The sequence below is a fragment of the Emys orbicularis genome, chromosome 4 (assembly GCF_028017835.1).
Source record: "Emys orbicularis isolate rEmyOrb1 chromosome 4, rEmyOrb1.hap1, whole genome shotgun sequence".
Classification (NCBI taxonomy): domain Eukaryota; kingdom Metazoa; phylum Chordata; order Testudines; family Emydidae; genus Emys; species Emys orbicularis.
The window spans coordinates 107,356,084-107,487,980 of NC_088686.1; the positions used below are offsets into that span (position 1 = coordinate 107,356,084).

Consider the following 131,897-nt stretch of genomic DNA (forward strand, 5'->3'; position numbering starts at 1 on the left):
TACTTTCCATGAGGCTACTGAACATTGGATGGGAAAAGGGTCTCTCATTTTATTTCCAAAATCATGAGAAGGCTGCAGCTTTTCACATCATTACAATATGGACCAAAGCTGGGGCCAAAATCACATTACTCACAATAAATTAATGAGTCAGCAACTCTGTAGTTGTTAGTAAAGTGCTAGTTTTTCATTCTGAAAGAGGCAAGGTTTGGGAGAGGGGACGCCTTTTTCTTACCACTTTCCCAACAAAAGTCTTCCCTGTGACGCCCCTGACAAAAGGCCTCCCAGTTTTTCACGTTTAAAAATAAGACCAATGAGAATAGAAGCCTGTGTGCGCACCAGGGGTGGTACCTGGCTACCTGTAGACCAACCAGTTATTTTAGACACCCGCTGTCACTGCATAGTTAAACCTTAGCTTCAATTTAAGACAAAGGGGCAGGGCTAGTTCTAATAACTGATTTTAAAATGTCAGGAAATGCAGGGGCTGCCTGCAAAAGTGAACCTATGCTCTGATCACAGCAGATTGCAGAGAGCAGCTGTCCTCCATTTCTGGATTGGAAAAAAAATCTCAAATTCAGTCTAAACCAGCTCTCTCCACTGCCTCAAGGTGAGTCCACAATACATGATATTTTTATTGCGCTAAGATCATATTATAGTCCATCGAGTTCTATGGAAAAAGTCAGAATCTATAGTGCAGATAGACAAAGGAATATGTGGGTGTTGCAAGCTTTCTGCTCCCTCCTGGTAATCAAGGGTAAATGTTTGCAGGTTTAAATATTGGTATTAAAACCAGAAGGGAAAATACCATATTCTATTTTGTCTGATTCCAAAATGTCTTGAAAGAGCTCTGGATCTGTGTTAGAAGAAGTAAGGGAAAGTAACTGGGATGGGGCAGCCGGGGTAGGAGGTGTAACAGTATGAAGGATGAAATGTTCCTCTCTGCTTCCCCAAGTGAAGGGACGACTGAACCAGCCATTCAAGCCCTAGGAGTGAAGAAGAGAGGAGCACCTGCATATTCCATCTTCCTCTTCCTTCCCTCCACTCCCTGAAAGCCCTTCTGTGCAGGTCTGGCTCCAATGAACTGGAATGGGAGCAGTCATGAGTGATGAGAGAAATAGCCCATCTCTCTGATATTCTCCAAACCTATCAGGCAGCTGGTAACTCCTCCCTTTTGAAATAATGTTTGCGGGGACTGAGGGCAGCAATGGAATGTATGTATAAATTTTGTCTTAGTAAGGACTGCAGGATTGGGTCCCTAGTTTGTTCTTCTACCTTTGTGTTTTGTAGATGAAGTAGTTTATGTTTAGAGTGGCCTGATTTGCAAGATTATATCCGCAGGTTTCTCTTAACATATGTGATAGAGTAGTCGGCTCCACATTCCACTGAATTAAACACTGCATTTGAGAATTGGTAGAGTTAGTAAAATGGCCCCTATAATGTTTACAAGATGGCAGCTGTAATGTCAAAAAATAAACCCCGTCAGATTTTACTTCAGTATAGTGAGGGTGGGAAAGCAAACATTCTTCCTACAATTTAAGCTTCCTCATCAGGAAATGTTACCAAAAGGAAAAGAAGTAGAATGTGTATATTTTATTTTTACTAGAAGCAGAAAATTCAGAAAGCTCCCACAAAAGTTCTTTCCTTCATTTTCTTCGCTAGTGCAGTAGGTACTACACCAAATACTGATGAGTGTCTCTAATGTCAGATTATTCTACCCTTCCCGTCATTTTGTACAGTTAAACTGCAAATGCTCCCAGGGAATATTTTTAAGGCATTTTTTGCTGGAAGAGGGAGGAAGGTGAGCTCAGGCATCTGCTCCACAATCACAAGAAGGCAGGAGCTCTTCAGGTCATTGTGAGAGCTCCTTCAGAAGGGGGCAAAACTGTGTGATGGCAGAGGTGGCAGCCCTGCTCTCGCTCTGACACAAAAAACTTCTCTGGTCCCATGATTTTAGGGTTCGTTTGGGTCATGTACAGACCTCTGGGCAAGGGTTTGCAGGAAGTTGAACACAGACCCACCTTGCCCCAGCCCTGCCTCCCCACTATGTAAGAGCAGAGGGTCTGGGCAGTGGGATGCAGGGAGGTTAGGAAGAGCTACAGCTGGGTCTTGGGGACAGGAAAGGACCTAGGGCAGCAAGACAGAAGGATAAATAAAATGAGGCATTTTAGCTGTTTGCATAATTAGTTATTAAATTAATCTTCTATTTTAACAATGAAAATGTATTATAATTATTGGATAACTTCATATTTGATCAAAATTATATAAAGACTAGAACAATGTAAAATGTTTGAAATGTGAATGTGAGAATTATTTTGTGAAATATTTAAGGATTGTAAATGTAATTGCTGCACTCAAAATGGGTTGTGTAGTTGTGTCAAACTATGGTCTAAAGTAGCAAATCTCAGCCAGGTAAGTATTGGTCTTGTAGTGAATGCAGATTGACCGTCTATCATAGGGTTCTCTACTGCAGCTCATCAGTAGTAGCAATAAATAAGCACCTTCCACATCCAATAAATGGGTGATAGCAAAGTCCTTTCTGGATTTATTAACTGAATCTGGTTCTTCTCCCATTCTGAGTTAAGTTCCTTGTGTCTAATGTATGAAGGTGCAGGTGACTGTAGAGGAGCTCTAGGGAATGTGGGGGAGGGGAATATGGGGGAAAGGTGGGAAACCAGGAGGGGAGAGAGTCAATACAGTAATAGGTCAACAGCCTTTCATTTCCTATCTTAGAGGGAGGGAGGGTGAATGGAGACTTCACTGTGCAGCCAGAGGGAGGTCTGCATTTTTGTATGCATTAACGTTTGTCTTTTCAACCTGAAATTATCTCACACACACGGGTAGAGAAGAGCTTAAAAAGTAAAAAAGGCTAAAAAAACATGATTTGAAGAATTTTTTAAAATATCTTATGGTTTGGGGGCCAATCTCATGACTTTTTAGTGAGTGGCTCATGATTTTTGAGCTTTTGAGGTTGGCAGTACTGTGAGCATAAGCCTGAGTTGCAACAGCAATGAAGGCTGGCATTCTGAGTGTAGGGGATGGGCTATAGCCCAGAACTGTGCAATGGGGGACATTCCTCCCTCATCCACGCAAACAGTGGAGGAAGCTGCAGGAGTCATTGTCCTGCAGGGTGCTGAGTGGCCATGAAGGAGACCACTGCTTCTCTCTCCCCTCAGCAGATGGAGAGATACCCTGACCCACCCTTCAATTGCTTCCAGAGACTGTGGAGACTGGACTGTTGTTGAGGGCATCATGTGTCTGGCTGATGTTCTTCCCCACTCTCTGTCCATAGGCTATGAGTGGGGCAGAGGAAGAAGGCTGATTGAGGGGCAGGGAACTGAGGAGAACAGTGCTAATAGGGCTGGTCAAAAATGTCCACGGAAACTTTTGTGATGGAAAATTGGGTTGTTGACTAAATGAAATGTTTCTCAACAAGTGTCTGCTTTCTGCAGAAAATGTTGAGCTGTCAGAAAACTGATTTTTTTTTAAATTAAAAATCAAAATTTTCCACTGGACCTGCCCCCCCACCTCAATGCCCCCCCCCCCCAAGCTCTAATTGCTAAAACTTCTTAGAGAGGGAGCTGTTTGGGGGAAGCAGGGATGGAAAGAAACAAAAAACAAACAAACACAGAACTAATAAAAAATGTTCCTTCAGTTTGATCCCTTTCCAGATGTCTCATTCCCCTTTCCCCAATGCCTAGTCTGTACTAGTCCAGATAAAAACTTGTTTTGCTGGAAATTCAAGTTGCTTTTGGACATATCTGAAAATGAAAAAAAAAAAAAACAGAAGGAATAATAATGAGGTAACTAAGTAAAACAGATCACATTTACACTACATTATGTATATTTGAATATTATCATCAGTTATTGAACAAAATACACATAATTTTACATTATGCAGCCTTAACCATGCTTTATCCCTGTTACTGCTCACATTAACTGGAATGTATGTAAAGAGCATAAGACAAGAGGAAAAAATAGATTTCAAGCATTTTGAGGCAGACACAGTGTTTTCGTATATGTTTTTGAGGTATCAAACATGTTTGGGGAGCGACATAAATAACAGAATTCTGGATTATATTTCAGATAAATCCCATATCAAGAGAAATTACTTTATTTATTTAATTAGATTAGTTAGGAAAAGTTGTTAGGAATCCTACAAAAAGTGGAAACATGGACAAATTGCTAAGGATCAGAGAGGCTAAGGCACAAAATGAGTTACACTTGGCAAGGGACATAAAAGGCAATAGGAAGAGATTCATTTAATACATTAGTGTCAAGAGAAAGATGAAGGAAAGTGTAGGTCCTCTACTTAATTGGGAAAGAGAGCTAAAAATTGATAACATCAAAAAGGCTGAGATGTTAATGCCTGTTTTGCTTCAGTCTTCACTAAAAAGGTTTGTGGTGACCAGATACTCCACACGATTAGTATCAACAACAAGGGGGAAGGGATGAAAGCCAAAATAGGGAAAGAACAGGTTAAAGAATAATTGGTGGAGTTTGATGAAATTCATCCTTAAGGAACTCTAAAACAATCTCGGAACAGTTAGCAATTATCTATGAGAACTCCTGGCAGATGGGTGAGGCCTCAGAGGATCAGAGAAGGGCAACCATAGTACCTACCTTTGAAAAGGGGAGCAAAGAGGACCTGGGCAATTATAGACCAGGCACCCTAACTTCAATATCTGGAAAGATACTGGAACAAATGATTAAAGAATCAATTTATAGGCACCTAGAGGATAATGTGGTCATAAGGAACAGCCAGCATGGCTTTGTCAAGAACAAACCAGCCTAATTTCCTTCTTTGACAGGGTTACTGGCCTAATGGATGAGAGGAAACAGTAGACTTGATATATCCCTCATAACATTCTCATATGCAAACAAGGGATATGTGATCTAGATGAAATTACTATATAGTGGGTGCACAAGAACATAAGAATGGCCATATTGGGTCAGACCAATGGTCCATCTAGCCCAGTATCCTGTCTTTCAACAGTGGCCAATTCCAGGTGCTTCAGAGGGAATGAACAGAACAGGTAATTATCAAGTGATCCATCCCCTGTTGCCCAGTCCCAGCTTCTGGCAATTAGTTGAAAGACCATACTCAAAGAATAGTTATCAATGGTACACTTCAAACTGGAAGGGTATATCTAGTGGGGTCCAGCAGGGGTCAGTCCTGGGTCCAGTACTATTCAACAGTTTCATTAATAACTTGGATAGTAGAGTAGAGAGTATGCTTATAAAATGTGTGAATGGCACCAAGCTGAAAGGGATTGTGAGCACTTCAGAGGACAAAATTGGAATTAAAGATGACCCTGCCAAATTGGAGAATTGGTCTGAAATCAACAAGATGAAATTCAGTAAAGACAAAACTGGGCATGTTTAGTCTTGAATAAAGAAGACTGATTGGGGGACCTGAGAAGAGACTGCAAATATGTTAAGGACCATTATAAAAAGGACGGTCATCAGTTGTTCTCCATGTCCACAGACGGCAGGACACGAAGTAATGGGCTTAATCTGCAGCAAAGAAGATTTAGATTCAATATTAGGAAAGTCTTTCTTACTGTAACAATTGTTAAGCTCTGGAACAGGCTTCCAAGGGCGGCTGTGGAGTCCCGAAGAAGTGGGTTGTAGCCCACGAAAGCTTATGCTCTAATAAATTTGTTAGTCTTTAAGGTGCCACAAGTACTCCTGTTCTTTTTGCGGATACAGACTAACACGGCTGCTACTCTGAAACCAGTCATTGGAGGTTTTTAAGAACAGGTTGAACAAACACTATCAAGGATGGTCTAAGTTTACTTGGGCCTTCCTTAGCATGCGGGGATGGATGGGGAGTGGACCTGATGACCTCTTGAGGTCCCTTCCAGCCCTACATTTCTGTGATTCTATGACTAAGCCTCATGGAGCTTGTTATACAATACAAAGGCTTAAAAACAAACTAGAGATACAGCGGCCCATCCTTCTGTCTAATGTCTGGAGTGTGCATGAAAGGTAACATGAAACACCCAGTCCTCAAACAGAAATTGAATTCAGCTCTCTCTTCCTGTCATGAGCGAGGAGCTGGAGACAATACAAAGTACAGGGATTATTCATGTCTCTGATGCTCTGTAGAAAGAAGTGTGGGCCTGATTACTCTGGAGCTGCTGTATGTGCACAGTAATCAGAGTCAATAGAAACTGAGTTGTGACAGTGCGAGAGCAATAGGGTTGAGAATGTGGGTTTCCAAAATCCAGAGGCAGTGGGATGTGCAATTAATATGCAGCTTTAGATCTCTGGTGGACCATGGTGTGGGGGGCAATGTCCATGACAGAGCGGGTTCCACTCCTCTGGTATGAATATGCTCTGTTTCTTTAATGGTGTTTCTGATCTTGCATTATATTTGCCTGCACACTGCATTTCCTTTATCATGGGCATCAGTGCGAACACAGCTGAGGGCCATTTACAAACACAGCAGACTAGTGATTTAAAATGCTATTTGAGGAGTCTTTATTAGTTGTTATCTGTGAACATTCAGATAAGTGCCGGATTATTCAGGAAAATAATTCAATAATGTGAAATTCAATAATCTGAAATGAAAAATGTCTGGACAAATAATTTTCACTTGAACATCTGTTTGGAAGCTCCTTAGTCATTATGTGATCTGTCTCCTGTTTTGAAAAAAATAAAATATCCTTTCATGGAGCAGGAACAGTGCTGCACAACATAGATGACAAACAACACACTGTAAATAATGATGATGAACATTTGTGAATATCCCAGAATCTGAACATTGTTTGTTCTAACTCTTTGGTGAATAGTTACAAAAAACTGAATCTGTCAAATCAGGGAAGAGTTAAGATTGTGTGTTACAAACGGGGGCTGGAATGGTACAGAATGTTCTCTGTTCTGATTAATTTTGATCTGCTCTGAATTCATTAATCAGTACGTGAACATTAAAGATGTGGGGTCAGAAGTTGCTCGCTTTCCTCTCAAAGCTAGTACCATTGGCTTCAACAAAATTACTCTAATTAAAATAGCAAAGAGGATTTGATCCATGAGTTGTAATTCAGTGCTTGTGGAGGAAGCCACTTTGATTCTTATATAGACCCTGGCTGCTGGTTAAAAAGGGCAGTCCTCCTGTGCTGCTCATACCGTAGAAGAACTTGCTGCCATTGCTGCCTATGCAGAAACCTTTTGTATTTGCTTTGATCAAGAACATCTGCACTTTTGTCAGTGGATGTTTGTCCTTCAGACCCATCTGAACAAAGAACCTGGAGTTTAGAAGACTTGCATCTTATGCCCATCAACAATTTCTGGGCATCAAAAGACTGACTGCAGGTTTCTTCCACGTGTTCTGAGACATTCTCATTCGGGACTTCATCCATGTTCTGGACTGAATCTCTGGGGAATGGAACGCTCTCCCTTTCAGACAGGCAAGCAGTGCTTGCGCTGGTGCCAAAGAAGCAGGATCTCTGCGACCTGAGGAATTGTCACCTGGTATCACTCCTCTATATGGACTAAAGGTTCTAGTGAAGGCCATCTTGCTGCAACTGCAGTCTGAGCTGGTGCTATTGATTCACTCTGACCAGACTTGTGCATCCAGACTAGACCGTATTCAGCAATTGGTTTCTGGGGAGGGACTTGCTCTGTTTGGCCAGTAGATATGGTCTTTCATACACTTCCTTAACCCTCAACCTGGAAAAGGCATTGGACAGGGTTGATTACGAGTATATCCTGGCAACTCTGTTTGCGTTCAGCTTTGGGCCTGCTTTGTGAGGTCCTTCTGGGTGCTCAATTGGGCCCTGACTGAACTCCCTGGCTTGAAGTGGTTTCCATCATATACAGGGTTTACAGTGTGGTTCAATGCCTCAGCACCCCCACTATAAAAATTGTTCCAGCACCCCTGTCCCTGTCCCACCTGCCCACAGCTCCACCTGAAGGTCACACGTTTGGCAGAGATGTGGACAGGGGCTGCACTTGTGCATTTTGGCCTCTAGAGACCACTGTGGAACTGGCTGAGCAGGCAGGCTAGTGAAGATTTTGATAGCTACGTGCACAGCACTCTCCTGAGCAGGCAGCCAGTCACTTTCTGTCCTGCTGTTCCCCTGGCTGGGCCCTGTGTAGGAAGGAGCAGACAAAGGCGGGAGCAGCACAAGGTGGGAGGCCCAGTATTGGTGCCAGGCCCCCACCATCCCCTGCAGCCTCTGCACCAGGCTCCCCACAAGCATCCCCTGCAGCCACCCTCACACCCACCATCGCCACCAGTATCACCCACTCCCTTCAGCAGTGCCACCCTCAACCTAGCACCAGCCACCCCAGCACCGCCCCAGCAGCCAACAAACAACTCCAGGCACCCCAGTAGCCTCAGATCCCCCCAAAATGCCCACCCCCAGTAACTCCATCCCACCAATCCCTGTAACCCCAGCACTCACCCACCCCACACTTCCAGCTATCCCAAGGTGCTCCAGCACCCACCCAGAGAGCCACCAGCTTCCCTCAGGCACAGCTGCCAAGTTTTGTACAGAGCTGTCATACCCATGCCACTGCTTGGGCCAGGATGTGACCTCACAAGCTGAAGTTTGTTATATGCAAACTTATAAATGTACAAATTATCTCAGTAAGTAACTTGGATAAAATGTGACACATGGAACTGGACAAAATCTGGTAAGTGGGTACATGGAAAGGTGTTTTTGTGCAGTCACTGGGTGCACTTAATTGTTGGGATCACAACTTCATGATGTCCACAGTTTAGCATTAATCCTCTACTGTGCTTGTTTCAGATAGTTCTTAATATCCTCATGATGAGCAGAAAGACACCAACTGACGTCCTCCTGCAGGGACTGGAAGATCTTGCAGAGCAAGACTTTAAAAAATTTATACACAAATTACCTGAGTTTGTCTTTGATGACAAACCCTCAATCCCCTGGAGTAAACTGGAGAAGGCTGACAGGATAGATGCTGCGAGACTCCTGAAAGAACATTATGGTCAGGAGAGTGCTGTGGCCGTAGCTATCAAAATCTTCTCTACCCTGAATCTCAACAACTCTGCCGTGAAACTTGAACAGGAGAAAGAGACAGGTAAAAAAATCCAAAGTGACTCTGACTCCTGAGAGTCATTTCTCCATGAATATCCCCCACAGCACCAGTAGCAGGCGCAGCAGCAAACTAATGACACCAAAGAGATTCCACAACCTGGAAGGAGTCAGAGTGAATCAAGGGAAACTGCAGAGCAGATGGGGCCTGACCTCCCAGGTTGCACATGCATTTTTAGGAAAATAGGAACTGCCATGCTACCACTGGTCCATCAAGTACAGTATTCTGCCTCTGACAGTGGCCCCTGCCAGATACTACAGAGGAAGGTGCTAGAAACCCTACAGTAGGCAGTTATGGGACAACCTGCCTGTAGAGTGAGTTTCCTTGTGACCCCAATAGGAAGGGAGGAGTGGGGTTGGGGGAGGGATCAGGACTTATGCCCTGAAGCATAAATTTATTATATCATTTCCAAAACTCTTGTTAATTTTTCAAATGTTTAGTATTATAACTAGATAGGCTTGTTATCCCTATAAATAGATAATCCTTTGTTTAATTCTGCTAGACATTTGGCCTCAATACACTATGGCAATAAATTCCACGGGCTTATTAAGCATTGTGTGAAAGAGTATTTTTATCAGTTTTTAATTTGCCATCTTTCAAGTTTATTAAATGTCCCCTTGATAGTCTATCAGAAGACAGGGTGAATAGAAGTTCCCAGTCTATCTTCTCTATATACTATTCATTATTTTGTCATGACATTTGTCTTTTCTCAAAGGTAAGGAGTTCCAGTCTTTTCAGTCTATTTATTTGAGTTTTTCCTTGCTCCTAATCTTTCTTGCAGTTTTCTCCGAACTCCCTCTGATTCTGCTATATAGTTTTGGAGTTGGGATGACCAGAAATGAACAGTATTCCTGGCTAGGGTCCACCACTGATTTATGTAATGCCATTTATTTTGTGTATTTTTGTCCATACTATTTCTTATATACTCCTAATGTTTTGTTTGCTTTTGTACTGCTGCTACACATTGAGCAGACGTTGTCACTGAGCAATCCACAGTTGCCATTCAGCATACCATAGTGAAGCCCAGGTCTTTTTCCTGAGCTGAAGGAGTAACTTATTGGATTTTCCAGGGCTTAATTTGGCTTTTATGAACCAATTTGAAGATGGGGCTTTGCCTTCCCTCCAGCACTTTGATTTTATATGCTACAGGGGAGATTTTGTCTGTGGTGAGGTAACACCCTTTCCAACTAGGTTGGAACTTTTTGACCCTTCTCTTCTTTTTGATACAGTATAGTCAAAATAAAATACCCTGACCCAGTATGACGTTCCCTCAGAAGCGTTTGTATCCTAACAAGGCTTTTGTTCCTGGGCACTCTCCTCTGGCTTCTGTCAAGCAAATGAAAATATGGTTTGCAAGAGATGCTTTAATTCTACTAAGCATTGTTGGATGACAGTCGTAACTCTTGTGTCTGGAGTCTGGAATAGCAGATTCATGGTGAGGACCCAAGTTGCACCTGCCAGAAGCTTGAAAGGGGTAACATTTGTGAATTGTTTGGAATTGATCCCATGGCCAATTAATGCTAGTGGCAGTTTCAGGTCCCAGCCGGTGGTGAGCATTTTCTGAGGCCAATATCTTAGTGATAAATATCCTTGTCCAGTTCATGTACTTGACCTGTCTGGAGGATTGAGGGTGATGTAGAATATGGAGCTTCTGTTTTAGTCCTAGTGTCTTGCACAGCATATGTATCACCTCTGAGATCAAGTGAGATCCTCTGTCTGAGTTTCTGCCAAGGGGCAGACGCCATCTACTGAAAAAATGATTTAGTGATAGTGTGGCTGTTGTATGAGCTGTATCACTGGCAGGTAAACCTTCCACCCACTCTGTCAACAGGCAGGTTATTGTGAACATGTACTGATTTTATTGGGAGGAATAGGTCTCTGGGCCCACCCTGTCAGTTTGAATGCCTGACTAGGGGAAGGAGATTCCCTAGCCCTGTTGGGTGCACAGTGTGTAGGTTGTGTGGACTGGAACTTAATGCAGCCGAGGCTTCCCTGGACATAACTAGCTACTTTCTTACTCAGGTCAGAAGGAGTCTGTTTCAGATGATCATATATGGTATTGGGGCATGTTCACAAAATCTCTCATGTGCACGGAGTAGCATAATCCCATGGTAGGACGTGGGACCACACGCTGGGGAATGCTGTTTCATTCCTGGATGTAGGTCAGGAGTTTTTATGGACAGTAACCCTATCTCTTTGATTGAACATGATCTCTGGAGGTTCATCCTTTGCCAGTTCCTCAGATGTGATAGGATGGGTTACAGGGTCCTTTATGCATTGATAAAGCTTGGGCACCATTAATCCTTTAGTTGTGCCTCTGTGAGGTCTTTGAGGACAAAGACCAGGGTGCTTTGGGAGGATCCTCTCTTCCAGGAGTGACTACCATGGTTTCTGGTTCCTAGTGCTCAGCTTGCACTCAGTATCTATGACTACGGTAACTACAGGAAGGGCTTGGAAGTCCAGGGGGTATCAGTGGGTATCAGTTAGAGCTCCTACTCAGGATAGCTGATCAGCCATGTCATTCCTTGTTTGTGAGGGCCTTTCTTCTCCAAGAGTCCCTTCTCTTTCGTCCAACAGACTCTCAGGTCATTATCCTGAACTAATTGATCCACAAGAGAAACTAGTTCATAAGAACTGCCATACTGGGTCAGACCAAAGGTCCATCAAGCCCAGTATCCTGTCCTCCGACAGTGGCCAATGGCAGGTGCCCCAAAGGGAATGAACAGACAAGTTATCATCAAGTGATCCATGCCCTGTCACCCAATCCAGCTTCTGGCAAACAGAGGCTAGGGACACCATTCCTGCCCATCCTGGCTAATAGCCATTGATGAACCTATCTTCCATGAATCTATCTAGCTCCCTTTTGAACCCCGTTATAGTATTGGCCTTCACAACAGCCTCTGGCAAGGAGTTCCAGAGGTTGATAGTGCCTTGTATTTTCTGTCTTATCTATCCCTTTCTTGATGATTCCGAACATTCTGTTAGCTTTTTTGACTGCCTCTGCACATTGAGTGGATGATTTCAGATAAATATCCACAATGATTACAAGATCTATTTCTTGAGTGGTAACAGCTAATTTAGACTCATCATTGTATATGTATAGTTAGGATTATGTTTTCCAATGTGCATTTATTAACATTAAATTTCATCTGCCATTTTGTTGCCCAGTCACCCAGTTTTGTGTGATCCTTTTGTAGCTCTTCACAGTCTGCCTAGGACTTAACTATCTTGAATAGTTGTGTGTCATCTGCAAATTTTGCCATCTCACTGTTTACCCCTTTTTCCAGATCATTTATGAAAATGTTACATAGGATGGGCCCAGTACAGATCCCTGGGGGACACCACTATTTATCTCTCTCCATTTTGAAAACTGACCATTTATTCCTACCTTTGTTTACTATCTTTTAACCAGTTATCAATCCATGAGAGAACCTTCTCTCTTATCCCATGACTGCTTATTTTGCTTAAGAGCCTTTGGTGAGGTACCTTGTCAGAGGCTCTCTGAAAATCTAAATACACTATATCCACTGGATGCCCTTTGTCCACATGCTTGTTGACCCCCCTCAAAGAATTCTAGTAGATTGGTGAGGCATGATTTCCCTTTACAAAAACCATGTTGACTATTTCCCAACAAATTTATGTTCATCTATGTGTCTGACAATTTTGTTCTTTACGATCATTTCAACCAATTTGCCAGGTACTGAAGTGAGGCTTACTGGCTTGTAGTTGCCAGGGTCACCTCTGGAGCCCTTTTTAAAAATTGGCATCACATTAGCTATCCTCCAGTCATTTGGTACAGAAGCTGATTTAAATGATAGGTTACAGATGACAGTTAGTAGTGTTGCAATTTCACATTTGAGTTCCTTCAGAGCTCTTGGGTGAATACCATCAGGTCCACGAGACTTATTACTGTTTAGTTTATCAATTTGTTTCAAAACTTCCTCTAATGATACCTCAATGTGGGACAGTTCCTCAGATCTGTCACCCAAAAAGAATGGCTCAGGTTTGGGAATCTCCCTCACATTCTCAACAGTGAAGACCGATGCAAAGAATCCATTTAGTTTCTCTGCAATGACCTTATCATCTTTGAGTGCTCCTTTAGCATCTCGATCGTCCAGTGGCCCCCCTGGTTGTTTAGCAGGCTTCCTGCTTCTGATGTATTTAAAAAAAATTTGGTCCAGCGTGAGCAGAATCTTTTTCTTCCTGTTTTTTGTATTTTCTCCCTGTCCATCAGAGCAGGAAATACACAAATCGACATCAGGCAGAATCAGAGCAGCTCACAAACTCCTGAATGAGATCATCCAGGGCTGAGTGAATAGTTCTCTATACCGGCTGTTTTGCACACTGACTGGAGTCCTACTCCTGCATCCACATCCCTTTCTAGGCAGAAGCCTTGGTCATGTGAGAGCTCACAATTTCTGCAGGGTGGTAGTCTCAATGGGCACAGGATCTGAGGGCTCTGAACCAGTAACTCTACATTGCTGTAGATGAGCTAAACTTGGAGCTTTCCTGATTCTCTTGTTTGGGTTATATCAAGCCTCCAGGTCATAGAATCATAGAATATCAGGGTTGGAAGGGACCTCAGGAGGTCATCCAGTCCAACCCCCTGCTCAAAGCAGGACCAATTCCCAACTAAATCATCCCAGTCAGGGCTTTGTCAAGCTGGGCCTTAAAAACCTCCAAGGAAGGAGATTCCACCATCTCCCTAGGTAACACATTCCAGTGCTTCACCACCCTCCTAGTGAAATAGTGTTTCCTAATATCCAACCTAGACCTTCCCCACTGCAACTTGAGACCATTGCTCCTTGTTCTGTCATCTGCCACCACTGAGAACAGCCGAGCTCCATCCTCTTTGGAACCCCCCTTCAGGTAGTTGAAAGCAGCTATCAAATCCCCCCTCATTCTTCTCTTCTGGAGACTAAACAATCCCAGTTCCCTCAGCCTCTCCTCATGTCATGTGCTCCAGCCCCCTAATCATTTTTGTTGCCCTCTGCTGGACTCTTTCCAATTTTTCCACATCCTCCTTGTAGTGTTGTGCCCAAAACTGGACACAGTACTCCAGATGAGGCCTCACCAATGTCGAATAAAGGGGAACGATCACGTTCCTCGATCTGCTGGCAATGCCCCTACGTATACAGCCCAAAATGCCGTTAGCCTTCTTGGCAATAAGAGCACACTGTTGACTCATATCCAGCTTCTCGTCCACTGCGACCCCTAGGTCCTTTTCTGCAGAACTGCTACCTAGCCATTCGGTTCCTAGACTGTAGCAGTGCATAGGATTCTTCTGTCCTAAGTGCAGGACTCTGCACTTGTCCTTGTTGAACCTCATCAGGTTTTTTTTGGCCCAATCCTCTAATTTGTCTAGGTCCCTCTGTATCCAATCCCTACCCTCCAGTGTATCTCCCAGTTTAGTGTCATCTGCAAACCTGCTGAGAGTGCAGTCCACACCATCCTCCAGATCATTAGTACAGATATTAAACAAAATGGCTTCCAGTGTCATGCAGTGGTCCTGGCACTGCTGATTCTCCCTTTTCTGGCTTAGTAGGTATTTAAAGGAGAGGTGGTGAGTCTCTATGATCACTTTCCCTCCACTGATGATAGGGTGCTGCAGGGCCTCCCCATTCTTGTCAGAAGGACTCTCTCACACTCTGCTGAGTAGCTTGCTAGTGGATGCCTCTGGTTCTCTTGATCATGGACCTGTCAGAGCTGCACCCATACTGTACTCTGTGTGTCCAGTTTCAAGGATAAACTTCTTGTCTTTCAGAGGGTTGGTCCAACAAGTTGCTTCCATTTGTCTTTTTTGGACTTCCTGCCTTGTCCTTTTTAGTTCAGGTTCCCAATCCCACTTTTGTTCATGTCTCAGCAGTGTGCCGAGGGACTGAGACATCTCCACTTAATCTTCAATGGACTGCCAGGAATACTCTCACATGCCTGTTAGGAGGAGAAATTTGGAGTCAGGTATTTCTTCAGTGTAATCCTGTCTATTTACAAAGAATGCATAAAGTCCTCTTTCCCTGAACATAGCAGGAATCAAATAGCAGTTTGCTCACAGTTTCAAGCCCCTTTCCAGCCAGTCTTTGGCCCAGAAGCTCTCTCTAGGCTTTTTCTCGGGGATACATTCCCAGTGATTCTGTGACTGTCTCCTGGGCTTTCTGATGCTTCTCTCTCAGCTTCTCTCATTTTTATTGCTGCTTCTGTCACACACAACTGCACCAATCAATTACCTAGATTCTGCATTTGCTCTTTCAGTCCCAGGGAAAAACCCCTTGGGCAACATGGTTCAGCTTCTGCTCAAGGCTTGCCGTACACTTGTGTTTTGGATGGTGCTCCTATTGTTTCAGCCATCTGGTTCCATAAAGGAACTCAATTGCTTTTTACACTTATCCTGAATGAAAGGCAGCCATTAAAATCACCAGCTTTAATGGAGTTTAGCCTAACCCATAACAATGTTATCAGATATTATGTAAATCAATGTTATGCTGCCATTTTGACTACAATCTGCAGTGCTGGTCAGCCCTCCTCAAAAAGAGTATTTTGTGTAGAGGGTCCAGATGGCAAACTGTGATATGAAGAGAGGTTGAAAAGATTGGGATTGTTTATTTTAGGGCTTGTCTGCACAGTGCATTAACACACCGTGCAGACAAGCCCTTAGAAAGGAGATGAATAAGAAGAAAGGTGGTATAGCCTCTAGGATAATGTATGTTAGTCAGTGAGGTGTGTGTGTGTGAGGAGCTGGGAGCAAGAGGCACGAGGAGCTGAGAGTGAGAGGGTGTGCTGCTGGAGGACTGAGGAGTACAAGCATTATCAGACACCAGGAGGAAGGTCCTGTGGTGAGGGTAAAGGTGTTTGGAGGAGGCCATGGGGAAGTAGCCCAGGGAGTTGCAGCTGTCATGCAGCTGTTACAGGAGGCACTATAGACAGCTGCAATCCACAGGGCCCTGGGCTGGAACCCGGAGTAGAGGCTGGGCCCAGGTTCCCCCCAAACCTCCCAACTCCTGATCAGACACAGGAGGAGTTGACCCAGACTGTCGGTTCCACCAGAGGGTAAGATCACTGAGGTGAGCAAATCCGCCAATAAGCGCAGGACCCACCAAGGTAGAGGAGGAACTTTGCCACAATATATACACAGAGAACATGAAACAATGTCACAATATTACAATAAAAAAACTTCAAAAACAGACTCCAACGAGAGACTGCTGAGTTGGAATTAATTTGCAAATTGGACACATTAAATTAGGCTTGAATAAAGACTGGGAGTGGATGGGCCATTACACAAAGTACTTATGGCACCTTAGAGACTAACAAATTTATTTGCGCATAAGCTTTCATGGGCTACAGCCTACTTCATCGGATGCATGTAGTGGAAAATACAGTACGAAGATATATATTGTGATGGGGCAAGGCCAGATGGCTACAGTAAAGTAGTGAGGAACAGGTATGTTAGCCGCAGGCTAAACAAATCCTTGGTACCATGGTAACCAAATAGCAGTTGCTCCAGGTTAATCAAGACACCTGGGGCCAATTAAGATCCTTCTAGAAGGCAGTGGAGATAGCTACATTGATTGGGACACCTGAAGCCAATCAAGGGCTGGCTGGAACTAGTTATATCTTCGTACTGTATTTTCCACTACATGCATCCGATGAAGTAGGCTGTAGCCCATGAAAGCTTATGCTCAAATAAATTTGTTAGTCTCTAAGGTGCCATAAGTACTCCTGTTCATTTTCAGAAGGGTGTCTGTTTGACTCCAATAATCTCTCTCAACTGGCTGTTTAGCTATATTGGTTTATTTCTTGCCTTCCTGTTTCTTTTTATTTATGGCCATTCATGCTTTTTTGACTATCATGGTTTGTGGAAGTAGCCCCTATGTCAAATCTACAGACTTTAATTTCTTTTCTTGCTGAATTAGGATTTTTTTTTTTTACTAATGTCTTTGTATTTTTAAAATTTATCTTAAATTCCCCTGTCTAAATGTTAGTGTCCTCATGCTAGTTCTTGGTACCTTTCCTCTCAAAAGGATATTGCAATTAATTATAGTGTGGTCACCATTAGTAAAGATACTTTTTGAACAAATTCCATAGGACTACGATGAGAATAACTTCTCCCTTTGGGAACTTTAAGGCTAACTGTTCAAAGCCGCAATCATTAAAGGTTGTGGAGTTGAGCTGAACTTGTCAGCCCTGATCTCACATGTTTAGAGTCTTTTTTTTTTTTTTTGGTCATTGATCTCACTAGGTATGGGGGCAGGCCAGTAGAGTGTTGCCAGAGACGACCAGGACGTGCTGTTATAAGAACTTAGTAACAGGGTCACTTTTTAACTAGAGAAAATGATTTCCTATTATCTGCTTAAACACTTGGAGTCTCATATTTCTCTGCTCACACAATAGTTTCACATCTTTAATGAAATCAGCAACAGCCACTACTCTTGTGTGCTCTAAAACTTGCTGTTCAAAGAAGCAATTGTTTAAGGGGTTGAGAAATTGCTACTCTAAACTTAAAACATGGGTTTTCTTGTTTTGGTTTGTTAAAACTTGAACTCCTAGCAAATATGTGGGAAAAAATGTTATTTGTCTTAAAGATTAAAAATCTTTCACCCTTCATGGACTTTAAAAACTTCCATTGCCTTTTTGGTCTTCCAAGGAGATGCAACAAAAATAGGAAAGAGAGGGTTGATATTCTTAATCGTTCTAAGATAAAATATACTTTTAGTTGTTTCAGGCCTTTTCTATATCATAAAGAAACAAGAAGGTCGCACACTTTTTTTTTTCTTTTACATGTTACCTTCATGATGCTTTTCTGGGTTCTGCTATGTCAAGTTAAAACTTAAAAGTTGGCTTGTTCTTGTGCCTGCTTTGATCTAAAGAAATCATCTTTGGAAGTAAAGGATACAGCATCTAGAAACAGTACACTACTTTTGTTTATCAATGTTGGCCTTAAATGTTAAGGGGAAAATGCCCTGCTGGCCGAGGTATTTGCACAGACCAGACTGCAGAAGTAAAAACCCATGTGGAGAAATGCCAGCCAAATTATTTCTAGTCAGATACAGTGATGTAAATCCTCTGAAAGTAATGGAGTTACTCTTGATTTAAACTGCTTTTAACAGAGTACAATTTGGCCCATGGGTAGAGCCCTGCAAATCCCTGGATATCCACTTTATATCTTCAGATATCTGCATCCATGAATGCGGATATCCACAGACCATTTTTGTGGATTGCAGATCGGATGCGGATACAAATTTTGTATCCACACAGGGCTCTACTCGTGGGTGAGTTTTTGCCACATACCCCTCCTATAAAAGAGCAGGGCTCTGTTCTGATATTCCAGTTGGAAAGGGGACAGATGGCAGCAGGAGGTGCTGAACCCCTGAAGCCTGCAAAGGAGAGGGCTGTATGGTGGGAGTGGGGAAGGGGATCCAAGTCAGATGGAGGGGGCAGTGATGGTGTTGACCTGGGAGGAGGGACAGCAGCAGCAGGAAGAGAAGAGACCAGAAGCTGTTGCAGGAATTTATTGGTCAGGTGCCATGTGGGACCTGTTAGACCAGGGATGTTTGGTGGGGAAGGTAGTGTGGAGGGAAAGGGGCTGGCTCTGCCTCAGGTTCTCTAAGTGCTGGGGGCACGCAGCTGGAAGGATGTTTTCAATTACTGCAGGGAAGCAAGTGGAGGAAGTGCTGAGTTAGGGGAGGGGTGGCTTCTCCTGACAGTCGTTCATAGTGTGACTTAAGAGTTTTAGTTCAACAGCAAACAGTCATAAAGCAAATGTGGAACAGCTTCCAAACAGGTGACTGGTGTCACAAATGCTGAGTTTATCTACAGCGCTTTAATGTGTGTAATGAATTTTGTGCATTACATGTTAGATATAAAGTATATAAAAGAGAGGGCAGTGAGACAGGCATGGATGTGAGGCCAGATTTTCAAAACTGCTCAGCTCCCATTTATGCACCTAAATTAGGGCCAGAAAAGTGTCCTATGCTGAGCTCATCAGAAAATCTGGTCCCAGTTGTGTGTGCTGAACTGTTTTGACAATCTGATCCTAAGTGACTACAATAATGGTAAAAATGAGTATTCCTTGTGGTGGCCATTATTAACAGATGTCACTGAAGTAGTGTCTCCAAAGAAATTCTCTCTGCCTGCCTCAGCCATGGGTTTTCTAGGGAGCTCATTACTGCAGAGAGCTCTGAATAAATGACTTGTCCCAATGCCATGAACTGTGTGACACACTGTGATTGTTGTTACACTGACATTCATGTGAAATTTCTCTTTCAGCTTTGGGTCCTCAGCAAACAGCTGAAAGATCAGCAAATGGTATGTGACATTCTAACAAAGAATTGTGTTGCATAAATACCAGTGATTACCAGCATTAGGTTAGATCAGCCAGACGTTTGGTTTACTAGTAGAAATAATAAGTAACACCTCAGAGTGTCGTCCAATCACATCACACAGGTTAAGCAGGGTTGGATGGGAGATGAGGAAATGAATGGGGAGATCTCCAGGAAAGAATCAGGTGCTGCAGAACATGGTGCTGGTGAGGAGGTGGAGCTCTTGTCTCAGGCAGTACTGACCCAGTGCAGCAGCATGATACTGGAAGACACTCTCCTGCTAGGGATGACATCTTTTAAATGAGGTAAAATAACTAGAGGTCAACATTTGTGGTCACTGAAGGTGCTATGGCACTTTTTTAAACCTCTGGGCCCTGGAAAAATTGTAGGTTATACTTTAGTTATATTCTTTGCACCTAAATTCCCATTACTGTTTCAGTTATACATGTCATTCTCCAACACTTCATGCCCTACTTTGATGTAGAGTACCATTGTGCACTGTTAAACACTTGGCAGGTTTCACCCTAGAGGTGGCTGCATTTCAGTTACTGATAAAATGATTCTTTATATATATATGCATAGAAGGCCTGAGCCTACGCTTTTTTTCTCATATGACTAATTTCAGTGGGATCACTGATGTGAGTAAGGACTGGGACCATAGTTAATTTATGTGGGGACACTTTATGATGATAGGTGCACTATAAACTTACAGTAACAGTATTATTGTTTAAATAGCATTATTGTAACATTATAATCATATCTAATGCTCCTTGTCACTAACTTAGCTTACAGGGTGAAGTACAGAGAACATATAAAAAACAAATACAGCGCAATAAAAGACATGAACTCTCGTCTTGGTGAGAATGTGAAGCTAAACAGCAGATACACAAAGCTGATCATTGTAAATGAACATCGTCACAAAAAACAGAGAGAAAATGAAATAATGGCCTGGGGACGGAAACATGCAGAAATCATGACTGAGCACGCTAGTCCTATCACCATAGGAGATTTATTTGAAACTGATGGAAATGGACAATTACCACAAATTGTGATGCTGCAGGGAGCTGCAGGGATTGGAAAAACACTGACAGCAAAAAAGATCATGTTGGACTGGGCAAATGAAGAACTGTATCAGAGCAGGTTTGATTATGTTTTCTACATAAATTGTAGGGAAATTAACTTTGTCAGTGAGCAGGGAAGTGTTGAAGATTTGATCTTAAAGAATTGTCCTGATAAAAATACACCAACTAAAGAGATTCTGATGACTCCAGAAAAACTCCTGTTCATAATTGATGGCTTTGATGAACTGAGATTTTCCTTTAATCAACCAGAAAGTAATCTGTGCTCTGATCCCTGTGAGAAGCAGCCAGTGGAAATCATACTGAGCAGTTTATTTAGGAAAAAAGTGCTTCATAAATCTTACTTACTAATTACAACAAGACCAGTTGCTCTGGAGAATCTCTGGCAGTGTTTGGAATGTGCACGCTATGCGGAGATATTAGGATTTTCTGAAGTTGAGAGAAAAGAATATTTCTACAAGTTCTTTGGGAATGAAGAAAAAGCAAGAAAATCCTTTAACTTTGTAAAAGAGCGTGAAATGCTGTTCACCATGTGTTTTATTCCTAGTGTGTGTTGGATCATCTGCACTGTTCTGAAACAACAGATGGAAGCAGGTGAAGATCTTGCACAAACTTCCAGTACAATCACTGGAGTGTACATGCTCTATCTCTTCAGTTTGTTAAAGGGTCACAGCAGCATTTCAAAGCAACAGGTACAAGGTAACTTGAAGGGACTTTGCTCCTTGGCTGCAGATGGACTCTGGAGGCAGAAAATACTGTTTGAGGAAGATGATGTCAAGAAACACGGCTTAGATAAACCTGATTCCCTCTTTCTGAATGAGAACATGTTTCAAAAAGACATTGACTGTGAATGTGTCTACAGCTTCATTCACTTGAGTTTTCAAGAGTTTTTTGCAGCTTTGTTTTATGTATTGGAGAAAGAAGAAACAGTGGAAGATCCAGAAACTGCTATATACCATGTGAAAAATTTGTTAGAAAATTATGAAAAATCTGGAAATTATTCATTAATAGTGAGATTCCTGTTTGGTTTTTTAAATGAAGAGAGAATGAAGGACATGGAAAAAAAACTGAGCTGCAAAATTTCACCCCTATTTAAACCAATTTTACTAAAGTGGGTAAAAACAAACTTTGCTAAATGGGTGATTGAGAGATTTTTCCAACTTGAGGCATTTCACTGTTTGTTTGAAATTCAAGAAAAAAAATTTGTACAGAGTGCTATGAATCATTTCACTGAGCTAAAATTAACTTACCATAACTTTACCAAAATGGATCAAATTGTTCTTTCATTCTGTATAAAGAATTGCTGTAAACTGGAGTCACTTTGTCTAAACAAGTGTACATTTCAAATTGAAGACCTGAATGAAGATTCCCCAGCACCATCCAAGTGGTCACGTTGGTAAGTGTTGTCTGAGCTCCAAAAACACTTATGTAATTTAAGGAGCAAAACATACATGATTTCCCCCCCCAGGGTTGTCATAGCTCACAAATGTCTGAATGCCCCACCATAAAAATGACTTAATTTAGTGACAGACATCTAAGACTGGGCAGGACCATGCTCCATCCAGCCTAAACCTTAAAAGCATGGAAATAAGAAGTTAAGGAGAAGGACTTGTGCACGCCTTTCCACCTTCTTGTTCCCTAAACACTGTCAATAACGTGCTCCAGTGCTCCATTTGGTTTTCACCTTCAGCTCCAACATCTACCAAAAGAAATATGTACCCCAGCTTCATCACACTTACACTCCAGTGCAAAACCCTATGGAGTGCTAGAGTGTGGAGCTGGAGGGAATGAGAGATGAAGAGACTGTGGCTGGCTGTGATCCTTTTAGAGATGGAGTGGATGTTCCACAGACAGCAAGAGAAGGGGAGGGGGAGGGTGGGAAAGGAGAGGGGTGAACATGAGGTTAGGAAGGATGGCAGCAGAGGGGCCAAGCGGGTGGTGGGGATGAGTAGAAAGGGAGGGAGGTAGAAAGGGTGAGGATGGAGGGAGGACCCAGGTCAGGGCAGATATAGTCAGAGGTCAGGAGGAGGTTACATATATGGGACCTTGTGACCAGAGTCCCAGGGGAACCACACTGAAGTTACTCAATTAAGGCAAACTGCAAAGAATGGGGCAGATAATTACCCAAAGCTGTTGGTCATTCCAGTACTTAGATCCACCAAGCTAGCCTCAAAACAGCTTCTATAATACCTTACTGGTTACCCAGAAGCCAAAACAAAGTTCCCTTATAGCAACCCAGCCTTGGGCTTCTACCCAGACACCCAAGTCAAATATGAAAGTTCTACCAATCCCAAAGGATCGGGCACATTACCTCCCAAGTTAATGAATACTTCAGATCTTACCCCAAATACACACTTACAGCCAATCCTTATTAACTAAACAAAAATGTATTTAAAAAGACAATAGAGTGTATTGGTTAAAAGATCAGTATACATACAGATATGAGTACAGTTCTGAGATCAGATTCATAGTAGAGATGAAAAAACAACGAGGAGTCCTTGTGGCACCTTAGAGACTAACACATTTATTTGGGCATAAGCTTTCATGGGCTAAAACCCACTTGATCAGATGCAAAAAGTTCTTTCAGAATTAGTCCATAGGTTATAGTCCGATGTTCATATTCAGGGTGATCCAGGTGGGACTGGAGACCTCAGTCTTATGACTCAAGGTTCCCCCGCATAAAGCATCAAGCAGATCTGAGATAAAAAAAGATCAGGACCGGAGACACCTTTATACAGTTTCAGGCCTTCTCTTGACAGCTCGGAGTCTTTAGGCGAACAATAGGCAATCATGGAGACTTTGAAGTATACAGGTGATGCTTAGGAAATAGGTCATTAGCTACAGGGATTAACATAAGGCAGTTGCTTGTTTTCCACCATTCACAAGTGATTTGCTATACATTTCAAAGAGATGAATTCAGTGATATCACCATATTTACAGTTCATTTAAATGTTAAGATCTTCCTTTGATCTCTGAATAAACAGACTACAGCATAGATAGGAAACCTTTGGTTACATTGTTAAACTCTAACAATATATATGTAAACCACAAAAACACAAACATTATATAATAATCTATTCCTAGAGGTTGAATTTGGGTCATTTATCCTACAGGATGCTTAACCCTTTCTAGCCATGTGTGTCAGACCTATATCTATTTGTGATGGTGGGAGGAGAGGGGAGAGTGGGATGGAGTAGATAGAGCAGGTGGGAACTGTAGAGGGGTGAGGGAACACAAGGAAGGGGAAATGAGGCCAGTGGAAGGAAAGGAGGGAGAGGAGGACAGCTACGGTGGTGCAGAAATGGGGGTGTGATGAGAACCATGGGTGATTGACAAGATTACAAACAGCAACAACAACAAAACTCCAAAATAATAAAAATAGTTATCTACAAAGCTTTAACAAGTCTCTACAGAGCATGTGCAAACTGAGCTTTTTCAAAGGCTTATAACGTGGTCATATTTGTGTGGATTTTCATGGGAACAGCAAAAGGCATGTCCCTGACACAAAAACCAGCCCCCTGCCAAATTTCAAGTCCCTGCTCCAAAATATGTAGAAGCTAGAGCTTCTGAGGGAAAACTTTGCAACATTTTTTTTTACATGGTCAAAACAACCTAATTCTCAGAAATGGCTGAAGCATTTTAGCAGAAACTTTCAGAATATTTAGCCTGATAGAAACACCAAGCATGGAAAATTTCAGCCCAAATGGTTAAAACTTGGCAAAATTATAAGCAACTGAAAACTGGGACGTGTCCAGCAATTTGAATAATAGGAATTGCTACCAGCTCTGCATATAATAATCTTTGTATAAGCACTGTCTGTTATAATGTGTAGATACGATGTCTTGCTCCCTGGGTCCCTAATCCTGGCTGTGGCCTCCAGGAGCTATTGTACTACAAATAATCAATGGTAATAACTTTGGTTCTGTGCACTAGATCCCAGCTAGGGGAATCCAATGAATTGTTTTAACTTTCTCCTTTTTGTTGTTTGACTGGAGAGTGGCAAAAAAAGTTATTTTGACCTCGGGTGAAGATCTCTATTTTTAGAGTGTCCTAATCCAGGAACCTCTTGGCCAATTCACTTCAAATTTGATAGAAAAATTTAGCCTCCACCACAAACCTAACCGGACTACTCAGCTAGTGTTTGTCATCCACTTCCCCTTTGGGGAAGGAATATTTAAGCTGTTCAGGGTAAAAGTTGGATCTCCAATGTGGCTTGAGCCCTGGCAATGTGCCAGAGAAAGTAAATTGCACGTGCAGCAGAACCCCATTTATCCAATCTAACTGGGACTAGGGCCCGATCGGATGATCCGGAGAATGGACAACGAGTTTTCTATCTGTTATTTTAAGATGCAGAGTTGCTTTTAAACTCCCTGACCCCTCCTGGGAAAGCATATACAAACCATTACTTCTAGTAAAGAATATACAAAAGGGGTAGCAGATACTTCTGTGTAAGCACCAGGGTGTGAGCAATCAGGCCTAGTGGTCAGAGTTAGGAGCCAGGGGTCAGAGTTGCAGTCAGGGAATGAGCCAAGAGTCAAAGCCAGAGCTAGAGTCAGGGATAGGGTGGAGGAGCAGGGACTTGGAATGAGGCAGGAAATGGAAGCGGAGGAGGATCTGGGCTAAAGAGGGCAGGAACCAGGACAAGGCTGGGAGGCAGGAAGACAGGGCTAAGGAGTCAGGCGCGTAGGCATGCTATGATGTGGCAGCCCGACAGGGATCCACCTATTTGCCCGGACAATTTCCTGTGCCTCCTTCTGTCTTATGTAGTGCGTCCAATCCACTCAGTGGGGCCAGATGTCTCCAATCAGGGGCTTGGTTGGCAGACCTCTTAGTGAACTAGAGCTCCTCTAGCCCCCTTGTCCTCAGGTTTTGGTAATCTGCTGGGTGGTTGCCATGATCTGAACAGTTTCTGGGATCTGAGGACTTGGGTTTGAGAGTCACAAACCCTCACATCGCCCAGTCCCCTAGGGTGCCCCACTCCAGGCAGTAGTGGACTGGGTTTTCCAGGGTGGTTTTTGTGAAGGTGTTTACCAGGTCAGGGGTGTGAACAGAGGACAACTCTTCAGGACCATATCCTTCCCAATTGACGAGATATCAGAGTCTACCCCATCTGATCTGACATCAGAGTTCTCACGGATTATATACTTTGTGATCTCAAACATGTACCAATGGGGTGGTTGGTGGTGGTTGGGAGCAGTGAGGGAATGGCTCCTTAATGTGGATTTCAGGAGAGATATTTGGAAAACTAGGTATATGTGGCGGGAACAGGTTAAGCTGATTGAAAGATGATTGGGTTTATTTGCCAGTGAATTTGGAGGGGCCAAGGAACCGGTAGTCCAATTATAAAATGACCTGTCTGTGTATAGATGTTTCATCGAGAGCCATACCCTCTGGCTTACCAAAAGGATGGGCCCATTCTGTCATTGACAGACAGCACATTGTTTTTAGCTCTTCTTGGCATTTTCCAGGTGAACTTTTAGGTCTTCTTGAGTTTGGCATAGCTGTTCTATACAGTCCAGGGCTGCTGGGTTGTGGGACGTTTTGGATAGCTCAGATAGAACCGGGGGTGGAACCCATAGCCCCAAAAATAGGGGCTTTGCCCCATAGAGGCATGTTCTGCATTTTTGTATATGAACTCTGCCTGAGGTAGCAGCAAAGACCAGTTGTGCTGGTGGAATTTTACGTAGCATTGAAGATATTGTTCCAGGACCTGGTTGGTTCTCTCCATTTGATGTTTTGTCTGGGGGTGATAGATGAAGGAGAGACAGAAGCAGATATCCAAAAATCCAGAGACCTTTTCGCTGGAAGAGGGAGATAAATTACACACTGCAGTCAGAGATGATGTGCTCCAGGAGGACATGGAGGTGGATGACTGGATTCACTGTAGCAGTGTGTGGCAGGGCCCCCTTGGCTTCTGCCTCAGCTAGGTCCACAAAGTCACTCTGAAACCCAGGATTTAGTAACCACTAGTGCACTTTATTCTCAGGCTTGTTCCACCTTTATTTCACCATGTACAATTAACCATGCACTGCCTGCAGGCAGGAGGGGAAAGCTACCTCCCTGCTTCCACTCCCTGCCTTTTCCCTTTCTTCCTGCTCCCCCCTGGCTTCCTTCCCCATAGGCTTTTATGCAGCCCCAGGCTAATTAGGTAGCAGCTGTCTCCGCTTCCCCAGTTAGGGCCAGGTTATCTCCAGCCCACTCTAATCTGTTCCCCTAATGAGGAGCGGGCGTGACAGAGGGCTGAATCTGCAACCCTTTGCCCAACACCCTGTCACATCCACCCAGAGCCAGGCAGTTTCCTGGGAGGAGGGTGAGCCAGTGCAGGTGATGAAGTGTGCCATCTTTGTGACATGGTTCACTGCTGTCTAAATGGTCTTGAATCCATTGAACTCAGGTAATTCTACTACAAAATCAAGGGTGGTAACTTCTCAGAGGCTGAGTGGAGTCTCGAGGTGTTGCAGGAGTCTGAAGAATTTATTGTGCAGTACCTTGGAGTGGGTGAATACATTGCAAAAGGCCACACAGACCTGCACTCTGTGGCCTGCATGCAAGGCCACCAGAAAAGAGGAGACTAGGCACTGAGTTTTAAAGTGGCCAAAATGTCCCGTCAGTGGGAAGTCATGACATACTTGTAGGGTTATAGTTCTTGGAGGCCAGGGGAGGGGAACAAATATACTCCCTTTCATGTAGGTACACTGTCTTGGACATCATGGGGTTTTTTCTACTTAGGGCTTCTGCTCATTGGGAGGGATCCCATGGGCTGAAACTGACTATGAGGGTGAGCAGGCCTCAGTGGGGATCTGTGCCCATAAACTTTTGAGGCTTGAGGATGGCAGAGGTTTTAGGGTTTGAGTCCTTCAGGTCAGCATTAATATTCTCCCTTCTGGGACAGAGCATCAACCTTGTTCTTTTTGGTTCCTGGATGATTAGGAAATCAAAGCACAAAAAGAATAAGGCCTACCTAAGTTGTTGCTGGTTGAGAACGTTGGGCCTATACAGATATACTAGGTTCTTAAGATTGGTGTACACCTGGACAAGGTATGGGGCCCCTTCTGGATACTGGCACCACTCCTCAAAGGCAGTCTTAATTGCCAGCAGTTCTTTGTCTAAAATGTTGTAATTTTGCTGTGTGGGTGTGAGTTTCCTGGAGTAAAAAGCCCATGGATGTAGCAAATGTTGAGGATTGTGACTTTGGGATAGCACCACTCCTATCACCAAGTTGGAAGTGTCCACTTCGATGATGAAGGCTTGCACGGTGTCAGGATGAACCAATAGGGAATTGGTGATAAACGTGACTTTTATTTGCTTGAAAGCATGTTGGACTTCAGGTGACCAGAGGAACCTAGTATTTTTGTGGAGCAGGGCCATAAGAAATGTTGTAGTTCACAAATGTTCCATGGCGATATCTACTTGAGGACTGCCTTTACCTAGTGTGGGTCTGTTTTGATACCAGTGAAACATAGGATGAAGCTGAAGAATTCTATGGAGGACTGATCAAAGGTGCATTTTTTCTAGCTTAGCATAGAGACCATGTTAGTGTAGCCTCTTCAGGATGGAACAGACATCCATCCATGTGTGTTGTTCAGCTTTGTCTGAAAATATGTTATCCAGGTATGCTACCATGTATTGGTCCAGAGTGTCCCAAAGAATGTCAATAATAAAATGCTGGAATATTGCTGGCATGTTTGTCAAACCAAAGGGCATCACAAGATACTTGTAGTGACTAGTGAGTTTGAAAGACAGTTTTCCATTTGTCCTCAGCTCTAACCTGCTTGTGCAGTGCTGAATGCCACTTGGGGTACAGGGGACTCTGCTGGGTTCATCTGGTACACCCTGTCATATGGACACAGAATGGAATGAGGCAGCCCAGTTATTTCAGTTTTGATGGGGCTTGGAGGATGAGGTCAAGGATGATCTGGCCCAAGTTGAGACCCCAACGGAGTCTTTGTAGAGCTTGTTATTCAGATTGACAATAGTCTAAATGAGCAATGAAAAGAAAGAGGGGCATGACAACCACACCCCTCAATATTGTATTTTCGTGAGTTGAGCTATTGTAGCTCCAGAACTGATTTAAAAAAAAAGTGACTGACCAAAACAAAAGCATAAAACCACTGGAGACGTTCCCACTGGTGTGAGTTCTTAGAACTGCAAAGTGAATGCTCAGAGTACCACACATTCAAAAAATGAATAGGTTGTACTTAGAGTAGGTTCTACTATTTTACTCTGTGTATTTAGAGTACATCATAATGTTCTTGATATATTTTTGGTCTGGAGGATTTAGGTATGAATGTAATTAATTGAAATGGCAGAATAACTTGTATGTCATTTATGATCACACCATGCAAGAGCCTATTTTAATGTCCATGAAATAGAATTAAAATTTGTCTGCAGAGAACAGAATAGAAAATGTCTAATCTCTCTTTTCAGGGCACAGCATCAGGATAAGCCACATCATTCACCTATTTACCTGCTCTGTCAAGCATTGGAGGATCCAAACTGTAAATTAAAGACACTAAAGTAAGAAATTATGCCTTCCTTTTTTAACATCCCCTTTTTACTGCTGTTATCTCAGAAATTCTACAGCCGTGCAGATCTTCACCACTGCCAATTAGGAATTTATTTAAATGTCCAGTCAATGGGGCAGATTCTCAGTTGGTATAAATTCTCATAGCTCCATTGAAGTCAAGTTACACCAGCTGAGTATTTGCTGGAATATATGTGGGGTTAGTTTATATGTCAACCTAGTGGTTCAAAGACATCTACCCAATTCCCAGAGCAACAGGTGAGCAGGAGAGACAAAGGCTAGGTCTACACTACAGCGGGGGGTCGACCTAAGATACGCAACTTCAGCTACGTGAATAGCGTAGCTGAAGTGGCGTATTTTAGGTCGACTTACCTGGCTGTGAGGACGGCGGCAAGTCGACAGCAGCCGCGCCGCTGTCGACTCCGCTACCACCTCTTGCCGCGGTGGATTTCCGGAGTCGATGGTAGAGCCATCAGGGATCGATTTTATCGCGTCTTCACTAGACGCGGTAAGTCGATCCCCGATAGACCGATTGCTACCCACCGATCCGGTGGGTAGTGAAGACGTGCCCAAAGCTAAGTAATCTGGCTGGTGGGGGGAGAGGTTGCTTGAGGTCAGGAAAGACTCAGGAGTCTGGAGAGAAGATTTTAGGTATTTTAATTGTAGGTATTTCTAAGGTGCCTGTCACCATGGTGTCTAAGACCTGTACCTGTCTCTTTGTTTAACATCATTGTATCCTCATTTGATCTCATTTCTCACTAATTCAAAGGTGGGGTTTTGGGAGGAGGAGGAATTGTGTTTTTTTTTTCTCTCTCTCTCTGTCCCACTGTGACAGTTCTCAGGGCACCCAGGACTAGGAGTCACCTCCTTACCCCCTGCCTCCAGCGAGAGGAGTCTTTCTTGTAATAGCTGGCCATCAGTTTCCTGACACCAACAGCCCTTCACTGACTCAAGCACTCTCATCTGGGCTCATACCAGCCCCAGCTTTGCCTTGCAGGTTAACAAGAGAGAAACCTGCATCACCAGGTCCCTTTGAATCATTCCCTTCTGGCTCCTGACATTGGCCAGCCACAGAAGTACCAGATCCTCTGCACCCAAAGGTGCAGTGTACCCCAATTTACCAGTTTTACTTTCAATCACCACTCCTGTAAACCACACAGCACTTGTGCACTCTTGTAATAAAACAAAAGTAGGTTTATTTAAGAAAGAATAAAGATTTATCTAGAAATGAGAGAAAGTCATGGAAACAACTGGTTACAATACAAAATCATTAAACCTGAAACTGGGTCTACAGTTGTCGATAATTACCTTTCCTATATAACAAAGTAGGTTTTCCCCACAAAATTCAATCTGTTTCAGAGCTGGCTGGTGTCATAAAAACCAGGATGCAAACATTCAGGACAGTCCCCCTCCCCCTCTCCTCAAGAGGTTTCCTCAGTGAATGAATACAGAGTGCCTTTCCCTACACTGATATATTGAAAACAGTCATTTGCTGTATTCATAGCCAAGATGACCCCCTACCTGCTGTAATGTTCCTTTTCACCTCCAAATGGTTTTGATTGTTTTCAATCGTCTGATGGTTTTCCATTGCCTGATCTAGGATGTGACAAGGGTAGTCCACAGAGCCTTGCATTACCTCACAGGCTGGGTAGGAAGGAGTGGCAGATCGCTCTTGCTGGAATGGGTCATCACTGACACCCTGGTGACTAATTTTTACTGCAAGTCCATAAAGCATATTTTTAATATAAATACACTGTTACATAAATGTTAGCTGTACCAAATAACCAAGCTTAGTCAAATTTATTAATAAAAAACAAAGCAATACAATATGAAAAGGAGGCATGCATACCACTCCTTCTGAGAATTAATCTCACAGCCTGTTCTCTTTACACAGAAGTTGTGCTTCAAAAATATGCACCCAAGATAGCACAGCATGCTTAGTTACAAGTTAGAAAACATTGATGATGTCATCCACGACTAGAATTCACCAGTCAGCTTTTTACCTTTTCTTCTTGTATCATGGTGTATCTTTCTCTTTCTTTTGAATACTACATTACAAGAGCTACGAAGGCACTACCTAAGCTGTACTACGATGTACAATGGATGTATAGTGACTTTGATAAGTTATATATTTGCTAATGCAAAAAGCCATGTTTTGCTTTGTAGAGTATTGTGCTATATATATATATATATATATATATATAGAGAGAGAGAGAGAGAGAGAGAGACATCAGTGAGCAAAAGTGAACAAAATTGTGGGAAAGATATAAAATATACATACAATATTAATGTGGTTTCAGCAGCAGTGGCGATCCCTCAAGGTCGATCTTTCACAGGTTTTATTTTTTATGGGTCCTTTGGTGACTGAGGAGTCTGATCCTTGAGCTGCAGACTCGTTGGCAGATGTTGCAGGTGGTGTTGGAAATCAGGGTTGGGCCACGATTCCTGTGTGAGCTCTCTGTCCTTTCTTTTCTGGCATTTTTCTGTGACCGGAGCAAGGCGATTTTCCTCAAAAGTGGATGTTCTCTCTCTCTCTGACAAGTCTTCACTAGTTATTTCTATCCTGGGGTACTTTCTCCCAGTGTGTGGTATCAATGCCACATCTCTTGATATTTATCTTCAGGATGTCTTTAAAGTGGGGTTTTTTGGCCTCTCCATTTCTTTTCTCCATTGAGTTGGGCATACAGCAATTATTTTGGTAAGTGTACATCAGGCATGCAAACACAGTGCCTGCTCCACCTCAGCTGGTGCTGGATAATCAGGGCCTCAACACTGAAGATGTTGGCCTCTGTGAGGACACTGCCATTAGTGTGGCGATCCTCCCACTTTATATTGAGGATCTTCTGACGAAAGTGCTGGTGCTGGTGTTCCAGGTTTTTCAGGTGTTTTTTATAGGTCACCCAAGTCTCACAGCCGTAGAGGAGGGTCGGGTTTACCCCCGCTTTATAAACTAAAAGTCTAGTATGTGTTCTGATGACATAGTTGTTGAACACCCGGTAAGACAGTCTGCCAAAGGCAAGGCTGGCACAGCTGATTCTGTGCTGAAGCTAGACATCTATGTCTGCCCTCTGTGAGAGATGGCTGCCAAGACAGTTCTTCTCTGTCCAATGTAGATCTTCCTTGCTGGGTCTGATGATTGACCGGGAACTGGCTGGGGGAGAACTTTGGTTTTGCCAATGTTCAGAGTTGGCTCTAGGCTTTTGAAAGCTTCAGAGAAGCAATTAAGGGCTGTTTGTAGATCCTTCTTTGAGTGTGCAACTACAGCACAATCATCTGCGTACTTGAGTTTGGTTATTGTTTCCAATATTACTTTAGTTCTGGCACAGAGACTAGAAAGATTGAAGAGGTTGCTGTCAGTCTGATATTGGATGCCAATGCCCTGTGGTAGATGGACTTGGGTTAATGTTTTCATACCTGCTAAGAAAATGGAGGAAAGGGTGGATGCTAGTAAACAACCTTGTTTTACATCAGTTCGGATGACAAAGAGCTCAGAGGTAGAGCCACTGCACAGGATGGAGGCAGTCATCTGGTTGTGGAGGAGTCTTACAATGGTGATAAATTTGCTTGGGCAACCAAACTTTGACATGATTTTCCACAGAGCCTCACGGTTGACAGAGTCGAAGGTTTTGTTTAGATCAATAAATGCCATATACAGCTCCTGGTGTTGTTCTTGACATTGTTCCTGGATCTGCCTGGCTGTGAAAATCATGTCGGTGGTGCCTCATGATGGTCGGAAGCTGCACCGGGATTCTGGAAGTACTTCCTCCGCAAGAGGGAGCAGGTGATTCAGTAAGATTATATCAAGAATCTTCCCATCAATGCAGACGAGAGCAATGCCTCAATAGTTGAGTCGTCCCTATCTAATTTTTTGAAAATGGTGATGATGTTAGCATTACATAAGTCAGCAGGGATTTCTTCAGTGCGCCAGTTTTTGAGAGTTAGCAAATGAAGCTTCTTAGTCAGTTTTTCTCTCCACACTTTCAGTACTTCAGCTGGTTTTCCATCAGGACCTGATGCTTTATTGTTCTTCATTTGCTTAATTGATTTGCAGACCTCCTCAGGTGTTGGTGGGTTGGCAAGAGTTTCCCAGATTGGGTGCTAAGGGATGGAGTCAATGGTATCATCAGTCACAGTGGATTCTCGATTTAGGAGCTTTTGGTAGTGTTCCTTCCAGCAGTTTTTGATGGATTCATTATCTTTAAGAAGAGTATTACCATTTAGGATCTCAGCAGTGTGAGGCCACATGAACTTTAGCTATACAGGGTCTTTGTCTCACAAAAAAAGTTCAACATATCATGTCTGTTAGTGAATGCTTGGATTCCTTTTGTTTTGTCCTCCCAACAGTTGTTTTTGATTTCTCAGATCCTCCTTTGAACCTCAGCTTTGAGCTGATGGAAAGAGCTCTGCTTCTGACTGGATGATGGTTGGTTTTGCCCGTCACAGAAAGCAATCTCTTCTGGTCCAAAAGGGCTGTGATCTCAGTGTTATTGTCATCAAATCAGTCCTGATGGTGGTGGATAGCAAGGCCAATGGATTCCTCACAAGCCTCATGGATGGTCAGTTTTAGAGCTTCCCAGTCTTCTTCGGCATTTGTGTTGTCATTTCCAGGTGTACATATGGTCAGTTTTTCACTGAGGAGTGCTTGGAAGTTGTCCTGTTGCACTGAGGATAGAAGTCTTTGGATGTTGTGTTGCCATCTGTGTGATCTGGATTGCTTTCTATATTTTGGTGCAATCCTAATGGACATACCACTGCCTGGTGAGGTCAGTTAAGTATAGCAATCGTTGGCTCCTCTCATGACATGGGTGATATGGACATCTCTTGGACCCTATGTTGTTACAATGACATAGTTTAGGAGGTGCCACTGTTTTGAACGGAGGTGTTGCCAAGTTGTTTTGGACTTGTTGCTTTGTCTGATGATTGTGTTTTGTGATGACATGTTTGTACCCTGCATTTCCTGAGTAGAAGGATGCCATTGGAATTGTTTTTTTTCACTCCTTCCTTCCTACTAGTGTTACTCCATACATTAGAATCTTGGCCAACTTGGCATTAAAGTCCCCAAGAGGATTATCTTATCTGTTTTTGGAGTGGATGATAGCATTTTATTAAGGTCAGTGTAGAAGGATTTTTTCTGTTTTTCAGTGTCAAGTGTTGGCGCATATGCACTGATGATGGTGGTGGTGGTGGTAAATGACTTATTGACCAGTTGGATGCGGAGGGTCATAAGGCGCTCGTTGATGCCTATGGGGAGCTCAGTCAGGCAGTTGACTAGAAGGTAACACCATGTATTTGTCTGTTGCTTGCTGGTTTTCCTTTCCAGAAGAAAGTGTAACCACCACCCTCTTCCCTCAAGTGGCCTTCATCTGCCTGTCTTGTCTGGCTGCAAGCAGCAATGTCGATGTTGTACCTCGGGAGTTCTCGGGTGACAATTGCTGTTCTGCATTTGGGTCTTTCACTTTTTGATTAATCTACTAGGGTATGGACATTCCAAGTTGCAAGAAATATTATTTTTCGACCACATTGGGAGTGATCCCTCTGCATGCGGTTACCCAGTTGGGTATGGTGGGATAGCCTATGTTTGGGGCACCTTTTCTAGCCACTTCCCCATATGGGGTGAGCAGAGGGGTTCCTAAAAATGCCTGCTCAGTCATGACCACTGCTGCCAAAAATGCCCCTCATCCCAGTCCAGAGACACATGACGACCATCTTGCCCTCACCGCCTGTGTGTGGGTCTGTGACTAGGGACTTCTGGTGATCACTTCACCTATCCCCATCGTCAGTTGCCCATCGCCGCAGGACTTTTATGGGTGGGGGTGGAGAGAAAGTTCTTCCTGTGAAAGAAGTCTGTATGGGAGTAGTTTAATGTGAGGGAGCTGTTGGACAGCAGCAGCCACACAAATCTTGGCAGAAGTGGCACCTGTGTATGGTGGCAAGGAGTCTGAGATGACTGGGAGTTTCTCCTTCCTTGCAGCCTTCATCCACCTTCGCAGCTGTTGAGAGGTAATCCTGCTTAATCTGCCTGCTCTGCTGTTGAGGTTTTATACTGGGTTGTGTTGGGCTGCGCTTTGTCTGGTACCTCGCCTTTGACCTTACCACCATGGGTGACCCTACCAGGAGTGCAGAATTCCCGATGGCATCGCTCTTAGGGTCTTAAGCATATGCAAGCTTCTCCACCACATCAAGGTGGCAACCCAAGGAGAAGTAATGTGGTGTATCCTAGGCCTAACATGTACGTTTTGGCTAACAAGAGAGATGGAGACAAAGGCATGGACAACAGAGTCAAAGGACTGAAAGACTGAGGAATGGATGTGGGAGAGCAGCCTAGAGGGGAATTGAATGGAATATTCTTTTTCTGTATCCAGGACCCAATGGTCCAATATAATTCCACTCTGAAAAAGAAAATCTAGTCCCGCAAAGAAGGAAGCATATGAATTCCCTACAGAAATTAGTTTGTGGATCTCATTGTACCATCAAATCATCTGTTTAGTACATGGTTAGCACTCTCCCCCAGCCACAGGCTTCCATATTATTTGATGATAACCCAACACACCAGATTTTTTCTTCAAACATCTAATCCCACAGGTCACTGAGTTCTCTGTTAAAATGTCCCATCACTGCACTACTGCACTACTGGTAACAACAGCTGTTGGCATTTTTACTAAGAGCAGTGGTCATTGGCACTGGCAGGCAGCCTGCCACCAGTTGAGCTGCAGCAGGGAAAGATTGTAACAATTTCACTGTGGTCCACCTTTGAGCCTGGGCTCCCTAGGGAATTCCAGACTTTTCTAGTGTATAGTGAATCCTGGGGAAAAGGGGAGAGGAAGGAGGGAATGGAAACTTGCCAAAACTGAGCCCATTCCTGAATCCTGATGGTGCAATACTAAGTAATCTATAGACAGTGGCTTATTTGCTGAGTCTTAAGTGGAAATGAGGCAAAAAGGGAGAAGAACAGGTTTCCCCATCCATAAAACTATCATACAACTTCCAATGCAGCAGCATTTTCATTATTTACCAATGAGATTCCTTTCCTTCCTTTTCTTTTAACTCCTAATTTATAAGAAGTTTCTTCATTAGGGTAAGCCAAACTGGAGTGTGGGCTCTTTGCCTTAGAATGACATTTATATATGGAAGACAGAATCAATGAGAGCTACACATGCATATGGATTGAAATTCACACATGGTCATGTGGCCCTCAGCATCCACTATTACACCACTGTGATTTTATTCCCAGAATAGAATCTTTCTAGAAACCCAGTGGTACCCACTGAGGGAACTGCACAAACAGAAGTGCTCATTTCCTTCTGTTTCTGTCTCTTGCAGATTTACTGGATGCTCTCTCACAGTCACTTGTTGTGAGGATCTCTCCTCTCTTCTCAGTACCAAGCAGACCCTGACACAGTTGGACCTGGCGTTTAACCACCTCAGAGACCCAGGAACTAGGCTGCTATGTGCGGGACTGAAAAACCCAAACTGCAAACTGCAGAAACTGAAGTAAGTACTTATACATTTCCATTCTGTGAAGAACTGGGCAGGGTGTGTAGATGCTGTAAGATGTCTGCTCCATTCAGGTATAACAGAATAAATAACAGAAATATCCAAAACAAGACCTGGTAGTAATGGAGGACTTTAACTCTCCTGGTGTCTGTTGGAAAAATAATCTGGCAAAACACATTAAGTTCTTGGACTATATTGGGGACAGGTTCTTGTTTCAGAAAGTGGAAGAAGTGAGCAGCGAACAGCCATTTTAGATTTGATTCTGACTAATAGGGAGGAATTGGTTGTGAATCTGAAGGTGGAAGGGAATGTGGGTGAAAGTAATCATGAAATGACAGGTTTCATGATTCTAAGGAAGGAGTGAGAGCACCAGAATAGGGATAATGGACTTCAAAACAGACTTGAACAAACTCAGAACTGGTAGGTAAGGTCCCACAGGAAGAAAATCTAAGGGATAAAGGTGTTCAGAAAAGCTGGCAGTTTCTCAAAGAGGCAATATTAAAAGCACAACAGAAAACTATCCTGGTGCAAAGGAAATATAGGAAGAATAGTAAGAGGCCAATATGGCTCCAACAGGAGCTATTTAAGAACTTTAAAATCAGAAAAGGAATCCCACAGAATGTAGAAATATGGACAGATACGAAGGATGAGTAGAAAAAAAATCACATGCATATAGGAACAAAATCTTAAAGGCTAAGGCACAAAATGAGTTACGTCTAGCAATGGATATACAAGGTAATAAGTAGAGGTTCTATAATAAATATATTAGGAGCAAGAAAAAAATGAAGGAATTTGTAGGTCCATTACTTAGCAGGAAGGTGAGCTAATAACGGATGACATCAAGAAGTCTGAGATATTTAATGCTTATTTTACTTCAGTCTTCCCTAAAAAGGTTAATTGTGACCAGATACTTAATACAATTAATATTAACAAGGGGGAAGGAACACAAGTCAGACTAGGGAAAGAACAGGTTGAAATATTTAGATAAGTTAGATATATTCAAATCAGCAGTATCTGATGAGATTTACCAGTTGAGTGTACTTAAGAAACTAGCTGAAGCAATCTCAGAACCATTAGTGATTATCTTCAAGAACTTCTGGAGGATGTGGAGAAGGGCAAACACAGTATCTACCTTTAGAAAGGGGAACAAGGAGGAGCCAGGGAATGATAAACCATTCAGCTTAACTTCGATACATGGAAAGATACTGGAACAAATTATTAAATAGTGAATTTCTAAGCACCTAGAGGATAAGTAATAGCCCAGCATGAATGTATCAAGAATAAATCATGGCAGACAAATCTAATTTCCTTCATTCTTGGCCTAGTGGATAAGGGAGAAGCAGATGTGATATATCTTGATTTTAGTAAGGCTTTTGACACAGTCCCACATGATGTTCTCATAAGCAAACTGGACTATAAAAGGGGGGGGCAAATACACCCCAGGTAGTCTCTCTCTCATTCTCTTTTACCTGAGAAGATAAAGGAACCACCTTTTGGACTTTGGGAAGGTTCCTGAGAATTTGTCAGCCCTGTTGCTGGGACCACATAGTAAGAATTTTACCTTGAACCAAGTCTAGTTTGTTACGTTTTAAGAACTAGACTAATATATTCTGATTCAACTGTAATGCATTTTGTCTGCTTTAACTTCTTAATAACTCTCATTTCTTTTCTTAATTAACAAATCTTTAGTTAGTTTACTATGGATTGGCTAACAGCATTGTTTTTTGGTGAGATCCTGAGCACCCAGTGACCTGGGGCTGAATGACTGGTCTCTTGGGACTTGGAAGAACCTATTGTGTGGTGTTTTGGGTTTTAATAACCTTAAGTCCATAAAGTCCAGTTTTCCTGGGTGGTAAGTGGGTGTTGGAATGTCAAGGGGACAGTCTGTACTCCATGGTAAACTAGTATAGTGATCATAGAATCATAGAAGATTAGGGTTGCAAGAGACCTCAGAGGTCATCTAGACCAATCCCCTGCTCAAAGCAGGACCAACGCCAACTAAATCATCCCAGCCAGGGCTTTGTCAAGCCAGGCCTTAAAAACGTCTAAGGATGGAGATACCCTTTTATTACTGGCTTGGTGAAATCTAATGCTAGAATATACCACCAGTTTGGGGTGTCTGCCCTATTTTCTGTCAGTCTGTCCTGAGTTTGGGCATTCTCAGGTGTGACCCACTCTAGGCACCATGACAATCCCCTCCTCTTTTTGTTTCTTAGGCTAAAGAAAAAAAAATCTGCAGAAACTAATTACCTTTCATGCTTGTAATTTGCCCCTCCTGAAAATCAGCCTCTTGAAGTAAAATGTTCTGGAAGTGGGGTTCTTGGTTTTTTTTATTATTATTATTTCTGCCAGATCTGACTTTTTCCTTCGACTTTCAAGATGTTATTTTAAAGGGAAGAACTATGGATAATGCTTTTAGTTATTTGAAGATTTTTTTAAAATGTGTGGGTATGACATATTGCACAATCCAGACTAATGAACAGCAGACTAAGGCAACCATCAGTGCCTTACAATGCCTTGCTGAAGCAGCTCCCACCTCGGCCACTCACAATCATCCTTCCAGCATGCAAGTCACACCCTGAGTGTCTCTGTGTAACTGCAACCTGCCAGTCACATACTTGGGTTACACTCTTGCACTCACCAACCTTTGTTATATTTCAGGGTGACCCCAACACTCCCCCAGTCCCAGATTCCACCCCCCAAATTTATGTCCTGTACTGCCCAACCCTCTCCTGGACAATACAAATTACATAAAGTCCACCATTTCTTTAATAGAAATACTATGCCAGTTTACTATTTCAAATAGTCCTTCATACACTTCAATTTAAACACATTGGATTAGATAAAACCGTAATACAAGTTTATTAACTACAAAGAAATAGATTTTAAGGGAGTACAAGTAATGAGGCATAAAGGTAAAAATGGTTATAAGCAAAATAAAGGCAAAATGTTTACTAATGCCTAACTTAACAAACTACAAAGAATAGTTTTTTCACCACATACTTCAGCAGATTACTGACCAAACTCTTAGGTCAGGATCCCTCCCCCAGTCCAATGCTTCTTCCTTTGTCTTTCATATGCAATGAATGCGGTGGGGAGAGAGAGGGAGTACCCTGGGGTGTCTGCCCCTTTCTTTTTATAGTCCTGTCCCCTCTTTGAGAAGCATTTCCAGCTGGGATTCAGGAGACAAAAAGTCTATGGGGAAGAATGTGCCCTGCTGCTTTTCCCTCACCTGTTTGACCCTCCTTTATCTCCCCTTCCTGCTTGATGACTGTTTACTGCTTGGATGCAAATTAGGCAGAGCACACATTCCTGTGTTTGAGGCTGACCTGTTAACCAACCTCAGTTTGTTACATGTTTTAGTAACACCATACAGTGGAATCTTCTAATTTCACACACAATGTTGCCACACACCTTTTACCAGTACAATAATGACCAGCAAATTGTGAGTTCCTAAATGATACCTCAAAAGGTATACTTTGGACAAAGATTATTACAATAGTGTGTAACTTGTGAATACTAGGGTAATGTGGGAGGGGGGAGGATGGAGATGGGTTGTTGTTTTTTTATTTTCTCCTTTCTTTTCACAAAAGATAGCAATCCAGCTAGCCTTCTTCTCTCTTTTATGACCAAGGATTGTCTGCAGAAAGGCTGTCTGAGCTGAACCTTTGTGTGGCAGATGTCTCTCCCATTTCTAGTTATATTGTATTAAAATTTTGTGCCTGGATACATCTTGATTTATGTTTGTAGACTTCCACAGCTAACTCCTTTATTAATTTCCCTCCCTGCTCCTGCATTCCCCTTCATTTAAATCCAAAATAAAATACCAAAATATCATACAAATTAGTCCCCAAATGACTCTACTTTCCTGAACCCAAGATGCTGAACTGTCCCAATGGACACTTGGACTGAAAAAGAAACAATCCAAGGGAAGTAGATTCTCCATATATGAGACCTCAACCCTCACCCTCAGGAATAAATTACCATCTGATCACTTGAGTTACAGGGGGAGGATTTACACAGAACCCCAGAGGGCCCCTCTGATTCCCTCTCTATTTTCTCCAATCTCCTCCATCTCAGAGACCCCCCCTGTATGCACTTCCCCTTAATATCCTTTATTTTCTCTATTTTTAATACAGAACACAGCTACCACAGAGTTTTGCCCTCTCCAATTAAACCAAACTTCAGACTATTTGCTCTACAGTTTTGAGATATTTACTGTTCATCTGCTTCTTCTGGATGACCCCCAGTAAATCCCTTTTGGTTAATCTTTAGGTTACTCCTCTGGTGTCTGGGCTCTCATGTTCTGTTTCACTTGTTCCATTGCCAATAAATTCTCCAGTGTCTTTCATCTCTAGTGACTTATTCTCATTTTCTTGGGTTTACTCATTTACTAGGATTTTTTTTCAGTGTCTTATTATTAGTTCCTCCCTCTGTAATGTCTTATTTCATGTCTGAGATTAGGATCAAACTGTTCCAAGCAACTGGAGTATCATTTTTCCTCGTTTAAAGTCTCTCATTGTGTAATTCTGATTTTAAAAGTAAATCATAGTTTAATTAGGAATTGTCAGTGTGCTCAGAAACTTCACACATTCTGTCCAGATGAGGACCTAGCCATATTGTTCAATCCACTTTTCCTCTGCAGACTGGATTGCTCTATTTCACTGCACCTAAAGTTGAATGTAAAAACAATGCCTATGTTCCAGAGAGTATAAGAGGGACTGTCCACCCCTTCCATGGTTTATGCTGCTATGACCACATCAAGTCAATACTCCAGTCCCCCCACTGGCTCCCAGTCAGTTTCTGCTGCCAGTTTCATACCAGGGTCTTAATCCTCCATGAAATTCCCAGAGGAGCCAGGCCTGGGCCCACAGAGACCACCTAATCAGTAGGAGCAGACACAGAAGCAGCCTCAGAAGGGACCAATGGATGCTTATGTCATTAGGCTGCCTGCTGCACGTTGTCACACTTGACAGTCTCCCTCTGTGCTGATTGGCTGTTTGTTGCAATCCCCATCTCCCTCACAGTGTTTCACTTCAGACTCCCTCTGTGGCATTACACCTCATATTATTAATAGCAATATTATGATATGATTATGACCATAACTCTGATGTATTTTATGCAAAATAGGTCATGTAAGATATAATTGAAAATGCTATGATTTACTGAATATGATTATCCTATTTGTATGCATGTATCATTTTGGTATGTGAAGTTAGGAGTATTGTCTATACATCTATTACAAATGTGTTTACACCTGGAGAATGCCCACTAGGCCCAATGCAATCAGTCTAGATCAGGCCTGCACAACTCGTAAAGCGGCGAGGGCCATATTACTCCAAAGAAAACAGCTGAGGGCCGAACCCCACCGGCCCCACGGAAACACCCCCCCCAGCACCGCCCAGCCCTGCAGAAACAAACCCTCCTTCCCCAGCACTGCCCCGCCGAAACAGCTAAGATTTGGGGGGGAGGGTGTGTGATACTTTATTAAGAATTTTTCAATTAAATCAAACAATTTTTTAAATTATTTTAATTTTTTTATTAATCATGGAAAAATTAAAAACATCTGTTCCGTTGAAAGAAAACATTTGTACTTTTCATAATTACCTTGCAGATTTAATGAGAAATATTACATCTCTTTTCGGCAACAAGCTTGTCACATTTGGGGGTCATATTTGAAGTGGATATTTTCATAATGTCTTCCAAATGGTCGTCAGTCAGAGAAGAACGTTGCTTGTTTTTATTCATGTTCATGATGGAAAATGTTTGTTCACATATGTAAGTGCGTCCAAAAATGCTGAACGTTTTCAGTGCAACTTCATTGTCCAGACTTTTGTAGAAGTCCCGCAAGCTGCTTTCTCTGTGCTTATTTCGGTAAACTGCTGAACACTGAAGTTCAATAACCTCCAACTGCAAATCTAGTGGCACTTCCTCTGGATCCACAGAAAAGGGATCTTCAATCAGCTTCAACTGGACGTCTTCTTCTTTAGACAAAGTAAGTCTTCTGTCAAATTCTTCAATCAAAAGAATGATGTGCTTTGCGTATTTTTCTCCTAACTCGGCGTGTTTGTGCTGAGGGATACGCTGTGCACAAGTGGGAAAGTGACACATTTCACCTTTTGACAGCTGACTTCTGAAAAGTTTCAATTTCATTTTGAAAGCTTTCACTGCTGCACACATTTGAAATAGAAGTTGATTTTTTCCCTGAAGTTGAATGTTGAGATCATTCAGGTGTGCTGTAATATCACAAAAGAAAAAGAGATCTTGATTCCAGGACTCATTTTCAAGCTCTGGGAATTTTATTGGCCCATTTTCTAGGAATTTTGCTACCTCCTCTTTCAAAGCAACAAAACGCTGGAGCACTCTTCCTCGACTCAACCACCTCACTTCTGTATGGTAGATTAAGTCATTGCACTCGGTGTCTACCCCTTCAAGAAAGGCTCGAAATGTCCTATGTTTTAGTCCTCTAGAACGGATGTAGTTTACAATGGAAACTACCACTGACATTACATGCTCAAATTTTAAGACTTTGCTACACAAAACCTGCTGATGTATAATGCAGTGATGTTTGGTTATTTCTCTCCCGATAAATTCTTCAAGAAGAGTAACTGCTCCAACATTTTTTTGGCACATAGCTGGAGCACCATCAGTACAAATGGCCACCAAGTTTGTGAAATCTAATCCCGACTTATCATTTGTGCACTTTATCACTTCACTGGAGATTTCTTTTCCGGTTGTGCAACCCGTCATGGAGCACATGCCAGCAAGTTCTTCAGTAATTTCAAAGTTTTTATCAATACCTCTAATAAAAATAAGAAGTTGGGCGGTGTCTTTTAAATCGGTGCTTTCATCCATCGCTAGGGAGTAAAAGCAGAATTCACTGACTCTCTGCTTTAACTGATCACTTAAATTGGTAGAAATGTCAGCTATTCTTCTCCGTACAGTCATGCGTGATAGATTGACATTCTCAAATATTCCCCTCTTTTCTGGACATAACTCAGATACAGCAATCAACATACACTTTTTTAATAACTCACCTTCTGTGAAGGATTTCCCAGCAGCAGCAATTTCCTTAGAAATTTTAAAGCTTACTTTAGTAACTGTATCGTTCTCAGTGCTCACTTTCTTGAAAATTTGCTGTTCTCTACTAAGGTTTTTCGCTAAACTGGCTGCTTTAATTATTTTTTCATCTGGGCTCAATTTGGCGAGATTGGGATGCTTAGTTTCAAAGTGCCGCCGAAGGTTGTATTCTTTCGGAACGGCTAACATTTCGCGACACACGAGGCACAGTATTTTGACTTTGGAAATAGTACATAAGTATTTATTCGTCCATTCAGTGTTGAAAACTCTGTGCTCTGATTCTATTTTTCTCTTTTTCTTTTCACTCATGGTATCCATTATGAAGCTCAAGATTTTGTTGAATAAATTCACACACAAGGGAAACACAGTCACACACAAAGAGAAGAGATATCTCACGGCGCATGGCACACTAGCAAGGCACTGACAGTGTGTGGAAGCCTTTAGGTCCAGGGGTCACTATATTACTGCACACAGCAGTCAATCAATGCAGTTGTAGATAAATCTCTGCATTATGCATTTTTGTATAACTTTTATATGACTTTGTATTGAACCTTGGTACTATGTTATAGTGGGCTCCTAAGATAGTATAATTAAGGTAAAAGAAAAATTTCTTCTGAGCAAATTTTTGAAGCAGAGTTCAAATTTGTGTGCCATGAGGCAAATGCGCCCAAATGAGTAAAATGCTTATACATTTAAAAAGTTTTAATTTGCAATTTGTGTCAATTTATATGGGTTTTCAGATAGACATCATAAGTAAAAAAAAGAAACAAAAGTTTGTGTTTTAAATTGAAAATTTTCCTAAAAAATATCAATAAATGATTATCAGCCAAGAATAAAATATGTAATTACAAATGCATTTTAATTTCCTTATTGGTCGAAATGTCAAAGACGGCTAAACTAACCTTACTGTTTTTCCCTGTGATCTTTTTCATTTGCCCATTCAATATAAACTCTGTCCAGATCTATCAGTCCTCAATCCAGCTGGTAACTCTTAATACACATCAGCACCCCACATAGAACCCCCCACTCGCTAGTTTCCCAATACACACAGATTTCTCCTCCCTCCCTCCCAGTGCCCTTCCCCACAGCCCCACCACCACAACTAAACAATGCCCCACACAGACCCCCAGTGCCCTGACACACACAGATCTCCCTCACTGCCCAGCACCCCCCAACAGGCCCCCACTGCCTAGCACCCCAAAACACACAAACCTCCCCCACTGCCCAGTGCCCTCCACACCCTCACAGCCCAGCACCCCCCGCACATCTCCCAGACACTCACTCCACCACACCCTTCCCCCTTCCCTGGCCGCACTCACCAGCCCTGCTGGGAGGTCTCTGGCTCCTAGGGTGAGAGCGGCAAGGGGAGTCTCCAGTGGTGAGCGGGAGCCGGTTCGCACCGGTTCACGGGAACCAGTTGTTAAATTTAGAAGCCCTTTTAGAACCAGTTGTCCTGCACGGGACAACCGGTTCTATAAAAGGGCTTCTAAATTTAACAACTGGTAAGTTGAAGTGACCAGGACCGTAGCTGGGGGGGAGCAGAGGGAGCGGCTGCTCCCCCTGAGCACATTATCCAAAAGTGGCGCCTTAGGAGCCGACCCCATGGGTGCTCCCGCTCCCCGGCCCCAGCTCACCTCCGCTCCGCCTCTGAACACTCTGCCCCGCTTCTCCTCCTCCCCCCCCCCCCCGCTTCCCGCGAATCAGCTGTTCGCGCGGGAAGCCTGGGAGGGCAGAGAAGCAAGCGGTGCCCGTGTCCCGCTTGGGGCAGTGGGGAGGGGCAGCGGCGCGCGAGGGCTCCATGTCCCGCTTGGGGCCGGGGGGGGGGGGGTGTAGGCGCGGCGGCATGCGAGGGCTCCATCCCCGTGTCCCGCTTGGGGCGAGGAGGGGGGGCGGCAGCGTGCGAGGGCTCCCTGCCCATGTCCTGCTTGGGGCAGGGGGGGGGCCGGCAGCGCGCAAGGGCTCCATCCCCGTGTCCCGCTTGGGGCGGGGGGGGTGGAGGGGTGGAGGCGCGGCGGCGCGCGAGGGCCCCCTGTTGGCTATCCCTTATAATCACTTAAAACTATCTTTTGTAGTTGATAAACTTGTTTTTGTCTTGTCTAAAACCAGTGTGTGGAAGTCATAACTTGGGGCAAAAGGCTGTTGTATACTCCCTCTCCACAGTGAGGGAGGGGGCGAATTTCATGTGCTTATGCTGTAAGGACATCTGTGCACTGCAAGACGGTATAATTTTAGGTTTACATCCAGAGGGGTGTGTGCCTTAGGAACTGGGAGGTGTCTTAGCTGTGCCTTCCCATGCAGGGGCTGGCTAAAGAACCTGTGTGTAAGTGCTGCAGCTGGGTGTGTCCTTACTGTATGTGTGCTGGTAAAGATCAGTCTGAAGCCTGGGGGAGGGCTTGGCAGGCTGCAGAGCAGTACAGTGTAAAGGGAGCCCAGGCTGGTGGGTGAGGCAGGCTCAGTGGTACCCCAGTTCCAGGTGGCACTCTGGGGGTAACCCGTCACACCTTCCATCTGTCCTCCATTCTCCCCTCATTCCTTCTCCCCTCTCTTCTTTGTCCTCTTTCCCTTCCTCTTTTTTCCATTAAGCTAATCCACACCTAATAAACTCCACCCAAAGAATTTTAAAAATAAATAAAAAATGCCCCTCCCAGCAAAATAATAAGCGAAATGACACAAACAATTGTGACATTCATTCTGCTTGTGTGTTCTGTTTCTGTCCTCTCCATTTGTCTGTCATGTCTAATTACGTTGTAAAGTCCTCGGGAAGGGATTATCTACTACTCTGTACAGTGCCTATCACAATGGGGCCCTGTTCTTGGTTGCTCTGCAAGCACTACTGTAATACAAATAATAAAAACCTAGTGGTTCCAGCTCCAGCAACATGAGAGATCAATTTTCAATCAATGAACTGCTGAGATGGCTGTGCTCCTCTGGGACAATGCAGATTGCAAAGCCCAGGAGGAAACCTGTGAGACGGGGAACGAAGCACTCAGCCTCAGCAGGGCCATTTCTATTCTGTGTCCAGGCCTAAAACCAGCTGGATATTGCCAACCGACAGGTGACGTTGGATGCATTATTCAGTAACTTCTTGATTAGGTTGCTCAGAAATGGGAGACCAGATGATTCCTGTCAGTGAGCCAGTTGGAACTGGTTGTTATGTTGTGCAGAGGCTCATGAAGCAATGCAGATCAGTTAGAATTAAGACACTGAAAGAAGCAGACCTCAGTCAGACTCCCTGGCTCTGCATGATCACTGAACAGCACAGGAGATTGTAAGGGGGGTCACATCAAGCAATAGATTCTTAACTGCTGGCCAGAATACTGCATACTCCAGAGCTGGGGGATGGGGTGGGGTGGATTTCCCCCCTGAAAAGAAGGTGGTGACAATAGTTGTTATTGGGTGTTCTAGGTGCTTTTACTGTCTTCATTTGAAAAATGGGGATAATAATATTTCCTTTCCCTCACATTTTGTCTGTCTGGTCTATTTAGATTGTAAGATTCTGAGGGCAGGGACTGTCTGTTTGTATTGTTGCTCCTTCTTCCCAAGGTGTCCTTGCAGATCAGAGGAGAAATCAGTGACAGGGTGTCTGGGTAAATTCTAAGTGAAATTTGTTATATTTACATTTATTCACCTGTTATGGAATGAGATGGTCACCCAGCACACAGGGTGGGCTCCTCTTCCAGAGATCTGAGCCCAGCACCAAATTCCCAAGGTGAAACTCTGCCTCAAGCATGAACTCTAGTCAGAGCCCAGGGCAAAGAATGAACTCTCCTGGTGCTGGCATAGCTACCTCCTTCCCAAAGATTACCCCCAACACTACTCCCCATTTGGGGGGTGTCTCTCCTTTTTTATCACAGTTGGGGTCCTTCTTTCCCCTCATGTGTCCTCTCCCCATGTAGGGGTCTCTTTCGTCTCAACTTCTCACTTGTCTTCCTTCTTCCTTAACTTTAAATCTTGTGGAGCTCTTCTCCATTAATTCATCATGGACACCTTCTCTCTCCCCCTCCCCCGCAGTTCACCCAGTTAGGGCTTATCTCCCCATTTTCCCACGGTTTTTTTTTTCTCCCCATGTTCAACTCACACTTAGAGTCTCTTACCCCATTGGGGGCTCCTCTCCTCCTGCCTCCAAAATATCTCAGGGGTTCTACCAACCCTGACTGAACCTGGGGGCCCTCCAAGGAGTGGAAGCTTCTCTCCTTTGTACAAATTCAGGACTCTTTTTCTCTCCCTTCTCCATTTGGTGGAGGGACCATATTTTCAAGGCAACTGTAGCGATGGACATGGTTGCGCAGGTGACAGTTGCGATGGATGGGGTGTCTCTACATGTGTGCAAGGTTTGGCAGCTGTTAGGGGTGCACAGGGTTCCCTCTGAGCCCTGGAGGGAGGGAGGAGTGGCAGTATGTGACAGCCATGCTGGGGGCTGGTCTCTGAGATGCATATGGGCATAGCCAGGCTGCAGCCATAGTTCCACACTCCACTGGCTGGCAGCTCCCCCAGGAGCCCAGACTCTGCATGGGGGAAGCAGAAACCAGTAGAAAATTTCTGTTGTAATAACCCCACCAGCGTTTCTGGAACAGGCCCTGCCAACAGGGTCACATGGTCACCCTCCTCTCAGGGGCTCTTTACCAAACTTCAGGGATCCCCCTTGTTGTAGGGCTTTTCTCCTCTTTGTCTTCCAATCCCCCCATGCTTTGATCCCTAGTCTCAGTGGGAAGGTGGGTGTCATGCTGCCAGTCCTGGGCCTAACAGTCAGAGCTGATGGGCTGGGGGGCAGAGGAAGAGGCAGAAGATGGCTGCGTCCTGCAGGGCAACAGCAGAGCTAGTGCTAGGGGCGTGGAGGGGCAGGATCTCCCAGCTCCTGCTCTGAGTCTGGCTCAGATACCTGGGGAGGGAGCTCCTCCTACAGCCTCCCTGTAGCAATGGACCAGCTCTGATTGGGTCACACCATCCCAGGGCTGATCAGTGCCAAGTCCAACATTATTGCTTGAGAGCTGAGTAGGTGGGACGGCTGCCCCTTAAATTCTGGTTGGTAATTGGAAAGGGTTAGGGGCAGTGCTTAGGGAGGAAGTCTTACCCAAACCTTATTCCTCATTGGTCAGTGATGGAGGTTTAAGGATTGGGGTGTCCGGGCCATTCTCAATGCTGATTGGTCAAGTGTGAAGTGTAAGGGGTGAGGCTTAGGCTTGAAGTCTCACCCAAAACTGGTTCCTCATGAGAGAAAGGGTGGGACTTGGGACAGGGGGTTGAGCAGGGGTTCTGTCTCAATGATTGGGGTGTCTGGGCCATTCTCAATGCTGATTGGTCAGGGAGAGGGGCTGGTGGATGGTGCCACCTGTCAAAAGAGCTGTGAGGAACCATTTCACACCATGATCACTCTGCTCTCTGCTTCTCTCTCCTTCAGCTTGTGGGGTTGTGATCTCACAGACGCTAGCTGTGAGTACCTCGCCACTGTTCTCAGAATCAGCCAGAGCCTGACACAGCTGGAGCTGCGTGATAATGATCTTGGAGATACCGGAGTGCGGCTGCTGTGTGAGGGACTAAAACATCCAAACAGCAAACTTCAGAGACTGAGGTAAGTAACATTTGGCCTCCTCTGTGTATTTACAGGTGTCCTCTATGTAAAGCTCTTCACAGGGCATGTGGCTGGTGTCTGATGTCTTACTCCCTGCAGCTACATGGAGAAGCTGAGCATTAGATGTCTCCAGCTCCTGTTTCAGTGGCTGACAACATGCACCCATCTGCCCTGTTTAGAAAATGGAAATTTTAAGTAAAGCTGTGCCCACACCAGACAGCAGGCTCCACAGTCCCCTGCTGTTTGGGGAATATGGATAATTTTTTAAAACTAACTCTTAATAAAAATACATTTATTAAAAAGTGCTCACTCACCCTTCAGCCAACAGACTGTTTTAGATCATTTTAATGAATTTTGACACCTCGACCTGTTTATATAAACTTATAACAACAAAAGAGGCCCCAGAATGCCAAGGACTTCTAAACATCCCAATCTGAGCTGAAATATTCAACTTCAGTTTCAGCATCAGTCGCTGCCACAGTGGCTCCTGCCTGTGAAGTCCCCATGGCTGGAGAAAGCTATGGCTCTTCCCTTCTCTATTTCAATATCGTTCTGCTCTTTTCCTGCTTCTTTCAAGGCAGAAGCCCTGCCCCAAATCTCTGGGATGCTGGGAAACTCTGGGGAGTTGAGGCCAGATTTTCAAAAGAGCTCAGCCCCCAGCAGCTCCCATTGTGACACTTCTAACCAGATTTTTAAAACACCTGCATGTTGGATGCTGAGCCCACTGGAAAATCTGCCCCAAAAGTACCGGCAGAGGGAATAGCAAAATCAGCCTCCTTTTGCAGCAGCTGCTGCCCATCATTGGACATTTAGGGTTAATGCCACCAAACCCTAAGGCAGGGTCGCTCATTATCTCTCAAGAACATTAGGTCCACTGTCTGGAGCGCTGAGGTGCTTCTGTCCCCATCTATCCCCACCAGTCCTCAAGCAATGCCTCAAAGCTCCACCTGTCAGTATGTAGATGGATAGGACTCCTCTCAGGGCTGTTTGTTTTTTCCTTTAATTCTGACCCTCAGTGTGATTTAGCCTCTTCCTTCTCTTCCCTTTGGATGATCACAGGGTCCCACTCTCTACTGCACACTCTGCAATAGACAGAAGCCACCAGACCCCTTTTCTGTTGTGAAAAAAACAATGATTTTCCTTCTCTGAGCATTTACCACTACATCCAATTTCCTTCCAACCACCCTTGCTGTAGGTGTCAACACTGAGCTGCAGTTCCCACTGTTCAGTGCACTTGCAGCTTCCTGAGCCCTGCTGAGGAGCGCCACCTATAGACTTGTAGCGGTAACTCAATGTGTTACTTGATCATGTCGATTCCCTGCTCCAATATTTAAAATAGAACAATTAGCTTATAGCTGGATCAGTCTGGTTCACCTGTGTGTTTGTATTGTGAAAACAGGGTTATTAGAATTATAAGAATGTGTTTAGTGTTTAGACTTTATTGAATCCCGTCCATCGCACCGATGTCAAGCAGGGCTGTGTCATTGCTCCAACACTCTTCTCCATTTACCTTGCCATGATCCTGATTCTCATTCGCAACCGCCTTCCTGATGGACTCGGGATTGAGTACCGTACGGATGGCCAACTCCTCAATCTTCGATGTCTCCAAACAAAATCTAAGATCATGAGAATTGGCATCACTGTGTATGCAGATGACTGTGTCATTCTTGCACACACAGAGGCCAACCTGCAAAGCACCCTACATTTTTTTGCAGATGCCTATCACAGCCTGGGTCTCTCTCTCTCAACATCAGGAAAACCAAAGTACTCTACCAGCCCTCACCTACACAAACTACTCTTCATATGCCACAAATCACCATCAGCGGAGCACCCCTAGAAAATGTGGACCATTTTCCATACCTTGGCAGCAACCTCTCCCAAACAGCCAGCATTGACACAGAAATTGAATACAGGATCCGCTGTGCCAGCACAGCTTTTGGAAGACTACTCAAACGAATCTTCAACAATAAGGATCTACAAACAGGTACCAAGATCTTGGTTTACAAGGCAGTTGTCATCCCCACCCTTCTCTATTGGTGTGAGACCTGGGTAACCTACAGACAACATCTGAAGTGCCTGGAGTGGTTCCAGAAGCACTGCCTCAGGAGGATTCTCAGGATCAGCTGGGAAGACCAATGCACTAACACCAGCATTCTCTCTGCAGCCAACATCAGCAGAATAGAAGCGCAGGTCATGAAATTCCAACTCCGCTGGGCTGCCCACTGTGTATGTATGTCTGACATTCACCTCCCGAAGCAAGTACTCTTCTCTCAGTTAAGTCAGGGAAGAAGGCCTCGCGGAAGGCAGCGGAAGCACTTCAAAGACATACTGAAAGTACATCTTACAAAGGGAGGCATCAACCCAACAAACTGGGAGGACTTGGCATGGAAGAGAACACAGTGGTGCCACACCATACACCAAGCCAAAGGTCACTTTGAGGAGAACAGACGTGCTCATGAGACAGAGAAGTGACAAAGGAGGAAAGAAAGGGCACAACACTCCAGCCAACAACTATGTGTCCTCCAAGATTACACCTGTCACTTCTGTGGGAAAATCTGCAGGGCAAGAATTGGGCTCCTCAGACACTTAAAAACTCACCAATGAACCCCCTGGGCAGACATCATCCTCACATCAAGGGATAGCCGAAGAAGAAAGATATAGACTTTATTGAATGCTTCTGAGTTGCTGCATGCATAAATCTCTCTTATAACATCTGTATTCCATATTGTAAGGTAATATTTGAGCAGCTGTATTATGGGCCTCTGTGACTGTAAATCACCAGACATGAGAGAAATACAAATTAGTGTGAAAGGCTAATCTTCAACAGAAAGTGTTATGACCTCCCTAAAAGGAAAGGACCATCAATACCAGACAGACTATGGTCGGACTTGCAACTGGAATTTCCCTTAATACTTTCAATAAGAGGACAAAAGACTTTAGTTGTTGTCCTGCTTCCTTCCTGTGAAGATGAGTCATGAAAGGGACTCCTCCGATTGGCTGAGCTTTTCAGCTGAAAGTATACAGAAGAATAGACTAAAAACCCCTGACAAGAAGGAACTGATTATGCTGCTTGGACTCTGGGGGAAAGTGGGAGTGGGGGTGTGACGAACTGGGACTGTTCTTACCGTGGTCTTTGAATGCTGACAGGGGGGCGTGTGGCTAGGATAGTCTGCATTGGGGGATGGGAGACTGACCGACAGAGAATACCTGAGCATGTAACATGAGAACCCAGGAAGGGGTTAGAGGCCAGGTGACACCTTTGCCTGGGAAACTGAACAAAGGGCTGTGGGAGGGGTCGCTGAGGGGAGAGTTTTCAGGAGCTGGCTGGTGATATGGCTGGGAGGCAGACAGGGCTCTGATCTCCCAAGGGGTCTGGGGTGCCCGGGGACCCCAAGATGGACCTAACTGAGGGGGATCCTGTTGTCTGTGCCTGCAAGACCTGTCTTGGACTGTGTTCCTGTCATCTAAATAAACCTTCTGCTTTACTGGCTGGCTGAGAGTCATGGTGAATCACAGGAAGCCGGGGTACAGGGCCCTGAGTCCCCCACACTCCGGGACAACTGGTGGCAGAGGTGGGATCTACTGCACCCCGTGGACGGCGCTTCCTGCAGTAAGTGACTGGGGAGCAGTAAAATGAAGGGGGATCGACGGGGACCAGGTGGGCTGAAGAATCAGAGAGAGATGGTTTCAGGGAGCGATTAACCCCTGGGAGTTGCCCCTGGAGGATTTCAGCTCTATCCCCGGACATATAGACCGGATTTTACTGTAGCTGCACTGGCAGGGACTAAACAGAGCGGCTTGGGCAGAACAATCATGCTAAACCGGACATTGTTAGATTTTTTTCAGTAGTTGCACTGCCAGGGACTGAAACGTTAAGCGCCTAGGGCAAAGTAATCATGCAAACCCCATTGTTAATATTGTTAATATTCCTGTTCTGTTAAAAATAAATGTTTAGATGTTTTAAACACTTACTGAGTGATCCTTCCCCTGATTCTGTGTCCGGGTTAACGGCTGGGGACGGTTTGTAGGGGATCTCTGTAAGGGTGATGAAGAGATCCTTGCTGTCGGGGAAATCAGCGTTGTGAAGCGCTGTCAACTGCCTCGTCCTCCTCATCTCCTTCCTCATCTTCCCTGTCCGCTAACATGTCCAAGGAAGCGGCCGTCGACAATATCCCATCCTCAGAGTCCACGGTCAGTGGTGGGGTAGTGGTGGCGGCCGCACCTAGGATGGAATGCAGTGCCTCGTAGAAACGGGATGTCTGGGGCTGGGATCCGGAGCGTCCGTTTGCCTCTTTGGTCTTCTGGTAGCCTTGTCTCAGCTCCTTGATTTTCACGCGGCACTGCGTTGCATCCCGGCTGTATCCTCTCTATGCCATGGCTTTAGAGATCTTCTCGTAGATCTTTGCATTCCGTCTTTTCGATCGCAGCTCGGAAAGCACGGACTCATCGCCCCACACAGCGATCAGATCCAAGACTTCCCGATCAGTCCATGCTGGGGCCCTCTTTCTATTCTGAGATTGCATGGCCATCTCTGCTGGAGAGCTCTGCATCATTGCCAGTGCTGCTGAGCTCGCCACGATGTCCAAACAGGAAATGAGATTCAAACTGCCCAGTCAGGAAAAGGAATTCAAATTTTCCCGGGGCTTTTCCTGTGTGGCTGGTCAGAGCATCCGAGCTCGGACTGCTGTCCAGAGCATCAACAGAGTGGTGCACTGTGGGATAGCTCCCGGAGCTATTAGCGTCGATTTCCATCCACACCTAGCCTAATTCGACATGGCCATGTCGAATTTAGCGCTACTCCCCTCGTTGGGGAGGGGTACAGAAGTCGAATTTAAGAGACCTCTATGTCGAACTAAATAGCTTCCTGGTGTGGACGGGTGCAGAGTTAATTCGATGTAACGGCGCTAAATTCGACATAAACTCCTAGTGTAGACCAGGCCTAAGTGAGGAATTACTGTAGATCCATTCTAAGTGATCCCTTTTTAGAAGCAATTACCTCACTCACACATGCTCAGTATCAACCATTACTTCAGAGTTCTCATTGACAGCTCTGATCTTTCAAATAAGTTGTGACCAGTATGAGTGGGCTCTGATCAGCTAGCTGCTCAGTTAACTGACCCCTCTGTCACCCCTTACTGCACATGCTCAGTAGCCACTAATGTTGCACATCTCTCTGTTGTCATTTACCTGAGAGATGTGATTCTGCTGATCCACACACACATATACTTGGCCCTTTGCCAGGGCACCATTTTAGACATACTAGGTTTTCAGAGTATGCTAAGGGTCTGTAGTGTCCATCTGACTTATGAGGAGAGGCTGAGGGAACTGGGATTGTTTAGTCTGCAGAAAAGAAGAATGAGGGGGGATTTGATAGCAGCCTTCAACTACCTGAAAGGGGGTTACAAAGAGGATGGATCAACTGTTCTCAGTGGTAGCAGATGACAGAACAAGGAATAATGGTCTCAAGTTGCAGTGGGGGAGGTTTAGGTTGGATATTAGGAAAAACTTTTTCACTAGGAGGGTGATGAAGCACTGGAATGGGTTACCTAGGGAGGTGGTGGAATCTCCTTCCTTAGAGGTTTTTAAGGTCAGGCTTGACAAAGCCCTGGCTGGGATGATTTAGTTGGGGATTGGTCCTGCTTTGAACAGGGGGTTTGACTAGATGACCTCCTGAGGTCCCTTCGAACCCTGATATTCTATGATTCTATGATCTCAGGGTGGAGTGACTTTTGCTTATTCAGAATAAAGATTTAGAAAAGCAAAATGGAGACTGGAAAATTTCTCTAGTAATAGGGTCTCCTTCTCCTCACCGTCTCATGTGTCTTCTCTCTTATATTATCTGTAAATTTTATGGGGGTTTTCTCCATCACTTTATCTTGAATGCCCTCTTCTCTCCCCAGGCCCTGGCCTCCAAGTTAGGGTTTATCTCCCCAATTTCCCACATGCACCCATGGAGTTTTTCTCCCCAGCTTCACCCCAACCTTAAAGTCCCTCACCCCATTGAAGGCTCCTTTTATCCTGGCTTCAAAATATCTTGGGGGCTCTATTCTCCCTTACAGAACTTTTAGATTCCCCCAGTGATTGAGGGCTTCTCTCCCTTCTTCAAATTCAGTGGCTCCTTTTCTCTCCCAAGTGTTGGGGGCTCTGCTCCCCCTTCATTAGGATGATCATAGTTTCAAGGCAACTGTAGTGATGGAGGGGGAAGTGCTGGTCCAGTTCTGGTTGGTGTGACGTCTAGGACATGTGTACAGTATTTGGCAGTTGTTGGAGGTGGGGAGGGGGCTTGGGTGTGCAGGGGGCTCTCTCTGAGGCCTTGAGGGAGGGCAAATACAGCCAGGTTTGGGAGTGGTCCTTGAGGTGCACATGATCAAGACAGTCTGCTGCAATGGATACCCACTCAGAGGGCTGGCAGCTTTATCAGGAGCCCAGACTGCTGGAGGGTTACAGAAACCAGCAGAACTACTTTTATAAACTCAATAGGGAGTGTAAAAAAGATCCTGCCATTAGGTTCACATAGTCTCCCTCCTCTCAGGGGCTCTTCTCATCCCAAATATCAGTGATCCCCCTTGCTGTGAGGATCTTTTGTCTTTCACCCTTTTGATCCCAGGTCTCAGTGGGAAGGTGGGTCTGATCTTGCCAGTTCTGGGCCTGGCAGCTGCCTCTCCTCCCCAGGCCTGATGGTCAGAGCTGGAAGCTGGTGTAATTATTAGGCCTATAAACTGTACCCCTGTTGTGAGCTCCAATGTTAAAAGCATGTGAGAGTTCATAAGATTTACAATAACCATGAAAAATAGGTCAAATTATTTATGATGTTGAACGTTGTAACGGGTGCAAGAAAACCAGAGAAACTAGATGAGGCTAAACAAAAAAGGCCATGTTGATATAATCCCATAGCCGCCGACTCTGTGGGTACTCTGGGGCTGGAGCACACACAGGGAAAAATTAACGGGTGCTCTGCACCCACCAGCAGCCACGCTCCCCCCTCCTCACCTCCTTCTCCCCCCTCCTCGCCTCCTTCGCTCCTCCCTCTCCCTTCAAGCACTTCCTGCCCCCTCAGCTGTTTGGCGGTGCTTAGGACTTTCCGGGAGGGAGGGGGAGGAGTGGGGACATGGTGTGCTCAGGGGAGGAGGTGGAGAAGAGGCAGGGCAGGGACAGGGACTTGGAGGAAGGGGGTGGAATGGGGGTGGGGCTAGGGCAGTACAGGGGCGGGAAGAGGCGGGGCCAGGGTCAGGAGGCGGGGCGTCGAGCACCCACCAGGCAGAGGGGAAGTTGGCGCCTATGTATAATCCAATGACTGTTGAAATTATGCTTGTGAAAAACAGATGATGTGGAGCTGGAGGCTAATAAACCAAAATTGGTGTGAAGGATATTAGGCCTAATTAGTGGAAAAAATCATGAGGGAGATGAACTATGACGCCCACTTTTTCCCCTTTTTTGGGTTCCTTAAAAGAAGACTTTGAAAAAAAAAAAACATATTCAGAGTACTCCATATCAGCTCTCCCTCTCCTCTCCCATACCACCTTGCATTTGAGTTCATCCCCTGAACTGCCAGCACTGGACCTCATCTCAATGCATCTAAAGGATTTTCTTCCTGAGAGGAAAGCCGGCTTCCCTTCATCTTGTTCAAGGAGTCCTTAATCTTGTTTGTGAGCGCTTGTCATAACTATAAAGGGAAGGGTAACAGCTCTCCTGTATACAGTACTAAAATCCCTCCTGGCCAGAGATTCCAAAATCCTTTTACCTGTAAAGGGTTAAGAAGCTCGGGTAACCTGGCTGACACCTGACCCAGAGGACCAATAAGGGGACAAGATACTTTCAAATCTTGGGGGGGGGGGGAAGGCTTTTGTGTGTGCTCTTTGTTTTAAGGGGTTGTTCGCTCTTGGGACTGAGAGGGACCAGACATCAATCCAGGTTCTCCCCATCTTTCTAAACAAGTCTCTCTTATTTCAAAATTGTAAGTAAAAGCCAGGCAAGGCGTCTTAGATTTACTTTGTTTTCTCAACTTGTAAATGTACCTTTTACTAGAGTGGTTATCTTTGTTTGCTACACTCTGAACCTAAGACAGAGGGGAGTCCTCTGAGCTCTTTAAGTTTGATTACCCTGTAAAGTTATTTTCCATACTGATTTTACAGAGATGATTTTTACCTTTTTCTTTAATTAAAAGCCTTCTTTTTAATAACCTGATTGATTTCTCCTTGTTTAAGATCCAAGGAGTTTGGATCTGTATTCACCAGAGTTGGTGAAAGGAAGGAGGGGGGAAGGGTCAATTTCTCCTTGTTTAAGATCCAAGGAGTTTGGATCTGTATTCACCAGGGAATTGGTGAAGGTCTCTCAAGGCTACCCAGGAAAGGGAATTAGCTTTGGGATGGTGGCAGCGGACCAGAACTAAGCTGGTAGTTAAGCTTAGAAGACTTCATGCAGGCCCCTACATTTGTACCCTAAAGTTCAAAGTAGGGATACAGCCTTGACAGCGCTGAAAGTCATCGTATTATCATGACATCCAATCCTCAGCCCATCAGTGGGGATATCTAACTGCCAGCACTGCAGAGGCATGTAAGATCCTGCATTGTTTTCCCTTCCCTTGTTGTGTTATTTTCTGCCCCTCCCTTTCTTTCCTTCTATCCACTCTCTTACTCTCTTGGCTTGTCATCAAACCTGAAGTCAGCTATGCTGTATTCATCTAAGCCTGCCTTGTCTAAGAAGAAAAGATCCAATCAGATGACGTCCCTGACCATATCGTAAACCAGGGTCCAAGCAGCAGTTGTTGTGGTCGACTTGCCAGCCAAAAGCATCCACATGTAACTAACGAGCAATCCAGTGTCCAAAAACTTCAACAAAACCCATATTTCACGCATCTTTTCTGGCCTATCTCTCCTCCATCTTGTGTCCGTCTGGGAAAAACAGGATACTTAAAAGCCCTTTACACATCAGGACTGAGAGTAAAATTAACCCTTTCCATATCAGGAAAGAAAGATAGTTCTGAAAATAAGAGATTATAGAATATTTTGCCTCCAAAAAGGTTTTAAAGATTTCGACTTTGTTTGTTTTGTATAATCAGCCTACCACAGTTTCAATATAATTGCCTGTTTTGACTTGTTTTTTCTTGTGTTTAATCAATAAACTTTTAATTGGAATGAATGCTTTTTGGGTGTTTGCCAAATAACCAAGTAAAACCAAGATCTCTGCTTTAAATAACCTCAAATCTACCTATCAGTGTTTAATGTTGGGCAGAAAGAGTTTATGAACACTTCCGAGTCTTTGGGCCTTTGAGCTCAATATCCACACATCAGAGCTGATGGGCTAAGTGGGAGAGACAGAGACATGAGATGGCTGCGTCCTGCAGTGGAGCAGCAGAGCTAGTGCCAGGGGTGTGGAGGGGCAGGATCTCCCAGCTCCTGCACCGAGCCTGGCCCAACTGCCTGGGGAGGGGGCTCCCCCTACAGCTTCCCTGTAGCAGTAGGCCTGCTCTGATTGGGTTGCACTATCCTGGAGCTGATCAATGCCAAGGCCAACCTGATTGGTCAAGAGCTGAGTGGGAGGGACTTAAGGGACTTTGTGCCCATCCTGAATGCTGGTTGGTCAGTGTAAAGGGCTGGGGTGGTGCTTAGGAAGTTTTATGACAAATTTTATTCCACATTGGTGAATGTCAGAGATTTGGGGTTAGAAATGTCTGGGCCATTCTCAATGCTGATTGATTAAGGGTGAAGAGGAAGCAGGGGGCTTAGTCAGGAAGTCCTGTCCAACCCTGGTCTCTGATTGGCCAGGGGGAAGGGGGCTTAGGACAGGGCCTATGGAAGAATTTCTGTCCCATTCTCGATGCTGATTTGTCAGGGAGAGGAGCTGGTGGGCAGAGCAGCCTGTCACAACAGCTGTGACAAGCCCGGTTCACATAGTAATTGCTTTTCTCTGCGTTTCTCTTTCCCCAGCTTGCGGGTTTGTTGTCTCACAGGCGCTTGCTGTGGGGATCTCGCTACTGTTTTCGGAACCAGCCAGAGCCTGACAGAGCTGGATCTGGGTTATAATAAACTGGGAGATGCTGGCATTCAGCTGCTGTGTGAGGGACTGAAACAAAACTGCAAATTACAGAGTCTGCAGTAAGTGACATTTGGCTTCCTCTGTGTGTTTACAGATGTCCTCTATGTAAAGAGCTTGACAGGGTGCATGGCTGGTCACTGCTCCCGGCAGCTACAGGGAGAAACTGAGAGTTCAGTGTCTCCAGTACCTGGGTCAGTGGCTCACAACATGCCCCAGCCATCCCTGGTGGTAAAACTGAAACTTTAAGTACAGCTGAGCCCACACCGGACAAATAGCTCCTCAGCTCTCTGGTGTTTGGGGAATATAGATATATACATATTTAAACCAACTTTTAATAAAAATGCATGTACTAAAAAGAGCTCACTGTTACCCTTCAGCTAGCAGTCTATTTTATAGCTCATTTTAATAATTTCGATGCCTTGATATTTTCAATGAATAGAAAGAAAAGAAGCCCTGGGCCCTGAGGATTCTAAACCTCCCACTCTGAGCAGAAATACTCAACTTGGATTTAAGCTTCAGCCCCAGCCATGGTGGCTTCTGCCTTTGATGTTCCCAGGGCTGGGACTGAACATGCTCCTAGCTGAGAGCCAGCACCAGTTTGAAGAAATGTCCTTTGAAGTGGAGCCTGCTGGGGATAGGGATGTGTGTTTACAGTTACAAACAGGACACGTGAGAGTACGTGCTGATGTTGGACTCATTATAAAATACTAAAGGCCAGGGGTCGGCAACCTTTCAGAAGCGGTGTGCCGCGTCTTCATTTATTCACTCAAATTTAAGGTTTCACGTGCCAGTAATACATGTTAACGTTTTTAGAAGGTCTCTTTCTATACGTCTATAATATATAACTAAACTATTGTTGTATGTAAAGTAAATAAGGTTTTTAAAATGTTTAAGAAGCTTCATTTAAAATTAAATTAAAATGCAGAGCCCCCGGACCAGTGGCCAGGACCCGGCAGTGTGAGTGCCACTGAAAATCAGCTCACATGCCGCCTTCGGCACACGTGCCATAGATTGCCTACCCCTGTACTAAACCCTTTGGGGAAAGCGGTGGCTCTTCCTTTATCTTTTTCAATACATTTCTGCTCTTTTTCTTCTTTCAAGGTAGAAGCCCCATCCCAGGCCTCTGAGGTTCTGGGGACTTGAAGCCAGATTTTCCAATGAGCTCAGCAACTAGCAGCTCCAATAGTGACATTTCCAAAAAGATTTTCAAAGGATCTGCATGTTGGATGCTGAGCCCTCTTGAAAATCTGCCCCCAAAGCTCCAGCAGGATGAGCTGCAAAATCAACCTCCTTTTATACCAGCTGTTGTCCATCATTGGAGGTCTGGGGTTAATGCCACTAACTCCTAATGCGGGTTCCTCTTTTCTCTCCCCAAAACACCAGATCCAGTGTGTGGAAGGCTGAGATGTTTCTGTCCCCATCTATCCCCAGGCTTCATGCCAGGCCTCAAAGCTCTGCCTGTCAGTATGCAGATGGATAGGACTTATCTCAGGGCCGTGTTTTTTCTCCTTTAATTCTGACCATCAGTGTTGTTTAGCCTCCTTTTCTGTTCCATCTTGATGATCAGGAGGTGCCACTCTCCACTACACAGCCTGCAGAAGACAGAAACCATCAGCTGCTATCAAAGACACCCAACCCAGGTAGTGATTTCCCATCTCAGAATATTTACCACTACATCCATTTTCCTTCCCTCCTCCTTGCTGCTGAAGTCACTACTCAGTGGCAGATCCCGTTGCTCAGTACATCTGCTGCTTCCTGTTCCCTCCTGAAGAGCGAGACCTACAAATCTACAGTAAAAAAAAAACAAGGAGTACTTGTGGCACCTTAGAGACTAACAAATTTATTTGGGCATACGCTTTTGTGGGCTAAAACCCACTTCACTGGATGCATGCAGTGGAAAATACAGTAGGAAGATATATATATACACAGAGAACATGAAAAAATGGGTGTTGCCATACAAACTCTAACAGACTAATCAATTAAGGTGGGATATTATCAGCAGGAGAGAAAAAAACTTTTGTAGTGATAATCAGGATGGCCCATTTCAAACAGTTGACAAGAAGGTGTGAGTAACAGTAGGGGGAAAATTAGCATGGGGAAACAGCCTCTACTTTGTGTAATGACCCATCCACTCCCAGTCTTTATTCAAGCCTAATTTAATGGTGTCCAGTTTGCAAATTAATTCTAATTCTGCAGTTTCTCATTGGAGTCAGTTTTTGAAGTTTTTTTGTTGCAGAATTGTGACTTTTAGGTCTGAAATTGAGTGACCAGTCAGGTTGAAGTGTTCTCCGACTGGTTTTTGAATGTTATAATTCTTGATGTCTGTTTGTGTCCATTTATTCTTTTGCGTAGAGGTTGTCCGGTTTGGCCAATGTATATGGCAGAGGGGCATTGCTGGCACATGATGGCATATATCATATTGGTAGATGTGCAGGTGAACGAGGCTCTGACGGTGTGGCTGATGTGATTAGGTCCTATGATGGTGTCCCTAGAATAGATATGTGGACAGAGTTGGCAACGGGCTTTGTTGCAAGGATAGGTTCCTGGGTTAGTGTTTTTGTTGTGTGGTGTGTGGTTGCTGGTAAGTATTTGTTTCAGGTTGGGGGGCTGTCTGTAAGCGAGGACTGGCCTGTCTCCCAAGATCTGTGAGAGTGAGGGATCGTCCTTCAGGATAGGTTGTAGATCCTTGATGATGCACTGGAGAGATTTTAGTTGGGGGCTGAAGGTGACGGCTAGTGGCGTTCTGTTACTTTCTTTGTTGGGCCTGTCCTGGAGTAGGTGACTTCTGGGTATTCTTCTGGCTCTGTCAATCTGTTTCTTCACTTCAGCAGGTGGGTATTGTCATTTTAAGAACACTTGATAGAGATCCTGTAGGTGTTTGTCTCTGTCTGAGGGATTGGAGCAAATGCGGTTGTATCTTAGAGCTTGGATGTAGACAATGGATTGTGTGATGTGGTCTGGATGAAAGCAGAGTCAGGGCTTTAACTACAAGAGCCTCCTTTCTCCTGCAGAGAGCTGTGCTCATTCTCTTGCCTTTTTTTGGTCTCAGAAATGTGCTTTTTGGATAGGAGACAACCTCTCTTTTATATAGTTACATTTTTTAAAGTAGAGCTACTTAACAGCATTTAAAAATTAGGGCCAGTACTACTAATGAATTTTCTGATCATGAGACACATTGTGATTTACTGAAGTGTGTCAGAAAAATTCAAAAAGCTCTGTCTACTGACCAGACCCAATCAAACATCTGAAAGCTATGAGGAGGCAAAACAAAATGCAGGTAAGATTGCCTGAAAGTGGAGGGTGAAGGGTGGCCATCTCCTGAGAATTTTTGAAGGTTTTCATACATTTCAAAGGCAAAATTCTATGCAATTGGAATAATAAGAGCATTCCTGGTGTTCATCTCAAGTTCTGCACTAGGATAACTAGGGGATAATATGTGTCAAATCACATATTGTTAATATAGAAGCGCATCAAAACCACAAGACCCTAAATAGAGATGATTATTTGCCAACAGATGCACACATGACTATATTCTAAAACCCAGCATCAATGTGAGTCAATGGGGGAACGTATGGAGGGGCATGAGCAGCTTTACAGATTTACAGTTAAATCAAGATTGAAAACCCTTTATTTTACATTTAGCATTTTATTAGAAATAAAATCAGATTATTCCTGCCTGTAATCTCAGGAACGATGGACTCATATGCCCCCTTCTATTCTCAGCCAAGACTCTGAGATCCCTCTTACCCTAGAGAGAATCATATTGTGATATATATTACAATGTTGCCACTTAGTGGTTTTATCACAAAGCTCTTGCTATTTGTTGCTAAGACTGAGACTAAGGCCTGGTCTACACTAGGCTTTTATGTCGAATTTAGCGCCGTTACATCGAATTAACCCTGCACCCGTCCACACCACGAGGCTATTTAGTTCGACATAGAGGTCTCTTAAATTCGACTTCTGTATTCCTCCCCAACGAGGGGAGTAGCGCTAAATTCGACATGGCCATATCGAATTAGGCTTGGTGTGGATGGAAATCGACGCTAATAGCTCCGGGAGCTATCCCACAGTGCACCACTCTGTTGACGCTCTGGACAGCAGTCCGAGCTCGGATGCTCTGACCAGCCACACAGGAAAAGCCCCGGGAAAATTTGAATTCCTTTTCCTGTCTGGGCAGTTTGAATCTCATTTCCTGTTTGGACATCGTGGCGAGCTCAGCAGCACTGGCAAAGATGCAGACCTCTCCAGCAGAGATGGCCGTGCAATCCCAGAATAGAAAGAGGGCCCCAGCATGGACTGATCGGGAAGTCTTGGATCTGATCTCTGTGTGGGGCGATGAGTCCATGCTTTCCGAGCTGCGCTCCAAGAGACGGAACGCAAAGATCTATGAGAAGATCTCTAAAGCCAGGGCAGAGAGAGGATACAGCCGGGATGCAACGCAGTGCCGCGTGAAAATCAAGGAGCTGAGACAAGGCTACCAGAAGACCAAAGAGGCAAACGGACGATCCGGATCCCAGCCCCACACATCCCGTTTCTACGAGGCACTGCATTCCATCCTAGGTGCGGCCGCCACCAGTACCCCACCACTGACCGTGGACTCTGAGGATGGGATATTGTCCACGGCCGGTTCCTCGGACATGGTAGCGGACGGGGAAGATGAGGAAGGAGATGAGGAGGACGAGGCAGTCGACAGCGCTTACCAAGCTGATTTCCCCGACAGCCAGGAGCTCTTCATCACCCTTACAGAGATCCCCTACCAACCCTCCCCAGCATTTAACCCGGACACAGAGTCAGGGGAAGGATCAAGCAGTAAGTGTTTTAAACATGTAAACATTTATTTTTAACAAAATTGGAATATTAAGAATAAGAACAATGTGTTCTTCATGATTTCTTTACCCTGGGCGCTTAAGTATTCAGTTCCTACTATTTAAAAAAAATCTAACAGTGTCCGATTGTGCATGATTCTGCTGCCCAAGCTGCTCCACTCTTTAGTCCCTGCCACTGCAGCTATATTAAAATGCGGTCTATATGATCGGGGATGGAGCTGAAATCCTCCAGGGACATCTCAACGAAGCTCTCCTGGAGGTAATTGGAAAGCCTGTTCATCAGGTTCCTGGGGAGAGCGGCCTTAGTGGGTCCTCCGAAGTAGGAGACGTTCCCGCGCCAGGAGATCCTCAAGTACTCCGGGATCATTGCCTTGCACAGCATGGCGGCATAGGGCCCTGGTCTTTGCAGGCTTTCCCGAAGCATCCTTTCCTTATCGCTGTCCGAGATCCTCATTATTGTTATGTCGCTCATGATGACCTGTTTTGAATTAGGTAGGGGACTGTTAGTATTGGGACTGCTTGCAAGTTCCTTTACAGAACTGTAACCACTAGTTTACAGCCACGCAGTGGAGGCGGGAGAGGGGCAGCATACAGGGATCTTTCCCTGGGACATCCGCGAGGGGGTGGGAGAGGGCCACAGTTCATGCTTGGCCGATTGCTGGCAGCAGAGACTGGCATTGCTTTCAATGTGAATGGAGGCCAGTGGTACTACTACAGTTTTAAGCAGCCACAAGTCTACGGCTTACCATGTCTGCCTGCTACAGAAATTCCGGTGTCCTGCCCCGCTTCCCAGATCGGCAGTGCAAGACCCCAGGCACTGAAGGCGAGGTCCGAAAATTCGACCTTGTCCTGAGTGCATGTGATAGGTGCGGTGCATGGTCTTGTTCACAGAGAAAGACTATGTTCTTTGTTCACAACTACATTTATGTTTCGGAGGAATTCACTACCTTTTTCTCATTCCCACAGCCACATCTGCGACTGTCTCCCAACCCAGCCTGGCATCACACTCCCAGAGGCTAGCGCACATTAGGCGGAGGAAGAAGAAGACGAGAGAGGACATGTTCTCAGAACTAATGGGCTGCTCCCGAGCCCAGGCAACACAGCAGAACCATTGGAGGGAGAATTTGTCCCAAATGCACTGGACACACATGGAACGTGAGGAGAGGTGGCGGCAGGAAGACCAGCAGGCGACTCAAACGCTGCTTGGACTTCTGAGGGAGCAAACGGACACGCTCCGGCGCCTTGTTGATGTTCTGCAGGAACGGAGGCAGGAGGACAGAGCCCCGCTGCAGTCTATCAGTAACCGCACTCCCCCGCCACCAAGTCCCATACCCCCCTCGCCCAAAGTCCAAAGAAGGAGGGGCGGCAGAGTCCGTGAAAACTCTCACTTGACCCCTGCAGACTGCTCAAGCACCAGAAGGCTGTCATTCCCCAAAATTTGAAAAGTCCTTTCCTGCCCGCCTCACCCAAGCCCCCGTCCAAGTTTCACCCCCCAGTTTCATGTGTAGTTGCTAATAAAAAATAAGTTTCTGTTCATTACTGTTTCAATCATGTTCTTTTGTGGGACAGTCTGTCTGAAGGGGGGGAAGGGGGTTGGTAATTGGACAGGACAGTCACCTTTACCAGGGTACAGAGGCGGGGGCAGGTTCAGCAGCAGGGCACACACACATTGCAGTCACTAGTTACCCTGGTCAGTCTGGGAGGTGGTTTTAATGTTCTGTGCGTGGGGGGGGGGTTGCTCTGTGACTTTGTGGCGGGGGAGGGCAGTTACAGATCTTATGCAGCGGTCCTTGTCCTGGATCACAGAGCCACGCAGCAGGGGATCTGTAACCCTCCTCCCCCTGCCATAAAGTCACATAGCCCCCACATACATGCAGTCCCGCTCAGGAGGGCTGGCAGGCTCCGTTGAAACAACCAGTCCGCCACTGCGAATCCTGTCATTCCTGGAGTTTAGAAGGATCATTTGCATCAGTACACTACACCCGCTCCCCACCACAGTCTGCGTCCCAGGTTTAAAACATTCCCGCGAAAACAGTAATAAAGACAACGGTGTTCATTAACAAAATAAAACTGATTTTATTTTTTTGGAAGGAGGTGGAGGGGGTCTGTAACTGGAGAGGATAGTCAACATTACCTGGGTAAAGAAACGGGGGCAGGTTCAGCTTCTCTGTACAGAACCTTAAAAGTCACTGGTTACCCTGCTCACTGTGGAACCTAGCTTTCAAAGCCTCCCGGATGCACAGCGCGTCCCGCTGGGCTCTTCTAATCACCCGGCTGTCTGGCTGGGCGTAATCAGATGCCAGGCTATTTGCCTCAACCTCCCACCCCGCCATAAAGGTCTCCCCCTTGCTCTCACAGAGATTGTGGAGCACACAGCAAGCTGCTATAACAATGGGGATATTGGTTTCGCTGAGATCACAGCGAGTCAGTAAGCTTCTCCATCTCCCCTTGAGACGGCCAAAAGCACACTCCACCACCATTCTGCACTTGCTCAGCCGGTAGTTGAACAGTTCTTTTTCAGTGTCCAGGGCGCCAGTAAAGGGCTTCATGAGCCAGGGCATTAGCGGGTAGGCTGGGTCCCCAAGGATCACTGTAGGCATCTCCACATCCCCAAGACTTATTTTGTGGTCCGGGAAGTAAATACCTTCCTGCAGCCGTCTAAACAGACCAGAGTTCCTGAACACGCGAGCGTCATGAACCTTGCCCGGCCATCTGACGTTGATGTTTGTAAAACGTCCCCGATGGTCCACCAGTGCTTGCAGCACCATTGAAAAGTAGCCCTTTCGGTTAATGTACTGGCTGGCCTGGTGCTCCGGTCCCAGGATAGGGATGTGAGTTCCATCTATAGCCCCACCGCAGTTTGGGAATCCCATCGCGGCGAAGCCATCTATGATGACCTCCACGTTTCCCAGGGTCACTACCTTTGAGAGCAGTACCTTAACGATTGCGTTGGCTACTTGCATCACAACAACCCCCACGGTAGATTTGCCCACGCCAAAGTGGTTCGCGACAGACCGGTAGCTGTCTGGCGTTGCAAGCTTCCAGAGGGCTATGGCCACTCACTTCTGGACAGTCTGGGCTGCTCGCATCCGGGTGTCATTGCGCTTCAGGGCAGGGGACAGCAACTCCCCCTGTCCACATACTGTATAAGCACTGATTTACCTGGAAAAACCACATCATCCAGATCCTTCTTTAGGATCTGGGAAAACAAGGATGGGGACTCAGTATACCCTTGGGGTAACCGAGTCCAGGTGTACTGGCGTCCTTTATAGGTAAAGGCAAACAGATACTGACTATTAGGGTGAATGGGGATAGAAAAGAAAGCTGAACAAAGGTCCACAACAGTAAAGTGGGTAGCTGAAGGTGGAATGCAAGAAAGAATTGTAGCTGGATTTGGAACCACAGGAAATGAAGGCAAAACAACAGCATTAATTGCGCGGAGATCTTGAACAAACTGATAGGTGTTCTTTCCTGGCTTTTTTACAGGAAAGATAGGAGTATTACAAGAACTGGTGGTAGCAACAATAATACCCTGCTGTAATAAAGACTCCATTACTGGGGCTATACCTTTTTTTGCCTCAGGACGCAGAGGGTACTGTGGAACCCTTGGCAAAGCTTTAGAAGGATCAACAAAAATCTTAACCGACTCTGCAGTCCGGATTTGACCCACTTTATTGGCATGCCGAGACCAGAGATAGGGGGGGACTTGTGATAGCAAATGCACAAGGTCAGGGCTAAGAGTTGTTGGTAATTTAGCTGGCTCCTCTATGTGGAGTGTAGCCAACACTAGATTAGTATTCTCATCAGGAACCTGTAAGAATACGCCATTTGGTGTGCAATAGATAGTACAGCCTAATTTACACAAAAGATCCCTTTCCAGCAGATTCACAGGAGAGGAGGGGCTGAGCAAGAATGCATGCTTATTAGCAAGGGGCCCTAGTGAAATCGCAAGGGGTTTTGTGACGGGATGCGAAACAGGTTGATTTGAAATGCCAACGGCATTTACAGACAAAGTTGACAAAGGAACAGAAGGAAACTCCGAGGATCTTAGAGCAGATCTACTAGCTCCAGTATTCACAAGACAAGTAACAGATTGTTCTGCAATTTCACAATTTACATAGGGACCCTTTTGATTAATGGGAATTAAAGGATTCATGATGCAGTTACGTTCCCTTAGGCTGTTCTAGTAAGAGGTAGTTTGTGGGGTAAAAGTAGACGCTTCAGGATTTGGAAAAGGAGGTAGAGGGTTCTGAGATAATTTGGCTGGGCACGCATCTTTCCAGTGTCCCTCTTGGCCACAAATGTAACATGCATTGTGCCTGGACTGGGCAGGATACGAGGGACCTTTCCCTCTTCCTCGCCCACGACCTTGTCCTTGTCCTCCTTTTATTCCCCCACGGCCCTTGTTTTGATAAGTTTCTAACTGCAACGTTAACAGTTTAGTTTCAGTATTTTTTTTTTTTTTTTTGCTCTATGCAAGCTGTACAATGATTGGCGACTGTCACCAATTCAGAAAGGGGCTTAGTTTGCCAGCCTATGCAGATAGTTCTTAACTGCTGCTGAATGTTTGCTAAGAGCCCCTGAACAAAAGCAGCCCCTACTGCTTCTCTAGCATTTTCAGCTGGCTGAGCAATTCCTGAATGTTGTTCAAAAACCTTAGTCAGTCTATCCAGATAATTAGCTGGGGACTTCCCTTTATTCTGTTTACAGTAGGTAATTTTTGTCCAATTTGTCTTCTTGGGGCAGACCTCCGTAATAGAATTTAAGAGACGGTCCCTAGCCTCTGTCAAACCACGATCGATTTCAGGGTCGGCACCTGGCCAAGCTGCCTGTCTAGTAAGCCGTTGCCGAACTTCGGCTGGCATAATCATCCGTAAGAGTTGATTCATGTCTGCCCAAGATGGATTATAACACTGAACCACCATGTGGAGCTTCTTTTTAAATTTTTCTGGCTTTTTTCTGATATTAGGAAATTCCTTTATTAAGTTTTTTAGGTCTTCGGGTGACCACGGGGCATGCACTGTAACCAACTGTCCCGTAGTTCCGGGCAGTTCTTTTAAAGGAAGCTGGACTGCCTGTGCCACGCTTCTAGTAAAATAATGGGCACCCCCCTCAGAGGGTTCGGATGTCTTGGGAGAGCTGCTACTGGGAAGATCAGAATCACTCCTCTGTGGTGAAGAGGAGGCTTCTCTCTCAGGAGAAGAAAGAACAATGTGTGCAGCTGATACATGCGGTGGTGAAACTGGCACTGCCGGGTGAGATTCGTTAGCAGGCACATTCGGCAGAGGGGGAGAAGGGGGAGGCACGGGCTGCTGCTGCTGCTGGACGTTACTGAAAAAATCTACAATGTCCTCAGCAGTTTCCTCCTTACTCTCAGGTTTAACTAATTGGGGATAAAGAGGAGCAGAAGGAATTACTGGAGCAGAAAGACTGCCTGATGCTTTACATTTAAGTTGTAAATTATATACTTGGTGTTTTAATTTTTTTTGGGAGTCCTTTAGACTCCGCACCCGAGACTCGTGGAGTCTCTTTGTAGCTTTCTCCCACCAACAGACAAATTGCACCCGCTGCTTATTAGAGGCTTTTGGTGAAGTCAGGGTTTCTTTGAGATATTTAAGTTTATTTAAATTGAAGGTACCTTCTAGTGGGCATTGTTTAGATGGATTTTCACGCGTGCAAAGATTCCAACTATCTAAATACCTGCAGGTTGATGGACCATAATGTACGTACATAAAATAAGTTGGGGTACCCTTAGGGGGTGAAAGGGAATGCTTAGACTGTCCCCCACCCATTTTCCAATCACACACACAGGGAGGAGGATGCCCTGTCCGCGCTAGCGGCTTATAAACTAAGGATTTTTCCCTACAGGGTACTCACACAGGAGAGACTAACGAGGGTAACCATGACCTCCTACACCTCCCTTCAGCAAAGAGCGTTGGCTAATCTCAAAGAGACGGCGCCGCTTACTCTGTTGCATCCAGTGAGATGGTCAGACTGTCAGTGGCTCACATGGAGTGGAAAAGGGGAGGGAAGATGGGTTCACACACTCCTAGACCCAGGCAGCCTCCTTGCCGGACGATGCCAGGCCGAGTTAGCGTACCGTGGGTCGGATCTCCTAAAAGATCCTCTAGTTACCGGGCTTGCGTTAGAGTAGTTCTGGTCACGAGCCAAAAGACTTCGCAGAGTACTTTGGGCGTCTTTCGGTAACACTCAATTCACACTGGTATACACACACACACACACACACACACACACCACCACACTTCACACAGCACCACACACACAGCAAGGCCTTCTCCAGATACTATCCCAAGTACCTCAGGTACTATTCCCAAGTACCTCGATGCATTACTCAAGGCGGTAAAAACCCCTCTTGAGGCGGTAAACAACCCCTTTGTCCGGACTATGAGGCGGTAAAAACCCCTCCTGCTGAGGCAGTAAAAACCCCTCAACACAGGTGCAAACCTATGCACCTTGCATATGCATACAGGGGGCGGCAAACACTTCCCCTACGCCGCTCAGCATCTGACCTTGCTGCACAGTCAATAAGTTCGGATGGCGTGAGCCCAACAGGGACAGACGGCTCCACGGACAGTCCTTCTCCGACACCCCAATAGAGATTTCAAAAGGTCTCTTACCTCTATTGTGGCGCCATGGGGTTCGAAGGGGAACGATCCGTAGTAACTGCCGGTGCCTCTGAGGGCGTTGCCATCCCGGACGAGCCCCCAAATTGTCGGAGAAAAACTGAGTTTTCACTCTTTTGTTTGGGTGCAGCAAGTCAGAAGCTTTATTTACTTTTACAGTGTGCAGAGGGAGAGAGCCAAGCAGGTCTCTCCTTGGTACCTGATTACAACAAGCATTTATACTTTTCATTACAAAAATAATGAGGGACAGCTGTATTTTGTTATACATATGTCATTTTGGTATTTTATTTTTTTAATTGTTTTGACTCCTACCGACAGGCAATATTTTTTATACCTTATTTACACAAGGTTTTTTATACCTTATTTATACAAGGTCACAGGTCACAATAACTTCTTACACAGTACTTTTTTACCCGCCTTTTACAATTCTCGCTTCTACAAATCTCGCGTTATTAGGCCTACAGTTAGCCTGACTTTTGCTAACAAACTGTCATGCATTGCAGTTCTTTTTTGACAGTTCCTTTTTTTGCTTTTACAGTAGATTTGCCCACGCCAAAGTGGTTCGCGACAGACCGGTAGCTGTCTGGCGTTGCAAGCTTCCAGAGGGCTATGGCCACTCACTTCTGGACAGTCTGGGCTGCTCGCATCCGGGTGTCATTGCGCTTCAGGGCAGGGGACAGCAACTCACAAAGTTCAAGGAAAGTCCCCTTCCGCATGCGAAAGTTTCGCAGCCACTGGGATTCGTCCCAGACCTGCAGCACTATGCGGTCCCACCAGTCCGTGCTTGTTTCCCGTGCCCAGAATCGCCGTTCCACAACATCCACATGACCCATTGTCACCGTGATGTCCTTGGCGCTGGGTCCCGTGCTTTCTGACAGGCCTGTGCTACTCTCAGACTTCAGGCCCTCACCGCGGTGCCGTAGCCTCCTCGCCTGGTTTATCTGCATCTGCCTCTGGTAAAGGTGGATGATAACCTGCGAGGCGTTGACAACGGCCACAACTGCAGCGATGGTCGCAGTGGGATCCATGCTCACAGTGCTGTGGCGTCCGCGCTGGCACTGACCGGAAAATTGCGCGAACTGATTTCCCGCCGGCGCTTTCAGGGAGGGAGGGAGGGCGGTAGTGACGGACGGATGACGACAATTACCCAAAAGCACCCTCGACCCTTTTTTTTTACCCAGAAGGCATTGGCGGCTCGACCCAGAATTCCAATGGGCAGCAGGGACTGCGGGAACTGTGGGATAGCTGCCCACAGTGCACCGCTTCCAATGTCGACGCTTTCCTCGTTAGTGTGGACTCACAAAGTCTAATTACTGTCCTTAGTGTGGACACACACGTTCGACTTTGCAATATCGATTCTACATTTTCGATTTAAGAGAAATCGAACTACCCTCGTAGTGTAGACATACCCTAAGACTCTCCATTTTTAAAAAAAATGAAAGCTAAGTTTCTACTCTCGTGTTTGCAGAGACAGCGTGAGAGCCTGAACCCTGAAAAACCAAAAGCCAAATAAAAGGAATTCAGTGTATTATTTAAAAAAAAAAATCTCATGATTTTTAAGAGAGTGTCAAACTGAGCATAGTCATAAGACCGTTTGAGGCCTCACTTGTGATTTTTGAACTTTTGACAACATACAGCGAGTATCTTAGTGCAACGTTTTGGCATCAAACTTACTATAAAATAAAAAAATTAACTAAATGCTGCTCCGTCTCCCCCTCTTTCTTCTTTCTTTTTTATTTGTTCTGTTGTTTCTCTATATACTCAGATATTTTCTTCTCTTTTTTCTTCTCTCTCTGCCTCTCTTTTTTCTTCAGTCTTTTGAGTGTCTGTGTTTCCCCTCAAATTTTGCCCTTTACTTTTTCCTGCCATTCCCTCTCTAAAACTCTCACTCCATTTTCTCCTTTTTCCTGCTCCCCAGAGACTCCCTCCATACTTCATTAATTCTTTCTCTCTTGCCCCCTCTGTCTTTCTTAATTCTCCTCTGTCCACCCATATTCCTTTTCCTATTTCCTTTAGGGTCTTTCCCCACTTTCAGTGCTCTTCCTTGAAGGTCTCTCTTCCTCTGCACCATGATGGGTATTTCCTTACCCCGCCTTAGCATTATCTCTTCCATCAAAGATATCATGGTTTATGCGGAGGATGGGGTGGGGTGTTCCCTCCTTACTCTGGTTATTACCCCTGGGTGGCAGGGGGTGTGTATCTTCTTTTAATCCCAATTAAGGTCCATTCTTCTCACATATCCTCCTCACACTTTGGGGTCTCTTTCTCCTTACTTTCTCAGGTGTCTTACCTCTTCTCTTTTTTAGACTTTAAATCTTTTGGGGTTCTTCTCTTCTGCTTCAACTTGATTGCCCTCCTTTATTCACACCCGTCCCCCATATTAGAGTTTATCCCCTCAGATTACCACATATATGTTTGCATTTTTTTCTCCCCCTCTTGAGCCCAATCTTAGAATCTCTCCCCCATTGCCAGCTCCTCTCTTCCTGACTCCAAAATATTTTGGGGGCTCTACTAATGCTTACAGACTCTGGGTCTCCCCAAGGCATGGGGGCTTTTCTCCCTTGTACAAATTCTTTCCCAAATATTGAGGTTTTTTCTTTCCCAAATATTGGGGTTCCCCTCACTATTTGGCGGAGTAACAATATTTTTAAGGCAAATGAGCTGATGAAGGAGGCCGTGCAGGTGACAGTTCTGGTGGGAGAGGTGTCTTGACATGTGCAAGACTTAACAACTGTTGGGGATGGGGAGGGCTTATATTTGGGTGTGAGCTTGCTGTGAGGCCTTGATGGAGGGCAAAATCAGCCATACTTGGAGGTGGTCCCTGAGGTGCCCATGGTCATAACCAGCCTGCTGCCATGGTTACCCATACAGCTGCCTGGCAGCTCCATCAGGAGCCCAGGCTCTGTAGGGGGTTACAGAAAACAGCAGAACTTCTGCTTTTATAACCCCACCAGAGACTCTGGAACAGGCCCTGCCAACAGGGTCATATAGTTACCCGCCTTTCAGGGGCTCTTCCCTCCCCACACCCTGGGTAACTCCCTGCCATGGGGTTCTTCTCCTCTTTGTCTCTCCCCCCCCCCCATTTGTTTCCTGGTCTCAGTGGAAGATATGATTCTGCCAGCACTTGGCCTGGCAGCTGCCTCCCCTCCCCAGGATTGATGGTTAGGGCTGGGAGCTGAGGGCTGTGGGTAGACACAGAAGACAGCTGCATACTTCAGGGGAGCTGCTGAGCTAGTATCAGGGGTGTTGAGGGGCAGGATCTCCCAGCTCCTGCTCTGAGCCTGGCACAGATGCCTGGGGAAGGGGCTCCCCCTACAGCTATGTAGTCAATTATTTTTGTCAAGGTCCACATTTCTTGGTCAAGGTATAGTCAAGGTCCAGACTCTAGAGAAAATAATTTAAACTTAATAACAATAATGATAATAAAAAGTAAATAAAAAGATGCTGGGGTCCGTTCAAAAGCATCAGGTGATCCGGATTTGTCCTGCAATCTGCCTGTTGACTACACCTCCCTGTAGCAAGGGGCCTGCTCTGATGGGATTGCACCATACCAGGGCTGATCAGTGCCAAGTCCAGCCTGACTGGTCAAGAGCTGAGTGGGCCGGACTTAAAGGGCAACTTTTTACCCTTTCTGAATTCTGGTTGGTCAGTGGAGAGGGTGAGGGGGCGGTGCTTAGGAAGAAAGCCTGACCCCTTATTCCTCATTTGTCAGTGGCAGAGGTTTGATGTGTCTAGGCCAGTCTCACTGTTGATTGGTTAATGGTAAAGGGTAAGTGTTGGAGTTTAGACAGGAAGTCCCACCCACTGCTTGTTTCTCACTGGACAAGGGGATGGGCTTGGGACAGAGTCTATAGCAGGACTTCTGGTTCCTTCTCGATGGTGATTGGTCTGGCAGAGGGGCTGGTGGGCGGAGCCACCTATCAGAAAAGCTGTGACAATCCCGGTTCACACCATGATCCTCCTTCTCTGCTTTTCTCTCTTCTGCAGCTTGGACAAGTGTGGCGTCACAGCCCCTAGCTGTGGAACTCTTGCCGTTGTTCTCAGAACCAACCAGAGCCTGAGAAAGCTGGTGCTCAGTGATCCTGAACTGGGAGATTCTGGAGTGCGGCTACTGTGTAAGGGACTGAAACATCCAAATTGCAAATTAAAGAGTCTGGTGTAAGTAACAGTTGGCCTCCTTTATGCATTTATAGGTTTCCTTTATGTAAAGTGCTCAACAGGGGGCAGAGCTGGACAATGTATTTGCACCGCTAGAAGACAGTCCTGACTCAAATACATATTTGCATTGGTGTACTTCTAAAAGCAAACCCCACCACTGGAGCTCTGCTGTAATGAAGAGGCACTCTCTGGAATTAGGGCCCTGTAGTTTTAGAAGAGGTTTCTGTGACTAAACCCAAACTCTGCCTCTGAGGGGATTTAAAACATTTGGTCACCCCAAACTGCAGATAGAGCCTGGGTTTCCTTCTCAAGGCACCCAAACCTGATTTGTGTCCATAAGTCACAATTTAAGAACATAGGGTATTAGAGTTTAACTTGAAAACACCCAACTTCTCTCCCTCCCCTGTCTCTCCCACCCAACACATACTTTCATATTTTATAATCAAAGTTAAACTCTGTAAAACCTGAAGACCTGAGTAGGAAAATTAAATTACTATAAATTTAAGTAACAAATCATTAGAACTAAGGCTGTCAAACAATTTTAAAAAATAATTACAATTAATCATGAGATTAAAAAAATAGTTGCAGTTTTCATTGCACTATTAAACAATAATAGAATACCAATTTAAATTTATAATAAATATTTTGGATGTTTTTTCTACATTTTCAAATATATTGATTTCAATTACAACACAGACTACAAAGTACAGTGCTAACTTTATATTATTATTTTTGATTACAAATATTTGCACTGTAAAAAGATAAAAAAATAGTATTTTTCAATTCACCTCACACAAGTGCAATCTCTTTTTACGTTTGTAAGTTGCATTTTCATGATGATTTTTTTACATAACTGCACTCAGAAACAAAACAATGTTAAAACTTTAGAGCATACAGGTCCACTCAGTCCTACTTTTTGGTCTGCTAATTGCTAAGACAAACAAGTTTGTTAACATTTACAGGAGACATAGGGTTGCCAATTTTGGTTGGACTAATTCCTGAAGGTTTCATCACCTGACATAATCTTTAATTAAAGATTCATCTTTAATTCATGGAGACTCCAGGACAATCTTGGAGGGTTGGCAACCCTAGGGAGATAATGCTGCCAGCCTCTTATTTCAGTGTCACCTGAAAGTGAGAACAGGTGTGGCACTGTTGTAATATAAAGTGAGCAATGTATCCTTTGTATTCTGTGTTCAGGGGAGGGAAATCAGAATGAAATAGAGACAGATCAAGGAAGATCAGCAGATTGAAAGGCCTGGAGACCAAAGGCAGCATCTGGTGAAGATGTATCTACTTGTAGTGATACTTGTACTTGTAGTGTCTGGTCATAAGATATAGAGATTGTCATATCCTCACTATATTGACCTCTTCTATCTGCTGAGATTTACAGACCGATATTATTGAACATGCTCTGAGGTTTGACAGCAGTGTCTTTCAAGCCTTCATATAGGTTTGCATATGAAGACACATGCAGACAGAGCCAACCTGAACTCTGTAGAATGGTAAGTTTAGGAGAGAGGTGTTTTGATGGAAATAGCAAGGAGAACTCCATTAGGTAGGAATTATGGAATAGTTCTGAGTACCACTTTGTCTGGTAAAAGCTGAAGAAAAGGAGATGTATTATATAACACCATTAACTCCGTGACCCTTCTGGTGCAGTTCATTGGAATTGTCTCAGTTCAGGGATCTCCAGCACTGCTTCCCCTCAGTAGTCCATCAATGGCAGTTCCTCTCAGGCTTCCAGCTCCCCTTGCCATTGCTTTTCCTGGGAGGAGACCCATGTCTCTCTCCTTTCTGATGGGGGTATTTTCAGGCTGAACAGTTCCCTGCCATTACTGTGTTATTCCCAGCAAACAACAGTCTGCCTAAGCAGGCCTGCTCCGCTCCTCTCCTCAGAGACCGTACACAATGTAATTGCCCAGTTATAAGTTACCATAAAGTTCTTTCTAAGCAACCATATTTTCTTCTGAAGGTAAAAGCACTACAGAGAAAACATATTACAAATAATTCAAGAACCAACATTCATACTAATAAGTGTAACAGAGATCACCCCTCCAACATGGGCTCTGGCAGGAGCAGTCCTTCAAAACCCCACCCAGGGGTTTTCCTGTGCTTTCAAGTTTCTCACACCCTTTGCTCAGAACAAGAATTCAGTCTTATGGGCCTCACTAGGCCAAGTCCTTCCAACCTTCCCTAAGGATTGAGACCCTCCATGGACCAGAGGTCCTATCCATTTTCTGGATCAGGAAGAAGGCCCTGAGTCAGTTTAAACACAGTTATTTATCCCAACGTCCTTTCTTTGTCTGTGGGTCCCTGGAGAATCCAGTTTGAACTAGTAATGCAAACCTTTCCAGGAGATGGCTTCAAACAGCTTCTGACCGGAGAAATTACATTAGCATACCCCATCCTCCTACCAAAGTTACATGCAATCTCATAGTATCATAGAATCATAGGACTGGAAGGACCTCGAGAGGTCTTCTAGTCCAGTCTCCTGCACTCATGGCAGGACTAGTATTATCTAGACCATCCCTGACAGGTGATTTTCTTCACTGCTTTTACCTTGCCAAAAGAAGTTGTAATTGGCCTCTTGGACAGAACCAGCATCTGCAAGTTTTTTTTCCTGAAGTGCTGCAATGTCAACACTGAGTTTGCACAGCTCACAGTCTATCAAAGTTGACTTCCATATGCTGCTTGTGTATTGTAGGTCATCATCATCTGTCAATCCCGGACACATGGTCCTGACATTCCAGCTTCAAACTGGAAAGTTCTTGGTTTCTCACTTTTTCAGGTGCAAGGTTTCCATCTGCCTTTCAACTTTTGGTCTAGCCCCACGCACCCCATGAGGCAGACAGACCGTGGCGGGTCAGCTGCCCGGCTTCCTGGCAGGCGGCAGCTGACCAAAGGAATGCAGTGATTCCTCCTACCATTGAAGGTGACCCATGGCAACCTCCTCTAACCTTAACACCTTAACAAAGACAAATGCAAAGTGCTCCACTTAGGAAGGAAAAATCAGTTTCACACATACAGAATGGGAAGAGACTGTCTAGGAAGGAGTACAGCAGAAAGGGATCTAGGGGTTATAGTGGACCACAAGCTAAATATGAGTCAACAGTGTGATGCTGTTGCAAAAAAAGCAAACAAGATTCTGGGATGTATTAACAGGTGTGTTGTGAGCAAGACACGAGAAGTCATTCTTCCGCTCTACTCTGCGCTGGTTAGGCCTCAGCTGGAGTATTGTGTCCAGTTCTGGGCACCGCATTTCAAGAAAGAGGTGGAGAAATTGGAGAGGGTCCAGAGAAGAGCAACAAGAATGATGAAAGGTCTTGAGAACATGACCTATGAAGGAAGGCTGAAATAATTGGGTTTGTTTAGTTTGGAAAAGAGAAGACTGAGAGGGGACATGATAGCAGTTTTCAGGTATCTAAAAGGGTTTCATAAGGAGGAGGGAGAAAACTTGTTCATCGTAGCCTCTAAGGATAGAACAAGAAGCAATGGGCTTAAACTGCAGCAAGGGAGGTTTAGGTTGGACATTAGGAAAAAGTTCCTAACTGTCAGGGTGGTTAAACACTGGAATAAATTGCCTAGGGAGGTTGTGGAATCTCCATCTCTGGAGATATTTAAGAGTAGGTTAGATAAATGTCTATCAGGGATGGTCTAGACAGTATTTGGTCCTGCCATGAGGGCAGGGGACTGGACTCGATGACCTCTCGAGGTCTCTTCCAGTCCTAGAATCTATGAATCTATGAATCTATGCCAGTCAAGTGAGAGCTTATAACCCATAACTGCCACCTGTGTTGTATCCATGTTGCCATCAAGGATGGAGTGTCCTCTCCATGTGATGTGACTGCAATAGCCTGGGCAGTTGATATGGAGGTGCTGCTTTGCCCATGTGTCAGCGTTCCCTTCTTGACATCACTGGTTTGGACTAAAGGAAGGATGGGAGTCGATACATTTGGAACCAGCTACGCTGAAGGAGTTGCGAGTGCAGAGGAGATCATCTGCACAGTGTCAGTTTTGCTGTGAGAAACAAGTGGGTAAAGCTCCTAGAAACACCCACTGGTAAGTCTGAGCATACCATCTCACTTAAACTTCAGACAACCATTGGCTCTATGAACATCATTAGTGCCTATGCGCCAACCCTCAAATCTAGCCCCGAAGAGAAGCATACATTTTACAACTCTTTGCATCAAGTCATCGAAAGAATGCCATCAACTGAGCAACTTTTCCTCCTTGGTGACTTCAGTTCAAGAGTCGGTGCAGACAACAACTTATGGCCAGATTGCCTAGGACATTTTGGCATTGGCAAGATGAATGAGACTGGCCAATGATTTCTTGAATTCTGCGCCCAAAACCAAATGTGCATTACCATATTTTACAGGAAAAGATCGCCACAAAGTGTCATGGTGACATCCATGATCAGGCCACTGGCACCAATTAGACCAGGGGTTCTCAACCTGTGGGTCACGAGGTTACTACTTGGGGGGTCGCAAGCTGTCAACCTCCACCCCAAACCCTGCTTTGATTCCAGCATTTATAATGGTGTTAAATATATTAAAAAGTGTTTTTAATTTGTATGGGGATCACACTCCAAGGCTCACTGTGTGAAAAAGGTCACCAGTACAAAAGTTTGAGAACCACTGAATTAGACCTTGTTATCATCAGGAGGAAAGACCTACCCTTAGTGCAGAACACTCTCACGTTTCACAGTGCTGATAGTGACACTGACCACTCCTTGATTATTAGCAAAGTGAAGATTTCAGCCTAGAAACTACATAGAGCAAAACCTAGGAGCAAGCCCAAAATCAATGCTATTAAGAATGAAAACCAGAGGAAATGCCCAGACTTTGTGAAGGCTTTTGAACGTAGCATGCATGGGAAGTCATTACCAGAGAAAGCAGAGGAATTTTGGGAAGATTTAAGAACAACAATCCATGAAACTGCTTTAGCTACATTTGGGGGAAAGAGACCATCAAAAAAGGACTGGTTTGAAGAAAATGAAGTGGAACTATTACCTCTCATCAACATTAAGACCACAGCCTAGCTGGAACACAACAAGAAGCCAACAGAGAGCACAGAAGTGAGACTTTGACATGCAAAAACCTAGGTACAACGAGGAAGCAGATGTTGTGCAAATCATTACTGTATCAATCTCTTTAAAGAGCTACAGACAGCCTCAGACACAGGAAACCTCAAAGTCATGTATGATGGCCTGATGAAAGCTCTAGTCCCACTGTCAACAAGGTTGCCCCTCTCAAATCGCACAGCAATGAAATTATTACAGATAAAAGCAAGCAGTTGTCTCATTGGGTTGAACACTATTCAGAGCTATACGCACAAGAAAGAAACATCACCAGTGAATCACTGGACCAAATACCAACTCTACAGGTCATGCCAGAGCTAGATGTGGAGCCCACTGTAGAAGAACTAAGAAAGGCCATTGATTTGCTATCAACTGGCAAGGCTCCTGGAAAAGATGGCATCCCAGAGGAAATCCTATTACCATATCTTCATCAGCTGCTACTTAAGTGCTGGAAAGAGGGTGAGGTACCACAAAAGGTGCGTGATGCAAACATCATCAATTTGTGTAAAAATAAAGGCAAAAAGGGCAACTGCAACAATTACAGGGGTATCTCGCTACTAAGTGTAGCAGGAAAAGCTTTTGCAAAAGTCATCTTAGTGCGCCTACAACAGCTGGCGAATTGTGTCTATCCTGAATCACAGTGTGGATTCAGGACTAGAAGATCAATTATAGACATGATATTTTCTCTGTGTCAACTCCAAGAAAAGTGCAGAGAGCAAAACTGACCATTGTACATTGCCTTTGTGGACCTAACCAAAGCATTCAACACGGTCAGCAGAGCAGGTCTATTTGCAATTCTAGAAAAGACAGGATGCCCACCAACCCTGTTAAGTCTTATACGTTCATTCCACAACAACATGAGAGCAATGGTCCAGTTTGACGGGTCCACTTTGGACAGCTTTGAGATGAAATGTGGAGTGAATCAAGGATGTTTTCTTGCCCCTACAGTCTTTGGAATCTTCTCGGTACTCTTGAAATGTATCTCCATACAAGATTGGATGGGAAACTCTTCAACCTGTCCCAACTTAAGTCAAAGACCAAAGTCAAAAAGGTGTTAATCAGGGAACTTCTATTAGCTGATGATGCGGCCCTCATAGCCCACAATGAAGAGCTACTACAAGAACTCATGTACTGCCTTTCAAGTGCCTGTCAGGCATTTGCTCTCACCATCAGCATTAAGAAAATGGTTGTATTAGGCCAGGGTGTTCCACAAGATCTTTCAATTACCTTAAATGCAAACCAGCTAGAAATAGTCCAAAAGTTCAGCTATTTAGGTTCTACAGTGACCACCAACCTCTCACTGGATGAGAACTAAATATTCACATTGAAAAGGCTGCCACCACCTATAGCAGACTAACTAAAAGTGCATGGAACAACTCAAAACTTACCATCAAGGCCACAATGCTAGTGAACCAAACTTGCGTCCTCAGCACTCTCATGTATGGTGGGGAAACCTGGACAACTTGTGCTCATCAGGAGAAATGATTAAACAGTTTCCATCTACATTGTTTACACTGCATACTCAACACCAAATGGCAAGATAAAGTTACCAATGCAGAGGTTCTTCAAAGGGCAAATTTACCAAGTGTGACATCCTTGCTCAAGCAAAGATGACCACGCTGGCTGGGCCATCTGAGTAGGTTGGAAGATAGATGCATACCAAGGACATGCTATATGGGGAGCTATCAGAGGGAACAAAAACAACAGGATGTCCCAAGCTTCGCTATAAAGATACACGCAAGCGACCCATGAAGGAATTTTGAATTGATCCTGACCAATGGGAAATTTTGGCAGGTGATTGTATCAAGTGGTGCCATCGTCTCCATCAGTGTATCACGGTCCATGACAGAAGCTGGCTCCTACAGCTTGAAGAGAGAAGAGCCTGTAGGAAGCAAGCAGCTCCCAACCAAGATACATACATTTGCAATAACTGCTAAAGATCATGCAAATCTCGGATTGGACTATTCAGTCACATGAGACATTGCAAACCATCTATATTATAGGGTGCATTTCCCACCATCTCTCGTAGACAAAAGGATGACAACATCTGACAAGTGTTTGTCTAACCTGCTCTTAAAAATATCCAATAACAGAGATTCCACAACCTCCCTAGGCAATTTATTCCATAAGAACATAAGAACATAAGAAAGGCCGTACCGGGTCAGACCAAAGGTCCATCTAGCCCAGTATCCTGTCTACCGACAGTGGCCAATGCCAGGTGCCCCAGAGGGAGTGAACCTAACAGGCAATGATCAAGTGATCTCTCTCCTGCCATCCATCTCCACCCTCTGACAGACAGAGGCTAGAGACACCATTCCTTACCCATCCTGGCTAATAGCCATTAATGGACTTAACCACCATGAATTTATCCAGTTCTCTTTTAAACTCTGTTATAGTCCTAGCCTTCACAACCTCCTCAGGTAAGGAGTTCCACAAGTTGACTGTGCGCTGCGTGAAGAAGAACTTCCTTTTATTTGTTTTAAACCTGCTGCCTATTAATTTCATTTGATGACCCCTAGTTCTTGTATTATGGGAATAAGTAAATAACTTTTCCTTATCCACTTTCTCCACATCACTCATGATTTTATATACCTCTATCATATCCCCCCTTAGTCTCCTCTTTTCCAACCTGAAGAGTCCTAGCCTCTTTAATCTCTCCTCATATGGGACCCGTTCCAAACCCTTAATCATTTTAGTTGCCCTTTTCTGAACCTTTTCTAGTGCCAGTATATCTTTTTTGAGATGAGGAGACCACATCTGTACGCAGTATTCGAGATGAGGGTGTACCATCGATTTATATAAGGGCAATAATATATTCTCAGTCTTATTCTCTATCCCCTTTTTAATGATTCCTAACATCCTGTTTGCTTTTTTGACCGCCTCTGCACACTGCGAGGACATTTTCAGAGAACTATCCACGATGACTTCAAGATCTTTTTCCTGACTTGTTGTAGCTAAATTAGCCCCCATCATATTGTATGTATAGTTGGGGTTATTTTTTCCAATGTGCATTACTTTACATTTATCCACATTAAATTTCATTTGCCATTTTGTTGCCCAATCACTTAGTTTTGTGAGATCTTTTTGAAGTTCTTCACAGTCTGCTTTGGTCTTAACTATCTTGAGCAGTTTAGTATCATCTACAAACTTTGCCACCTCACTGTTTACCCCTTTCTCCAGATCATTTATGAATAAGTTGAATAGGATCGGTCCGAGGACTGACCCTTGGGGAACACCACTAGTTACCCCTCTCCAGTCTGAGAATTTACCATTAATTCCTACCCTTTGTTCCCTGTCTTTTAACCAGTTCTCAATCCATGAAAGGACCTTCCCTTTTATCCCATGGCAGCTTAATTTACATAAGAGCCTTTGGTGAGGGACCTTGTCAAAGGCTTTCTGGAAATCTAAGTACACTATGTCCACTGGATCCCCCCACATGTTTGTTGACCCCTTCAAAGAATTCTAATAGATTAGTAAGACACAATTTCCCTTTACAGAAACCATATTGACTATTGGTCAACAGTTTGTTTTTCTATGTGTCGGACAATTTTATTCTTAACTATTGTTTCGACTAATTTGCCTGGTACAGACGTTAGACTTACCGGTCTGTAATTGCCGGGATCACCTCTAGAGCCCTTTTTAAATATTGGCGTTACATTAGCTAACTTCCAGTCATTGTCATTCCAGTGCTTAACTAGCCTGACAGTAAGTTTTTGCTAATGTCCAACCTTAGCTGTCCTTGCTGCAGTTTAAGCCCATTGTTTCTTGTCCTATTCTCAGAGGTTAAGGAGAACAATTTTTCTCCCTCCTCCTTGTAACAACTTTTTATGTACTTGAAAACTGTTATCATGTCCCCCTTGGTCTTCTCTTCTCCAGACTAAACAAACCCAATTTTTTCAGTCTTCCCTCATAGGTCATGTTTTGTAGACCTTTGATCACTTTTGTTGCTCTTCTCTGGACTTTCTCCAATTTGTCCACAAACTTCTTGAAATGTGGTACCCAGAACTGGACTCAATACTCCAGTTGAGGCCTTATCAGTGTGGAGTAGAGTGGAAGAATTACTTCTTGTCTTTCTTACAATACTTCTGCTAATACATCCCAGAATGATGTTTGCTTTCTTTGCAACAGCGTTACACTGTTGACTCCTATTTAGCTTGTGATCCACAGATTCTGATTGGTCAGGCACAGGGGCCAGTGGGCAGAGCCACCTGTCGGAATAACTGTGACAAGCCGCATTCACACCATGATCCCCTTTCTCTGCCTTTCTCTGTTCTGCAGCTTGTCGGGGTGCGGTGTCACAGCTGCTGGCTGTGGGGATCTTGCCGCTGTTCTCAGGATCAGCCAGTGCCTAACAGAGCTGCAGCTCAGTAATCCTGAACTTGGAGATTCCGGAGTGCGGCTGCTGTGTGAGGGACTGAAACATCCAAACTGCAAATTACAGAGACTGGTGTAAGTAACATTTGTCCTCCTTTATGCATTTACGGGTGTCCTTTATGTAAAGTGCTCAACAGGGCACGTAGCTGGTCTCTGCTCTCTGCAGTTACAAGGAGAATCTGAAACTCAAGTGTCTCTCCAGCACTTGCAGGAAGAACTCACTATTTGTGCCCAGCCTGCTGGGTTTGGAAATGTAAGTATAGCTGGGCCCACTGGACAAGGGGTTGGGCTTGGGAAAGAGTCTGTAGCAGGACTTCTGGCTCTTTCTTAATGCTGATTGGTGAGGCAGAGGGACTGGTGGGCAGGGTCACCTGATAGAAGAGCTGAAGATCCCCATTCACACCATGATACCCTTCTCTGCATTTCTGTCTTCTGCAGCTTGCAGGGGTGCGGTGTCACAGATGCTGGCTGTGGGGATCTTGCCGCTGTTCTCAGAACCAGCCAGAGCCTGACAAAGCTGCAGCTAGGTAATAATGATCTGGGAGATTCTGGAGTGTGGCTGCTGTGTGAGGGACTGAAACATCCAAACTGCAAATTAGAGAGTCTGCGGTAAGTAACATTTGGCCTCCTTTATGAATTTATGGGTGTCCTTTGAAGTGTTCACCAGGGTGTGTAGCTGGTCTCTGCTCTCTGCAGTTGCAGGGAGAATCTGAAAATCAAGTGTCTCTCCAGCAGTTGTAGGAAGGATTCACTATATGCCCCCAGCCTGCCAGGTGTGGAAATGGGAGTATAGCCGGGCTCACCCAAGAAAACTAATTCCCCAGCCCCTTGGTATAATTTTTTTTAAAACCAACTCTTAATTAAAATGCATTTACTAAAATACATTCTTACCCTTTAGCTTGCAGCCTACTTTTTAGATCATTTTAAAGATTTTTGACACCTTAACTTTCATATAAAATGAATGAAAACAGAAGAGGCACCAGAACACTAAGGATTCTAATACACCCCATCTGAGCCCCACCCATCGTGGTTCCTGCCTTTGAAGTTCCCAGGGTTGGGGCTGAAGCTGGTGTCTGCTGAGAGACAGCACCAGTTTCATGAAATACCTTTTGAAATGCAGCCTGCTGGGAATGGGGATGTGTGTTTACAGTTACAAACATGGCAGGTGAGAGCAGATGCCAATGCCGGACTCATTCTAAAAAATACAAAACCCTTTGGGAAAAAGAGAAGTGGCTCTTCCCTTTTTTATTTCAATACATTTCTGATTGTTTCTTCTTCTGTCAAGGAAGAAGGCCCACCCCATACCTGTGAGAACCTGGGAAACTCTGGGGGCTTGAGGCCAGATTTCCAAAAGAGCTCAAAACTCAGCAGCCCCCACTATGACAATTCTGCCCAGACTTTCAGAAGACCTGCATCCTGGAAGCTGAGCTCTCCTGAAAATCTGCCCCCAAAGTACCAGCATAATGAAGAGCAAAATCAGCCTCCTTTTGCAGCAGCTGTCCACCATTGGGGTTAATGCCACTAACTTCTAATGTCCACCCCCACCCCCCATTCTCTCCCAAGAATATCAGACGCACTGACTGGAGGGTTGAGGTGCTTCTGCTGGCATCTATCCTCAGGAGTCCTTAAGCAAGGCCTCAAAGCTCCGCCTGGCAGTATACAGATGGATAGGACTCATCTCAGGGCTTGTTGTTTTCTTTTTATTCCCACTATCAGTGATGTTTAGCCTCTTATTTCTCTCTTGATGATGAGCAGGTGCCACTCCCCATTACACACCCTTCAGAGAAGAGGAAATACCAGCTGCACTTGGAAATCCCCATGGTCAGTGATTTCCCTTCTCATAGCAACCACCACCACATGCACTTTCCTTTCCTCCCCTTGCTCTAGCAGTCACCACTGGGCTGCAGTTCCCCTGCCCAGTGCAACTGCAGCTTCCTGTCCCCTCCTGAGGAGCGAGACCTACAGCTCACTGGTTCCTCACTGCAATAGGTGACAGGAGATGCAGCAGTTCCTGGATCCTTCAGTGGTAATCAATGATGGATAATTCCTCTCCCCATCCCACAGACCTGCAGAGAGTCTAAAAGTGATGGTGGTTCCTCTCCTTTGTGATAGCTGCCCCTTCCGTCCTTCATATTGTGTAGCAAGGTGGGGGATGAGTAATTTACTGTTGGTGGCATGGGAAATGGGGAGGGAAGACACACAGCTGAAGGGTGTCTGCTTCACTGCTGTGTGGCGCTTACAGATCTGCTGTGAGATCTACTATCCCATGAAATAGTCTCCACATAGAACTGATGGAAGCTCCATCACTTGGAACATCCTAATTCTCTACTAGACAACTAAGAGGAAAACATGTTGTAGAGAGCATTCTTGCACTGGCTGGGGGAGGTACTAGGTCAACTAATAGGGGTGGCATGTAAGCCTGGTGCGGTGCCCCTTCCTATCCCTCTTCCTTGTGTTGTGGCTGTAATGTGCTGCCGAGAAGGGGTTCTCTGTAGAAAGTGGAAGTGACAGCTCACTCCCCACCATCACCCACCAACCCCTGATTTACAACAGCCACAAAAAGACATATGAGGCCTGCGAATCACCGACCAGGCAAGTTGCTGGTTATGAGGAGCGTGGTGATGTACTACCCAAAGGTTAATTGTAGATAGGAATTGGCAGAAAAAGGCGTGTGTGTGTGTGGGGGGGGGTGTACTTTCAGAAAGGTCTGTATCGCATAGCAAGACTGTGTGGGAGGAGGGGAGGAGAATGAGAGGAAGGAAAGAAGGATGGAGAAATGGGGATGTAGCGTGAGGGGAAGAGAGAGCTCCCACAGAGATCAGAGACCAGGATGGGACATTGACAGACGGGCAGTTTTGCCCAGCCGGGGGCTAGAAGACAGGACTTCTTACAGGTGTGACGTAGGTATAGTGTATTGTTTGTAACACAAAGATGTTCAATTTTGTGAGATGGCAATTTGCATAGTTCTAGGCCCAGCCCAGTGACAACTAATAAGCTGAATTTGGGGAGTTGAGGTAACAACAAAGTCCTGAGCTATCAGAGCACTTGGGGATCAGTGCAGCTCCCTTCACTGGGCTAGTCAGCAGACTCCTACCCCTTCCTGCTTCCTTACAACCTACAGGAAAGTGAAGATGGTCTTTCTTGTGCTTACCTGAGTTACAGAATAAATTACAAAAGGCAAAAGATCCCCTGAGTTTCGGGGCTGTAACAGCCAATCTCTAAGGCATTTTTGAGCGGTCCAGATTTTGCAGTCTTCTCCTGGAACAATGGGACCAGCACAGCGAGTTCATGCACGTAACTGGCTTGGGGAATAATAGGACATGTAGGAACCAGTTTCTTATTCTGCCACAGCTGGAAGGTTCCCATCTCAGGTTATTCTTACAAAAGCACTTGTGACTCCCGTGTACTGTACAAATGGGCCCTGTCTCCTTGTGCAATAGCCAGGGAATAGGTCTCAACCTTTTGCACATTATCCTGTCCAAGGGGGAAGAACAAAACAAAACAGGTATCACCGGTTTATCTTTCTCCTTCCCCAAGGAAGGAGGCACCCATGGCTTGGGCAATTGCCCAAATGCTCCATTTACACCTCAGGATACTCCAGTGTGCACAGCTGCCCAAAACACTGATCCTGGCTTCTCCCCTCTCCTCGAATCTGTATCTTTCTGTAGTGCTGTAAAAACACATTTATATCTTCTGATACTTACCAGCAGGGGCATCATTCACTATGGGGCAGTTGCTCCTGCCCTCCCACCGTCTTTCCATAGGTCTATATGCTTCATTATGTCTTCCACTGCCGCCCTCCCTGACTGTGTACGATATAACTACATATAATGTTCTATAAGCTAACATAGCTTCAACCCCCCACCCCCTGAATTTTTCTGAGATGAGGCCCCTGCTGACTAGCCCTGCTGTGTAAGTTCCCACAAGGGCTGCCTCAGACTTTCCACAACACACTAAGGGCTTAGTCATCCTTTTTGATAAAGGGTGGCCTGTGTTTTCAGGGTGTGCCTGATGACAGACGGTTGTATGAACTGGAAAAAACAAAGGAAGAGCAAAGCTGTGAGGATGGCTTTTTTTTTTTATTGTGTCCTCCAGGCTAATAACCTCTGGACAATTTAAGAATGTCATTTAAGATCAAAATCCATTGATTTTGCTCTATGTGCACTGGCGTAGGGTAGTTTTGATTATAGCTGTCAAGAAGTGAATCCACATCCAAAATGGTAATATGCTCATCAAGACTACCATGTGGATCTCCATACCAGCAATATAGTCTTAATTATTAGCCTCAAATTTAGCCCTTTTCCCCCTGCCATCACCCTGTAAATCTCTCACTCTGTTATCTGCACACATTCTAGGGCACCCATCTTTACCCTTCTGTGGGCTCAAGCCCTAATTTAGTTAATTTAGGTACCCCACCCTTTCCTGTCCTGGGCTCAGGGTATAAGGCACCCAACTTTACCCCTCCATGGGTTCTGGGCTCTACTCCTCCGTGGGCTCAGGGTATAACACCCATTCCTTGTGGAGTCAGGGTTCTATGGGTCTGTGGGGTCTTTTCCCAGTGAAAGAGCCTTACACAGTAATATTCTTAACCTCTATTTATTAGCAGTTACGAAAACAGAATGCACGCACTAAGCATACAATGCTCACCACTCCCAATAAGGCAGACGAACTTTTCCTGATGGCCAGTCAAGATCAGGTCACCCGGGGACTCCAGCTTCTGCACAGTGTGATTGGCAGGATGTTGAGGTCTGGCAGCTCTGATCTTGGGGCTGTGTCCTGGAGTTAGGTTCCAAAGAACTTCCTTTTGGACCCGAGTTTATATAGTTAAACTTGAGTTCTGCCTTGCTATACTTTAACCAATCATTTTAAACTAAAGTGCTACAAAACAGCATTTTCCACTGATCCTAGCCCATTATGAAACAATTCTTTAACCAATCATGCCCCACCACCTTAATTGATTTAAATCTTCAAAATTAGTTATGCAACAGACAGAAACAATCAAAGAATCAGACAGAGACCATACAGATAAACAATAGAGAAGTAGGGACCATAAAGACAAAACAATAAAGAAGTATAGATTTCACAGAACAGTTGATAAGTGATTTCTTGCCAGGCAGAATGCTATCAAACAAAGGTTTCTTTAAACATCTTTATCTGGTGATGATGAATACTATTAAGACAGGGGCGACTTTTTAACAGCCTGATATTTCATTGTTTTAATGTAATTGTGAAGATGTGACTTTCTGCTTTTAGCTCATAGCTGCTTCTGTCCTAGTGTGGCTGCAGAAAAGAGCTTCAGCCTTTACAACTCCATCTTCTTCTTTTTTCTCCTCCTTTTCCCTGCTCCCCAGAGACTTCCTCCATACTTCATTAATTCTTTCTCTCTTGCCCCCTCTATCTTTATTAATTCTCCTCTGCCCCCCATATTACTTTCCAGGGATGTTCCCTAGTTCCTTTAGGGTCTTTCCCCACTTCCAGTGCTCTTCCTTGGAGATCTCTCTTCCCTGCACCATAGTGAGTATGTCCTTAGCCTTATCTCTTCCATCAAAGATATCATGGTGGTGGGGGGGGGGGGGAATGTTCTTTCCTTACTCCGGTTACTACCCCTGGGTGGCAGAGGGGGTCTCCTTTTAATCCCAGTTGAGGTCCATTACCCTCACATGTCCTCCTCACACTTTAGGGTCTCTTTCTCCTCACTTTCTCAGGTGTCTTCTCTCTATTTTTTGTTTTGTTTTTTAACCTTTAAATCGTGTGGGATTATTCTCTTCTGCTTCAACTTGAATGTCCTCTTCTCTTCACCCTCCCCCAAAATTTAGCCCCTCAGATTCTTGGGATTTTTTTCTCACCCTGTTCAACCCAATCCCAGATTCTCTCCCTCATTGCCGGCTCCTCTCTTCCTGCCTCCAAAATATCTTGGGGGCTGTACTAACCCTGATAGCACCTAGGGGCTCCCCAAGGCATGGGGGCTTCTCTCCCTTGTACAAATTCAGTGGCTTTTTTTCTTCCCCAAATATTGAGGTTCCCCTCCCCATTTGGCAGAGTAACAATATTTTTAAGACAAATGAGGTGATGAAGGAGGCCATGCAGGTGACAGTTCTGGTGGGAGGGGTATCTTGATGTGTGTAAAATTTAGCAGCTGTTGGGGATGGGGAGGGCTCATGCTTGGGAGTGCAAGGGGCTCTCTGTGAGGCCTTGAAGGAGAGCAAAGACAGCCATGCTAGGGGGTGGTCCCTGAGGTGCATATGGTCATAGCCAGCCGGCTGCCATGGTTACCCACTTAGCTGGCTGGGAGCTCCATCAGGAGTCCAGGCTCTGCAAGGGGGTTACAGAAACCAGCAGAACTGCTGCTTTTATAACCCCACCAGAGACTCTGGAACAGGCCCTGCCAACAGGGTCACACAGTTGCCCTCCTTTCAGGGGCTGTTCCCTACCTAAGCCTGGTAAACCCCTGCCATTGGGATATTCTTCTCTTTGTCTCTCCCCGGCTTTCATCCCTGGTCTCAGAGGAAGGTGGGTGTAATACAGCTAGTGCTCACCTCATCAGGCCTGACTGTCAGAGCTGGGGGCAGAGACAGGAGACGGCTGCATCCTGTAGTGGAGCAGCAGAGCTAGTGCCAGGGGTGTGGAGGAGCACCCTGCTCTGAGCCTGGCCCAGCTGCCTGGGGAGGTGGCTCCCCCTACAGCCTCCCTGTAGCAATGGGCCTGCTCTGATTGGGTCGCACCATCCTGGGGCACATCAGTGCCAAGCTCAACCTGAGTGGTCGAGAGCTGAGTGGGCAGAACCTAGAGGGCCACTTTTTACCCTTTCTGAATTCTGGTTGGTCGGTAGAGAGGGCGAGGGGGCGGTGCTTAGGAATTGGTCAATGGCAGAGGTTTGCGATGTCTAGGCCATTCTCACTGTTGACTGGTGAAGGGTATATGGCAACGGTTGGGGTTTAGACAGGAAGTCCCACCCACTGCTTGTTTCTCACTGGACAAGGGGTGGGGCTTGGGACAGAGTCTATAGCAGGACTTCTGACTTGTTCTGATTGGTGAGGCAGAGGGGTTGATGGGTGGGTCAGAAGAGCTGTCACAAGCCCGTTCACACGATGATCCCCATTCTCTCCCTTTCTCTCTCCTGCAGCTTGTGGAAGTGCAGTGTCACCGACACTGGCTCTGGGGATCTTGCTGCTGTTCTCAGAATCAGCCAGTACCTGACAACGCTGGAGCTGGGTTATAATTATCTGGGAGTTTCTGGAGTGCGGCTGCTGTGTAAGGGACTGAAACATCCAAACTGCAAATTAGAGAGTCTGCGGTAAGTAACATTTAGCCTCCTTTATGCATTTACGGGTGTCCTTTATGTAAAGTGCTCAACAGGGCACGTAGCTGGTCTCTGCTCTCTGCAGTTACAAGGAGAATCTGAAAATCAAGTGTCTCTCCAGCACTTGCATGAAGGACTCACAATATGTGCCAAGCCTGCCGTGTTTGGGAATGTAAATCTAGCTGGGCCCACCCAAGACAACTAACTCCACAGCCCCTTGGTATAAGTTTTAAAACCAACTTTTAATTAAAATGCATTTACTAAAATGCACTCTGACCCTTTAGCTTGCAACCTACTTTTTAAGTCATTTTAATGACTTTTGACATTTTAATTCTCATATAAAATGAATGAAAACAAAAGAGGCTCCAGGACACTGAGGATTCTAATCCACCCCATCTGAGCCCCACCCATAGTGGCCCCTGCCTTTGAGGTTTCCAGGGCTGGGGCTGACGCTGGTGTCTGCTCAGAAACAGCACCAATTTCATGAAATATCCTTTGAAGTGCAGCCTGCTGGGAGTGAGGTTGTGTGTTTACAGTTACCAACAGAGCAGGCTGGAGCAGATGCCCTAGTGACTCCTTGTATTAAAAAAAAAAAAAAAAAAAAAAAAAACCTTTGGGGAAAGCTGTGGCTCTTCCTTTTTCAATTTCAACACATTTCTGCTTCTTTCTTCTCTCAAGGCAGAAGGCCCATCCATGCCTCTGAGATCCAGGGAAATTCTGTGGACTTGAGGCCAGATTTTCAAAAGAGCTCAAGATTCAGCAGCTCCCACTATGACAATTCTGCCCAGATTTTCAAAAGACTTGAACCCTGGAAATTCAGCTCTCCTGAAAATCTGCCCCAAAAGCACCAGCAGAGTGAACAGCAAAATCAACATCCTTTTGCAGCAGCTCTCCACCGTTGGGGTTAATGCCCTTAACCTCTAATGACCGGCCCCTCCATTCTCTCCCAAGAACATCAGATGCACTGCCTGGAGGGCTGAGGTGCTTCTGCTGCCATCTATCCTCAACAGTCCTCAAGCAAGGCCTCAAAGCGCCGCTTGGCAGTTTGCAGATGGATAGGACACATCTCAGGGCTGTTTGTTTTCTTCTTTTATTCCCACTATCAGTGATGTTTAGCCTCTTCCTTCTCTCTTGATGATGAGCAGGTGCCACTCCCCATTACACACCCTCCAGAGGAGAGGACATACCAGCTGCACTCAAAGACTCCCTGGGTCAGTGATTTCCCTGCTCATAGCAACCACCACCACATGCACTTTCCTTTCCCCCACCCCATGCTCTAGGAGTCACCACTGGGCTGCATTTCCCCTGCCCAGTGCAAGTGCAGCTTCCTGTTCCCTCCCGAGGAGTGAAACCTACAGATCACTGGTTCCTCACTGCAATAGGTGACAGGAGATGCAGCTGTTCCAGGACACTTCACTGGTAATCAGTGACTGATAATTCTTCTCCCCATTCCATGGACTCGCAGAGAGTCTTACAGTGATGGTGGTTCCTCTTCCTTGTGATAGCTGCCCCTTCTGTCCTTCATACGGTGTAGGAGGGTGGGGGATTAGTAACTCACTGTTGGGGGTATGGGGAGGGAAGACACACAGCTGAAGGATATCTGCTTCACTGTTATGTTGCTCTGAGAGATCTCCTATGATATCTAATATCCCATGAAATAGTCTTCACATGGAACAGATGGAAGCTCCATCACTTGAGACGTCTTAATTCTCTACTAGACAATTCACTGGAACACACATTGCAGAGAGCAATCCTGCACTGGCAGGGGGAGGTACTAGGTTAACTAATAGGGGTGGCATGTGAGCCTGGTTCAGTGCTCCTTCCTACCCCTCCCCCCATGTTGTGGCTGTAATGTGCTGCCGAGAAGGGGTTCTCTGTAGAAAGTGGAAGTGACAGCTCACTCCCCACCATCACCCGCCGAACCTTGATTGACAACAGCCCCAAAAAGACATATGAGGTCTGCAAATCACCGACCAGGCAAGTTGCTGGTTATGAGGCGTGTGGTGATGTACTGCCCAAAGGTTAAATTTAGATAGGAATTGGCAGATCAAGGTGTGTAGGGGGCAGGGTTGGATGCGGGGAATGTGGTGTACTTTCAGAAAGGTCTGTATCCCATAGAAGACTGAGTGTCGCGTGAAAGAGAATGAAAGTCAGGAAAGAAGGATGGAGAAATGGGGATGTAGCGTGAGGGGAAGAGAGAGCTCCCACACAGAGATCAGAGACCAGGATGGGACATTGACAGACGGGCAGTTTTGCCCAGCCGGGGGCTAGAAGACAGGACTTCTTACAGGTGTGACGTAGGTATAGTGTATTGTTTGTAACACAAAGATGTTTAATTTTGTGAGATGGCAAACTGCATAGTTCTAGGCCCAGCCCAGTGACAACTAATAAGCTGAATTTGGGGAGTTGAGGTAACAACAAAGTCCTGAGCTATCAGAGCACTTGGGGTCAGTGCAGCTCCCTTCACTGGGCTAGTCAGCAGACTCCTACCCCTTCCTGCTTCCTTACAACATACAGGAACATTTTATTGTGCTTACCTGAGTTACCGAGTAAATCACAAAAGGCAAAAGATCCCCTGAGTTTCGGGGCTGTAACAGCCAATCTCTCTGGCATTTTTTGATGGGTCAGATTTTTGGGTCTTCTCCTGGAAAAATGGGACCAGCACAGCGAGTTCATCCATTTAACTGGTTTGGAGAATAACAGGGCATGTAGGAACCAGCTGCTTATTCTGCTGCAGCTGGAAGGTTCCCATCTCAGGTTATTCTTATAGAAGCACTTGGGACTCCTGTGTACTGTGTAAATGGCCCTGTCTCCTTGTGCCAAAGCCAGGGAATAGGTCTCAACCTTTTTATTATCCTGTCCAAGTGGGAAGAACAAAACAATACAGGTCTCACTAGTTTATTGTTAGCCCAAACCATAGGTGCCTTCTTCCTTTGGGGAGGAGAATATACTATTTACACATCAGGATACCCCAGTATGCACAGCTGCCCAAAACACTGGTCCTGGCTTCTCCCCTCTCCCCAAAGCTTTCTGTAATGCTGTAAAAACACGTTTACATCTTCAGATACTTACCAGCGGGGCGTCATATGCTGTAGGGCAGTTGCCCTTTTGGACTTTTCATAGGTCTATATGCTCTATTATGTCTTCCACTCCCCACCTCCCCGACTTTGTATGATATAATATAACCACATATAATGTTCTATATGTTGACACAGCGTCACCCTCCATCCCCTGAATGTTTCTGAGATAAGGCCCCTGCTGACTAGCCCTGCTCTCTAAGGTCCCACAATGGCTGCCTCAGACTATCCACAACACACTAAGGGATTGTTCATCCTCTTTGATAAAGGGTGGCCAGTGTTTTCAGGATATGCGGGATGACAGTCTGTTGCGTGAACTGGAAAATACAAGGGAAGTGCAAAGCTGTGAGAATGGCTTGTTTTGTTGTGTCCTCCAGGGTACTAACCTCTGGACAATTTAAGAATGTCATTTAAGATCAAAATCCATTGATTTTGCTCTGTGTGCACTGGAGTAGGGTAGTTTTTGATTATAGCTGTCAAGAAGTGAATCCACATCCAAATTGGTAATATTCTCATCTAGACTACCATGTGGATCTCCATATCAGCAGTATAGTCTTAATTATACCAGTATGTCCCTTTTTCTACTTCTCCAACAATGATGGTATAAGTCCCACTGGAATGACTACCTAGCAGTGAGCAACCTTTATCTACCAGGAGTCCTCTGCACCTCTCCCAAGAAAGGTCCACCTATGGCTTAGGGAATAGCTAAGGCTGCCTACAAGATAGCTAGGGCTAGGTCTCTGCTATAAATGAGCTCCTAGATTCTGTTCTTACTGTTAGCTGTGCTATACTTCGGTAAAGCACAACAAATACACAATGTTTCCTGCTTGCTTTCAACCAAGACAACCTGGATAATGTATCGGCACTATTAGGACACAGCCCTGACTCAAATGCACATTTGCATTGGTGTGCTCCTAAAAGACAATCCCACCTCTGGAGCCCTGCTGTAGTCAAGAGGCACTCTCTGGACTAAACCAATCTCTGACTAAAACCAATCTCTGCCTGCAGTGGGATTAAAAATGTTTGGTCACCCCAAACTGTAGATAGAACCTGGGCTTCCTTCTCTAGATGCACAGACCTGATTTGTGTCCATGATTCACACTTTAAGGACATAGGATTTTAGGGTTTAACTTGAAAACACCCAACATCTCTCCCTCCCCTGTCTCTCCGACCCAACACATATATGCATATTTTATAATCAAAGTAAAACTCTGTTCAACCTGAAGACCTGAGTAAGAAAATTCAATTACTCTAATTTTAAGTAACAAATAATTAGAACATACTGGAAATGTGTCTTCTCAGGAATCCACTAGTTTGGAGTCTGAGGGATGGGAAGTATCAGGCAGTCTATCAAAAAAAAAAGGGGGGGGGAAGGAAAGTAGAATGAAATGAGGAGACAGATCAAGGAAGAAGAGCAGACTAAAAGGCCTGGAGACCCAAGGCAGCATCTGGTGAAGATGTATGTACTTGCAGTGTCTTGCCATAAAATGCCGAGATTGTCAGCAGTCACTCTATTGACCTCTTCTATCTGCTGAGATTTACAGACAGATCTTATTGAACATGCTCTGAGGTTTGACAGCAGTGTCTTTCGAGCCTTCATATAAGATTCCAGATTAGCAAATCTGACCCATCTGGAGTTGATTGCTTCAGACATGTTTGAGACCTTTGTTCTTTCCAACACAGGAAAGGGACAAGACATGAGTTTTTGTCCTGCACAGGGAGAATTTGATGGCCCTGTAGGCATGCAGACACATGCAGACAGACCCATCTGAACTCTGTAGAATGGTAGGTTTAGGAGAGAGGTGTTCTGATGGAAATGACAAGGAGAACTCCATTCGGCAGGAATTCTGGAATAATTCTGAGTACCACTTTGTCTGGTAAAAGCTGAAGAAAAGGGGATTTATTAGATAACACAGTTAACTCAGTGACCCTTCTGGTGAAGTTGATTGGAATTGTCTCAGTTCAGGGAACTGCACCATTATTTCCCCTCAGTGATCCATCAATGGCACCCGCTCTTAGGCTTCCAACTCCCCTGGCCATTGCCTTTCCTGGGCAAAGACCCATGTCCCTCTCCTTTCTGAGTGGGGTATTTTCAGGCTGAACAGTTCCCTGCCATTACTGTGTTATTCCCAGCAAACAACAGTCTGCCTAAGCAGGCCTGCTCCGCTCCTCTCCTCAGAGACCGTACACAATGTAATTGCCCAGTTATAAGTTACCATAAAGTTCTTTCTAAGCAACCATATTTTATTCTGAAGGTAAAAGCACTACAGAGAAAACATATTACAAATAATTCAAGAACCAACATTCAAGCTAATAAGCGTAACAGAGATCACCCCCTCCAACATGGGCCCTGGCAGGAGCAGTCCTTCAAAACCTCACCCAGGGGTTTTCCTGTGCTTTCAAGTTTCTCACAGCCTTTGCTCAGAATGAGAACTCAGTCTTATGGGCCTCACTAGGCCAAGTCCTTCCAACCTTCCATAAGGATTGAGACCCTCCATGGACCAGAGGTCCTATCTGTTTGCTGGATCAGGAAGAAGGCCCTGAGTCAATTTAAACACAAGTTATTTATCCCAAAGTCCTTTCTTTGTCTGTGGGTCCCTGAAGATGGGGTGCAGACGGGTATGTGTGTGCGTGTGTGAAAGGGAATCGCTCTCTGATATACACACACACACACACACACACACACAGGGCAGGGAAGTGTAGAGGGTCTCTATCATACACAAAAACAACAAGGAGTCCGGTGGCACCTTAAAGACTAACAGATTTATTTGGGCATAAGCTTTCATGGGTAAAAAACCTCACTTCTTCAGATGCATTTTGTGGATACAGACTAACACGGCTACCCCCTGATAGTTGTTATCATATCCAGACTCCTACAGTGCTGATTATCAGTTACTCCCTAAACAGTTGTCCCTAAAAACCTAATTTTGCTCCAGCCTGAAAACAGTCAAAGTTTTGTCAAATTTGAGTGGGTGGCACTGGGACCCCATGCACCAGGTCACAACGCCTGGATCTGGGAGCTAGACAGCCTTGCAGGATTGGAGCTGCTGCTGCAGGTGAGTGCATGGTGGGCTTTACACCCTCGAGGGCCTCTCACCCCCAGGGGCAGGCCATGATCCCCAGCCCTGGCCAGGGCCTCCCATGATCCCCTTTGACACATTCTTACAGGTTGAAATGCTCAGAACATAGGATTTATACAGCAAATTCTTAAGAACTATATTTTAATATTTGTTGCATTTAGTACTTATTACGTTAATGTATATATCATATATCATGGTTAAGAAATGTATTCTAAACCAAACATTTTTTGCACTAAAGCTATTTACTGGGTTGCAAAAGGCCATCAAGGTTTACAAATGGGTCCTGAGACCAAAAAGGTTGAGAACCACTCTTTTAGCTCAGCCATGGACCCAGGCCTTCTAGATTCCTGGCTCCCCATCAGCCCTACTGGATTGATGGGGAGCTTGGAACCTAGAAGCCCTGGGAACAGTGGCTGAGTCAGGAGCCTTAGAGGTAGGGAGTTGGGGCTTCCAGAGTTCACAGTTCCGCAGCAGGGAGGCAGAAGTCAATCCCTAGCTTGGGCCGGTGTTCTCGGTGTTGCTAGGTGCTGAGCTGATGACTTCCTCCAATTCAGCAACAAACACATACTTTTTGAATATCATCTTTATTTAATGTAAATTATTTAAATAGATTATACTAAGTTTATGCCTTAATATAGAATGTCATAAATTGAAATTTAATTTTAAATGTTTATTTTTTAAACGCAAAATATTTAATTTTAATTTTAAAAAAATTAAAGTAATGTGATTTAAGTAAGAAATCAATGTCTTTTTGATTCTTTTTATTAAAAGAAACATCAACTTTTCTCTGCCGTAGTTACTCTCAATATCAGGTGTGAAGCATGAGCCAAAGCAGAACATGACAATAGGCGTAATTTTGCAGGAGTTGCTTGTTTATGTGACCACTTTCAAGTAAAGACTAAAAATATTTAAGTTTGTGTGACAGGGATTTTTAGTTTACAGTAGAAACAAATGTGCATGAGGAGGTCTTTCACCAAATCTTCAATTGGAAGCCAAACACTCTGGCAATTCAATTGGAAGCCAAACACTGAGCAATCAAATTTGACCTTTTACAGAAACTCTTCCACAACTTACCTGTGAACAGCCTCTGTGCATCTCACTTTTGAGCACCAAATACAGTATTGATTTGGTAAACAGATGTTCCATGTGTTTGTCCCTTAGTCATGGTTCGCGACTCACCAGTTTGAAGGTCCAAGTGATGCTCATTAGCCATCATTATGCCGGGGGGGGGGGAGGGGGGTGTCTCCTGTTTGGGTTCCAATGTCTCAATGAAAAGTTGCTCCAATGAGCTCCTCTGTTCATTCTGTCAACCATCAACAACTCAGGTGATGACAGAATAAATTCCACATTTTGTTTACAGTAGTTGTAGTATTATTTATTAGTGAATTGCAGTAGTGGAAAAATGCCTTGGCTAAGATCAGGGCCTCACTGTGCTAGGCACTGGACATGACAGGTGCCCCCAGGTGGTGCTGTTACAGGTGTCCACGTTCTTTTTGTTTAGGATGTAAACAAGCTTTTATTCTTGGAGAGACCTGCAGTGTTTAGATTATGCAAGGTCTTGTGTAAAGGCAGCTTTGGGAGAGAGGGAGCTGTGTGAGCAGCAGGAGAGTTACTAGGTAAACTCTAAGTGTACCTGTTTCCTCATCACTGATTTCTCCTCTGATCAGCAAGGCCCTTACTACTGCTCAGCAGAGGGATAAAGCTGAAGTCAAAATGGGGCATGGTTGTCAGAAGAAGGAGCAACAATACATGTAGACAATCTCTGCCCTGATGATCCGATAGCCTAAATTAAATGGTTGAAGTCTGAAGAGTTACGGTTTCCCGGCGATAGCTCATGCCCCTCCAGAATGTCTAGTTCAGCAAAAATCAAATTTCTGAAAATAAGGAAATATAGAGTTAAGGTAGATGCACATGCATCCGTAACTCTGCCCCTCTGGATCTGGCAATAGCCACTGGGAATTATCTGCATGCACTCCAGCTGCATTCGTGGTGTTAAGTGCAGCTGTATTGAATGATGGATGAATAAATCGGAGCAGCTTGGGAGAGCTGGGATTGTGATATGAGGGGATTTGGGTCTGAGTCCCCTTGTGTGTTATCAAAGGAAAGAGATGTATGTTTACCTTGAGGTTCCAGTCTTGCATCATTTCAATACGGAGTTGAGTAGCTTATGTCGGTAGCAGGGCACTGAGATCTTCTTGCCATGGGTATTGTCAGCAGTGAGGTGGGGCATATGAGAGCAGTCTGTAGATTGAATGAGGGTAAGGGAAAGTATAGGGTGATGTGGGATTCTGTGTGCAAGTGTGAAGGCATTGTAAAAGGGTATGAAGTGGGTAAATTTTACAAGTGTAGTATTCTGTCAGGAAAGGAGGCTTTTGGGTAAGATCTGAATTATATATTGACCTGGTGAAGTGGCTGATCCTTTGGGATTGGAAGAACTTTATGTGTGATTAATCTGATTTTCAGTAATCTCTCATCATAAAGTCCAGTTGTCTGGGTGGTGAGCCAGCGCCTGGAATGCCTAAGGAGATTGCATCTTTGACTTCTTGTTAACCAGTGTGGTGATACAGAAGTTCACTTTTATTACTGGCTTGGTGAAATCTAATTACAGAATAAACCACCAGTTTGGGGTGTGTCTCCCCTATTGCATACTGTCTGTTCTCAATTTGGTATTCTTGTCTGTGACCCACTTAGACATGGTGACATTTGGTGTAGTCTTGGGCAGGATCCACAGAATCAGGTCAATTAGGCTTTGGATCAGAACCTCACACTACTCAAAATTTAATTTTGATATTGAGAGTTTTAAGGCTTCAAGATTAGTTACAATGAGTGAGCCATGAACATATGAGGGTCTTGACAGAAAAGCCCTTGAAGATTTGTGCTTGCAAAGGGGATTATCCTGTAAGAAGGAAACCCCAGATCAAGAACTGAGAAATTTGTTCACGGACAGTCACCAGAAAGCAGAGTCTCTGCCTTCCCCTGCCCCAGGTGCAGCTACAGCAGAAGCAATCAGAATGCAAACACTGAAATACAAGCAGCATCTTGAGCATGGGAGAGAAATGGCAAAACTTTGATTGAAAGAGAAGAAAGTAATTGCTCAGATTGAGAAGGAAACTGAGGAGAGAGCCAAGGAGGCTCACAGAAGGCGCATGGAACAGCTGCAAGCTGAGAAAGAAGTTGCCGCATTCCAAGCTCTGGAAGAGCAAAAAAATGTACTACAGCCTGGAATTCCATCTCCTCTCAATAGCAAAAATTGGGGGGAAAACTGTCCAGTTTTTATAAAGACTCTGATTGTATTGAAGCATTTTTGTCTATCTTTGAGCATCTGTGTGATATTCACAAGATTCCAGATGACCAGTGAATACCTGTCCTGTAAACCAAATTGTCCAGAAAAACCAAAGAGTGATTTAATGAAATGGGGGACGAGGACGCTTTGAATCAAGTAAAGTTTAAAGAAACTGTTTTGAAATGCTTTAAAATTACACCTGAATCTTATAGATCAAGGATCGGCAATCTTTGGCACGCGGCCTGTCAGGGAAATCCGCTGGCGGGCCAGGATGGTTTGTTTACCTGCAGCATCCGCAGGTTCGGCCGATCACAGCTCCTACTGGCTGCGGTTCGCCGTTCCAGGCCAATGGGGGACTGCAGGAAGTGGCGTGGGCCAAGGGATGTGCTGGCCGCCACTTCCCACAGCACCCATTGGCCTGGAACAGTGAACTGCGGCCAGTGGGAGCTGTGATCAGCCGAACCTGTGAACGCTGCAGGTAAACAAACCATCCCGGCCCGCCAGCAGATTTCCCTGATGGGCCACGTGCCAAAGGTTGCCGATCCCTGTTATAGATTGAAATTTAGAAATTTCAAAATGTCTAATGGTTTTGCTTACGGGGAATGTGCTCATAAATTGATGGGTTTTGTCAAAACATGGGTTATGGGAGCAAAAGCTTATGGGGATTTCTAGATAAACTGCTAGATTTAATCACTTTGGACCAATTGCTAAAAATAGCTCCTGGAGACATCAAAGCAGCAATCTGTGATAGAGAGCCTGATTCGATTTTAAGGGCTGCAGAAACTGCTGATGCATATATAGAAAATAGAAACCGTGAAGGGCATAAGACCATGGGAAGAGTAGTCCTTATTCACCCCAGTTTAAAAGGAAGGAAGGGTTTAAAAATCAACCTAATCCCAATGTTAGTAGGAAAGCTCATGGAAGCTCAGCACATAAAAACTCTTACCCTAAAAGGAAACCTGTTATCTGCCATCTCTGTGGGGCCCTTGGCCACATAAGAACGAATTGCCCAAACTTTAAAAATACCCCAGCATTAGCACCCACAAACCCCATAATAGATTCTAATGCAGTTACTTTTAAATATGGAGGATAACCAAATATACCCAAACCCGGCCATCTTTAGTCTCAAGGGAGATAATTAAAGAAGGAAATATTCCTATGCATTATGTTAATGCAGAATCTTTGGCTGTCGGTAGAGAATGTATTAACAGTGCAAAAGTTAATGGTAAAAGCTGTTTGGGGTGGCAAGACTCTCACTCCATCTCCTCCTTTTTCATCCTCCTTCTCTCTGCTCCCTAAAGACTCCCTCTAGATGTCATTAATTCTTTCTCTCTTGCCCCCTCTATCTTTATTAATTCTCTTCTGTCCCCTGTAATACTTCCCACGGGTGTCCCCTAGTTCCTTTAGGGTCTTTCCCCACTTTCAGTGCTGTTCCTTGAAGGTCTCTCTCCCTCTGCACCATGGTGGGTATTTCATTATCCCGCCTTAGTCTTATCTCTCCCATCAAAGATATTATGCTGTGTGTGTGGGGGGGGTAGGGTGTTCTTTCGGGGGGTGTTCTTTCCTCACTCTAGTTACTACCCCTGGGTGGCAGAGGAGGTCTCCTTTTAATCCCAGTTGAGGTCCATTCCCCTGACATGTCCTCCCCCACTTTGGGGTCTTTTTCTCCTCAACTTCTCAGGGCTCTTCTCTCTTCTTTTTTTTTTTTTAGACTTTAAATCTTCTGGGGTTCTTCTCTTCACCCTCCCCCAAATTAGGGTTTATCCCTTCAGATTCCCACATACATCTTTGGGGTTTTTTCTCCCCCTGATCAACCCAATCTTAGAATCTCTTCCCTATTGCAGGCTCCTCTCTTCTTACCTCCAAAATATCTTGGGAGCTCTACTAATCCTTACAACACCTGGGGGCTCCCCAAGGCATGGTGACGTCTCTCCCTTGCACAAATTCAGGGCTTTTTTTCTTTCCCAAATGTTGGGGTCCCCCTCCCCATTTGGAAGAGTCCCAATATTTTTAAGGCAACTGAGGTGATGAAGGAGTCCATGCAGGTGACAGTTCTGGTGGGAGGGATGTCTTGATATGTGCAAGATTTAGCAGCTGTTGGGGTGGGGAGGGCTTATACTTGGGAGTGCAGGCAACTTGCTGTGAGGCCTTGAAGAAGAGCAAAGACATCTATGCTTGTGGGTGGTCCTTGAGGTGCACATGCATAACTAGACTGGTGCCACGGTTAACCACTCAGCTGGCTGGCAGCTCCATCAGGAGCCCAGACTCTGCAGAGAAGTTACAGAAACCAGCAGAACATCTGCTTGTATAACCCCACCAGAGACTCTGGCAGGGTGGATTTGATTTAAATCACTAGTCAGGAAGACTTGATTTAATCATGGATTTCTACATAAAAGTACATTCTTGTTGGTTGTTATATCCTTAATACATATTCTTCACAACGCAGAGATAGATGTAGGTTTCATTTTTTAGAAGGTACACACTATACATTTTTGAAGTGATTTATTTTGAAAACTTTTCAGATTAGTTTTACAACTATATCAGAAAATGAATGATTGTTTGATTATTTCATTTACCAAAGGTAGTTGAAGCAGATATTTATGAAGTCATTGAGAGGTGAACTATTTCCAATTCAACAGATTAATCATTAATATTTGGAGGATTTTCTTGCCATGCTGTATTAGGAGGATAACATCACCAGACAGACATTTAAATTGTTTTATTTAACTTAAACAACAACATTATGTATTCTGGATATTTTTCTTCAACAGCAAACATATAATATTTTAACAAAACAAGCATATGAATTTTTGAATTTAGTTAAACATTCAAGTGTTTTAAAATTAGGGTTGTTTTTGTTAAAATTGTTTTTAACTAAAATAGTTAAATGAAATTTTAAAAAAATTAAATCAACTATGTCAGACAGGTCAACATGAAAAACTTAAAATATTGGCTTCTGCAGCTAACTCAGTTGTCTTCACCTTCATTTTCCTGTTTGTTCATAATCTGGAAAAGAAAAACAAGCTTTCCTGCTTTTTCAGGTCCCAAACGATTTCTCAATTTGGAATGAATTATTCCAAAGGAAGAAAATATTCTTTCTACACCGGCAGAAAACGCTACTGCTATTAAAAGTGAGATTATCACTTCAACAGTCTTTGAATCCAAGTGCTTAAGTGACTTCCACCAGTTCACTGGTGTGACTTTCTTTAAAACATCATCAGCAAACATATATTTCTTGAATGGTTCACCCTTAGCTCTGAAGTTTATTATAGTTGGCATTGTGGAGGGATGATTGCTGGATGTCCATGTCATAGCCAACTCCTCTTCTTCAGCAGTTAAGGTTTGACCCTGGTACCGAGTATTGAGAATATTTGCAAGAAAATGAGCTGGCGATAGTGCTTGTCCCATTCGTGTTTTTTAATGCTTGTAATTTAACTCGGTCATTGCATATTTCTCTTTTTAAGATCTCACTCAGTTCCTTCCAAATTTCAACAGCGTCAGCAATAAAACAGCTATTTCCCTGCATTTTGTTCAAGTCTACAGAAATAGGCTTCAGGGTTCTCAGCATGTGTTCAACATTTCTCTTAAGCCCAATGTTGAGAACTTTGGCTGTGTCAGTGTCATCTATTTTTTCACAATTTTGTTCACAAATTGTCATCAGATTAGGCCATTTCTTGATATAGTGCTCAAAACAGTCCACTACTGAGTTCCATTGCACGTCTTGTGGAAGAGTTAGCTTGGTTCCTCACACTTTTTTTCAGAGCAGCTGTTGCAAAGTGGTGGTTACGGAAGTATTTTGCAATTTCAACAACATTAGCTTTTATTTCTGTAACACTGAAGTCTTTGGCTAGGAGGTGCATCAAATTAGCACTGCAACTGTATGTTATTAGCTTGGGACTCTCTTCACTCTCTTCTAAATAATTTCTTCTCATCTTGGATACATTTGCAGCATTGTCTGTGACCAAGCTGCGTACTAGACATTTGATTTTTTTCACAGTTTGTTATAGCTTTTACTGCTACTTCTTATAAGTATTCTGCTGTGTGTGCATTTCCTGATGTATCAGTTGGTTCTGTAAGGAAGATTTCCTTCTTCTGTTGTCACACAAGCACATACAACAGGATCATTGTGGACATTGTTCCACCCATCAAGACTCTAGACTTTTCGCACACTGCTCAATTTCTCTTTCATACACTTTATCCAGCAATTTGCCTGCGACATCTGCTCTGTTGGGTGGACTGAATCCTGGTCTTAATGACTGAATCATGTTAATGAAGTGTGGGTTCTCAATCATACGGAAAGGAGTTTGTTGCATAAACAAACCGGGCAATTTTTTCATTAATTACCTCTTTTTGTAATCTGCTGGTTCTTATCACAAACTTATCTATGGTTCTTATTGGATGATGGAGATTTTTTTTCTTTTTGCTACAGGTGATATACTGTGGCTATGTGACATACATGATGTAACTGAAACAGTATAATAGGCAGATAACTGTTGAAGGTGGATAGTCTTCAGAATCATGTATGTTGAGGATGGATTCTCCTAAACAAAATAAGTCAATGCAGTTATTTAATTATTATTACCATACTGCTCATTTAGTATCACTCATTGCATTCACTGACACTCAGTACTATTTTAAAGGTGAAATTTTAAAAGGAAGATCTGCCTATTTCAGTTTTTTATTTTTATCACAACTGCATCAAAAAATGATAGTACCATAGAGTAACAACTATATTTTTTGCACAAACATGAGAATTCAAAAATAGTCCAGAAGGAAGACAGGCAGTCCTTAAGAAAGAAGTATGAAATAAAAAAGTTTACCAACCTGAAGATCCTGCATGTTCAGACACATTCCTGTCATCATCTTCAATGCAGCTTCCTCCTGAGAAGGAACACTTCTCATGATGTTGTTTTATTCAGGCAACCAGGCCTTGCATTTCTTTGTTGCACTGTTTGCATTTTGCACGCATGCTTGTCTTACCCACAGGTAGAGGAACTTTGTTAAAATATTCCCAAACTGGGTCTCTTTTACGGCCAGCTGCCATTATAGGTTTTCCCTTCTAGTGAGAGAATGGTATGGGAGACCTCAAATCAATGAAGCTACACTCAAAGACCTCAAGACTTCTAGAATATGCTGCTCAAACAGTTTTACTCTTGTTTCTACTGCCTGTCCCTCCCTTCTCACATTTATCTTCAGACTTCTTCTCCTTGTCCAGATCTATTCTGCCCCCAACAATCTTCTATTCATTGAACTTTTTGAAACTTTGCACTTTTAGAGAGAGGTAAGAGATTGATTCTGTGTACACAAATTTGCAGAGGGACAATAGGGTTGAGGTCTGTTATTTCTCACCTCTATATATTATTTATGTATTTATTTTAAAAACATTTTTGCTGTTAACAAGCATGTTATCCCTGGAGACACAAATCCACAGTTTGAGAACTGCAAAACTAAGCATCTCTGATGGTATCTTCTGGACCGAGCACTGAGTCCCAGAAGCCCCCGGAACCCCATAAGATTGGGTCCCTAATCCATGAACTATTGGAACTCATTTACAAAAATTTTCTTAAACATTACATGACAATATTGTCTCATACTATATAATTAGAATTTATAATCCCTATTTCATGATGAGATATCTTTGAGCTATAATGTATCTTAATTAAAACTATCTTTTTCCTCAAAAATCCGATTTAAATAAAAACATCCGATTTAAATAAAATCTGATTTTTATTTTTATTTTTTTTAAATCATTGATTTTTTCCACCCTGGACTCTGGAACTGGCCCTGCCAACAGAGTCACACAGTTGCCCTCCTTTCAGGAGCTTTTCCCTCCCCAGATCCTGGGTAACACCCTGCTGTGGGGATCTTCCTCTCGTTGTCTCTCACGCCTTTGTTCCCTGGTCTCAGAGGTAGGTGGGTGTGATTCTGCCACTGTTTGGCCTGTTTGGCTTCCTCCCCTTCCCAGGCCTGATGGTCAGAGCTGGAAGCTGATGGGCTGGGGGCAGAGACAAGAGATGGCTGTGTTCTGCAGTGGCGCAGCAGAGCTAGTGCCAGTCATGAAGAGCAGGATCTCCCAGCTTCTCCTACTCTGAGCCTGGCCCAGCTGCCTGGGGAGGGGGCTCCTCTACAGCCTCCCTGTAGCAATGGACCAGCTCAGATTGGGTCGCACCATCCCAGGGCTGATCAGTACCAAGTCTCACTTGATTGGTCAAGATCTGAGTGGGTAGGACTTAAAGGGCAACTTTTTACCCTTTCTGAATTCTGGGTGGCCAATGAAAAGGGTGAGTGGGCGGTGCTTAGGAAGGAAGTCTTACCCAAACCTTATTCCTCATTGGTCAGTGGCAGAGATTTGCAGTGTCTAGGCCATTCTCACTGTTGACTGGTGAAGGGTAAAAGGCAAGCGTTGGGGTTTAGACAGGAAGTCACACCCACTGCTGGTTTCTCACTGGACAAGGGGTAGGGCTTGGGACAGAGTCTGTAGCAGGACTTCTGGCTCATTCTCGATGCTGATTGGTCAGGAATGGGGGCTAGTGGATGGGGTCACCTGTCAGAAGAGCTGTGATGAGCTCCATTCACACCTTGATTCCCCTTCTCTCCATTTCTCTCTTCTGCAGCTTGTGGGGGTGCGGTGTCACAGCCGCTTGCTGTGGGGCTCTTGCCACTGTTCTCAGAACCAGCCAGAGCCTGACAGAGCTGGACCTCAGTTATAATCAATATATAGGAGATTCTGGAGTGGAACTACTATGTGAGGGACTGAAACATCAAAACTGCAAATTACAAAGACTGGGGTAAGTAATATTTTGCCTCCTTTATGCATTTATACATGCTCAACAGGGTGCATAGCTGGTGTCTGCTCTCTACTGTTACAAGGCGTGATGGAGTTCTTGGGGTACAACCTGGAACTGGTGTACCGCTGAGCCCTCTGTCCCACCAGCCTGAGTTCCCTCTCATACTGTGATGCTGTGACAAGCTACAAAACTCTGGCAGTGCAAAAGTGCAAAAACTGCACTTACACAGACATCCACAGGAAGGGACACACCCAACTGAGTTACATGAATGCTTCTCCCAGCCACTCATAAACCAACAATAGAGAGGCTCCAGCCAATTCTGCCGCCCCAGTTCCCCAGTCTTGCTCCCCAGCGCTGTACTGTCTTGCCCTAGTCAGAAGCCTGACCAGTATAAGTTTAGTACCCAGTCCACCCCTCCCTCAATGTGGAGAGGATATACGCTAGGCTTTCTAACCTGAGCTGAGAGTTCCCAAGCACTTCAAGCAAAATGCATTGTTTTAGGTAAAATATAAAACAGATTTATTAACTATAGAAAGATAGAGTTTAACTGATTATAAGTGGTAGGCATAACAGGTCAGAGGTAGTTACCCAAGAAAATAAAAGGTAAACACACAATTACAGAATCCTAGCAGATTAGGGTTGAAAGAGATCTCAGGAGGTCATCTAGTCCAACCCCCTGTTCAAAGCAGGACCAACCCCAATTAAATCTAAATCTAAATCTTAAACTTTAAAACACTAGGTAGTATTTAGATCAAGCAGTTTTCTCACCCCACTAAATGTTACAATTCATAATACACAGGTTTCTTACTTGAACCTGGGACTAGTCTCCTGTGTTGAAGTTCTTGTGTTCTCAGTGTCCTTGTTGCTTCCAGCGTAGGTGGGGGAGGAGAAAGGCCACAGCATGGTGCCACTGTCCCCTATTTTATATTCTTAGTGCATGTGCCTAGAAGACACTTGCCAAGACATTCCTGGTGGGCTTTGCTGCATCATAGTGATTGCATGCTTGATGGGCTTTGTTGAGTCACAGTGATCAAGTAAACACCCACTGTGTGGACTTGTGCAACTGAGTCATAGAGTTAATTAATGGTCGGTTAACACCCACCTGGCAGTAGAGATTCTCAAACTTACAACACATTTCAGCAAGAACCACACAGCAAAATCTAATTGAGCAGGACAATGGGTTTCAGTTGATCATGGCCTCTCATATAATACCTCACGTGACATGCCCTGTATGAAACATTACAACCATATATGAATGATGAATATCGGGGTTACAGGGTGCTATCCTGAGGTACAGTGTGTCACGCAAGAACAATCTGAAAATTAAGTCTCTTTCCATCACTTACAGGAAGGACTCTCTATATGTGCCCGACCTGCCAGCTTTGGAAATGTAAATATAGCTGGGCCCACTCAAGATAACTAACTCCCCAGCACTTTGGTATCATTTTTTAAAACCAACTCTTAATTAAAATGCATTTACTAAAATGCACTCTTATTCTTTAGCTTGCAGCATTCTTTTTTAGAGCATTTTAATTACTTTTGACACATTAATTTTCATATGCAATGAATAAAAACAAAATAGGCCCCAGGACACTGAGGATTCTAATCAACCCCATCTAAGCCCCATCCATCGTGGTGCCTGCTTTTGAAGTTCCCAGGGCTGGGGCTGGGGCTGAAGCTAGTATCTGCTCAGAGAAATCACCAGTTTCATGAAATACCTTTTGAAATGCACCCTGCTGGGAATAGGGATGTGTGTTTTTACAGTTACAAACAGGGCAGGTGAGAGCAGATGCCAATGCTAGACATATTAAAAACAAACAAACAAACCTGTGGCTCTTCCCTTTTCTATTTGAATACATTTCTGCTTGTTTCTTCTTCTTTTTTTTTTTTTTTTGCCTCTGTCTTCACAAACAAGGTCAGCTCCCAGACTGCTGCACTGGGCAGCACAATATGGGGAGAAGGTGACCAGCCCTTTGTGGAGAAAGAAGTGGTTCGGGACTATTTAGAAAAACTGGACGTGCACAAGTCCATGGGGCCGGATGCGCTGCATCCGAGGGTGCTAAAGGAGTTGGCGGATGAGATTGCAGAGCCATTAGCCATTATTTTTGAAAACTCATGGCGATCGGGGGAGGTCCCGGATGACTGGAAAAAGGCTAATGTAGTGCCCATCTTTAAAAAAGGGAAGAAGGAGGATCCGAGGAACTACAGGCCAGTCAGCCTCACCTCAGTCCCTGGAAAAATCATGGAGCAGGTCCTCAAGGAATCAATTATGAAACACTTAGAGGAGAGGAAAGTGATCAGGAACAGTCAGCATGGATTCACCAAGGGGAAGTCGTGCCTGACTAACCTAATTGCCTTCTATGAGGAGATAACTGGGTCTGTGGATGAGGGGAAAGCAGTGGATGTGTTATTCCTTGACTGTAGCAAAGCTTTTGATACGGTCTCCCACAGTATTCTTGCTGCCAAGTTAAAGAAGTATGGGCTGGATGAATGGACTGTAAGGTGGATAGAAAGCTGGCTAGATCGTCAGGCTCAACGGGTAGTGATCAATGGCTCCATGTCTAGTTGGCAGCCAGTTTCAAGCGGAGTGCCCCAAGGGTCGGTCCTGGGGCCAGTTTTGTTTAATATCTTTATTAATGATCTGGAGGATGGTGTGGACTGCACTCTCAGCAAGTTTGCCGATGACACTAAACTAGGAGGCGTGGTAGATACACTAGAGGGTAGGGATCGGATACAGAGGGACCTAGACAAATTAGAGGATTGGGCCAAAAGAAACCTGATGAGGTTCAACAAGGACAAGTGCAGAGTCCTGCACTTAGGACGGAAGAATCCCATGCACAGCTACAGACTAGGGACCGAATGGCTAGGTAGCAGTTCTGCAGAAAAGGACCTAGGGGTCACAGTGGATGAGAAGCTGGATATGAGTCAACAGTGTGCTCTTGTTGCCAAGAAGGCTAACGGCATTTTGGGCTGTATAAGTAGGGGCATTGCCAGCAGATCGAGGGACGTGATCGTTCCCCTTTATTCAACATTGGTGAGGCCTCATCTGGAGTACTGTGTCCAGTTTTGGGCCCCACACTACAAGAAGGATGTGGAAAAATTGGAAAGAGTCCAGCGGAGGGCAACAAAAATGATTAGGGGTCTGGAGCACATGACTTATGAGGAGAGGCTGAGGGAACTGGGATTGTTTAGTCTCCAGAAGAGAAGAATGAGGGGGGGGATTTGATAGCAGCCTTCAACTACCTGAAGGGGGGTTCCAAAGAGGATGGAACTCGGCTGTTCTCAATGGTGGCAGATGACAGAACAAGGAGCAATGGTCTCAAGTTGCAGTGGGGGAGGTCTAGGTTGGATATTAGGAAACACTATTTCACTAGGAGGGTGGTGAAGCACTGGAATGCGTTACCTAGGGAGGTGGTGGAATCTCCTTCCTTGGAGGTTTTTAAGGCCCGGCTTGACAAAGCCCTGGCTGGGATGATTTAGTTGGGAATTGGTCCTGCTTTGAGCAGGGGGTTGGACTAGATGACCTCCTGAGGTCCCTTCCAACCCTGATATTCTATGATTCTATGATTCTATGATTCTTCTCTCAAGGGAGAAGGGCCACCCCATACCTGTGAGATCCAGGGAAACTCTGGGGACTTGAGGCCAGATTTTCAAAAGAGCTCTATACTCAGCTGTTCCCACTGTGACACGTTAGTCCAGATTTTCAAAAGACCTGGAGCCTGGGCTCTCCTGAAAATCTGCCCCAAAATCACCAGCAGAATGAACAGCAAAATCAGCCTCCTTTTGTAGCAGCTGTCCACCATTGGGGTTAATGCCCCTAACTTCTAATGACTGGCCCCTATCCTCTCCCAAGTACATCAGACAAAGTGCCTGGAGGGCTGAGTTGCTTCTGACACCATCTATCCCCATGAGTCCTCAAGCAAGGCCTCAAAGCTCCACCTGGCAGTGTGCAGATGAATAGGACTCATCTCAGGGCTTGTTGTTTCCTTCTTTAATTCCCACTATCCATGATGTTTAGCCTCTTCCTTCTCTCTTGATGATGAGCAGGTGCCACTCCCCATTACACACCCTTCAGAGGAGAGAAAACACCAGCTGCTGTCAAAGACTCCCTGTGTCAGTGATTTCCCTTCTCAAAGCAACCACCACCACATCCACTTTCCTTTCCCCCACCCCTTGCTCTAGGAGTCACCTCTGGGCTGCACTTCCCCTGCTCTTCTACAGGTCTAGGAAAGGTACTCTGAGGGAAGAGCTCTGTGTAGTTTGAAAGATTGTCTCTCTCACCAACAGACATGAGGTGAGGGAACATGAGGAGAAGGGAGTTGAGGAATGAGAGAGTAAGGAGAAGCAAAGTGGGAGTGTGAACTGTAACCAGAAGGGAGTAGGGAACAGTGGGAAACAGGAGCCAGTGAAGGAGGGAAGCACAATGGGAGGGGACAGAAGCCAGGGGCAGGGGTTGGAAAGGAACAGAAGGAGGGGAGGGCTACATAGGCATAGATGTGGGTAGGATAGGATCAGAGAGGGAGGTGAGAACAGGAGCAGAAAAGTCCTATACCTGCTAACAGACTAACTGGTCTGTTATCCTACATGTAAATCAAGCACCCACCCCTCCTGAACCTGGAACTGAACCTAGGAATCCCGAGTCCCTACATTCCTCTGCTGTCAGGAGATTAATTAATTAATTAATTAATATCATGTTTATTACAGAAGCACCTAGGGACCAGTCAAGAAAGTGGCCCCATTGTGTTGGGCACTGAACGAACACAGTTTATAATCTAAATAGACAACACAAACACAGTATAAAGGAAGGGGGTGTAACGTATGATTGGTGAGAACAATGTCACAGCAGCAAAAGGCATGTTAGTTCCACAAATTTAATTTGTTTTGTTTTGGTGTTGGTAGAGTTAGGCATGGATTAGCTAACTAGAAATACAGGAGAAGGATGGGGGTGGGGAGACAGAACAAGTGAGAAGGGGAAAGGGAGGAATTAGGAGGGTAAGAAGGGCATCTGTAGAGTGAAGCTGATGTGAAAAGATTGTGAAGGAGGGAACTGAAGCAAATAGCCAATCAGCACAGAGGAGAGAATGCCCATTTAAAACTTTAGAAAATGTTCTAATGACATCATCAGTGTCCAGGGGTCGCTGCTCCTGCTGGCTTGAGGATCTGGCTGACTCTGCTAGGCTGTTTCCCCCTTTCAGGAGTTTCTCTAAACAACAATTCAGCTTTCACAGAAATTCTGCCCTCACCCTCTTCAGGAAGGGCTTGCTTTAAATAAACATTTTTCTGAGCAGCAACAGACTCTTTTTTGGCCTTCCTTATAAAATAGGGGACAGTGACAAATAGTTATGATAAATACAAAGGATTAAGTTGGAAGGATTTGAGAGAGTAAACATCACTTCATTGAAATTCACGGATAGTACTCAATTTTGTGAGACTCTGCCAACCTCAGAAATATTAAAGAGTAAGTAAACAGGAGCTAAGATTACTTACCAGTTGGAAGACAAGGAGATACAGCACAACAGAACACAGCTATAAAATGGCTGCTTAAGGGAAGCAATTGCTTGTATCATTCTGCACATATATTAAGGAGCAGCAACTCCTCAAAAGGTGTTCTAGGAAAAAGGCCCTAGAAAAATGCAACCCTGGGGAGTTTTGGTAAGATCAAGGCATTCACAGAGGAATCAGCATTTGTGTGTAACAGCCTATATGGCCCTACTTGGTAACCTGACCCAAAACCCATTGTAGGCAAAGGAAAGACTCTTACAGACAAGTGCGACTAAATGGTAGACTAAATCACCACACTGGGGTACTGCCATTCCTCCAAAAAATTAGAGAGTTGGAAAAAATGGGAATGTTTTAAGTGTAATTTAAACAAGGTTTGTGGTGTGACAGAACATGTTTGTTTCTTGACAGCAGGGAAAGATCTCAGGTGGTCATCCTTCAGCACCGCTCTTGCAGCCTGAAACTTCCAAAGCTGGGCTGTCTGTGGGGATAATTATCCCCTGAATGTGCCTGGGGCAGCAGCCCCCTCCCCTGCCTGAGGAGCCCTGTGTCTACTGGTGTCACAAGGGGCTTGCTCCTGCCTTTGTAACATGTCAACATGTGAAGGTGGGGGGCAGATCAGGATGAAATCTGCAGCAAGCATCTTCCGACCTTCCCTCCCCTGACCACTCCCTGGACGCTGAGCCTGTTTGTTTCAAGAAAATGAATTTGAAAAAAGTGCGGCAGAAGCTCCCAGCCCTGCTATTGGCTTTGTCAGATACACTTCTGCATTCCTATTGGCTGAGCAAAAAATAGCCAGCCCAGGGAGAGGAGAAGAGTGAGCCACATTGCTCCGGGCTCGTGAGGGGAGTGGGGGAGAGGACAGAGCAAGCAGTGTTGCTCCCAGCTAGGGTATGAAATTTGCGGGGGGTGGGGGGACTTCAGCCCTCCCCTCGCTAAATGGCACCCTTGCACCTGTTCCCAACCATCAGGTCACAGCTCTTGACCCACTTGACCTGAGCAGAGGAGGCTGCTGATTACATGACTTTGCAAGGTTCCACCTGCACCCAGGTCTCCCAGCTCGTGGGCCACAAGGAGTATGTCATCAGCATACACCAGCAGAACCATCTGTGAGTCCAGCTCACTGAGATGAGGAAAGTCCTCGACCAGCTAGAAGTTGCTGAGGATGGTCTGCCCCTGGACAATGTAGGTCTGATCGGGGTTGATCACGTCCGCCAGCTCGGACTTCAGCTGCAGCGAGATGGCCTTTGCTATGACCTTATATTCCATGTTGAGCAGGAAAGCTGGGTGCCAATTCCTCAGATCGTGGAGGTCCCCATTCTTCTGCAGCAGAGTGACCAGGCTCTCCTGCATGACAGGGGGAGCACCTTGCTCCACAGGGACTTGGCCCAGGTGATGGCAAGGTCCAGGCCAAGGACGTCTCAAAACATTCAGTAGAACTCCATGGTCATCCTGTCAATGGCTGGAGATTGGTTGGCCGGCAACAGAGGGAGGGTTTCCGAGCACTTGGCCAGAGTGAAAGGAAGCTCCAGCTGATCCCCGTTGCCCAGTCTGACCAGAGGGAGTTCATCCAACAGGATCCTACATGTGTGAACGTCGGTTGGATCCAGGGAAAAGACATTGGCGTAGAAAGCCCTTGCCCTTTCCTGCATCTCCACCAGATCTATAAGATCCTCCAGGAGGCAGGTGACGTGCTTTTTGGCACCCCTCTTCTTCTCCAGGCATAGGTGAAGCAGGGGCTGCAATCCATCTCCATAAGGAGCTAGAAACATGACCAAACAAAAGTGCCTTGGGCCCAATGGTTGTCGAGGGCCTGGAGTTTGTCCTGCTTTTCCTGACACTCCCTGCAGAGGGATGGATCCCTGGTCAAACAGCTAGGCACTGATCCAGCTCTATAACCTCCCACTCCAACTGTTCTATTATCGTATCCTCTTCCAATTGGCCACCTGGGTGTAGACGTGGAGAAGGAGCCTGACGTGCACCCGTGTCCCAACACCTCCGCACTGAGAGAAAGGCATGCCCATGCCCCCTCCAGCCAGAACTCCCAGAAGGATGCTACAAAGCCCACTCCTCCAGCAGGCTCTTCTTAAAATGCCAGTAGGCAGGCCCTGGCCACTCAGGTGTTAACACAACCATCACAGCCACCATATGGTAATCTCAGAAGTGGGCTGTCCGTATGCCGGAGGAGTGAGCCTGCAAGATGGTAAAACAGAAGATGTAGATGCGGTCCAAGCAGGAGTGCCATGACTGAGACTCCTCCACCCAGGCATAGGTGATGGTAGTGGAATCATCCAGGTGGTCATGCCAGACTTCTACCAGGAAAGGATGGTCGATGATCTCCCTGAAGATGTCTGTGGAGGCCTAGCAAGTCTGTCTGCCAGTGGGGCCACACGAGTCAAGTGCAGTGTTAAAGTCCCCACCCAGGACTAGGCACTGCGAGGATCCTTAACTCCCGCAATCAGACCTACACCATCACATCTCTCATCATCAGGGGCAACGGGGTGAGTCTCCACAGGTACCAGGTACTATCCTACCTTCGCACACATGGTGGATACTCTGATCTGTGACCAGCTCAGGTGGTGTCATGGTCCAGGGGAAAGCCTACCTTGGGATCCTTTTGAGCATCCCCACCCCAGCAACCCTGCTCCCCATTGAAGGGGCCCTTCTGCAAGCGCTCACCTGCACGAAGCCACCACACCTCGGATATTGGGAGGCAGGCTCAGTGAACACCTCTCCGGTCCCTGGACTCTGGGCACCAGCAGTGAAACTCCAGGCGCAGCCCTCCAGGAACCTGGCGCAGACCTGTAGAGAGACACGCCCTCCCGGCAGGAGCATCGAGACTGGCCCCTTATGTCTCCAATGCTTCGGCACCACTCACAAGCCCACTTGTGCGAGCGGAATCACCAGTCACCGGCCCACCGGCACCGATCTCAGTCATACAGATCCCTGTGGTCAAAGAGATCCTCTTGTCAGCAGGCCCAGTCTAGCTCCCGATCCTGGTACCAGTCGAGCAGTATGAGGTGTTGATCGCCGGGTTACCGATGCTAATCCGTTGATCACCACTGGTCCCCGAGGTCCTGTGACAAGGACTCGTCCCGTTCGGACAAGTCCACACTGGGACGCAGCAGTCGGCACCGCATGGGGAAGGACCGCCGGTCCTCCCAATCTTGGTTGCCAGACAGTGACCACTCTGCCTCTGATGCCGGCACCAAGCGGGGATCCTTGGCACCGGGGCAAGTTCTGACTCCGGCGGTACCACCCACATCTTTGGCACTGCAATTGCCCCTATGGCCACAGGGACAGTGGCCGATGCTTTGGTACCCCTGGAACTCCTGGGGGTTTACCCAGCCTCCTCAGGTCACCCGATTGGTATCAGGGGCCTCGGAGAGGCCATTGGCCTCAGCATCCTGTCCTCCCCTTCAGATGCAGGCCCCAGAGGAGAGGACCCCTCCCCAGGCTCATTAGGTCCCGGAGAAACAGCCCACCACCCCTCCGGGGGCAGATCCCACAGCACCGGCCTCCTCCTCGTCATCACCGGACCATTCCCCCAGCAATACTTACCTCGTTGCAATGGTGGACCAATTGGGAGAAGGTCTGAAGGGAGTTCCTCTCTCTGATGCCTTCCTCCTGCCATGATCAGGGAGCCTGATGTGCGCATTCCCTCTGATCCCCCTCATCGGCAGTGTCCTGGTAAAGATCAAGAGGGACAAGGTACAGGCTATCCTGATTGCCCCAGCGTGGCCACACCGGCACTGATTCTGCACGCTCATGAATCTGGCAGCGGGCCCTCCCTGGCCCCTTCCCAAACAACCGGACCTGCTGTCACAAGATCATGGTCGGCTCCTGCAGCCCAACGTCGCGTCTCTCCACCTCTTGGCGTGGATGCTCCATGGCTGAACCCGGAGGAATGCACCTGCTTGGAGGAGGTCCAGCAAGTCCTCCTGGGAAGTAGGAAGCCCTCAACCAGACTGACTTACCTTGCTAAGTGGATGAGGTTTCCCCACTGGGCGTCTCAGCATGGCATATCTCCCTCGCATTCTTTGGTGCAGTCCATCTTAGACTACCTGCTGCATCTCAGAAACCAGGGTCTGGCACACTCTTCCATAAGAGTGCATCTCGCGGCATCTCGCGGCCAATTGGCTGTTATCTAAGGCTGTAGAGCAGACTCATTTTATCTCTCTCTAAGTGGTCTCAATGCCACTAGATGGGACAGAACACCACACCCAGAAGGTGTGTGGGTTACACACTTCCCCTAGCTGAGGAAGCATGTCCCGAGCTTCAGAGACTTCCCAGTTGAAATCCCGGATGAGCCCCCACTTGTAATGCCGACAGACCCCAGTTGGCGGCGGGCAGGATCGAACCAGGGACCTCTGGAGCTTAGTGCATGAGCCTCTACAGCATGAGCTAAAAGCCACATAGCTCTTAACTAAAGCTGTAGGGCAGACTCATTTTATCTCTCTCTCTAAGTGGTCTCGGTGCCACTAGATGGGACAGAACACCACACCCAAGAGGTGTGTGGGTTACACAAGCACTCGAAGTAGAAAAGACAGTTACCTTTTTCAGTAACTGGTGTTCTTCGAGATGTATTACTCATGTCCATTCCATGACCCGCCCTCCTTCCTCATTGTCGGAGTTTCCGGCAAGAAGGAACTGAGGGTGAAGGGAACCGGCGGCACCCCTTATACCGCGCCATGCGGGCGCAACTCCAGGAGGCGCCAGGGCTGGTCCCGTATGGATACTGCTGAGGGAAAAGCTTCCAGCACCGGTACATGTGGCGAGCACACACACCTAATATGGAATGGACATGAGCAACACACCTAGAAGAACACCAGTTACGGAAAAAGGTAACTGTCTTTTTTGTTCTCAGTGCAGGGTTTGAATAGCATGTGGGAAATAAGGTCTGGGGCCAGAATGAGGAGGATGAAAAGAATATTCAGTGGCTGCTCATTCAGAGAGCATCATCCATCCTGTGCACTGAATGAGACAGAGGGAAAATAAGAATATAATCACTGCCTCACTGGTTCACACCAATGTCCATCTTTTCCAGAATCCTTTGTCCAACAGTGGCCTGTACCACAGCTTCAGGAGGAGTGTACAGAACAGGGCAATTATGGAGTGATCCATCCTATCTTCCACTCCTGGCTTCCGCTAGTCAGAGGTTTAGGGTCACCCTGAGCAGGGGGTTGTGTCCCTGACCATCTTGACTAAGAGCAATTGATGGACCTATCCACCATGAATTCAGCCAGTCCTTTTGTGAACTCAGTTATAATTTTTGCCATCACATCATCCCATGACAATGATCTCCATAGGTTAGTTGTATATTGTGTGAAAAAGTACTTCCTCTGGTTTGTATTAAACCTGCTGCCTGTTAACTTTATTGGGTGGGTTTTTGTATTGTGTGAAAGGGTACATAACACTCCTCCATTCACTTTTTCTACACCATTCATGATTTTAGAGAACTCTATCATATCCCCCTTAGTCATCTCATCCCTAAAATGAACATCTCAAATCGTTTTAGTCTTTCTTCATATGGAAGCCACTCCAGATCCTTAATAATCTTTGTTGTCCTCCTCTGAATCTTTTTCAGTTCCACTATATCCTTTTTGAGATTGGGCGAGCAGAACTGGACACTATTTAAAGTGTGGGCACACCATGGATTTATATAGTAGGATTATGATATTTTCTGTTTTATTTTCTTTACCTTTACTAATAGTTCCTAACACGCCATTTGCCTTTTCGACAGCTGATGCGCATTGAGTGGAAATTTTCAGAGAATTATCTATGCTGGCGCCAAGATCTCTTTCTTGGTGGTAACAGCTAATTTAGAAGCCATCATTATATATGTATAGTTGAGATTATTTTTTCCAATGTGCATTACTTTTGGGGGGGAGGGATAGCTCAGTGGTTTGAGCATTGGCCTGCTAAACCCAGGGTTGTGAGTTCAATCCTTGAGGGGGCCACTTGGGGATCTGGGGCAAAATCAGTACTTGGTCCTGCTAGTGAAGGCAGGGGGCTGGACTCGATGACCTTTCAAGGTCCCTTCCAGTTCTAGGAGATGGGATATCTCCATTAATTATTATTATTATTATTATTATTATTATACTTTGTGTTTGTCAATGCTGAATTTCGTCTGCCATTTTGTTGCCCAGTCACTCAGTTTTGTGAGATCCTGCTGTAACTCCTGGCAGTGTCCTTTGGACTTAACTATCTTGAATAATTTTGTATGGTCTGGAAATTTTGCCACTTCACTGTTCATCCCCTTTTCCAGATTATTAATGAATATGTTGAACAGCACACCTCTCAGTACAGATCCTTGAGGAACCCTGCTGTTAACCTGTCTCCATTGTGAAAAAAACTGATTGTTTATTCCTACTCTTGTTTCCCATCTTTCAACCAGTTACTGATCTATGAAAGAACCTTCCCTCTTAGCCCAGGGCTAGTTAGTTTCCTTAAGAGCATTTGGTGAAGGACCTTGTCAAAGGCTTTCTGAAAATCCAAATACATTATATCGACTGGATCCCCCTTATCCACATGCTTGTTGACTCCCTCAGAGAATTCTAATACATTGGTGAGGCCTGACTTCTGTTTACAAAAGCCAATTGACTCTTCCCCAGAAAATCATGTTTATCTATGTGTCTGATAATTCTGTTTTTTACAGTAGTTCCTTCTAAATTGGCCTATAATTGCCAGGGTTGCCTCTAGAGCCCTTTTTGAAAAATTAGTGTTACATTAGCTGCCTGACAGAATAATCCTTGGGTGATAGAAAGCAGGTATAGCCAATTCCATACCATCCTCCTGCCTCCATGTAGGGGGTGTGGAGAAGCATGGAGGTCTATGTCTGGGGCAGAGTGCATGGTGCTCCACCTATCCTAGGCCAGCAAAGCATCTCGGCTAACCTAGCCCTGTGGGGACAGGGCGTGAGGAGCCCGTGCAGCAATGAGAGCTGAGATCTTGCTGCTTCCATGGAGAGATTCCGTGAGCTGGATTTTGCAGCCCCTGCTCCTTGTGAGCACTGAGTACCCAACAGCGATCAATAGGCCTGTTTGTGTCAGTAAGTGCTCACCGCCCTGAGCAAGGGCTGCCCAATCCAGCCCTTTACGTGCAGAAAGGACATTGCTGACCCTGCCCAGAGCTCACAGGGTGAGTGGGGGGGGGGGGGAGCAGGCCAGGCTACAGATTGCACCAGCACTTCTCCTCCCCTCCCCCAAGTGAGACACACCAGCTGGCAGTGAGCTCAGCAGGCAGGGCAGTGACAATGACACAGATCCTGTGGGTTCTGGCAGGCAGCTGGGCAAGACCCCAGTGGTGGGCAGCGCAGTGACAGGGACTGTGAGCTCAGCCATCAGCTCAGGGCAAAACTGGGAGGCAAGATCGAACCAGTATCTTAGATGCCTATATACAAATGCGAGAAGTATGGGTAATAAGCAGGAAGAACTGGAAATGCTAATAAATAAATACAGCTATGACATTGTTGGCATCACTGAAACTTGGTGGGATAATGCACGATTGGAATGTTGGTGTGGATGGATACAGCTTGCTCAGGAAGGATAGACAGGGGAAAAAGGGAGGAGGTGTTGCCTTATATATTAAAAATGTACACACTTGGACTGAGGTGGAGATGGACATAGGAGACGGAAGTGTTGAGAGTCTCTGGGTTAGGCTAAAAGGCATAAAAAACAAGGGTGATATCATGCTAGGAGTCTACTACAGACCACCTAACAGGTGGAAGAGGTGGATGAGGCTTTTTTTAAACAACTAACAAAATCATCCAAAGCCCAAGATTTGGTAGTGATGGGGGACTTCAACTATCCAAATATATGTTGGGAAAATAACACAGCGGGGCACAGACTATCCAACAAATTCTTGGACTGCATTGCAGACAACTTTTTATTTCAGAAGGTTGAAAGAGCTACTAGGGGGGAAGCTGTTCTAGACTTGATTTTAACAAATAGGGAGGAACTCATTGAGAATTTGAAAGTAGAAGGCAGCTTGGGTGAAAGTGATCATGAAATCATAGAGTTTGAAATTCTAAGGAAGGGTAGAAGGGAGAACAGCAAAATAGAGACAATGGATTTCAGGAAGGCGGATTTTGGTAAGCTCAGAGAGCTGATAGGTAAGGTCCCATGGGAATCAAGACTGAGGGGAAAAACGACTGAGGAGAGTTGGCAGTTTTTCAAAGGGACACTATTAAGGGCCCAAAAGCAAGCTATTCTGCTGGTTAGGAAAGATAGAAAATGTGGCAAAAGACCACCTTGGCTTAACCACGAGATCTTGCATGATCTAAAAAATAAAAAGGAGTCATATAAAAAATGGAAACTAGGACAGATTACAAAGGATGAATATAGGCAAACAACACAGGAATGCAGGGGCAAGATTAGAAAGGCAAAGGCACAAAATGAGCTCAAATTAGCTACGGGAATAAAGGGAAACAAGAAGACTTTTTATCAATACATTAGAAGCAAGAGGAAGACCAAAGACAGGGTAGGCCCATTGCTTAGTGAAGAGGGAGAAACAGTAACAGGAAACTTGGAAATGGCAGAGATGCTTAATGACTTCTTTGGTTTGGTCTTCACCGAGAAGTCTGAAGGAATGCCTAACCTAGTGAATGCTAATGGGAAGGGGGTAGGTTTAACAGATAAAATAAAAAAAAGAACAAGTTAAAAATCACTTAGAAAAGTTAGATGCCTGCAAGTCACCAGGGCCTGATGAAATGCATCCTAGAATACTCAAGGAGCTAATAGAGGAGGTATCTGAGCCTCTAGCTATTATCTTTAGAAAATCAAATATAGTGCCCATCTATAAAAAGGGAAATAAAAACAACCCAGGAAACTACAGACCAGTTAGTTTAACTTCTGTGCCAGGGAAGATAATGGAGCAAATAATTAAGGAAATCATCTGCAAACACTTGGAAGGTGGTAAGGTGATAGGTAATAGCCAGCATGGATTTGTAAAGAACAAATCGTGTCAAACCAATCTGATGGCTTTCTTTGATAGGATAACGAGCCTTGTGGATAAGGGAGAAGCTGTGGATGTGGTATACCTAGACTTTAGTAAGGCATTTGATACGGTCTTGCATGATATTCCTATCGATAAACTAGGCAAATACAATTTAGATGGGGCTACTATAAGGTGGGTGCATAACTGGCTGGATAACCGTACTCAGAGAGTTGTTATTAATGGTTCCCAATCCTGCTGGAAAGGCATAACAAGTGGGGTTCCGCAGGGGTCTGTTTTGGGACCGGCTCTGTTCAATATCTTCATTAACGACTTAGATATTGGCATAGAAGTACGCTTATTAAGTTTGCGGATGGTACCAAACTGGGAGGGATTGCAACTGCTTTGGAGGACAGGGTCATAATTCAAAATGATCTGGCCAAATTGGAGAAATGGTCTGAGGTAAACAGGATGAAGTTTAACAAAGACAAATGCAAAGTGCTCCACTTAGGAAGGAACAATCAGTTTCACACATACAGAATGGGAAGAGACTGTCTAGGAAGGAGTACGGCAGAAAGGGATCTAAGGGTTATAGTTGACCACAAGCTAAATATGAGTCAACAGTGTGATGCTGTTGCAAAAAAAGCAAACATGATTCTGGGATGTATTGACAGGTGTGTTGTGAGCAAGACATGAGAAGTCATTCTTCCGCTCTACTCTGGGCAGGGGCAGCGTTCAGAGTCTCACTGGCCGGCCTTTGCGCCTAGGAGCCGGAGGGACATGCTGCTGCTTCCGAGAGCTGCATGGAGCCAGGGCAGGCAGGGAATCTGCCTCAACTGGAGTATTGTGTCCAGTTCTGGGCACCGCATTTCAAGAAAGATGTGGAGAAATTGGAGAGGGTCCAGAGAAGAGCAACAAGAATGATTAAAGGTCTTGAGAACATGACCTATGAAGGAAGGCTGAAAGAATTGGGTTTGTTTAGTTTGGAAAAGAGAAGACTGAGAGGGGACATGATAGCAGTTTTCAGGTATCTAAAAGGGTGTCATAAGGAGGAGGGAGAAAACTTGTTCACCTTAGCCTCTAAGGATAGAACAAGAAGCAATGGGCTTAAACTGCAGCAAGGGAGGTTTAGGTTGGACATTAGGAAAAAGTTCCTAACTGTCAGGGTGGTTAAACACTGGAATAAACTGCCTAGGGAGGTTGTGGAATCTCCATCTCTGGAGATATTTAAGAGTAGGTTAGATAAATGTCTATCAGGGATGGTCTAGACAGTATTTGGTCCTGCCATGAGGGCAGGGGACTGGACTCGATGACCTCTCGAGGTCCCTTCCAGTCCTAGAATCTATAAATCATGTCTGCAGAGAGAATTAGCATGTGTTTTTCTCTCCTTATTTTCCCCACAGGTTCACCCATGTTGATTTAACTACAGGAATGCGGGCAGAGCTGAATGCTGTGAAAAAGATAAAACCTAATCTGGACATAGAATTATAGACAAGGTATTGAGTGGGAGCCACTGCACCAAGACAGCGCAGGCTGGGCTGCCCTGCCACTAGCTGGGTCAGCAGCCAGGGACAGTTGAGAACCTGGCCCTCCTAAGAGGGATCCCACCATTCCCAGAGACTCCATCATCCTGGGATCCAATGTGGAATTATGATTCTGTCCCAATCGCTCAGTCACTCTTCGTTGTATGTTTCTTCCCCCCGTCCCTCCAGTTTTACACAATCCCACAGCTATTAAGACGGCTTTCTGTGTCCGTCTCTAACATTTGTTTATGCCAGATGTACGTTTCTGTATCAGTTTTGCTGGAGTCCAATAAAGATCATGAATCAAGAACTGATGCTGCACTTCAGAGTTTGTATTTCTTGCCATAGTTTGTGCTGTTCTTGTGCACAAGAATTCTCCCTTTCTCCAAGGCTGGGGGAGTCCTCAGGGATGCTTCCCAGACCACTTTCTCAGGGTCCCAGTTTCTTATCCGTTATGGTCAAGAAGCTTGTGCAGGCAAAATGACAGTTTGGGCAGCTAAAAGAGGGTTTGTTTACCCTTCTCTGGGTGCTCATGGCTTTATCAGAAAGGTGCTGTAGGTGGCCATGAAGATTCATTTGGGAGTGGAAAATAAAGAAGCAGGACAGGGAGATGATTAATGGCCAATCACCCAGTTGCATGTGCCCAGACAGATGCTGCCGACTGTTCTAATTATGCCCGGTGCACGACTAATTTAGCAGGCACAAGTGAAGACATTTACCTCATAGCCACTCACTTGCTCTCACAGCTACAAAAGAGCCACAGACCCTATTACACACTGATTAAAATATCCCCAAACACACACTTTGGGTCTGAGTGAAACACATAGAGCTGAGGTGTGCTTGGCCTGGGCAGGAGCAGGACTAGGCTTTCTTTAGCTCTGCGCTAAACAGTTAAAAGAAAATACACATTTTAAAAGCAGGTCATGTTGGAGAGGGGAGGGTTGGAAATAGTAGGGGACTGTAGCCCGAGAGCCACTTGACTAAATGAGTCCAAGTTTCAACCACCAACTCCACCCTAGCAATTTTCAGACCAATCTGCTACTGCACATGGATTTTAAAATGCTTGGAAAAATCAGCTGTAAACTGCAACATAACCTTAGCTATGGGGCAGCTCTTTTCCCTCCATAATTGAAAAGCGGCCTCTGGGAGACTCCTAAACTACTTTACAAAGGGTGACTATAGGTGAAGAGCCATTACATGCTCAGTGGGCACTTGTACGGCATTCCCACACCATGCGATCATGTGAGCGGAAATTTGGAAAGTCTTGAAAATAATCCTGGGGAGTGAGGAAATTGCAGGGACAGTCCAAGAACTATTGGAGAAGTTATTGGCCATGAAATCTGAGCATGCTATGCATGCAGAGACAGAATTTGATATGCCATGTCTGCCTCCAGGTGGTGCTTGGTGACTGATAATGCCTAGCTTAGGAGTCACTAGCAATGAGAGTGCCAAGAAGGTGTCACCCACCTATTTCCTAATGCTCCTTGTCTCTTCTTGTTCTCTGGGGGTTACCAAGTATGTTTGTCTTCTGATTAAAAAATGTTTCTTCACTCTGAGGAGCCATATACTGGATTTTTTAGTGTATGAATTCATAGCAATTGAAGCAGGCCATGCAGTAGTTTATCCTGCTAATCCTGGATTGGTTTATATGGTAATTCCTCTGTTACAAGACATGGATGGAGCTGGTACAAATTCTGCCCTCAGTTACATCTGTGTAACGCCTCTGACCCATAGAAGGTACGCCTGGACGAGACCTATGATCTTCCTGCCAGCCCAGGGTTGTTCCTGCAAAAGCCAAAAGGACTGCACAGGGGGTAACTCAAGATGGAATTTGACCCTAACACACTCTGGGTGATTCTCCCCTGCACGGCCCCATGTCCACACAGCTGCGTCTGAGCAAAGCTGGTATGAAGAGCATATTAAACCTTAATAAGGAATTTCACTCTCTCTGTAGGCCTTATACTTCTGCCATTGGAGTCAACTGCACAACCCATTGACTGCAGGAGGCAGGAATGGGCTGTAACAGGGGGGTGCAAACCTCAAACTGGCTTAACAAACCGTTGTGGGCTTATTTAACCTTGCCTTGCTACACCTGCAGAAGGGGTGAGGCTTGGAGGGAAGGGTTAAAAGGGGATTGCCCAGCTGAGGTAAGAATTGGCTGGGAGGGAGCCTAGACCTCTTGCTCTCAGAGTGAGAGAAGCCTGCCTGGGGCCCAGGACCTGACTCGAGACAGCTGCCTGCTAGAGCCTCCTTGAGGGGCTAGTGTTTGTTTGTTACCAGTGACTTTCCTGTGGGTGCTGAGCAGGCTGCAGGTGCCCCTCCCCATGGGTGTAACAGTCAAACACAGAGCTGACTAGGGACCCAACAGTGCTCTGTAGCAACAACTCGAGCAACCGGGTCACCCAGGCTTTGTGGGTCTAATCCAAAGTCAAAGGGAGTCTTTCCATTGATGTTAATGGGAGTTGGATTCACTCATATGTGACAAAGGTACCTCAGGAGTAACCTTCACGTCACACCTGCATCAGTCTCTTCTTAGGATGTGACTGGGCTGGTTCGGCGCTTACTTTGAAGATGGTGTTTTCCTCAGACTCTAAAGCAGAAGCAAGGGTGAGTCGGGTGTGATGGTCTCGTTCTCGGTCTGTGTTAGAACATTCCCATCCTCAGAGTGTCCCATGTTCTATGCAGTCAGGTTCCTCTTCCAAACTGTAGCCACAGAGCATCTGGCAACACCAGAAGATGGGAGACCCTAGCTGCATTTTGTAATGGTTACAGAGTAGGGTGACCAGACAGCAAGTGTGAAAAATCAGGACGGGGGGTGGTGGTGGTAATAGGAGCCTATATAAGAAAAAGACCCAAAAATCGGGACTGTTCCTATAAAATCGTGACATCTGGTCACCCTATTACAGAGTGTGCCCTGCTCCATGGCTGCCCCTCTCCCCGCGCACCCTGCTGTGATGTGTCCCTTTTTGTGCGTCCCCCCCCCCCCATGGCCTTTTTTTATAAATGATTGTTGCCTGGCATGTGGTCGTGACAATGGGAACATCTTTGCCTTTGTGTGATATGGCAGGTCACCCCGGGATCCTGTTTCATTGCAGGCAGCATGTGACAAGCACTGAGTGGTGCAGACAGGAGATGTGGAGAGAGCAAAGAGTGGCCAAAGCAGCTGAATGGATTAACGGGTGAAGTGGGGCCCCTCAAATCCCAGACAGTTCTCGTCAGGAGGGGAGTGATGTTTTCACAGGGAACAATGTGAATACTGCACTGGTGCAGATCTAGGGGTTTTCTACTGCATGTGCCATGGCAGTCAAAGCTTTTGCAGAGAGAGACATTTCCCCTGCCTACTTCTTCAGCATTTGCCTTAGGAGCTGCTTGGACTGGTTCTTGCTTGAAGCCACGAGGTCCCTCTCAGCCTTGGTCTACTCTCGTGTTCCCCATGTAGCAGTAACAGGGCCTTCAGTTCAGGGATGATAACATCTCTTCCCGCTGCAACCGAGGCAGGGAATGAACAGAGGGGAGTGCAGGGTGTTTGCAGGGCCCACATCTTTGGCTCTTTCTGTTCCCCAAAGGGGCTTCTGTCTGCACTTGTGCATTTCTGGTGTGAAACCCGCTGGAGAATCAGGATGGCACAATTCAGGGGGTTGTCTCCATGAGAGAGTGCTATGAAGTTAATTTAAACCAGATTTCAGAGAGGCTGCAATGCAGGACGATGGGTAAGTCTGGTGATGAAGGGCTAGACTGGGACTTGAGACTATTGGGTTCAGTTCCCTCCTCTACCAGTGCGACCTTGGTCAAGTCACTTAGGCCGAGGTCCATGAAGATATTTAGGATCCAAATTTCCATGGTAATCAATGGATCTGGGCATTAGTTCATCTGTGCTTCAGTTCCCCATTTGTAAAAGGAGGCTCCTACTGCCCTACCTCCCAGGGGTGTTGGATGAGAAACCAATAAAAAGTATTGTGAGTTGCTCAGATACTAGGTGGACCTGCCAACATTTGCAAGCAGAGAACCAATAGGTTCTATTTATAGATATGTGCTTAAATATGTATCAATTGTCTCTGTCCGACTCACAGCCAGCTGGTGCATCCATTCCATCTGTCTCACCCAGCATTCATTGCACTTCCACTTTCATGCCATCCTGTTATTCTGCCCACTCGCTTATTCCACACAAATGCTGTCCTCAGACACAGCTTTCTGCACCGCTGACCCCTGGATACAGACAGAGCCCCTCACTCTGCAACCTCAGCCCCACCGGTTCTACAGGCACCCAGGCCCTCTACACACACCCTTTCTAGACGTAGGTCCCATCACCCTCCGGGGCAGCTCAGCAGGTGCCTCCACACCAACCCCCAAGCTGCACAAGGGAGGGAAAGCACAGCCACAGGCCCTGCCTTTACAGGCAGAGCCCAAGGCAAAGATGGGGTTCCTATGTGTTATGGGGAAGTCTCCACCTGCCCAGTGAGCACCCCATACCCATAGTCTCCTCTTTATGTGGGCAAGAAACTAGTCCCTACACTGCCAGCTCCCTCAGTATCTGGCCTTCCAATTTTAATGCCTGGATCCCCTTTCCAGAAACCCCCCATCTCCCTATTATATCCCCCAGCTGAGGGGTTGGCTCTCAGCCTGGATCCCCCCAGGTCCCCAGCACCCACATCCCCCCCCCCTACCTGAACAGCTCCTTCTCTCAGGCAGCAGCTCCCGTCTCCACCCTCTGGAGGGTGCTGAACTTTGCCAAAGAAGCCCCTGGAGTCCTCAATCCCTCGCCAAGGTGACTGCCAGGGGCCTCATGACCTACAGCTCCCGCCGTGTGCCTCTGACCCCTCAGTCCTCCCATGTGTCTCTGCTGCCCCAGGGGTACCTCTGACCAGCCCCCTCCATTTACCTGTGACAGCTCATGTGCTTCTGCTGCCCCCTCCCCTTCTGTCCTTCAGCCAGGTGTCTTTGCAGCCCCTTGCTGGTGGAGGTGTGGAGCAGCACTGCCCCAGGGAGAGGTCAGGGAGCAATTCTGGGTTTGCAGGAGGAGCATCACCTTCATATTTGTGCACATAATAAAATGCATGTGGTGGGGCTGGGGATGAGGAGTTTGGAGTGCAGGAGAAGGCCCAGGGCTGGGGCAGGGTGTTGGGGTGAGGGGGGTGAGGGGTCTGGCTAGGGGTGAAGGCTCTGGGGTGCGCTTGGGATGAGGGGCTCGGGGTGCAGGAGGGGGCTCAGGGCTGGGGCAGAGGGTTTGGGTATGTGGGCTCTGGGGTGGGGCCAGGGATGAGCGGTTTGGGGTGCAGGCTGCCTCGGGGCTGTGGTGGGGAGAGAGGACTTCCCCCAGCCCTCTCTCATCGCATCAGCTCGGGGCCAGGGGAGAGGTGCCTCTTCCCCACCATGGTAACTCCAGCAGGGCCGGGCCAAGGGAGGGGCTCCTCTCCCCGGCAGCTCCGGTGGGCCTCGGCTGGGCCAAGGGAGGGGCTCCTCTTCCCCGGCCACAGCAAGTCCGGGGCTGGTCCGTGCTTGGGGAGAGGCATCTCTCCCCGCCGCAGCCCTGAGCCTCTGCCTGGGGCTTAATAGGCAGCTGCATGGCCATGCAGCTTAGAGGGAACTTAGGTTGCAACCCCCCATCAGAACACCCAGGAGGAAAATAGATAATTTTTTATTCAGTGGTTTGTGCTGAATGAGGCCTGGGGCCACACATTGAGTCAGCAGGACAAAAAGGATCCTGACTAGTTGTCCAGACAGCGAATGGGGAAAAAATGGGATGTGATCAAGTGACGTCAAAGACTGTATCATGGTGGACATGCACGAGGGGGCTGAACTCCTGTCCCATGGTCATCCTTAATTCTGGCATTTCCTATCTTTTAAGTGCTTGAATCAGTAACCTTATGTTCTTGTAACACAGGGATTTAATTTTTGTTATTCCTGAGGGAGGAGGCCGAGGGAGTCTGTGTGGGCTGGAGTTGTGAGCAGAGACTAATGGATGCAGTAGGGGACCAACCACCCGAGAGAGCGGCCATAACACCTACATCGCTAGCCTCAACATGTGAGTGTCTCTAGGGCAGCGGTTATCACGTTCACTCTATGTGCAGGGCTGATACAAGCAAATCCAGCCCCCTGTAAAGCTGTGTATTTAGGGACCCGTATATGGGCCATCCCTTGGCAGTAGTACTAAAGCTGACTTACACCAGCTGAGATCTGCCCCCAGGCAGAAACCCATCTCTCTGCTTCCATCCTAAGAGGAGTGGGACCAATGGATTCTGGTTCCCATTTTTCTTATTTCTCTGCTGAAATGAACAGCAAACCTCTCGTTTCCACTTCTCAGGTGGGACAAGGGCTTCTGGCAGCTGCAAACAAAAACAAAAACCTGAGAAATTCTTAAAATGAGGCAACAAAGCCCCAAATGGTGGCAGGTGGTGGGGTGTGAGCCAGCATGGGAGCTCAGAGTTGCTGCTTATTTGATCTCAAAGAGAATTGCCCCAGAAAGATGACAGAGATTAAGAATTTCACATGGATGTATCAGAAACGTGTCCTCCCTTCTTCCGTTTAACAAGCAGCAATTTCCTTCTGAGTAACTGTGTGGGTGACTTGTAAAACTTTCCAAGCTCACTTTTGACGCTTATGATATTTGTGGTCCACGAAGATCCAATTCTGCTGACTTCATTTTTGTCAAAAGTTCTGTCTTCATGATTTTTTTTAATATTAAAGATAGTGATTCTTCCCCCCACCCCCAAATAGGATGTAAGCCTCAACTCCTGCTGATATCACTGCTATTTATTTATCAAGATTGCAAAGTCCAGTCCCCATTCTGTCTGCTGCTCGCTATGATACGTGGCTTGTCTTGGTTAAAGCTGCTACGATATTTTCTCCCAACATGGAGTGTGTGGGAAGGGAAAAGTGGTGAACATGTCTATGGAGTTCATGAGCTCACTATTCAGAGAAACCAGTTGCTGAAGCCAAAGGGGTGAATCCAAAAGTCAATAAAAGGAATAAAACCCAACACAATATACATACATGGACTAAGAAGGCTTTAAATCACACTTGCTGTGGTCTGAGGGTTGTTAGAGAAATTCAGGAAGTGCTGAAGATCACTTTTAGCTGAAGATGTTTTAGTTTCTTTGTATTTCACAATAAACTTTGAGCAAACCGTTTCCTGTTCCTCTTCCTAGGTTTTTATATCTATCTATCTGTGTTTGAACACAAAGAAGACTGAGAGAAACAGATCAAACCAGGTCCTTCAGATGATGCTTGTGAGAGCATTCTGACTAACAGTAAGTCCATCACTTTCTGCATTTTCTCTTGGGATGGGCTAACTTTAATCTGAGCTAGTTGTAGTTTGTACATGTGGGTGGTGAGACCTGTCAGAATGGGGCCCGTGGGTATGTTTACACAGCAAGTGAGAGGTGTCATTCCCAGTGCAGGTAGACATGTGCATGAGCTGTGTTTGTGCTCTCACCTCAAAGTAGCAGCATGGGCGGTGGCTTGAGCTAGCCACCCGGGTATGTATCCAGGGGGTCGGGCGGGATTTTACTTGGGCATCTAGCCTGTGTTTCCACCGCCACACTGGTATTTTTAGGCCCTAGTTCAAGCAGAGTTGAAGCTCACATCTGTCAGTCCCAGCTTGGACAGACAGACACCTCGCAGTTGCTGTGTAGATGCACCCAGTGATGAGCTTGCCAGAATGTTAACAACTGGTTCCCTACCGGGTCTTCGGCGGTACTTCGGCGGCGGGTCCTCACTCGCTCCGGGTTTTCAGCGGAACTTCAGCGGCGGGTCCTTCAGTGCCGCCAAAGACCCAGAGCGAGTGAACGACCCGCCGCCGAAGTGCCGCCGCCGACCCGGTAGGGAACTGGTTATTAAGCACCTCCCGGTGAGTACAAGCCCAAGACCATCCACCCTAACTGCCCCACAGGGTCCCACCCCCTATCCAACTTGCCCCGCTCCCTGTCCCCTGACTGCCCTGACCCCAGGGGTGAAAGTAGAAATAGGGACTTACCGGTACGGGGCTGGGTTGGGGTCAGCTCTGGCCCTTGGAAGGGGCAGGGATGGGGGGTCAGAGCCAGCCCCGGCCCTCCTTGTACCGGTAAGTGTCCTCCCCCTCCCCCGCCGGGGTAGCAGCGGCAGCTGGGGGCTCCGGGAACAGTTTAAAGGGCCCAGGGCTCGGGCGCCGCTACCGCCCTGGGTCCTTTAAA

At 45.4% G+C, this 131,897-nt stretch overlaps 1 pseudogene; it reads left to right on the forward strand.

Annotated features, from left to right (window-relative positions):
- Positions 1 to 8,774: 8,774 nt before the first annotated feature.
- LOC135877782 (NACHT, LRR and PYD domains-containing protein 3-like) lies at positions 8,775 to 107,777 on the forward strand (annotated as a pseudogene).
- Positions 107,778 to 131,897: the final 24,120 nt, after the last annotated feature.